The sequence below is a fragment of the Cupressus sempervirens genome, chromosome 10, assembly GCF_028749045.1.
Source record: "Cupressus sempervirens isolate cs-2001-9-10 chromosome 10, ASM2874904v1, whole genome shotgun sequence".
Taxonomy (NCBI): Eukaryota; Viridiplantae; Streptophyta; class Pinopsida; order Cupressales; family Cupressaceae; genus Cupressus; species Cupressus sempervirens.
In genome coordinates, this window is record NC_143127.1 from 316,223,051 (window position 1) to 316,367,229 (window position 144,179).

The window sequence follows — 144,179 nt, forward strand, 5'->3', positions numbered from 1 at the left end:
AATAAACATACTAACCTACCTAATCCAACATATCTAATCATTACTAGCATCTTAATACTAACTTTATTGAAAAGCATTTCTATTTTACTAGCCCCTTTACCTAGCACCCTCCCCTTAACACATACTACCCACATTTCAATTTAACATTACTAACTACCTCCCCCTTTCCCAAGTGAATTCCCCCCTATGAATCACATGAAATGAGAGGAGAACTCTACTTTCAATATGGTTGCCCCCTTTTTGAGCACTTTTTCCTAAGTTAAGGGTGGGTAATGGGCCTTGTTTTGATTGGGATGAATTTTTACTTTATCTCCCTCTACTTATCTCATCTAATCACCTTCCCCCACTTTGCTGGGAGTGGGTATATGTTGGAAAAATTAGGGGTGGGCAGCTTTGGGGAGTATTTGATGGGTTTTAAATATGTTTTGTTTTAAAAGGTGTTAATGCATGTATTTACTCACCAAGGGTGCCTAGGTTAGGTATCATGTAATTTAGTTTATTTTATTGTATTTTTGGGTATTGTCTATGTTTAATCCTTGGACAATAGCATGTACTAATATACTTACTTTGTTCATAGGTAATAATATTTATTTATTTATTATTTTAAGTTGTGGATTGTGAAATGCAATCACATGTATGATACTAGCATGATGGGATGAACTAAGAAAGATTTAATTCCTAAATCATTATTTGAGGGGCCTCTTTTGTTGATAGGACAAGGTACCCTTGTCGTAGGAATATGCTTATGATTATTTTATTATCTATAATTATGGAGAGGAATTATTTCCTTCTCCCATACAATTTCCAGGGAGTAAAAATGCATCTACATAATACTCTCTCTTATGGATTTTTGACTAAGTCTCATGTGGAGTTATACTTTTCCATTACAACTATGGTCTTAAGATAGTTTATTAGATGATAAGTTAATATAACTTCACACACACACACACACACACACACACACACACACACACACACACACACACATTCTAGAGATTTATTGGTACTAGATGCTCAAATTTTACATATTGTTTATACAAATCAGCTATAAATGGTTTCCAAAAAAAATATACCTATGAATGAGATTATTAATTTTCAAGAACATATTAGATCATTTTTTATGCATACATAAGAACTATTAAGAACTTTATATTTCCATTGCACCATGATAATAATCAAGAACCTTCCAAAGAAATTATTAAGTTTACATTGAATAACTCTTACAATGTTTGCTCTCATTCAAGATGTCTATAAGATTTGACCATTGATTTAGAATTAAATCTCTATAAGGAAGAATAACTAAATTTTCATAACTTCTACATAGGTTCACAACAATGGTTATTCTTCTAAATGAATTGATTCTTTCCTTTCTATACAATTATGAAGATGGTACAAACTTTCTCTTGCAAAGACAACTATATACATAACCTCAAACCTCACTTTGCAAATTTACAACAATACACAATAGGAAGTAAATCCCTCTCACATTTCAAAGAACAACAATGGAAACTTGTTTGATATCACAACACTTTATGAGGTGACATGGAAATCGTTGATTTCTTCACAACCCTTGATTCTTCAATAAGGACAAGGGTAAAACCCTAATCTCTTCATAGGAACCATTCTCACAAAACATGCAAAAAAACACCAAAAAAATAACAACAAGGACCATGGGTGCTCTCCACCCAACCATAGGCCTCCAAAGAGACCACCCCCGCACTAGGGGAACAAGGCTCAAATTAGGTTTCGCATACAATCTTGCAAATGCATAAAAATTACATTACAAAACTTGAACAATTCCATCCCAAGGATATTTCACAATAGTTCACCAATGGAACCATAAACATAGGGTAAAGGTGTGCTTTTCAAATGGAGACTTGCCACATCAAACATTATCTACAATAAAAAATTGTCATTCCCTTTCGGGGCTATCACATATCAGCAAATTTCATGCCCTTTCGAGGCTTTCACAATCATCCTCCAAACACACTACCATCAATTGTAGCTTCCTTGGAGCCCATACTCCATAAACTTCCTTTCTACACCATATTGCCCTTATCACCCCCAATAAGATATGAATGATTATTACATACAATGGAGCCCATACTCCAAGGTTCTCAAATACATTTTCAAGCCCAACTAACCCCTTCACCCTAGAATTCTCCTCCCTTCTCAAAGAGTGAGTGAAGTCCCCACACCCATAAACAACATACAAAACAAAATGGAGGAAACATAGAGAAAATCAAAGCAACAACACATTTTATCTCAACACAACAACATCACAATCTTCTCACAACATGGATCACCATTTAAAAATTTATATGAATGCTACATCACAATACAACACCATGCAATCTACATACAGTATGAATCTCACACTCCTTCATGCTCATGAATGGAACACCATTATTAAAGTTTGAAGAAAAATACTACATGGGCAAGAAGAAAACCAACCTTGAATCCTTTTGCAAAATGGTAATGAATGGTTGTAGAAGAGCTCCCTCCCAAGCTTACAAACCCTAAGTGTCTCTAAAGTTAGAGAGTGGGTAGACACTCTACTAGTTTATCCAAGTCCCCTAAAAAGACTCTCCCCCTATCTTTTTGGAAAAAACATCAAGTCACTATCTCTTACACCCTTGTCCCTACCAAAATTACTACTTTGACTAAATGGAAAAAGTGGGGGTAAACTCATGGGACAACTCAATTTTTGAATTGGTTTAAAAATTACTTGTTTGGAAGGTTCCCAAGGTCATCTAGGCCTACTAAAGGTTAAATTTATACCCCCAACCCATATTACTATCATGAGATCACTTATTTTTCACCAAAATAACCCCCTAGGACCACTTTTTGATCCTTAAAAGTCAATAGGAAGTTGTAATTTGAATTTCCCTTGATGGGGACTTCTCATAACATTTTTCCATGTGAGGTTAAGTTGGGTACTACATTAGGGTTAGGTTTAGGTTAGGTTACTTCTTGCCAAACCCTGAATGAAATGTCATCTCCACATGGACAAAACAAGTGCCAAGTGACACATTAAAATACAACACAATTCACAATGACATATCTCTAATGTATTCATGAAATTAAATTCACTACACATGCAAACTCACATTTACAAAATAAATACATCACAATTAAGCTTTGAATCTTCCAAAGATTCTTCTTGACTATGTTATGTTCACATGGGCTTGAGCCTTGGTTCCCCATTAAACCCCATGGTCAAATTCCTACACACTAAACTCGAGCATCAGTAGTCCAAGAAAATCATGTAAGCAATAAGTAAATATGTGCAATAAATCATTATCTCATTCAACATTAGGCTTGCATATTTCAAATTTTCAAATTAACTTTCCCTTTTATAATCATTTTCGTATAAAACTTTGAAAACATTAAAATATCAAATCTACATATCCACTTTCATTGACACACTAAAATCCACATTCCTAAACATAATACACCACGATCATTCTTATCTACTCCAAATGTAAAATTAACTTATATACATCAATGTAGGATTCAAATGAAAAATAGATAATTAAATTACTTCACATTAACAATAATGATATATAAATTATAACCCCAAATACACAATTATGCTAAAACATAAGTAATTAACATCACTTGGAAACCATATCTGATAACCTAAGTATCACAATTAATGTATCAAATTAGTATCATCATGACCTATAGAACCTAAGGTAGTTGGATAAGCATGTCTTAAATAACATCACATGGAATCATCACATAGTCTAGAGGATCCAAAATATCAATGCCTATAAAATTTCCTAAACAACCACCTAAGATCATTATGTCATCTAATTGAGAAAAATATCACTATTCTCCAATAAAAAAATAAAACAAAAATAATTTACATTGGAATCTCACATAATGTTGAATTCCTTGCCATTTTAGAATCCTTCCATCTAGTGCACATTCTTCTTGTCATACTCCCTTTTTGAATTAATTATTTATGATAATATTACTAAATCATCTCATTATTATCTTGAGATGGGGCATAACCCTAAATTTACTTAAGTCAACTAATCAAAATTCATACTAGTCATGTCATCATTGATTTGGTAATTGTTCATAGCATCTTGGGTAGATGAGAGAAACTTCAACCAACATATCTAGCTCGCCTGTTTATTTTATTTAAACTCCAATTCAATTTCTAATTAAATCATCTACTCTCTCGAGCATCTATGAGAGTAACCCAAACTTACATTTGCTTTTAGTTATCATTCCCATATAGATAATCCATACTCACCATAGTATATCACTATAATATTTTACCACATGTAGCCCTACCAATTTTATGCACATTAATTTATATTAACACTTAACATTATGTTATCACATTATGGTGTTCTAATTCCTCAATGAAAATTCCCATGCAGGTATATGTAAGACCATTGTTACCAAAATCATCCTTTGGATTTGAAAACCTATGGTTTTATTTAATGCATAAGAGGAGGGGTCTTGCAAATACACCCTAGGATCAAAAGCCAAATTTTGTTCCTCAAGAATAGGAACAACCTCATTATTATTCTCCTACTATTCCCTCTACTACAACACATGCTATTCATTTGGAGGTTCCTCTTTTGGTGTCTCTGATGTGGGCAAAGATTTATCCACTTCTTCATGAACAATGAAGAAGGGACAATAATTAGTTGGAGGGTCACCATCATCAATATGGGGAGGTGTTTGAAGTGTAGTTTGAGAATTAGGAGGGATTGAAATGGAAATTTGATGAGGGCTACTTGTGTGCTTCAACTTCTTGCATTTGGGCAAGCTTGAGCCTTGCCTCTGTCTTATTTATTCCTCTTGTTGCAACTTGAGGAGGGCTTGGTGAGCCTCATCAAAAATATCAAGGGATGCATACACCATGCTACAAACATGAGGACCAATTTTCCACATCTCCTTCTCATCATGCAAATCATTAAGCCAAGAATTCATAATGAGCATAACATAAGTAGAATCCCCATAGTTTGTATCCTTGTAAGGATTTTGAATATATTCAAAAATCTTATCTATGTTAGAAAATCCAAGGCCCAAATTATTTATGTGGTGATAAGCTCTTCTACCTTTGACTTGGGATCATTATAGGGTTCTATGGAAGACTTAGTAGGCTGGTCATTTGATGTTGCAAGGGAAGCCAAACTCAAGGAAGAGTATATACATAGATTTGATTTATTCTTCCTGTCTCATTGCTCTTGGAGCTCCTAGATTGTAATGAACTTAGAAGGGAAAACTTTAACACTTTCATGGCCATAGATGACATGATAGTTGTAGTGAAATTAGCCTCTTCATGATATGTGGGAAAGTGGGAGGAATCTCTATGAAGTGGGTCCATGATAAAGCATTTAAACAAACAACTTCATAGAAAAAACTTAAAAAACTCACAATTTTATACCAACACTTGGTTTCTTGAAACTAGTAGATGCATAAAGTCACCATGGTGTTACATGAATGCCTTAGAAGGCTGATTACACTGAGAAAAACACCCAATTTCTCAATGAATAGATCTCAATTGGCTAGCAAGTGGACTTATGAAGTTGAAATATGTGTCCCACTCAGTGTGCCAAAAATTGTTGACACAAAAATCTGCGCACTTGCTTGAGGTATGACCCTCAAGTGACCCTCTGTAACATGGAAATTACCTCCAAGTATGGGACCTGTACTTTGAGGTCAAATCTTTGGAGAAGGTCAACTTCCTTACTATCAGGGTGCACCTAAACTACTCCTAGGAAGGAAAAGGGAGAAGGATACTAAAAGAAATTGTAGAAAGGGAAAGGGGGGTGATGCATCAAGATAGAACATAGTTACAACTCTGCCCACAACTACACAAAACATCAATGAAACACTCCAATACACATATCTAAACTCTAATATACCTTTAAAGAACTCACATGCAGGTTGGAAACTGATTGGGTGTTGAAAGGAAGGAGAAACTTCACAACACAATGCTTCACCAATAAATTAAACACAACATGCAAAACTTAGAAACTTGAAAAGAAACATTCACTACAAGGCAATATACATGAAAAAATAAAGAATGGAAAGAAGAGGTAAGAAATAGAGCTATTTCATTAATGGATGACAAAATTTGTAGAGCATAATGTTGTTGCAAAATAAAAGTAGAGAAGAACCTAAAAAAGATATTTAAATTTGCCTTTTAAATAGTTAAAGCATAACTCTAATTTAACCATAAAGTTCAAACACCAACCTAGGTGGAGTTAAGTTGCAAATGAGATCAATAACTAAATATCAAAAGAAAATTTAATCATGAAGTGCAACTGTTGCTAGAAGTGATAGGAAGAGAAAAAAATGAGTGCACCCAGCCGTAAGAGATCAAATCTCCAAATATCTAATCATTACATTCATTAAAGAGGCATGGATTGCAATGAAATTGTGCAAACAAGACCCAAGATGTTGCTCAACATTGAAGAATTGGCCCTTGTAGTGTATCATGGCCACAAGAACATGATGTGTTATCCACTCACAAAATGCAAAGTTGACCACGGGGGGGGGGGGAATCTGATTTACCCAAAAACAAATGTTGGTCATTGATGCAGATCTTCATTTCAAAATAGATGATCTAGATGCCACGAGAATCTCCCCAACAAGAGATTAAGTCACCACCATCAACATAGATCTTCCCCTCAAGATGAATGACCTAGATGTAGTGAGAAAACTCCAAGATGTGCCAAATCCAATGGTTGTATCTTCACAAAGGGAAACAAAAGAGATGTAAAAAAATGAGAATTTTTAGATCAAGTTGACCCAACAAAAGGGAAAAAGATAATGCAGGAAGTGGGACGATCTGCCATGTGGCACAATTTTAGGTTATGAAGCATTGAAGAAATACTGCAACATGATGAAATGTCAAAATGAAGATGAGTGGTAGCATCTCTTATTTTTGTGAGGATGAACAAATGTCACACAAAAACACAAGAGTTATTAGATCTTCATAGCATAAGTCAACTCGAGATTGGACACATGGCATCAACTCACACTTTCCATAGGATGTTGAGATGGTATGCAAAAACATGAGAGTCATTAAATCTACAAGCCAATTAGCTAGGGAAAAGGGGTGGGAAAACACGAAATCTTATCCACCAAGAAACATGATGTTATCCCTCTGCAAGGAATCCAACCCACTAAAGATTTGTCATATCTGATATCACTACTTGATTGAATGGGGGATAAAATAGGTCAACAGAAACCATTAGGGGTTTTCTAAAAGGGAAATCAAAAGGACCAACTAGTAAGACTACTTCAGTCTTCTTCTCTTTGAACTCTACAAAATTTAGGCAACTTCTTTTCACTAATAATATGCAACATAAATTCCATTATAGTAGATGAATATGCCTTATCTTCTTCTAATTCAAGAAATTGAAAAAAGAATGAGAAATGGTTGATTCTCATTACCTCTAAAGCCTTAATCAAGTGTAGGCTTGTTCATTAGATCCATAATACAAAAAAGTAAAAAGATTTGATTAAAACATTTTCACTGTATAATTTCTCCCAGAGTCCATCAACTCCTTAAATATGATAAGTGCTTTATCTATTGGGTTATTCCTCATAGAGTTTTGACACAAAGAACCATATCTATACTATCACTTTGTAAAAAGGAAAACAATACTCAATATAAAATCTCATTCTAATAATGATCTTCTTTTAAACAACTTTCAATTTCCCCTAATTCATATCAAGCACTTACATAACCTGTTAGATTATCAATAAAATATGAACAAAGATATAACTCAAAATGATTTATAATTGAAGTTTAAATGAGAGTATCATCAAAATCCAACAACTTAAAAGCAACAAAGGAAGAGACAAGATCCAAATTGGGTAACCAGACTACAAGTACTTTTGTATTATCTTCTCTGAAAATATACAACTTAGTGTCAACTTCAATCAAAAAGAGCTCAAAACTGACTCACCCATGTAACTATTGCACTTCTATTAATGACATTTCTGAAATAATACAACTATATAGCTTTATAGAAACTCAAAAAAATGAAAGTGTATGTTCATTCAAAAATGAAAACTCGGATCATTCTCTAGCCTTGCGAACTCATTTATATAGGATGAGTTGTAACAAGCTTCAGACATAGAGATTTTTACACATGTCAACATCTAATATGATACATCAACTTTACAAAAAGCTTATAACAAGAAAAACCTCATAACAAGTTGATGTGATAGCTATGAAGTCATGTGATCTATTTCTTCTTGGCCTTTTGTCCTTTCTTGAGATATCCTCGTGTTATTCCTTTGTTGATGGGGAATCTTCTAGATCTGAGGGTATGTATCTCTTCACCCATTCTTTGAACTCATTATCAGATGGCCATGTATGTATCAAGATTTGATATGCTACATATCTGTAGGGAATATACTTAACTGTGGCTTGTGTAACTTCCTTTTTCAAAACTTTCATAAACTACTTTTGAACTAGCTAATTTGGACATGCATTCTTAAAACAAGGACATGTTAAATATTCATTTCATTTATTGTCTCAACCCTCCAACTAATAAAATATTTGATGACCTTGTCAATACTCAAAATTGGTGGGACTAGAGTGTCTTCAAAGCCTTCCATCTAGTCTTTAGTTCCACCATTTAATTTTGAATTGTCTTTGGTAAAACTGAAAAATTCTTTAGAGATTTAACAATTTTTATAGTAGTCATAGCATTGGGAGGAGGACTATGATCAACCCTTACACAAAGCTCAATCTTCCTCACCTTATCTACCCTCCCTATCCATTTTTGGTATGCTAGTTTTACCAGTTCATTTTCATCTTCCATTTTTCTAATGACTAAATAAAGAATCATACATACTTCATGAATTCTAAACAACTTTGAGTTAATCCTCTCAAATACAAACACAAGAGTAGTCCTAACTATTGTTTCCTTATTATAACCATAATCACTTTGTTTTATTTCTAACCATATTTGAAGGTCTACAACCACTTTGATTAAGGCATCACCAACTCTGATATTTTTTTATGGAGTTGGCCTAGGAGGTAATATCAAAACTTTTGGAGCAAAAGAAACCATAGTCAATAGTGCTGGTGTGATAGCTTCTCTACTAGATGTTGTTGTTGCTTCCAATTCTATTACTTTTTTTTCTAATGTGTTGATCTTATCTTGCAGATTATTATTTTCCTTAGTTTTATGTTCATATGTAGTATAAACATGATTATACTTTTCTTGTAGTTGTTCATGTTTCTTTTATGCTTCTCCTACCACATTATGAACATATGCTACATGATTTTCAAATCCATGTTAGATTGGGTGAGCTTGTCATCATCAACTCTATGTAGCACCACATTACCTCTAATTCCACTATCATCACCACTTGTATGTCCTAGATGGGGAGGAGTAATAGACCAAGTTTCCATCACAACTAAGTCCACATTGAAGTACATACCAAAAGTAGACATTTGTGCCCCTATTTTAGGTCTCTTTAGTCTCATGTATTTCATAATAGAATCAAAAGCAATGAAATCTGCTATGTCCAGATTAGGAAATAACTATATCCAAAACTCTTTTACAATCTTTCTTCCTTCTTCTAGAGCAATAGCATCAAATTTTATCATCATCTCTCTCTCCACTTCTTTCCCAATATCATCAGGGTTATCATCTAGATTTTGTCTTCTTTTTTCACCTATCATCTTATGACAATCTTCCCTAAAATGTTGTCATATTAATTATTTAAAAGGGATTGTCTTAACACACTCATCATCAAACACATCAACTTTGTAGGATTATGCTTTAAGCTCTCTTCGAAATAATCCTTTTATCTCTTGACTAGTGATGTTTGAAACTCGTACCCTAGGAACTTGTAGTTCTTCTCTAGTAACATCTCACTCAAGAACATATATGTACTCTTCTCCATCATCATCATCATAAGGTGGATTCAATTCTCCTAATTTTTTTGTTCCCCGAGTATGCTCTGTTTCCATTGTAGTCTCCTCTCTGTGAATCTCTTCCTCCCTTTCTTCATGTATATCTTCAACATGCCCTTCACATGGAAGAACTATAGGAGGTGATCTAGGGGATTGAGGGGATGTTCAACTCCTTTCTAGATCGCGTGGCATTATAGCTCCCATGTCTATGATTTCAACTATGTTCGGATCAACATGCTTTTATCCTAACATCCTTCTCTTATACATTCTCAAGCCCTTTTGACTTCCAGGATCTTTACCAGTTTCAGCATCAGGAGTTCGTGTTTCCCCTCTATCTCTCTTTTGTCCCTTTCTTTCCTTTGGAACTATGTTAGTGGATTGCAACAATATATTCGAACTTCCTTCATTGTCCATAACAATTAGTTTTGTTTTTCTTGTTTTTCCCAACTTCTCAGTCATGGTATCATATATGTTTTAAAAATTTTCTAAGAGTATCCTTAGCCTTTGTTCTAAACTTTTATAGTCTAAGAGTGGATCATATTTGGGATCCTTCCCTCTTATCTCTTCTAAAGTCTCCTCATACATGCACACAAATGCTTTCTTCCTCTTTTGGACCTTTGCATCTTTTTCATTTTTGATGATGTCTTCAGGGTAATCAAATTCATGTCTACCCCTTGGTGCCTTGTTGATCTTGCACATTAGTTTCTCATAGAAACCCTCAATGTTATTCATCCTCTTAGAACTGACACTCATATTGAAAAGTCTCAATAATTGAATCAAATTATTTCTCCCATCTCTGATGACAACAAAATGGTGAACAACTGGGTTTAGATAGAAAGTACCCTTTTTGGCCTTTTCTAGAGGAAAATCAATATCTTGCAACATTGTAATATGCCTTATGTTCTCCAAGAAACCAATTCTTAGTGAAACATATTGGGGAAGCACAAATGGCCTGCCAAGGAAACCATATATTCTAATGACTGTGGTAAAAGGATAGAAATGTATATCTCTCCACTGATGACACATCTTGGGCACTGAATTAAAATCAATAGGTCTTAAGAAATGTTTTAAGGGCCACAAAAATCTATCAATCACTTGTAGAATCCTTTTTCTCAAAGGAGTAACAAATTGATTTTCAAATAATAGAAAACTTGAACCTTTTGAATCCATTGACAACATGATAGACCATAATTGAATAGGAAAATTTTACCCATCTCTTTGGACTTCTAAGTCCATTTCCTTTGCAAAATAATATTTATTTTGAAAAAGTAGCATGTGCATCAATAGTGAATACCACTTGAAGTCACTAGACTCTCCTTCTTTTAGGATTGTCAATCCCTCATTAATGTTTCTTTCTAAATATATGGGGAAATTGTAAATTATAGGTTGCCTATACTTCTTTATTCCCAATGACATCTGCATTGTTGTCTTGCTAAATTTCCTTCGATTTGCTAATCCTAGCACTTGGTATAGAGCAGTGTGAGTGTTGACCAAAGCATCATTATAATGTTCACAATTTCCTATAGTGTATGAAATGGCCAAGGAAGATAATCTCACCCCATCTACTTCTTTCAAGAAATATATTATCATGTTCTTTAGTACATCCTTTTGTACCTTGTGAAAGACTTTTTCTGACATCTGGAAGTTTATAACATTAATTATATCTTTAGGGGGTCAAAGGCATAAATCTTCTCTAATTGGATCAACAATTATCTTCAACATAACTCCTCCCTCGGTATCCTTGATTTCATGTGACTGAGGATCATACTTATCTACCAACTCCAACAATACGTCAATTGTTGGAAAAATAGTGGCACAACTAATTTGCCCAAATCATATTGCCATACATTGCTGAGTGGAACTCCTACATTATCCTAGCCATACCACCTTTTGAATATCTCCAATCCTTTCTTTGGCATATTCATATCACATACATTCCCATATTTATCTTTCAAGATAAATACCCACCTCTCTCTCCCACCTCTCTCTCCCTCTGCATACATACATACATACATACATACTACACACACACACACACACACACACACACACACACACACACACACACACACACACACACACACACACACACACACACACACACACACACACACACACACACACGTGTGTTTATGTATCTATGTATATGATTATCTTTACACACAAATACATATTTACATATAACATATATACACACATACACATATATGTATGTATGTATATAATATATGCATATATGTATACATACATACATGTGTATACATATACAAACACATGCATGCCTATATGTATGTGTGTGTGTGTGTGTGTGTGTGTGTGTGTGTGAATACATACATACATACATATTTATGTATTACTTCCTTATCTTAACACATACATTTAATACATATCATTTTATACATTTTTGTACTCTATTCCACACTCTTATCTCACACTTCTTTTGTTTCATATAGCATATTTACAATAATATTAAAATTATAGAAGGGTTGAAAAGGTTGAAAATTAGAGCTAGGAAGCATGTTTGAAAGTTGTAGAAGGGTTAAAAAGTTTTAAAACGTGAACTATTAAAAAATGAATCTTGGGGAAATTTTTTTGCAATGATTGTCAAGTTGCACAAGGTTTCCAAGGTTTTTCAAGGAAAAAATGCAAGGACATAGGAAAAAAATGAGTTAGAAAACAATTTGGCAAGAGTTACAAACATATACATCCAAGATCTAGAAGACTGATGGTAATACTCTAGTAATATTTTGTGTAATAGAATTTTGTGGCCCTTTCAAAATGTTTTGTTCACATAAATAATAAAAAGGCATACACACAATGTCTAAAAGTTGCTATAAAATATAGTATTTAGAAAAATGGGAAGTAGAGATTGGAGTAAAACTTGTAAAATTATACATGGCATATTTGATAATGCATAGGTAACATATGAAGTAGAAAGTGGAAAGTGGGGCTTGAAATGTAACTTTCCTAAAGTGTTAACTTACACACAAGGTTTGGAATCCCACAAGCAATAGATGAAGGGAGAAAGTGGGATGAGAAGATCATAGTTATAAATTACATAGATGAAAAATTGCACATGGGTTTAAAAATTCATGGGTAATAAAGGAAGTGGAGGTGGAAGTACAACTCACAAAAGTTACATACTTGTATGAAAACTCTATATTCTTGTCAAAGTATGAAAACTTAGAAGAAACTACCCCCAAACTTGGAAATTTTTAACATACCAAAAAAAAAGATTCAAATGGGTACAGATCACACAATGAACTTAACCAAGATGACCTATTTATGAAATCAAATTCATAGTTTATTTTGGAACAAAAATAGAGATCTAGGCAACAACATGAGAATAAAATGTAAAATTTGGGAGGGGCTCCAACACTACACCTTCTACTCTGGATAATATACTAAACATGATTGATGTTTACACATATTGATGTTTGTTACCTTTACACTCTATCTCATTGCCTATTTCCTATTCTAGAACCTTGTTGACTACAATGTCCATTTTTCCATGTTTCCATCATTGATCCATATTCCACTATCATTGAGGTTTGTCACTACAACCGCCCTTTGAGGCATGAAGGGAAGTTATTCATGTCAAGAACAACATGTAGACATGATTACAACTAAAGTAAGTAGTGCTAATACACCACAAGGAGGCCAAAATGATGAAGTTGATGTAGGGGTATTAATTGCCATGGATGCAAAGGTCTTATCGACCTCAAATCTCAAAGTAAAATCATGTCTTGTAAATAGGCATCTAGGATAATTTAAAATATATCACACAAACCTATGAGTGCCCTACCAACATCAACAATATTGTTATGGACAAGTTTGATAGTACTCAGGGATAACACGTGAAGATTAAAATTCCACATATACTTTTAACTACACCAATACAAAGGGGGCTCACAAATCAACCAACCTTATACTTGGATTGGTTATTAATAATACACAAATCATAAGATTTGAAACTTTCAAAATCCACAATTAAGATAGGACAAAAAAAAAAAAAAAGCATGATTGAGATTTGTGACCACATATTGTGTACCATCCTTAAGGAACTAATAATTATTGCCACCATTTACACATGATCATTATCAATAGATAAAATGAGAAATAACTATCATTCACAAAGTTTAGGAAGATAGACTAAAGTTTCTGGACGTTAAATAGTGTCACACACAATATATATTTATGTCTATGAATATATAATTATTTGTTATCTCATAATTTTCATGATGTGTATGCCACATTTTGATGAATATTAAATATACATCCATTTTTCATTTGATCTTTTACAAAGTTATTGATCCATTAGTAGTGAAATGAAAAATGACTAATTCATGACAATAATGTTGGACACTAAATTGACATTTTATATGTTGGAATTGTGGACACTACACTTATCTTTAACAAATTCTCTATAAAAAATATCAAGATACTCCATTCAAGGGGCACCTACTTTTAACTAGATATGTGATATAGGTAGAATATGAACCTCCAAATTGATACCTCTTAGCATATTTTACATAATTTTATCTAAGATAGACATGCTAGTAATTATATTTCTTCTTATGTCCATTCTAACATATAATTCTATCGTTTATTTTCTATTACACACATTTCAAAGTTTGCTCATTTTTGAACAAGTGGATTACAATATGATGAGTAAGCAGGCATACATCTAAAGTAGTCTTAGTTGTCTTTTGGCTAAGCAACCACAAACATGGCAATCTTAGTTGTCAAAGTCACCTAGATGACAAATCTAACTTAATCACATCTCCGTATTTAGATTACATAGATATCGACATCTTTGTCCATTTCTTAAACAAGCATATTACAAAATAATGATTTCACATACATCTAAATTAAAACTTATTGTTGAATTAAGCAACTATAGGCAAATAAATCTTATCCATCAAAATTATCAAAAGGTTGAACTTATTTGCATCTTAGATTTTTTTTGTTGATCAATAAAAGATAAGAAGTTCAAAATTTTATCATTGTGTTGTAAACTCTTGCCTTGCATCTTAAAAATTTCAACCTCAATAAATACCACAATAAATAAACATAGTATAATCTTCACTAACAATTACAAACCAGTAACCTTGCTTATAAACTAAAAAATAAATTGAATTTTTAAATTGAGTGTTCATTAGTTATACTTTCCTTACAAATTCGTACCGCAATAAATATCTCAACAAATAAACATACCATAATCTTCATTAACAATTACAAACCACTAACCTTAGTTTGAAAAATAAAATAAATTTTTATAAATTTAAAAATAAATTAAATTGTTACGTTGAGCGTCCACTCGTTATACCTTCGTCATAAATACATAAACATATAAGCTCTTGGAGTGGGAAGAGTGGCTTGGAAAGTTGGAAGTGCTTTCCAATACTTGGGAATCGTCGATAAAATTACGAGTACGTAAAGAATGAGGAATGGAAGAGGTATAAATTTTTATTCGGAATATTTCGTTATCAAGACAACATTCTCACCGTCTGCAGCTGTTTAAAAGACAAAGCAAACAGATCCTCCGGGAAAATCTACACGTTACACCTTTGGGCTGAACGTTTCAATTTATATTTGATTGATTTGAATTATCAAGGCACACTACATATTTAATTTACCTCCAATTCGGTTCTTTCAAAATCAGAGAGAAGATTTGAATTGCACCTTCTAGGGTTCTGATTGCCATGGCGAATTCAAAGGCGATCGACATTTCTTCAGACGAATCATCTGAAGAGGTTTCAGAGAGCTCTGAATATGTCCCTGATACTGATTCAGATGCTGTAATCGTATCCTCCAGGTGGTTAATTGATTTTCAAATGTAGCTTATTGTAAATTTATTGCTTTCAAATGCTCGCAGAATGAAATGATCTTTTTGATTTATTTAATTTGGCAAATTAAATGTTTTTCGTTAATTCTTTTCTTGAATGGCTGAATTCTCTCCAGATGTGGTGAGACTTCAAATAGTTTTGATTTGGTAAATGCATCCAGAGAATTTGAAAAATTTTCGAATTAATTTTTTTATTCGGTAATTTCTTCCAAACATCTTCGGCTTGGGAAGATTTTTTTTCCATTTTTATTAATATGAATTGGTAAATTTCACCAAATGCCAGCAATTCGGAAGGTTTTGGAACTATTCTTTAGTTGGGTAAATCGCTAAATTTCCTTCCAATTCTTAAATAGAAGGTTTCTCTATTCGCTAATTTCCTGCCTCCGTTGCCTTGTGCTTTTTTACAATTATAGATGCACGTATATCCATCAAACTCTTCCTAAACTTGCACTTAACTTCATACATTTAAACTGAGGATTTTGAATTGGTCGATCCTTATAAGTTTTTACCACTTGTACTTATCCCATTGAAATAAATACATATGGATAAATTGAATATGGATGACTGCTGGTGTATGTTTTTGCAGTAATGATAGCGATGATGATGAATATCAAAGCGATGAAAGTGACAGAGAAGCAGAGGAGGAATCAATTGAAGAGGAGGGAAACAAGACTGCTGGAACAGAGGAGGAGCGATATGATAAAATACTCAATTTGTTGATCAGTAAGCACATTTCCATTTGTAAATTTTTTGAAGTCTTTACAGGCTATGCAAATGATTAAGCTGAGGCTTCCAAAATTGATATTAGTAGATTGAATTTCAAGTGCACTATGTTCAGGGGTCAGAATGCTAAGTTTCTGTTTCTGGACATCTTGTCAGTACTTAATTTTTCTATTCACAATATACAAGATCACAAAAGAATGCAGACGATCTTATCATTTTGGAGTTTTGTCTTATGAAACCATAATAACATGCTTTTCATAATTGAGAGATGACAAGGCATTTGAATCTTTGGCATTTTTTCCAGATGCTTCCTTCAAATGTGAGACATGCAAAAGATTGTGCCTTGGAGTTCCTATTGGTAGCTTGAGAGTATAGGCTCATAATATTGGGGACCAAGGTTCTTTGCACCTTTTTCTTTCAGAGGCTTTGCTTGGAAGGATGTAAATTTAAGGAAATTCAACAACTTATCTCAAGTTCTCTCTTTGGTGCCAATTTTGTTGATATATTATCATACCTTGGGTCACTTCCAGATTGTCCTCTATTTGTTTCAGGATTCTCCTCAAGGAGATCACAACTAATTGGGGCTTGGCTATCTACCGTGATCTCATCTAACTAGGATAACAACTATACAATGGCTTGAATGATGGCTTGTGAATTGTATTTATTTGATTGATGAAGAATGGGGCAGGGCCTCTCCCATTATAATAAAAATAAAAATAAAATTCCTTAATGGAGACAGCCCTTCTTGAGTGGGGGCCAAAGAATAACTGGTATGTAGAATGGCGCTTTTTTCTCTCTCCAATCCAAGGTGAGGAACTTGAGATCAGCAAAAACTGTTTGCATTTAATTTTGATTCAATCTTAAGGGCAATTGATGTTTGACAACTTTATTTGTGATGATGGAAGAACTTTGGAAAGGGACCTTCAACATGATTTGTTCTTAAGCACCATTCTTAGACTCCAATAAAATTAATTGTGGATGAGATTTGGAGGTGTCCACTAATGCAAATTTTGTGCACAAGTCCTAGATTTTTCCATCCTAATGTTGTTATCGAAGCTATAAAAAGTTGCCTAAAAAAGTTACCACTTTCAAATAGAAGAGACAAACCCTGACCTATAGAAGGAGGATTGTAATGATGCATCCACATCAGATTTTGCTTGCTATTGCAATGTAGGGGGCCAAAATTAGGTTAGGACCTTGGACAACCCTCTCAGCAAAACCAACCACAAAATCCATGTGGGGAAGCATCGTAGACAAGGTCTCTACAATCTTTGCCACCAACCTAGGAATACCGTGAGAGCCCCGAATAAGAGTACTCTTAGATGACTGATATTGTCCCTCTCACAAATCTGCACTCTCCAATAAATACTCCCTGAAGACTCTGTGTAGTAGAAATTATATCTGGAAGTGTCAACCTACTCCCATGCAATCCACAGTTGATCCCTCTAAAACTGTGGCATTGTGAAATGTCCCTTTTCTGATTTTACATGATATTTCCAACCTTTAATCATATCTTTAAGATCAAACAACTAATATCACAAAGATCCTCCAAATTTCTCAAGAAACCCCAAATCGGGTATGCCAGAAATTGTGCCAAAAGTTTCACAGCTTCACCAATTATTAATAAATCTGAAAATGGAAATTTTTACAGAACTTTCAGCAACATAACAGCCTACAAATTGACATTTCCAGATCCGTATAGCCTTTACACAACAGCTCGAAAATGTAGGACCAAAACTATGCTCATCGGGCTCCCGAAATAGCACAAAATATGCCCGGAAACACCACAAGAACACTAATAATCTATCTCAGAAGTTTAATCACGTCCCAATATATATATTCAGATCTATTTTAACAGCTTGAAGTATAAAATACAGCAGCAACCAAAACTGATATGAAATACTCAACCGGAAACACCAAACTCTCACAAAAATACACCCGGAAACTCACAAATCTGCACTGTTCAGCACAAAGGCAAACTCTGTATGAGCATGCACATGGAATGGCTTCAAACTCCCGTCCTTAGCCTTCCTGGAAAACTGCAAACTCCCGTTCTTGGGTCTCCCTGGAAACCTGCAAACTCCCGTTCTTGGGTCTCCTTCTCCACAGGTTTGGCAGCCTCTGAAGAATAACAAAGAATGAGCCAAAAATCAAGTTCTGGAATGAGCCCAAAATGCCTCCAAAACCCCTTAAAAGAGGGCATAACTGTAACTCACGTCCAAGAGAGGTTAATGAAACATATTTTAATAATAATTTTCATTTATTAGTCCAACGGTTTCCAAAGATTAACCCCCTTTTTCCGAAACTTCACTTTCTTGGGCCTGCCTGCCTTAGCAAAGATTATTATTTTTTAATTATTTGAAAAGGGGACATGACAAGTCCTCCCCTCCCAAACATTGCTTGTCCTCAAGCAATGGCTGAACAATAAACCAATCAATCCTCCTGGATCCCAAATGTAGTCATGAACTATACTACTACTAATTAACACAGACTCCTGCAAGATCTTCTGCAATATGACCAAGAGGAATCCATAATCAAACTGGCAATTATAGCTCAACCAAACTCCAAAATCACCATTACCACAGTAAAAAACCCATGAGACACAAACTCTTAGAATATCAAAACCCAAGTAAAGTGGACTACCAACATAGTAAATACCATCAATGCATTCCACTGGCCTATATGGAATGTACAATCCAACTCTACAACAATGGTGAATGCTCTCAAATGAAACTATACCAAGTATGGAGAATCCACACACTGTACAACTCCTGCAGTCAACACAACTCTGTAGATCATTGGCCACTGTCTCATAACCATAACTCCCATGCACCCCTGATGGTGAAAAGCCATCACAAGATAAACAACAAGAAATGGAACCCAAACCAAATTTTCCTGCCATCAACTCCTCAGCATAAGGATCAATTGTTAACTGATGTACATTCCCTGCAATATAATGTTGATTAAAAAAACCAACCTCAGTCAATAGCTCACCATGAACAAGTGATACAACCCACTGTGACTGATCACTAGCTAAGTCAGGAGATGTCATAGCCAAAGGAGTAGAATCAATAACAACACTTGCTGAAGCATCACTCCAAAACTCCTGCTCTAAGTCATGTATTATCAAGCTATCAACTACAGAACCTGTCACCATGTCGTGCCCATCACAACTCTCATCTTGAGGCATCAAACTATTCCATAACTGATGATAAGCACTAGGAACCAAAGTACATCTCTGTATCATAATCTCATCAACATGGTCATCAAAGGTAAATTGATGAGCGTACCTCACAGTGTAATGCCGATAGAATGCACCAATCTCAGTCAGTGGCTCAGACTGTAATCTAGATGAAACTAACTGCAATTGATCATCAACCATGTTGGAACTGACTACTACCTCCAAAGATATCACCAAGGGAGTAGTATTACTAGCAGGAACCATGCCAACTGTCGACTCACCAACATCACACATGACCTTTGATACATCTCTAGTCTCTGTGCCTTTAGTACTAGAGGCCACCACCCTGTCAGGCATACAATAATCTGCTACAATACCCAACTCAACTAAACTTGACTCTAGTGGGAATGAACCTGATATGCCAATGTTAGTATCAAGGATGGATGCATCCCCATCTCCACTGTCTCTGACAATCTCAGCCATGGACATCCTCGAATCACCAAACACCATAGCTTGTGACTGTATAGAATCAGATAAAGACTGTAGTCGCTCTAACTCCATGGTCACCTTAGCCAAATGAAATTGTGACTCCTTGAAAGCCAACTGTGTACTCTCAAGAATCTCAGAAATCACCTCAAGCTGCTCAGTAAGCTCACTCACCTCATCTTCCTTGGCCAACAATGCATCATATGCTGTACTACCCCACTCCATAAGATAATCTCTGTCAGCTACCAACTGCATATAATTCTGTCTCAAAATCCGAATAGCCTCCCATAAAGAGTGGATCTCTGTCAAGGAAAGATAACTTCCTTCCTGCTCATCACTAGTAGGAGAACCCCATCCATAAACTGCTAATAACTGACGAGTAGCATCAAAATGTTGGCAAGTGATAGCAATGTCTCGGTCACTAACTCTCAACTGATTAGACACATGATGGCATTGGCTTGACTGTCTCCTACAAACCTCCTTTGATGCATTGTCTAAAGGAGTATCCTCAAAGTTACTAGTCTCTAGAGTATTACCATCCATGTCCCGTGAATCAACTCTAAAGCTCATATCAACATAGAGAGTATCAAAAACTGTAGCACTGCTGTCCAACTCCTCTGTACCCAAAGAAACTAAGTCTTCAAAATTGCCCACTACATCCTCCTGGATGTCATCAATGCCAATATGATCCTGGGACTCATCTGTACACACTGCCAAATATGAAAGATCATCAACACATTCCAGCAAGTATGGTCGACTGGATATATGAACAAAGCCCAACACCGGTGTATAAAAACTAATACCAACATCAGACAAGATACTGGCACAAGAAAAGACAACACCATGTAATCTACTAATCAAATCCATGATAGCACCCAAACAAACACTGCTACCAAAAAGTGTTAAAGATCTCCAGTCAACTGAATCCCAAATGCCAATATAATAATCTCGAGTCCATATCCGTAAACTAGAATCAACTGGTAACTCAAGCAAACTCCTCACCTGAGTAATATGACCAATACCAACTAACTCCACATACCTGTCATGATGAGATAATGAAGTCACAATACTATCTGTGTTCACCTTCAGCTGGTTGGACAAATCATGTGAAGTACTACCAGCCTCAACCTCATGTGATGAAGCATCTAACTGTGCCTGGTACTCTTTCTCAGCAAAGTCATGAATGCTCAATGTCTGCTCATCTCTACCAGGTATCTCACCATCCTGCACAACAACATCCTCATAATCATCATCTGAACCCACTACACTGTAGTCACTGTTTGTTGTAACTATACCATCTTGAATACCTGTGGCATCACCCTTTGACAACCTGTAAACAATTGTCTCAATTTGAGTATCAAGTTGACCGTTACTATCAATCTGTGTAATATCCTTTCCCACCACCTCCTGTGGCAGAGTAGAATCTGAGACCTCTACCTGGCTATCAGCTAGTTTCTCAAACTCCTCATGCAAGTTCTTGGAAATTGTGTCATCTGTCCTGTGAGAAAATCTGCCAAATAGAAATCCAGTCAACTTATCCACCTTAGCTGGGTCAGATAACATGTCATTTATACGGTGGTGCTCAACCAACTGTTTAGACATGTCATGGCTTATTTTCATAAGTTTATCTCGAATGTCTAAATAACCATCCTTTCTACTATTTTGACTCTGGCTATCAATTGTCCAAGATCGTTCCCTCTGAGACTCTGTACTATACCTATCCATTCTGGATAAAATAGAGTGTAACCCCAATAGGATATAACTTCTTCAAACACCAAGAACTAACATGCAAATGATTAGAAGTAGCATGCAACCATAGATTTGGACATGCAACTGATTAGAAGCAACATGCAACCACCAAATTATGACATGCAAGATCTGGGTAGTTGTCAAAACTGACATGCAAGATCTGGGTAGTTGTCAAAACTGACATGCAAACTTCTACAACCACCAAATTCACCAAAAACTAACATGAAAATGATTAGAAGTAGCATTCAACCATAAATTTTGACATGCAGCTGATTAGAAGCAACATGCAATCATAAATTATGACATGCAAGATTTGGGTAGTTCTCAAAACTGAAATGCAAGATCTGGGTAGTTGTCAAAACTGACCTGCAAACTTCTACAAACCCTCAGGCTGGAAAGATCATGGCTCTGATACCACTGAAATGTCCCTTTTCTGATTTTACATGATATTTCCAACCTTTAATCATATCTTTAAGATCAAACAACTAATATCACAAAGATCCTCCAAATTTCTCAAGAAACCCCAAATCGGGTATGCCAGAAATTGTGCCAAAAGCTTCACAGCTTCACCAATTATTAATAAATCTGAAAATGGAAATTTTTACAAAACTTTCAGCAACATAACAGCCTACAAATTGACATTTCCAGATCCGTATAGCCTTTACACAACAGCTCGAAAATGTAGGACCAAAACTATGCTCATCGGGCTCCCGAAATAGCACAAAATATGCCCGGAAACACCACAAGAACACTAATAATCTATCTCAGAAGTTTAATCACGTCCCAATATATATATTCAGATCTATTTTAACAGCTTGAAGTATAAAATACAGCAGCAACCAAAACTGATATGAAATACTCAACCGGAAACACCAAACTCTCACAAAAATACACCCGGAAACTCACAAATCTGCACTGTTCAGCACAAAGGCAAACTCCGTATGAGCATGCACATGGAATGGCTTCAAACTCCCGTCCTTAGCCTTCCTGGAAACCTGCAAACTCCCGTTCTTGGGTCTCCCTGGAAACCTGCAAACTCCCGTTCTTGGGTCTCCTTCTCCACAGGTTTGGCAGCCTCTGAAGAATAACAAAGAATGAGCCAAAAATCAAGTTCTGGAATGAGCCCAAAATGCCTCCAAAACCCCTTAAAAGAGGGCATAACTGTAACTCACGTCCAAGAGAGGTTAATGAAACATATTTTAATAATAATTTTCATTTATTAGTCCAACGGTTTCCAAAGATTAACCCCCTTTTTCCGAAACTTCACTTTCTTGGGCCTGCCTGCCTTAGCAAAGATTATTATTTTTTAATTATTTGAAAAGGGGACATGACACATTGCGCACTGTCCGATGCTATTAGTTGTATTAGATGAAACAACATATTTGTTCCCCAAAAAAGGAAGCAAATCTCCATGAGAGCACACCCCCACATCAAGTGATATCCAATCCATGTCCTATGAATAAGAGGGAGTATTGTTAGGAATTGGCACACATCGCTTCGAGGAGTCCCCCACTACTGTGCTAACTACTAAAGAACTTAGCACAACAGGAATCACTTTGTCGTCCTTCACTGATGCTCTCACCTCTTTTGTACCTACCACACCCATATCTTGGATGGATGTGATTGCCACATCATCACGTCCCTCATCCCCAACCGTGGAAGCAAACTCACCACTAACCACCACAATATGTAGTTGAACTAGACTGGGGGTTGGTGTTGATTGTACTAGTTCCAACTCCACGGTAATCTCATCCAAATGTGATTGTGACTCCTGGAGAGCAACTGAGTACATTGGAGGGAGTCCATAGTCACCTCAAGCTCATGGGTGAGCTTAACCAACTCTTCCTCTTTTCCTAACACTGTCTCATAATAGGTGTTACCCCACTCTAGAAGGTAATCCCTGTCAGCAACTAATTGTGAATAATTATGCTTCAAGATCTTGTTAGCCTCGTGCATGAACCTCTGTCAGGGGAAGACTAGTATCACCGTGCTCATCTAACATAGGAGCACCTTGACCAGATGCGGCCAACATTTGATGAATAAAATCATAATGTTCAAGAGTTGTAGAGATGCCACTATCACTCACCTTCTGCTAACCAGTCACATGATGCCTCTGTAACCTCCGACTCCTCTACAAGCTTACTGCCCCACTAATTGCACTGTGATAGGACACTAAATTTAAACTCGTCACCCCATGATCACTAATCTTATGTGTGCTCTCGTCCTCGTACATATCAATAACCAAGGTACAACTACTCGGTACCTCTACCAACTCCTCAACCAAAGAGGTAGAAGCCTTTGCAGTATCAAACTCCTTACATATCTCATCCTCCCCCTTAGTGGTAAGTCCTTGTAAACATCGATTCTAGGACCCATCCAAAAACTACTTGGACTTTGGAGTCATCACCTAACATTTGGTAAAGAATATCAGACCCACAATAACTCATAGCATCCTCAAACAAATCACATGGGGTATCCATATGTAATGTACCCATTTTTGCCAACATTAGATTTCATGGATTAGCTTATTATTGCCATCCTCATAGGCTTACATGGTGGTTAGAGGGTTTTATTGGGGATTAACACTTTATGATGGGGCATAATTTCATATTATAATATTATAATAAAGTGAAAATATAAGAATATCTTTTATCCCACATTGGAGAGAAAAGTAAGTGAGCTCCCACAAGGAAAGAATAAAGGGGGCATGAGAGGCTCTTTTGTTATTTTCCGATTATTGTTAATTACATTTGATATGAACTTGGGAGAAGTTACTCCGGGTTTCCGATTTTAGTTAGCCATTGGAAAGCGTCGATTCTTCAGTGTTGCAACCATTTGAGGTGGTGAAATATCCACTGAATTTGGCATTCAGGAGAGGTTCATTTTGGAGTTCTATTGGTACTTAAAGTTAAGGAATAATCGAAGGGTTTGGAGAATATTGAAGGATTATCGAGTGCAGACCTGAAGATTCATCTTTGGTAGCCATTAGTAATCATTTTCTTCTTGCTGCTACAGTATGCGTGAACAGTGCCGCGCTACAGTATTTGTGCTTGATTCCAATTGCAACTTTCATCTCAATTCTTGGGCATCACTATCATCAGGTTCCTCTTGCAACTATTAGTAGTTAGCATTGTAATCTCAGGCATATAATTTTGCTGTTGTAAGTGATAACTCAAAATCAGATTTGGCATTGTTGTAGTCATTATTGTAAGCCCATTTGTCTTGACAAATTCATAGCAACATTGTACATGAGAATGAATTCAATAAAGGAGATATATGTTGCATACCATTTGTTTGACGAAATGTCCTTCTAATAGCATATATGATCTACATAACAGTTGTATGCCTATTGTTTGTCAAAAATGTCAGTTGGCTGTAGGTATGCATTCCATATTTAGTTTTCATGTATATGCATTGAAAATACCAAAAAGAACTGCACTTGCATATTAGTTCATTGTAAGAGGTATTCTAATATCATTTGCGAACATTCTAAATTTCTTAGCATCATTCAAACTATATCAAACAATCTGAAACACAAAAAAAAAATTAGAAAAGAGAAAGACAGCATACAAGTGTTTGACAATATTCCTCGAGTCAAAATCAGTTAGTTTGGGCAAGAGATATTACAGTGGTATCAGAGCTTGGTTGCAAAGTGTTTGATGAAATGTCAAACAACTAAATTAGAGAATAATTTGGTGTTTGACAAAGTTATAACCGGTTGGGGTTATTACACCATACTATCCATATCCACAACTCCTAATGGAACATCCATTGCTATTACCTGACCTTGCATATATGACTCAATGTCATGCTATGAATCAATCATGCCTGAACCTAAACTGATCTCCATTGATTTCCGTTGTAACATCTAAACCACTAACATCACAGTTGAGTGCCTCCATACATGTATTTGTCCTACCTGAAGAAGTCATTGCCTCCTGTACTGAATCATCACTGTGACAATTGCCATATACATCAGTGCTCACATTCTCTGCACATTCTCCTATAACAAATACCTCCTCAAGAGTGTCTAAACACTTTGTGATAATAATCACATCATCTGACAACGCACTATCGCCGCATCAACCTAGAATCCCTCAACTGTTGAAGCTCAGTACTACTGTCCACTAATGACACTGACACATCCACATGTCTTTGTGCATAAAGTCCATCATCAAGACTACGAATAGGACTAGTGGGTGTTGTACTAAACAAATGTACATTTGCATCATGAATACTTGTCAGGGAGGATTCAAGCCTTTCTACCCTACATCATCGGTGTCATTCTACTAAAAATGGAAACTATGTATCTCGTTGGCCTATCTATTGTCACTGGATCCGACAATCTAACCTCCAACCTTTTTTGATATAGCTTGAGTTTTTCCATACTGTCCTTTAAGGCATTTATTTTCTTGCTACTTTCCACACTACTCCGTTGGCTCCCAGAATTACTAGTTCTCCTATGTCTGTCTATAGCTAGAAAGTGTGAGAGTGCTGGTCACTCCAATTATTACAACAAATCTGAAATAGCAATGTATTTTCTACGCCACAGGGTGGGATGGAACTGCTCTAATACCACTGTAATAATCCTTGCCAGTTATAGCTTAACTAAACACCAATTTACTCCATAGACAAGTTGTTTGACATTTTGTCAAACCCTTTGCATGTAAAGACTTTACCTTCTATTCTTTGTTTCAATTTGTATTGTTTTGAATTCACATGCTGCAAATGATGTTTGGAATAGTTCTGATGCAAAATTGATTGGTAAGGTAATAGAGACAATATGCTACTTTGTTTACAACTTTCTCATGCATATGAGTGACTTAAATGAGTTTCACATTGAATTGACATATTGTCCAACTTTTCTCATGCATTCTAAGAAAATTAAAAAACCATCTACAGCCAAGGGCATTTTGACAAACATTTGTCTTGCAATGTTCACAATATGAAATTTTTACAAATAATTACAATGGCAACACCCAAGCTCAAGATCGCCGCATTAAATAGATCACCAAATAGATTAGAATTTACAATGAATGGAAAGTACTTGTGTTCTCCAAATAATGTCTGATCTGTAGCAAATTGTACAGGTACTCCTAGTAAAACCCTCGCAGCAGCAGCAGCAGCAACAGCACCAGCCTAAATTGCAGACTTAGGCGCCTGATTTTTTTGCAGATGGTAATGGCAACTTTCATCCATAGTTTCAATTCCCAAGCTGCAAAGCAATGTCCTTGCCACCAAACGCTAAATGTAGATATCTATGTGCAGAATTTGAACCTCTTTGGTAGCAATTAAATTCATCACAAATTCTCAGCTCAATAACTTCTTCTCAGCCACAGTCAGTCCAGTAAAGGAAGATGCTAACAAACTCAGAAAATAATTCACTCCTGAGCCACAATGTGAAACAATAGAGAAGTCACAATCTCAAACCCAATCCATTATACATCAGCAATGAATGGATCCTCACAGTTTTGAAACCCTCACAAGAGATAATCAAACGCAAAATAGACGATTGGATGCCTAGTTCTCATAATGGGAACCATATTTATAATCTCCATTGTGCAACTTAGCTTCAACTAGACACCTTTCACTTAAAAGCCTTTTTGCTTTATACTCAGGCAAATAATATAATTTATTTATTTCCTTTTGGTTTCAAAAACAACCTTTTCAACCATATCATGATCTTGACACGCAAGGTCATTGTTTTTTGTGCCAAATATTTAAAACTTTTCAACTTGGTTCTAATGAGCTATGACACTAAGGTGGCAAACATACAATGCCAAGAAAAATAGCAACCTCAACATATTAAGTGGAATAATAATAATAATTCACCCGTCTTATGAAAATGACTGAAGAAGCATCAAAATCGAAATTTGACAACATAGGAGTGATCTTTATGAAGAAAATGATGAATGAACTTGGCAGGGTGACTTACTAAAAATAGACGTTCCCTCCAAGATTCTTGGAGCCCAAACCAGAAGCTAGAAATAAAAATTAAGAGCATCACTCAACTCCTCTAACTCAACTGAGCTTATTAGAATCAACTGTTACTTACTAAAACTAGTAAGCCCCTCAAATCCCACTGTCAGCTCATGAGGTCATGACGATGAATTGACCAAGCCTACTATAGGAACCTGCTAAAAATGGGGACATTACATCTATATTTGTGTGCTTAAGGTATAGTATATGTTGGTGTCATTGAGCTGCATGCATAGTTTATCTTTGTTTTTGAAATTGTATAAGAAGTTATGGGAAGTCTTTGAGCTTTCGTGAGATTGTTGGTTACTAAGACTTCTCGATTGTATGGGAGATTGTTGTAAGAAATGTTTAGTTATAATGAAGAAAGAGAATATGAAGGAAAGAACACCTATTATGAAAGAAGATAATATGGTGAAGGTAACACCCTATCGCTAGTTTTGTCTAAATAATTTTAGTTAAGTGTTAGGTGTTTTTGGTAGCAATGAAAAAGGGGAGCCACCCCTTACAAAGAAGAGGGGCCGTCTCACACATTGTGGTTGAAATTACATTTTTGCAATTGGTTGAATCAGGTCCTTTGCAAAATATTCACCCAATAAAATCCAATTTGATAATTGATAAGTAGGAGATAATTTTCCACAATAAGTCAAATTGTGATATTGCTATCAGGATTTAACTGTGTGATTTTGAGTCAAACTCATTGACCCATGTTTCATGAGTAGTGATTCAACATGAATCCATCTCTCATGAGAATAAATGGAACACTTAGCACTCATTGGATCTAGGTGATGCTCACAGGGATGAAGCATCGGGACTTCCCGGGAGTTCACCCATCCCAGTACTACTCCAGCTTGAGCGCGCTTAACTACGGAGTTTCCTCCATGGTTAAACCCAAAGCTTGCAACCCCATTTCCCGAGAAGTCTCGGTGCTTCACCCCTGTGAGCATCACCTAGATCCAATGAGTGCTAAGTGTTCCATTTATTCTCATGAGAGATGGATTCATGTTGAATCACTACTCATGAAACATGGGTCAATGAGTTTGACTCAAAATCACACAGTTAAATCCTGATAGCAATAACACAATTTGATAATGTTCTTATAGGGTTTTTGTTGAACTTTTTGTGACATTTAAGGAGATATCTTTTCTATCTTTGTTAATTGTAGAGAGCTCTAGACACTAGACCTTGGGGAGGTCCTTTAAAATGGATGGTATAATCTTGATTTACCTCCCAATGTAATATGATGATATTAGAAAAATACTTTGATACTGGCCATAGAGGAAATCCTTTAAAATTCTTGGAAAACTGAAGATGTTTTAGAAAATCTTTTTGGAGGTCGATTGTGTAGGCTTTGCAGCTACACTATTATACTACAACTATATATTGAAGATATTGCTCATAGGTGACCACCTTATAGATGTAGAAAAATGATTTAGGTTCAATTTGATGAAAATGAAACCCTGGTTGACAAATATAAGAAGTCAACCTACTATATAATTTCTCTTAATGATGAATCTCTAGAGATGGTTTGCTCTTGTAAATACCTAGGTATTGATCTTAATAATAAATCAAAATGAAACCTTGGTATTGAAACAAAAGAGTTTTTGTATGATAGAAACCATGGTTTTAAAAACAATTTTATATACTCTAAATGTTGGCATTGGGATAAAAGTAAAGCATTTTTCTTTAGCCTCTAGTGTTTGGATTGTCTTTGGTTTTAAAAACAATTTTATATACTCTAAATGTTGGCATTGGGATAAAAGTAAAGCATTATTCTTTAGCCTCTAACGTTTGGATTGTCTTTGGTTATAAATTTTGCATTTCTAGGTGGAAACATGTCAAGAGAAACATGCAACAATATTGATCAAATCTAAAAAAAATCATTTTTTATAATTTCAAAATTAATAGAAGTTCACATTATCGTATCCCCTTGATGGAAGTAGAAAACTAAAGCCTTGAACATTATATGATATACGAACACAATCTCACTATGCTAGAACATAGTAGGCTTCCTATCGTTGCTCAACTATCATTCTTTAATGCTTACTCATCTATGAGGTTGAAAAAATGTAATGTCCGCTTTTGAGACTTTATTTTGGTCTAGAATTGCAAAATAATGTAGTATCTTTAGGAATGTAATTTGCCAACCTTAGATCATCATATAGAGTTTGCAACAAGGTTAGTTATCATTATGAAATATGAAGAAACATATAACGAGCAATGTTACAAAGAGAGTTTTAATCATCATTGTAATTTACATAATGTGCATGTGGGATTAATAATACTTGGAAGACATAGAAGGCGCCTCAAGCTTATTCCTTTCCATCAAGCCCAAGAGGATGGAATGACACCCACCATTTGGCCTCCTGGACCTTTTGAGGTTGCCTTACTTATAACTTTTGTGCTACTTGCATCCCTTGTTATGTATTCCATCCTAACCTCATAATGAGATAGATTGTTGTTTAAAGTATTAAGGAATCTTATATGTATACCCTATCATGCATAGATACCATAGTGGCAAGAATAGCAACAAATGAATATATATCACTAGCAATATCTTGTCTACATAACATTTCTACTTCCTAGCAAGTGGAAGACAAAATAAAAAATCAGCCAAATAAGAATGCCATATAATATTCATCATTCCAAATGCTTGAACAGCATATAAGTCTGCTGTCTATTTTAATTAATTGTGAAAATATAAATATATTGCTTGTTTGAATGTCTTATTTTCTTTTCTTTGATCTCTCTTGATGCCCTGCTTCAAATGAATTCTACTCCCTTTTATGTCTTCCAATATGAGGGAGAGGCCATGCTTCTTCATTATCAATGCCCTTTTTAAAGAGTGACAACTCATGAGCCTTAATTATATTTTAATTATCTTTTATTCTGCCTTGAATTGTTTTCTTTTTTATTTAATGATCATTATCTCCCTTTGAATAATATTAAATGACTTCCTTATTTAAACTGCTGATATCTCTATAAGCCAGTCACCTTTAATACAGTTGAATTCTGTGACTTGATGTAATCTATACTGATGCAACTTCTCATTTTGGTGGGGTCATGAAAAAAAAGGACCTGGGACAACCATTTATAATGTCAAACAAGTATGTTACCCAAACTATTAACAAATGAATATTTAGGATTTCGTTTTCAAAGACAAAAGTGTGTTCACAAAATATATCAAATGTGTTACACCATACTAACAAACTTGCTCACATTGCATATTAATTTCATTGGAGACATATTTCTCTGCAAGTGACTTATAGGCTATAGCTACGTCCTCATTTATCCAACTTCTATTTTGCATGTTTCACAAAAGGACGATAGTCTCAGAATTGGCAATTCTTATGGGTTATCATTTATGCATGGACTTGAAATAAACCTTATTTGGGTCAACACTATTAAATTGTAATGCTTGGTGTTGGGTATTGTTGAGTCTGTTGGTCAAGGAGAATAGTGATGGTAGTGACTTTGACATGTGGCATACATGAGAGGTTTTTAGAGGATAAATTTTTTTTCATGAAAAAAATTGCAATGAAAGGTCTCTTTCATCGAAGAATTTGTAATAATTTCCCTAGAATTTTTTGAACAAGCCTGCAAAATGAAGATAGTTTGCTGTCATTAAGTGCCGATACTGATTTCTATGTGCAAAGTACTCTTACAAATATTTGGGAGGAATATCTTTCAAAATTGATATTTCATAGCACAAAATAGATGGACCTATGAAACATACTTTTTGAAGTACCTCAAAAACAAGGATAAGAAAATTGCAGGTTTTCTGTGTCAGTCTGCAGGCAATGGCAGCAATATCAATCCTCCAATTTCACTCTTTATCACACATGAATCACCTCCCAGCTATGGCAATAGGCTGAATGTACATCCAAATTCACAAACACAGTTAAGAGGCTTTTCAATGATCTTGACAGAATTACCCCATTGCTAATGGGGACCTCCTTTTTCTTTTGCTCCTGTTTGCCTGGGTGTAGAGAGTTAGTTTGGCAAGCCTCTTTGGTCATGAGGAGAGTTGAATAAAGTCAAGGAGAGATAGTTCAAAATCAGTCAAGTCCTGAGGCTTCAGTTTGAGCAAGATCAGCATGAGGATGGGTGAGGGAGGATGTTAGCATTTAATTTCAGCAAGTTCAAACCGATAGACAAGACACCCTTTTGTAATTTCTCCATGAGAGAGCTTAGGAGAAGCCAAATTTAGCTAAGTATGGGACACCAAAATGTACAAAATAGAATCCTCAGGCATGCCGAAATCCACCTACCCTCTAGGATTCAAAATCCTTTGATACCCCAAATTTCCACCCTCTTTGTAGCTTAAAATCCTAGCCTACCTCCAAAACCCACCTATAGCTGCAAGTTTAAGTCATGAAGGGCAATTTTGAGCATGATATAGAGGTCATTTCTTAAGAAAAAAGGGGAAATCAGAAGCATGGTGGAACCATAAGTTCGAAACTAATTCACAAGTGAAAGAGGGTGTAAAAAGGGCAAGATAATGTTTTGAAAGGGGAAAATCTTTTGGAACCCTCCAAGGATTCAAAATCCTCCCTCACCTCCAAATTACGCCTTACATAAGATGAGAAGCATGAAGCCATGGAGGGTAAGGGAAATGAATCCGAGATGCAAAGTTGAGGAACTAGGAGAAATTTAAAGCAAGAAATGAACAAGACAAATTTATGAGATGGACTGATTTGAAATCAATGAAGGGGATCATGAAGAGGCTTGGAGGAATAATATTTCTGTCTACAAGTAGAGGCAATGCAGTGGCTTAGTTCTATCAAAGTGCAAAAGTAAACTCAACTCTAGTCAATCAAAGAGTCAAAACTAAGCTAGGGGCAATGAGTTTGGTGAAAGTGAAAAAGAGGAAAATCCTTTACGTGGCAGATTCCACTGCCCTCCAAGGATTCAAAATCATCTAGGACCCTCAAATACCACCCTACATTGAGGATGGTGAGAACATGGACTGAGCTTCTTGACTTACACAAAAGGAAGACCGATGACATGGAGATGATATTGTATTGACAAAGGTGGAGGATTTAGATCAAGAAAGAAGAATGATTTTGGAGGAACAAAAGAGGAAAATCCTTTGGATGCAGTGCAATCTTCCTACCTCCCAGGATTTACAATCCATCTTCACATCTCATCTCCACCAAAGGTTGATCGTGATTGAGACACCAACAAAAGTCTTCAAACTTTCATGAAATGGGAAAGGAAACAAAGAGAAAGTTGCATATTGACATAAAAATTGGAACTAAGTTGAATGAGTTTGAGTAAGGGAAACTCCTTGAAGGATGACAGATTCTGCCATCCTCCAAGGATACTTTATCCTCTAACATCCTAAACTCCATTAGAGCTAAAGGCATTGAGCTTGGAGTAATCAAAATAAAGGATCCAAAATCCTCTAATGTACCCTAAGTTCTGCCGAACTAATGAAGACTGAAACATACATTAAGCCTCCAAGTTTGGATGGAAAGAAAAAACAAAGAGTGAGAGACATGCTAACATGAGGAGAGACATGCTAACATGAGGATGGTGAGGAACTTTGACTAAACGAAGAAAAGAAAATTCTTGAAGAGTGGTGGATTTTGCCACCCTCCAAGGAATCAATATCCTCTTTCATGCCTGAATTCCGCCTAGAAATGAATAAGATTGATGGAAAAAAGGAAAGTATGATTTGATTAATGTGTAATGATAAAAACATGTACTCCCTCCCAAACATGTCAGTCTGCATTAAGGAAGAGAAAGGAGATTAAATAAAATGTTTGATTTCTCAAATGACCAACTCGGCCCCTTATGAGGACGTGCCTTTTCAAGCTGACTCATCACCTAATAAAGAGAGATGCAAATTCATTTCAACATCAAATACAAGTAAAGTCATCTCTGCTTTAAACAGTGATTTTCTTCCTAAAGTACCAGCTAAATATCTTTCTAAGGCAGCAAATTGTCTCCCTTATAGACATCAAACTATCACAAGGAGGGTGAGGATCATCTTGAGAAGGTAGTGAGCTATCTTATGAGAGCAATAATCTCATCATTGTCAACAATTCAAAGGCTTCAAAAGACACCAATTTCAGAGACTTTAAGGAGATTTTCTCCCATAATCAGAGATATAAAGTGGAAAGAAAAACAGACTTTGGGCAATTTTGTCAATAAAATTAGAATTCTAGGCAATTAGATTTCAATTCAAATCAGCTAAGCTTGCCTTTACTCATAACTTTCTCATAATGAAAAACGATTAAAATCTCATTACGCAGAAATCAAGAATATATGAAGATGAATTCTAATTAGCTAAAACACTTGAATGAAGTGTTTTTAAAGAAAAATCTAATCTACCAATCCAAGTTTAAAATCCAAAACTAAGAGTGAAAATTTGATGGCAGGGGCAAGCATAAGATTTATGCTTCTAGGTAAGATTGTGTGAGAGTTTTGTGTGAGGGGCAAGCATGTCAGGGACTAAGGCTTTAACTTCAAAGAAGGATACACGATTCCAAGTGAAGAATGATACAAAGACATGTTCCACCACGAAGAACAAGAGGATTGGGGATACCAATCTAGAACCTATCAGCACACTTCAAGTGAGAGACAGAATGTATAGCGGGAATCCTCCTATGCTTGCTAGAAGAATGGTCAAGAATGGGATAGTACAAGTACCTACTTTCATCCTACCATACAATGCATTGAACTTGTGGTTTAATGCGCAATAAGGCAATCTTCTATGGAAAGGGCAGGAAAATATTGACTCTTCTATCAAAAAAGAGAATTAGAGAAACTTCCAACATACCATTTCACAAGGTTGGAATTATAAGTTGAACCATGGAGTCATTCTTTCAAAGTTTTGAAGTTGTCCTAGCAAACAAGATCACATTTCCAAGAAGATTACGTTGACATCATCATGATGCTAAAAAGGGCAATGAAAGAGCCTCAAGGGCCTATATTTGAACCTCGGATGTTCTTCTTCATACACAAGATATCTATAGGAGAGGTGATGTTTGAATGGGCAAAGATAATCAATGACAACCTTGACCTCTAGTTGAGGATGACAAAGAGCATGAAGACATTTTACATGACATCTTATGTGGTCTACACGTTGGCCATGGTATTCAAATTTCAACGATTGACAACTTGGAAAGAGGTGGAGTGTTTTCTGGAGAGTTTCTTGTGCACGAATGCTATCCACAACTAGACCTTCACAACAAGAAGCATTTCAAGATCTTTAATGATGCATTTTCCTTGAGAGCTGTGAGAGAGCTACATGAGGCTCTATTTACAAGGTTTTCAAAGAGGCTAAGAAATTGATTAAGAAGCATGAGTTATGTTTTATCCAATATCCCAAGTACACATACATTCAAGTGCTAGGAAGTTCTTGTTGTCCTAAGAAGCTCCCAAGATATCCTCCAAAGAGGATGGTGATCATGGAAGTGGCAAGTCAACTACTAGATTATGATAAGATTCTAAAGCACAAGCACAACACAGGGATTGGATCCCATTTCAATCTTGGAAGCAAGATTTTTCCATCACAAGAAACAATTGTAGCAATAGAGAAAGACTTTGAATTCTATGGATTAGGATATTATGAGGCAAGCAAGAACTTTGATTCTGAAAAAAAGATCAAAACGGGATTTGTAAATAGATATCTCCACATTGCACACATAGAATATTATTGTGCAAATGCGGAGCATGATATGGAAATCAAGAAGAGGATGTTGTCTAGACTAATAATGGACATGATTAGAAAATACAAATGGAAGCAAATCCAAGTTCTTGACCAATTGGAGGAAGGTGATAACATCATTAGACGAGATTTCAAGACTATTGCAAACTAGGAATTAGAGGTGATTAATTGTCATGATGATGAAGAGATCAACCTTGAAACTTTGATGATTCAAGTTGCTCTTTTCACTCAAGAGTGGCTAGATAGGAGGATGAAAAGTTTGGTAAGAAGAGGAATCCATTTGAAGTATGAGAAGATTAAAGAGCTAGAGGAAGTTGAGGAAGAGTCATTTGAGCAACCTCAAGCATCAAACAAAAAACAAGGTGAAGTCAACAAGAAGAGGAAAAGTGTGGAAAAAGCTCCACCGAATAAGTAAGGAGATAAGGGTGGAGGAGGCATTGGCCAAGAAGTAGAAACCAAATACTCCATCCAAACAAAGTGCCACTTTAAAGCAAGGAAAGACTATATCATCCAAGAAAGTAAGTCAAGGGGTTATCTTTGAATTAGAAGATGTTGTTACCCAAGCTCTTTAGGATATTCTCCTTTGAGTACCATCGAGATGGAAGGAAATATTCACCCATAGAAAGAGAATGAAGAAGAAATGAGAGATGTTGAGCATTTCCTTGAAGATGGAGAAATCCAACCTCCAAATGAAGGCCCACGCAAAGACATAGCTATCATCTCAATTGGAGATGAAAATAGAGAAGAACCCAATATTGGATTAGGAGAATGCACAAAATCTGCATGGTTGAGAGATATAATCTAAGGAAAAGAGATAGTGGGACCATAACCAATTGAGAACCTTGAAGATATTGTACAAAATCTTGGCGATGAGAAAAATTAGAGATGATTTAGGGACTCAGAAAGTCTGAATTGCCATTCCAAAGATGGAGAAGACAAGGAATAGCATCCTTCTACATGATTATGAAATTATTTAACATTACATGGGAGCTACTACAAAGAATCAAGAATTAGAGGAGGAGGCCCACGATGCCCTTTAAGCCTTACAAGATAGAGTAAACAAGGAAGTTATAAGAAAATGCAATATAAGGAGGAAATTTAAAGATATAGAGAATACTTCAAGCATATCTTCAACCCCATTCAATAGAGAGATCACATGTTTGCACCACCCCTCACTCTTGAGGGAAATCTATAGATCATGCAAAGAGATCCAAAATGTTAGTCTACGAGACACAAGCTTGGATGGAAGAAGTTGTAGAAGAGGTGATTGCCTTTCTTCCAAGATTCTTCAAGCAATACCAAACACCTACGACAAGAGAAAGATTTCAAACCTTGGATGCACTTTGACAATAATTCTAGCCTATCAAATAAGGATAAACACAAATGGAATAAAAGATGTTACCAAGTCGTATTTTCCTTTGATCTTCAAGAAGGATACTTTGGAGAAAATAAGAAAAGATTGCTATCATCTTAGTTCTCCATCTAGACAATGAGCAAAGAGGCTAAAGAAGTAATGATAGTAATATTTCAGTTTGGTGAGAAAAGAGAAGAAAACATGAATTTGGAATTTTGAAAGAAAAGTTGAGGACTCCCAGCCTTGAAGATCATAGCACCATCAAAAGGGAGTGTTTGAGAAGATTTGTAGCCTTTATAGTTTTCATGACTTCAGTTTAAGACAACACACCAGGTTGGGGAAAATTATTTATGTAGGCAAGATTGAGATGGACATAGCAGATTGGAAATTGCAAAAGACACCCATGCCTCCAATGAATGAGCTAAAAAATAACTACTCTAGGTTCTTTGAGTTTGCAAAAAGAGAGAAAAACAAAGGAGATCATATTTTGAAAGATAATTTGATGTAAGCCTATGTAATTTTCCCATTGGTTGTTAGATTAGGAACTTACTTCTGATTAGTTGACATTTTGGTGCTAATCGATAAGTTGTTAAAACTTTGTAATTTTGCTTTTGGCCAATTTTGAGGTGCTTTAGTCCCATTGGTTGATAAGCCGACAATGCGGGTTTTGTTGATGTTTGATAGCTTCAGTTAAGTAAACTATGAGAGTAAAGTGCAAATATATATTATATATGTGTGAGATATAATATATATCTATATCTTAATTAAATAATATATTATTATGTGAGATATTATTTGTTATTATATTAATATCTAATTATCAAATAGACACGTCTCATGAAGGGAGATGTCTCTTCATAGCCTTTTCTCATTATAAATTAGAGATTGTTGCACTTGGAACACACATACCAAGAAGGGGGTGCTATTACATTTGCAAGCAATCCTCATAAAACAACATGGTATAAGAGCCAGGGTTTGCCAAGTCTGCTCGATTTTACAAACAATGATGATATTGAGAAGTTGATTATATCATTGCAATATGTATGTCTGAAATGAACAGTGAATGAATGATTCTTACCAGTTGTAGAGCATATATAACCCATGCCAAGGAGAAGTAACTTACTCGATACCTTGATTTCTAAATACCGGCAACAGAGAGATATGGACATAATGTAGAGATTACTATTTATACTAACACTTGTTTTGAATTAGAAGGGCAATAATTCCTTGGAACAACAAACATCCACACACATAGAATCAAGATGGGACGCAAATGCATTAAGAGTTGTAGTCGACACCCTTGTTACTCACTTCAATATTTGATATCACGAGAGCATATCGTACAAGAGGTCACAATAGATTAGACCAAGGTTGAATAATCACCATTGGGTGCACAACCAATTCACAGGCCATTGTTTGGATAGCAAGGTTCGAAGCCATTGAATGACTATTGGTAGAAGCTGAAATATCATTGAAAGATAATGTTCATTGAGGGAAAAGGAAACTTACAAACAAGGAGATTGAACACTTATGGTTGGTCAAAACATTGTTGAATACGAAACAATAAATCTAAAAAGTAGTTTCAAGGCAAAGACAAGTTGGGAAGGTAAGGAGTGACAAGTATTAGGCAAGGGCAATAGTACTGTCAAAACATTCATTAAAAAAGCATGAAGAGATTAAACTTTGCATTCCAATAATACCCGACAGTGAAAGAGGAAGACATCTTAATCACAAGCGTCTACTTCCTAAAAGAAGACAAGATAACCAATATCGGTATTGATTAAAGACAAAATTACCAAGCTCGACACCCATACTCTGCACAAATACAATAGCCTTAGTATCACATATAAACACATCTCATATTGGAGAGACGCTCAAACATAGTACATGAATTGACATCTAGAGAAATAATGGGTCTTTATACCGCAGACATACATTAGAAACAAATCACCGCCTAGAAGATGCCTCGTACAATAATACTAATCCAAGTTTGTTGTTGTAATGAAAGGCGGGTGTTTGAGGCTTTGCAAGCACGAGAAGCAACATATTTCAAATTATACGCCACAATATTTGAATTCAAATATCTCTAGGGATGGTTCCACTGAGTTACACAGGAACAAATGACATGCCATTTTTGTTGTTGGCAAAGAGATTAAACATTGTAGATTCCAAGGTATGATTAAGTTACGGATTATTACCTTCAATTTTTAATAGAATATTATGAGATATATATAATTATTAATATGGGTGATAATATATATATATATATATATATATAAATATATTATTTTGAAATTTTTTTCATTACAAAGGGATAATATTTAATAAATACTCAAGTTTGACAAAATGATTAAATATAAATTAGATATTTATTTTATCTATATTGGAATGATTTTGTTATCCAAAATTATTTATTCTCTTTGAGTATTATATTAGTCTCCCTCTTATCTTATTATTTCAATACGTACTATAAGAGCTATTTGCCTTGATCTTTTCCTCCAAGTATGTTCTTGCAAGAAGATTGAGATATTAGATTCAGAGGGACTGTGATCACCATCAAAAGCATCATTAGATGAGGAGCTCAGAGGATTGATATTCAGAGGGATTTTGAAAGTCCATATGTGTGACTATATAATTTTAATGGGCCTACCCTTTGTGTGCATCATGATAAAGTGACAACTCCTAAATGATTATCACTTGTATTTGCATAAGTCATCAGAAGGTGACGATCTTACAATAACTTAAGTCATGATATAGATTTTATGTAAATGTTGAAACAGATCACGATGGATTATATCTTGTAAATCCACAACTAAGTGTTAGATGTCATCCACTTGATGGTCTATGGGTTGTTTGTATAGATATATACTATAGGTATCTAGTGAATATCATGTGTTGATATTCTATAGGCCATTACCTTATTGAGTAATTGGTGAATATCATATTTTAATGTTCTGCAAGCCATTACTTAGAGTATTTGGTGAATACCATATGTTGATATTTTGGAGACCAATACTCATGATATCAAATGTGATATCAAAATGTTACTTAGAGTATTTGGCGAATGTCATACGTTGATATTCTAGAAGCCAATACTCATGATATCAAATGTGGAATCAAAATGGTGAATATCGTGTGTTCATATTTTGTAGGCCATTATTTAGAGTATTTGGTGAATATTATATGTTAATATTCTAGAGGCCAATACTCCTGATATCAAATGTGATATCAAAATGGTGGATATCTTCTGATCAAATATATCCTTAAGATTTGCCATTCCTAATATTACCAATAGTGTAATATTTGTCTTGTGTTTATCTTTCCTAGCTAAGAGGGTGTGTTGATGTTTGATAGCTTCAGTTAGATAGACTATGAGACTAAAGTGAAAATATATATATATTATATGTGTGAGATATAATATATATCTATATATTAATTAAATAATATATTATTGTGTGAGGTATTATTATTTGTTTTAATATTAATATCTAATTATTGAATAGACATGTCCCATGAAGGTACATGTCTCTTCATAGCCTGTGCTCATTATAAACTTGAGATTGCTGCACTTGGAACATATACATTTTGCAAGCGATCCTCATAAAACAACAGGGTTGTAGGAGTTAATTTGAGCCATTGATTTTGTATAATCTTGGCCATTCATTGTAACTGAACTCCCTATGGCTTTCTCTCCTAATGTGTAAGTTAGATTTTGGAGAATTATTGCTAAAGTAATGCCAAAATTTTCTTCACTGTTCATTGTTGTGTTTTACATGGTGAATTGCTGTGAACAAGTTTGAATTATTGCATGGTTATCCACATCCTTAGAATAGATTTGGTTGCAAGTTATAAAGATGAAATTTGCATAGAGTGACTTAGTTGGATAAGAGTAATTGTGAATGTATGTTTGCTAACTCGAACTTGAACCAAACCACTAGCTACTTTCTGATTGTTAGTCAAGCCATGTGTAGTTAATGGGATTTATATGCATTTAACTTCAACTTGTACTTGATCTTCAATTTGCATCCATTGATGGGATTGGAGAGAAGGTATTGATTTGAAAATCATTTTGTTTACACCTTAGAAGCTTGGACTAGGTGGGTAGAGTCATAGACAAGATTGCATCTAGTAGAGTCCAAGTTCATTCATACTTGTATCCATAGGCAAAAGTAGGAGTAGAAGTTATTAAGTTTAAGTTGAAAGTTCATGTTGTGAAGCCAAATCTTTAGAATCAAGTTGACAACTTTTGGAAACAATGTAAGTCCCCTTAGTGATCTAACAAACCACATCATTTCAACTGAGTGAGTATTCACAATAGAAGGAACTTTGAAGTCAACTTATGATTTTTCTTTGTAGTCTTAGCGTAAGAATTGTCTTTTTTCAATAGAGGATTGAATATTTAGTGTTTTGCTTTGCAACATTGAGCCTTTTGTTTTTGCATGTTGTAGTGGAGTGAAACTCACATCAAGAGGACTTTGCTTGATATATTCTAAAATTCCCAACTAGGGTTTGAATTGTCCTTGGAAATGGGAATCTGACTTAGTCTCTTGATTTAAAAATTGCAATGGGATTAGTTATCAAAGATAAATAAACATATAATCAAGTTTCAATCATAAATATGTGGGGTTCTTTTAAGGCTTTTGTTAATGACTCATTGCTATGAAACTCACATGATGTCATACAAGGTGCCTTAAGCCTATCTGTCAGGTTCAGGGGTATGGGAGTATATTTGTCGTTTGGCCTCCTAGGGTGCATGGAAATACATTTGTCATATCTTCCTCAATTAAGCATGGAATTATATCCATTGTATCAACCTCTGAAGGGGCATGAAAGTATATCTTTCATGTTGGCCTCCTATTTAACTTGAATGAACTTGTCATGCCCAAAATATCGGGGCAAAAACACACGATTTTTTTTTCAAGGTAATGTTAATTATGTTATATACATACAACCCATTGAAAATGATGTGGAGATATGATAACATGACAAAGATGGTTATTGAGTCACAAGGTCACACAATTAGTTTATGAGAGTTCTAGGGTTTTGGATTCCTGTTAAAACTTTGTTTAGGGTAAGGTTAAACAGGTGCAGTTGAAGCACACAAAAAGAGCTCATTCTACTTTCAAGGTTAAGACAAGTATTTAAATTCTGATTTCATTAATATAATATGATTTCCTATGTTATTTCAACGTATAAAAATCCTATCCACCCTTAAAGATATACATCTAGCATAACTTTCGTCTTATAACACTATCTTGATTTCACTCCTAAAACAATTGTTCATAACTTATCAGCTTCCTTAAAATCTTATTATAATCTATTGTAATAAGGTTTAATTTCCAAAAGCTCCATTAAAATAATTAAATTTAAAAACTACTACTAACTTATAAACTCTACCATCTACTAACACTTTCATTATAATATAATTAAATATTAAAAATGAAAACAAACACTTTTAATTAAAACCCAAACATCATTACATAAATCCTATACTTCTCATTCATTCTAACTTTATTATTTAATATCTAAACCTTATTACTAAACAACTAAACTTGGTTTCAATATTCTCACATATACTTTTATACATATCTAAATATTTACATCTAACCAAAATTGCTTAACTCTTAACACACCAAAACTAATTACTAAACTAAATAACTAACCTAACCCCTAACACTTCTATTTTAAAACAATTAAATAATTAAAAGGATAACAAACCTTTTCATTACACCTATTTACTAACTTACAATCCATTAACTAAACCTAATTAACAATCCTTAACACTAATAACTTATCAACTAATACATAGCCTACTAACACTTACACAATGAAATCCTCTTAATTCCAATCTTGTGCAAACACATCATAACGAATAAACAAAATTTAAACATAATAAATATACTTTAAATAAAACTAGATTAATCATCTCAAAAAAAATACCTACTTTCTCATACTAACCAACCTCACTCCTTTTAAACAAGCACAAATCAACTCACCTTTATTATTCTTAACTAATCCTAATTAATTAAATGCTTAAAATCCAATACTAATTCTTAACCCACACTTTAACAATTTCTAACACTAATTTAAATACTAGCTAACACACCCTAACACCCACTTACCAATCCCTAACTAACCATCAACTCCTAACTAACCTTACCCCACCACATGTCATCCTACCTTGGGTGGTTTCCAAAGTCTCCCACGCTGCCCAAGGTAGCTAATTTTATTCCCCCCATGACTTGAAACACATGGTCTCTTGCTTGCAAAGGTTTAATGATTTGAGAATAAAGTTTTTTTGCCATTTTTTTTTAAACAAACATCACAACTCTCCAAGTGAACTTACCATAAAGTGGAAGGACTATGAAGTGTAAGGTGACATCATCTTGCAAGTATGCAGGGACAAGGGAAGTTATGGTTTTAAAGTTTTGTGGGTGAGTTTGAAAAGGTGATTGAGTGTGATTATATTTTTTTTAGTATTAGTCTCTTCCTTTTGCATTTGTTTATTTTCTTATTTATTTTTCTTTCTAATTTATCTCTACTTTAAATTTGAGAAAGGATATTTCGTAGGATACTCTGTGATTTTACTTTTTGGCATTAATATTTGCCATACATTTTCTAGAGGGCAAATGTGCTTTCCCAGGAAATGTATGGGAAATATGCTTTTTGAGTAGTTCTTTTTTTTGCTTTCTTTATTTTATTTCCTATAAAGGATTAACATGAACTTTTGGATTTGTAAGAGTTGAGAAGGGCATAAGGATAATAAAAGTTTACTATGCACCATTTAATTTTCAAGGAATTAGATAATCAATTCAGCAACTAGGAGATCTATGGATTAAATATATTAGTTCTTCCAAGTCTTCTTGCACTTAGGGATTTATTAAGTGGATCTATTCCACCAAATTTAAAATGAACAATGAAATGCATGTATGAAATGAGCATTTGATTAATTCAAGAACCGTAGGGTCCTATCTGTATTTGGATTTAATATCGTTATGCATGAATTATGAGCTTACTAACATAAATCTTTCATATTCATTTTTGCAATTCAAAATTACAAGTAGAGGAATGAAAAGTAAATTCAACATGTAGCTATTTGTGTTTTTTTCATCAACAGTGGGCTAGCCACTATATATATATATATATATATATATATATATATATATATATATATATATTATATTAAAAACCTGATTCAAAGACTCAATTGGGAAAGAATCAGAGAAAACCCGATATCGTTGTCTTTACAAATATAAGGTTAGCAATGAATTATACATTAGGATTATATTTCCCGAGGCAATGTCTTCATAACAATAGACTTAAGAACACCAAAAACTTTGAATCTAGTTTTATTCTATATCAAGGTATCAACTAAGCAATCTGCAAATTTACATAAAGATAACCATGGAGAACCAAAATTGACCAAGTGACGATCAGATTCAACACATAGACACATTCAACCAACTAATCCCATCCCAGCTTTGCACAACAGGTTCTGTATCGAACCAAGACTAGGAAGAAGGTGGATTTTTCAAGGGTAGGAGATGTCAATCACAACACCAAAACATATGCCTCTTTCGAGGCTAATAATCACAAAGAACTTTTGTTCTTTCACTCTTTATCTCCCCAAACACAAAACGGTTTGTATTGACAAGTAGGGGCCCATAACACACCACTTCCTCTCTTCATAATGAGGAGAGACTCTACATTGACTTAGAGTCCAACTAAGGCCCTCCTTTCGTACATGGCCACTTCTGCCCTATCCGAGGGTGAGTAATGCCAATACACCCTTAACAGTTTTTCCAACATAATGGAAAACATAAAAGAAAAACAAATAAGAAACCCAAAATAACCCATCCTTCACATTTTTCATCACACATATGAAATACACACACATGCAATAGGTTTACTTAAGCAAATAAAACCAAAGCATGAAGAACAAGGTCATGAAGGATCCTACTTTCACAAATGTTATGGAAATGGAGTTTTTGAGAAGAGCTAATCCTTCTTCCTCTTCCAATCCTAGCTTGACTCTCTCTAAATGTAAAGAATGGGTGAACACCCTTCGACCCTCAAATAGACAACTAAATAGGCTTCTCAACTCACTCACCTAAAATGGCAATAACTCCAGACTTGACTCAAGCCTTCTAGGGTCTTCCAACTTGATTCTACCATTAAAACAATCTTTTTGGTGAAGTGTAAACTTGGTAAACTCATGGAGATGTTCAATTTTCGCACTAAAGGAAAAAAAAAGATATTTAGGAGGTTATAAAAGTCAACAGAAGGATCTAGAAGGGTGGAAAATGTCGCCAACCTATACACATACCCCCTAGGCACTTGGATTGCATTAATTTTGGCCTCTAGGATCATTTTAAAACCTATTAATTTGGCTTGAAATATTTGAACTTTTTAAAACCCTAGGAATGCAAACTTTCCACTAAACTTTATTTAGGGCAATTAATCTAGGTTACCGACTAATTAGTCTTAGATTACTAACTTAATCAATCTACAGGTAACAGATTACTCTACTAACCCTAATTAACATGCTGATACACATACGAATTGCGGGTGTCAATTGACACAATAAGATTCACTATTATGTAGCATTCAACACCTTACAAAATATAGAATGACACACATTCAAATTATGATACAGTTAAAATATGAAACAACGAGGTCTGCGTCTATTCATTAGACTCAATCTTAGTTTCACAGTTTGAACATTGGGTCAATTACCAATTCTCCGATAAATTCCTTGGTTAATAATCTTGCACACTCAATTCACACATCAATAGTTCAATAACATCATATTCATATATTTAAACCAAATTGCATAATCACATTGATCAAAACATCAAAATTTCATTTAAATAATCCTTTCTCATTTCTGCACACATTTAATCATCAGTTTTTGCATAATCAATATAACATAACCTATTCCTCAATTCAAATTAAAATACTAGAATAATCATAATTAGGCATGCATATACCTAAACATCATAAACATCATTATTAGGGCATATTGAACTGTTTGAATGCATATAACCTAATCATCAAGGTACCATAATTAAGATCGTCATCATATGGTGAAACACCTCATATCATTGCTAGTGCAAATTAATGTTTAAACAATCTAGATAATGTAGTAGTTTTCGAATCACGGAGTATTTAAAACATGAATGTATCAACTGATCTCAATTTTCATTATGACATCTAAACCATAAAATGTTGCTTCATGTCCTTTTTAATCTCCTATAATGGATTTAACAGAGAAATTCATATTTAATAAGTACATACGAGGAGGGACCTTACAGAACCAATCTACTACTTGCTTTCCTTATATGTCCACATCTCCCTTCCATAGTGCAATGGAAGATTGGAAGAATTTTTTAAGGAATCATTACATCTACTATATTGTGTGTTAGCATGAATGTTGATGATACTACTTTGGAGGAGTATCTTAAGCATTGGAGAGTATTGACATGTTGCATTCATGACTGTGTTTGTCATTGATGTTAACATAACATGGTTTTTGTAAAGACTGGTTGAATAGTAGACAGAGATCTTAATAGTCTAGACAATAGTTTGATTGTTTGGTGATGCGTAGTCATGGACAAGTTTTACACTATGTCCTGATGACGTGGTCAAGTATGTAGAGTCTAAGTCGAAGACGCATGGAAGTTGTACTTGATTTATAGAGAGTAGTTCAGAGACAGAGTATTGCGAAAGCAATTTGATGTTTGTTCTCTATCTTACATTTGAGATGTAATAAGAAGATGCGCAATCAGGCAGTAACAGAGGACAATCCGTTGGTGACGTCAGCAAGTGCACAAGCCCTGGTATCAGACGTGTGAAGTTTTGCATAGACTGTGAGCCGACAGTGATATTGCATTTGTAATTAACTAATTATCTTATTATAATTAATTGGGAAAGCCTCAAGGCTGACTCAAGGAATTATTTTGAAGATATGGTATAAAGGAAAGATGTTTTTCTTGATTTTTAGTGCTCTATGTTTTCCTTGATTGTTAGTATTCTATAGAAGTGCGGAGTGTGAAAAGGAGCAATGTTTGGTAAATGCATGTAAGCAATCCAAGGGATTATTGGATGCGAGTTTTGTGATCTGGTTACAATATTAGGAGCAGAGGTCTAGTTGATAGGATAGAAGAAGAGGAAGGAAGTACATTTCATTTCTATTATTTTGCAAGGAATAATATAGAGATCATTTGAATAGTGGGTTCATTGGTCTTGCCCTTGAAGCTATTTGGGTAGTGGGTCTAGTTGTCTTCCACAACTACTAACAGGGTTGGAATCTCCTAATAGGGATTCAAGGTCTCCTAACAAAGACTCATATGTATTGAATGTATTCATAGAGTCCTAACAGGGTCCATCCTCTAACAAGGATTATTTATATAAGTAAATCATCTTGTGGGTACCATCTCGACTAGGGTTTTTCCTTTGATCAAGGGTGTCCCTAGTTAACATATCTGGTGTTATTGTGTATGAGTATCTTGTTGTGGTTTCAGTTTATATTGCTCATATGGTTAAGTTTGTTTAAGGTTAATAATTGTGATAGTAGTTGGATAACTGATTCACCCCCCCGCCCTCTCTTAGTTGTATTGGTGGACTCTATATTCTAACAATTGGTATGAGAGCATCAGGTCCTTGAAGGATAAGCTTAACAACTTTGGGAGATCAATGGCGAATCTTTTCAGAAAAGATAGTCCTAGATTTGATGGGGCCAACTGTGATGGTTGGAAGGAGAAGATGAAGACTCATTTGTTATGTATAGGTCTGGCTTATTAAATCTTGACAAAGAGTGGGAAGACAATTGTGAAAGAAGATCAACTTGAACAATGTACTAAAGCAGAGATAGATCTATTCATGTGTAACATGAGAGCTAGAGAAGCTCGACTGTTAGCTCTTCTAGAGAATGAATACAATTAGGTAATGTCACTTCAAACATCTCATGAAATTTGGAAAGCATTAAAACATACTTTTGAAGGTGATACACATGCAAAAATAATGAGATTGCAGAATTGGATATGTGCATTCCAAGAGGCTAAGATGATGGAAGATGAATCTGTAAGAAGCTATATTGGTAGAATATCAGAAATTGTTGCAAGAATTCAGTCTCTTGATGGAACCAAGGAAGATGTTGAAGTAATATGGAAGATCTTGTAAAGTTTGATGCCACCATTCAAACAAGTAGCTCAAATGATTTAGCTCTTGCACTAGAGATTTCACAAAGGAAATGTTGCTTGGAAGATTAGAATCTGCACAAGTAGATTTGAGACAGTCTGGAGATCTAGCTAGAATCAAAACAACTTTTAGTGCCCTGAACATTCGACCTAATCTGACAAGGATTGCAAGCACATGTGGAGATTTTGCTGGTAGCAGCAGATTTGATGAAAACAAGAAGATTGAGGAAGTTATAGCCCTTCTTGTGAGAAGAGAAAAAGATGGTAAGAAAATCTTTAAATGTTGGACTTGTGATGAATTAAGTCATTATGCATCTAAATGTCCTAAAAGAAGAAAAAGTATAAAGGAAAGTTTAAGCCTAGAAGAGATAGAAATTGTTTGTATGCAAACAAAGATGAAGAATCTGATGAGAAAGGTCAAAGTAGAAGTGATGAAGGTATGTTTCTTGGCTATTCATTGAAAAGCAAGGCATACAAATGTTTTCATTATAAAACTAAGACAATAGTTGAATGCGCAAATGTAAGGATTGATGAAAAGTTTGGAACAAAGGAAAAGATGGTAGATTATAATTTAGATGAAGAAGAAGACAATTTTGGAATTGTTAGACAAAATGCAAAAGTTTTTGAGATTAACAATGATTTGCAAAATGATGTTCTAACTGTTGAGCATAAATCTAGACTTAGAAATGAGATAAGAGTTGAGATGTCAACTCCTACCCTTAACAGGAATCTGACAAAGAATCACCCTCCCGAGCAGATAATTGGAAGCAAAGACAAAGGTGTGATGACAAGAAATAGAGTAAATGAGGAGATACATTTGATATCTCAAGTTGAACCTAAGAGTGCAGATGAAGCATGTAAAGATGATCATTGGATTCAAGAAATGAAGGAAGAATTAGATCAGATTGTGAAGAATGATATGTGGGAATTAGTTCTTAGACCGATAGACAAGAACGTGATAGGAACCAAATGGATATTTAGAAACAAGATGAATGAGCAAGGTGAAGTTGTGAGGAACAAGGCTAGACTTGTATGCAAGGGATATTCATAGCAAGAAGGCATAGACTATGAGGAGACATGCACTTGTAGCCAAAATGGAAGCAGTAAAGATGTTCTTGGCTTATGCAACAAATAAGAAGGTCAAAGCTTATCAGATGGATTTTAAATCAACCTTCTTGAATTGAGAACTTGAAGAAGAGGTATATATTGAGCAGCCTGAAGGTTTTCCTTTATCAGAAGACAAAGACATAGTATGCAGACTAGAGAAAGCTCTATATGGCTAGAAGCAAGTACCTAGAATTTGGTATGCATGGTTGGACAGTTATTTGGCGAAGCTTGGATTTGCTAAAGGTATGACAGATAGTAACTTGTATTTGAAAGAAGTTGAGAATGTTTTGTTGATAATAGTAATGTTTGTTGATGACATCATTTTTCGAGGTAATGATGAAGCAAGTGATAAATTTGCTGAAGAAATGAAGAATGAGTTTGAAATGAGCATGATAGGAGAAATGAAGTTTTTCCTAGGATTGTAGATTGTGCAGAACAATAATGGCCTTTTCATTTCACAAGCTAAGTACCTGAAAGACTTGTTGAAAAGGTTTGGTTTAGAAAGTTGTAAACCTATTGGTACATCTATGATAATTGGTCACAAGTTATCCAACAAAGATAAGACACCTGCAATAGAGCAGAAGAAGTACATATCCATGATTGGAGGTTTGCAATATCTGACTGCACTAGATCAGATATAGCAAATGCAGTTATGATTGTAGCTAGATTTCAAGCTGATCCTAAGGAGTATCATTTTGTAGTAGTAAAGAGAATATTTAGATATTTCAAAGGAACATCTGATTATGAAATTTGGTATGATAGATCAAGTGATTTCACTCTATGTGCATATACTGATTCGGATTGGGCAAGTAGTTTGGATGACAAAAAGAGCACCAGTGGTGGAGCATTCTTTCTTGGAGCAAGATTGGTTTCTTGGCTAAGCAAAAAACAAGATTGTATTTCTCAAAGTACAGTTGAGGCAAAGTATTTTGCAACAACAAATAACTGTAATCAAGTTATGTGGATGAAGCAGATGCTGAAGGATATTAGAATTGAGTTTGAAGAACTTGTTATTATTACTGTGATAACACAAGTACATTGAGTATGTCTAAGAATCTTGTATTGAATTCTAAGACTAGGCATCTTTCTATCAAGTATCATGTGTTGAGAGAGAAAGCAACAGAAAAGGAGATCATATTGGAGTATGTTAGTGCTAAAGATCAGATTGCAGATATCTTTATGAAGCCTTTGCCTAAAGATACATTTGAGTACTTGAGAGGTATGCTTTGGGTTATGCCTCTTCCTATTTCTGAGTAGATGATGCAGAGAGTGCATCAGTCCATTGGTACAAAGCACTATTGTTAGACTGGACTGAATGTTGATGCTTCTCGTATGGGGGAGTATTTGTAATGAGTAAAGTTCTTGAGGACTCTTCGTATTTTGAATAGTGTCTTTGGACACTCGAGCTGGTTGAAGACTTGGTACAACATATTAGCAATTGGTATGTAACAATTGATATGTTGTAACATTGAGGCCTTTGACATTGATACCAATGGGCTAGAGAATATGCATGAAAAACATCTCCTAAGCAATGGGGAGAAGAACTGTATGAATGAGGGAGAGATATCTCTTTAGAGAGATTTAGAAAGACTCATGTAAGGAAGCAAGAATATGCACCTGATGTATTCTGAATTATTTAGTGTAAGTAAACAATTTTTGTCGAAGAAGCAAGAGTATGCACCTGTTAATTTGAAACCTTTTAGCGTGCAGACAACTAATGCTGGTCAGCAGCAACAAAACACTATTTGGTATTCTTGAAACTTAGATGTTTTTCATCTACGTTGCCATCAATGCCAAAGGGGGAGATTGCTAGCATGAATGCTGATGATACTACTTTGGGGGAGTATTCTTAGCATTGGAGAGTATTGACATGTTGCATTCATAACTGTGTTTGTCATTGATGTCAACATAGCATGGTTTCTGTAAAGACTGGCTGAATAGCAGACAACAATCTTAATGGTACGGATAATGGTTTGATTGTTTGGCGATGCGCAATCATGGACATGTTCTACACTGTGTCTTGATGACATGGTCAAGTGTGTAGAGTCTAAGTCGAAGACATACGAAAGTTGTACCTAATTACAGAGAGTAGTTCAGAGACAGTATTGGGAAAGTAGTTCCAGCCGTTTGTTCGCTATCTTACATCTGAGATGTAATGAGAAGATGCACAGTCTAGTAGTGACAGAGGATAGTCTGTTGGTGACATCAACAAGTGCGCAAGCCCTAGTATAGCACGTGTGAAGTTTTGTATAGATTGGGAGCCAACAGTGCTATTGTAATTGTAATTAATTAACTATCTTATCATAATTAATTGGGAAAGCCTCAAGGCTGACTCAAGGAATTATTTTGAAGATATGGTATAAAGGAAAGATGTTTTCCTTGTTTGTTTGTATTCTATAGAAGTGCGAAGTACGAAAAGGAGCAGGGTGTTTGGTAGATGTGTGTAAGCAATCCAAGGGATTATTGGATGGGAGTTTTGTGATTTGGTTACAAGATCAGAAGGAGCAGAGGTCCAGTTGACAAGACGAAAGAAGAGGAAGGAAGTACATTTCATTTCTATTATTCTGCAAGGAATAATACAAAGATCATTTGGATAGTGGCTTCATTGGTCTGGCCCTTGAAGTTGTTTGGGCAGTGGGTCCAACTGTCTTCCACAACTCCTAACAGGGTTGGCATCTCTTAATAGGGATTCAAAGCCTCCTAACAAGGACTCATATTTACTGAATGTATTCATAGACTTCTAACAGAGTCCATCCTAACAAGGAATATTTCTATTAGTAAATCATCTTGTGGGTACCATCCCCACTGGGGTTTTCCCTCTGATCAAGGGTTTCCCTAGTTAATATATTTGGTGTTATTGTGTATGAGTATCTTGTTGTGGTTTCAGTTTATATAATATTAGTTGAATAATTGATTCACCCCCCCCTCAATCATATTGGTGGACTATATATTCTAACATTATGCATATGCAAAACTATAACAAGTGAAACGTCATATGTAAACAGTGGTAATATAATATTTCTCAATAATGACTCAGCCAAGTTGCAATGCATTATGTCTCATACCACAACATTTAGAGAGATATCTAGGTTTCTTATTATAGAGATATCCATGTGTGTATCCCTTTGATCGTCCATTCTTGTGTTTTTCACACAGTTTGCAACTTTCGTTGAACTCACCAATAAGTCATATAGGATATGCAATAATTCTTTGTTCTCCTCTATCAATTTAACATAAGAATTCCAATAATTTGTTTTGCAATAATAATTTTATCTGAAAGAAAATTTATAGCTCTCCTCTTAAAACCAAACAATAAGAATAGTTAGAGGTGAAAAATGTTATTTCACTTTCCTAGATTTCCTTGGAATTTTCCCTATAAATACACAAAATCAAAATGGAATGAGGACCACAATATAGTTAGAGACATTGCCCTAACCTATGAATAATATGAGATTGTTAGCATAAATGCTGATTGTATTCCTTTGCGGGAGTATCCTAAGTATTGCTATAGCAATTGAGGAGATTGACATGTTGCATTCACGACTATGTTTGTCATTGATGTCAACATAGTATTGTTTTTGTAAAGACTGACAGAGTAGGAGAGAGAGAGAATGAGGTCGTACAGACTGTGTATTGATGATGAGGTCAAGCATAGTTAAGGAAATGTTCTACATTGAATCCTGATGTTGTGGAAAAGTGCGTATGTAGAAAGGCGAAGACATGCGAGAGTTATTCAAGAATTACAGAGGACAGTATGCAGATAGAGTACCTGTGAAGTAATTTCTGATGATTGGATTGTATCTCTTAACAAGGATAGCATCGTGATGAGCAAAGTTAGACAATGACACTAAACAACCTGATGATGATGTCAGTGAGTGTGCTAGGTCCGAGGTTGCACGTATGAGAAGTTGTAATTACTATGAGCCGACAATGATTTGTAATTGTGAAAAGATGTAATGAATTGTAATATCTTAATAAGGCCCTATTATAATTAATTGGGAAAGCCTCAAGGCCGACTCAAAGAATTACTTTGAGGATATGGTATAAAGGAAGGTTATTTTCCTTGTGATAGAAAAGATACATGAGCAAGCGATAGTGTGATATGCGAAGTACATGGTATATGTGAGTAGGTGATCCAATGGATTATTGGATGCGAGTTCAAATATCTAGTAGTGAGATCTGAAGAGGTTTGGTCCGGTCAAGAGGACAAAGAAGGAGTTTGAGTTACTTCATTTGTATTATTCTGCAAGGAATAATATAGAGATCAGTTGAACAATGTGTTTGTAATTACCCTCCTCAAATCTGCTCTCAAAAAATGCTGATGAAAGCTCAAGGAATTTCATCAAACAAATCACATGCAAGGGACGTATGACTGATATAGTTTTTCAGCTGGCTTTAAATGACTTTTTTCCAATTTGCATCAATGAGATTCTTATGCTAGAAGACTCCAAATGGACTACACAATGGCCTAACATGAGTGTGCTACTAATTTTGACAATATTCAGTGCATATATATGCTCTAAGCATGAGAAATGAACACCTACAGCCAACTGGCATTTTTACAAGCAGTTGGTATGCAAACTAACTAGCTAATAAATAATGATATTGTATTGCTTAAATGACACCAGCAACTAATATCTTATTAATTTGCAATGAAATTTCTAATACAATGCTCATGAAATATGGCCAAGACTTTTGGCATTTACATGGATTTCAAAATGATAATGTTGGTGTAATGCACACTTACAACTGAAACTTATAACACCCTAAAAAGGAATATTAACAAAGGAACCTGGTTGTAGATGGCTGTAATAATTTCCTTCAATGCTGCCCCTTCTGCTTTGCTTTTCCGATTTGCTTTTTCGACTGCTTTTTTCGGATCCACTTTTTGAACTGCTTTTACGGATTGCTTTTTCCGCTTGCTTTTTCGGTTCCGCTTTTTTTGGGCTGCTTTTTTAGATTGCTACCATGTTGAATCTCAAGACCATATCTTTCAATGGCGTCAAGATTTCCAGCTTGAAGGGATTTCGTCTTTCAAACTATTGAGACGTAATCTCCAAATTTTTTTCCAATTTCTTTGATATTTCCAAGCATGAATAAATGAGAGCTATCCTCTTTCTTTTAAACCCTTCCTCGCTCCACGCTTCCGTCTTGCCAATGTGGGATAATACATGACTTTTAATATTACTTCTTTTTTTCTTTTTACAAAGTCCATGTATGTACTCAAAAGGGGGACTCTTGATTTTTATAAAGTGACTTTATGAAACATTATAATATTTAATTTAAATAGTCACTTTACCGTTGTAACTTCAAACATTAAAATAATATACCAAATAAACTCAAAATCCCACATATAATAGCTCATTAGAAAGAGCCCAACAAAACGCATCTCATCCTGTCACTGAAAATTGAAGGCACTGCATCCCCCTATTGGCTTACTAAAAATAGTAAGTCTTCCTGACAACCCAACAAATGAACTCCGTTTGGCTTGTAATTAAATTTGACTAGGCCAAATAACCTCAGGATCCCTTTTGAAGTCCTGGTTAGCCCTCGGGACCATACGAGAATGGGCTAACGACAACATACCTCCAAACTGGCTAAGTGGGGGACATTACAGTCCGCCCCTCTTGAAATTGCTTGACCCCAAGCAATCTTAACTCAGGATGCTGAATAATCTCCTCTGCCTCCCATGTCGCATCCTCAACTGGTAGGTTCCTCCACTTTACTAGGTGCTCCCTGATAGTCCGCCTACGAAACACCCTCTCCTTGGAGTCAAGTATAGCCTCAGGAATCAAGATAAGTTTTCCCTCATCATCGAGAGGTGGCAATACTACTGAAGGCACCACATTATGCCCCAATGCCTTCTTAAGGTGTGACACATGGAACACGTTATGTACTTTACTGTCTGCAGGCAGCTCCAACTCATAAGCTACCTCACCCACTCTCCTGATTACTTTGAATGGTCCATAGTAGCGTGGTTTCAATTTCTCTGCTCCACTCCTCTTGAGAGAGGACTGTCTATACGGCTGTAACATGAGCTACACCATGTCTCCTACCTCGAAAGATCTCTCAACCTTGTGCTGATCAACATATTGCTTCTGCTGATTTTGTGCCCTTTGCAAATTTTCCTTCAAGGATCGCATAATGTCCTGACACTCTTGCAATATATCCTTGGCCTTGGGCACCCTACTGTCCCCAAATAACAAATCCAGAAAATTAGGAGCATCATACCCGTACAGTGCCATGAAAGGGGACATTTGAATAGACATATGGAAAGAGGTATTATAGCAGTACTCCCCTAGATGCAGCCACTTCACCCAAGCCTTCTGCTCTCCTGCAATGTAGTTTCGAAGGTACCCCTCAACCCATTTATTTACTATCTCTGTCTGCCCATCAGTTTGGGGGTGGTAACTGGTACTCGGAGTTAGCTCTGTTCCACACAACCTGAACATCTCTTGCCAAAAGTGGCTCATAAACCTACTATCCTTGTCGCTGACTATGTTCCATGGCATCCCATGTAATCTAAATACCTCTTGAAAGAATAACTCTGCTGTCTATACTGCTGAATATGTGGACGAAATCGCAAAGAGATGTGCAAATTTCGTCAATCTGTCTACCACAACAAAAATACAATCCCGACCCTGTACCTTGGGGAGCCCTGTAATGAAATCCATGGAAATGCTATCCCACTTCTTCTCTGGTATGGGTAGGGGCTGTAGTAAACCACCTGGAAAGGAATGTTCTTGTTTGTTCTGCTGACATACTGGGCACTCCCTAACAAACTGAAGCACCTCTGTTTTGAGTCCTTTCCAAGTGAAGCGCTCTCTCACCTGTCGATATGTCTTAAAGAATCCGGGATGTCCTGCCAATGGTGAATCATGAAATGCCCTCAAAATCTTCTGCTTCATAGTAGACTCGGGTACTAAATAAATCCTTTCCTTGTAGATGATCAAATCATTTACAACAGTGTATCGACTATCTTGAATAGTTCCTTCAATAACACTAGATGCCCAACTATCCTTGGCATACTCTGCCAAGATCAACTCTCTCCAATCGTCCATGACTATCCCAACAGCAAGCAAATGAGGCCTTCTGGATAAAGCATCTGCGATGATATTTTTCTTCCCTTTGACATAGACTATGTCAAAATCATAAGCCTGTAACTTACTCACCCATTTCTGTTGCCTGTCATTGAGATCCTTCTGTCCAAGGAAATGTTTCAAGCTGTTATGATCTGTTTTTACTGTGAATCGGCTCCCTGCTAAGTATTGCCTGAACTTAGCTAGCGCGTGCATGATTGCTAGCATTTCTTTGTCGTAGATGCTGTAAGTTCTCTCAACACCTTGTAATTTCCTGCTCTCATATGCGATGGGATGTTTGTCCTGCATGAGGACAGCTCCTACGCCCTCTCCTGAGGCATCACACTGCAGCTTAAAAGGCCTGGTGAAATCTGGAATGGCTAAAATAGGGCATGTACTCATCAGCTCCTTGAACCTATCAAAACAGTCCTGAGCCTTCTCTGACCACTTGAAACTGTCTCTCCATGTCAAATCTGTAAGTGGTGCTGCTATCTGTGAAAATCCCTTCACAAATCTGCGGTAGAACCCGCAAAGCCCAAGAAATCCCTTGAGTTGCGAAGTGTTCCTCGGCGGTGGCCAATCCAGAATGGCCCTGATCTTGTCTGGGTCAACCCGAATACTTCCTGCACTAATAATATGCCCTAGATAGAGCAACTCTGTCATCCTGAACTCGCATTTACTCATCTTGGCATATAATGAATCCCTCTCTAGAATGTTGAGCACTGCATCAATATGCTTCAAATGTTCCTCCCAAGTACGGCTGTATATCAGTATATCATCAAAAAAAATCAACACAAACTTCCTCAACTGATCTCTGAATACTCTATTCATACAGGACTGGAAAGTGGCGGGGGCATTAGTCAACCCAAAGGGCATGACTAAGAACTCAAAATGTCCATAGTGGCATCTAAAAGCTGTCTTCTCCACATCCACCTCTCTAACCCGTATTTGGTGGTAGCCGGATCTCAAATCAATCTTAGAGAAATAGCGGGCACCGTGCAATTCATCAATAAGCTCATCAATGCGCGGAATAGGGTATCGGTTCTTGATTGTCTTCTTGTTTAGTTCCCTATAATCAATGCACATCCTCATTGTACCATCCTTCTTCTTCACCAATACTACTGAAGAAGCGAAAGAACTCTTGCTTGGTCGTATGTGCCCCATGTCAATCAACTCCTTGATTGCCTTTTCTATTTCATCTTTATATCTCTTTGGATGGCGGTAGGGTGTGATGATGACTGGCTTGGCCCCTTCCTCTAACTCAATAACATGCTCAATTCCCCTATTCGGGGGTCTCCCTGGAGGTATCTCACCAAACACCTTAGTATGTTTGGTTATTATTTTTTGTACATCAGGGGGATACTCCTGTTTATGTTGCTCTGTCACCTCAGGCATTACTCTGAACTCTGCTGTCCACTGCACCTGGTCATGTCTGAAGAAACTCTGCATCCGCTTGAGTGACACCACTCGTAGTCTCCCATCTGACAAACCTCTGAGTACTATCTTCTTACCATTTGCCTCAAACCTCATTTCCATTTTCTGGAGGTTAAATGTAAACTCTTCCAGAGATTTCATCCAATTCATCCCAAGCACCATATCCTAATCACCAATGTTGACAACAAAGAAATCTCCCACCATGTCATAATCTCCCAAATGAAGCTGCAAGTTGGAGATTTTCTTGGTACAGTCGATTTTGAAGCCATTGGCAACCATCACCTTAAATCCCCTATGCTCTTCTGTATGTAGCCCTCGACGTGTCACAAACTTTTCATCAATGAAGTTATGTGTTGCCCTTGTATCAATGAGTGCCACAAATCTTTGTCCATCCAAAGTTCCCCTAACTCTAAAAGTGACGGCCTCCTGTATACTGGACAACTGAGCTATCGTGCTATCACTGTGTGCTTCCTCATGTGAAGAATTATCATCTCCATCTGATTCTGATGACTGCTCTGAATCTCCATCCACTGACTCTTCGGCTGAAAAGTACTCCATTTGCTTGGCTTTTGCTTTCAATGGACACTTATGTGACAAATCCCAAGGCTCCTTGCAATGAAAACAAAGCTTCTTCTTCCTGAGATCATTAAGTGTCTCATTGTCCAACCTCTTACTTTCCTCCTTAGGTGGCTGACCCTCTCTACGAAAAGGTTTACTGTCCTTATCTTTCCTCGAAGGGAAACTCTTTGCCTGGAATTTATTTTTAGAAGCTGAAGAGGAATCCATGTCACGAGCTTTCTTAATGGCTTCCTGCAAAGTGGGAGGGTTGAGAGCTTTAATCCACCCTCTCAACGGATCAGCTAACCCATCCATAAATAGAACCAGTATCCTCCGTTCAGATACATCTGTTACTAACACTGCAAGTTTCTGAAATTCTGAAATGTATGTTTCCAATGATCCCCATTGTTTAAGCTGAGCTAACTCCTTGAAATGTAGTTCTGGATCCTTCCTATCAAAACGTTCAATCAGTCTCTCCGTAAACTCCACATATGAGGTAATGTGTGCATGACCCATAGTGACCATACCATGATGCCACCACTCGTGTGCTAACCCATCCAGATGAATTGCTGCATACTTAATAGCTTCTTCCTCAGGCATAGGGTTCAATTGAAAGTATGTATCAAGCTTTTGAACCCAAGCTCTTGCTGTAGACTTCCTCGAGCCATCATAATATGGTAACTGAAGTTTCCCTACTTTCTTCCGTAGCTCATAGCTCTGGTTCCTGTCATGTCCACGTGGCATATGTTTCATCCGCACATCCATATACTCCCTAAAGGTAATTGCAGTAGTAAAATCTGGACCTCCGACTTCCTAATCTCTTCTCAACTGGTCCTGTATATCAGTGATTTGGGGCTCTGGTATGGGCTGCTCTGGGGCTCTAGGAGGAAATGTGGGAATCATGGGCTTGAACTCACTGTTCTAGCTTGCTGGGGTGCATGACCGAAATTGTTCCCAACTTGTTCACCTCCATTATGTGTCCCATCCTGATTGTTCCCATTCTGATTGTTACCATTTTGATTATTACCATTCTGATTATTTCCTCCACCCATGTTAGCATTCAACCCCATTTGACGAGCCATCATCTGCATCATAAGCTCCATTCTTTGATTTTGTTCCTATGCCCTCTGTTCTGCTAATCGTTGTCCCTGTGCTAAGGTCTCTAATAACTGTAAGAATCTTTCCTCTCCAGGATCCCGAGCATTCCTGTCTCCCATATTGCCGCCTTGATCAAAGAATATCTCCTCTGTGTCTCTATGACTGGATTCTATGTCCACCTGCACGGATGAACTAGACTGTTTGCTTTGCAGGTCTGAAATCCTATTTTGTCTTGCTCTGGTATTGCGGAAATTATAAGGCCCCTGTTGCATGCTCAAACATAAATGCTCTGATTTTAGTGTTTTGACATTTCGTCAAACACTTTCCCCTCTATCTGGCTGTTCCAAATTCCCTATAAGACCTCCACAGGATGGCAGGACTTATAGCTCTGATACCACTGTAATAACCCTCCTCAAATCTGCTCTCAAAAAATGCTGATGAAAGCTCAAGGAATTTCATCAAACAAATCACATGCAAGGGACGTATGACTGATATAGTTTTTCAGCTGGCTTTAAATGACTTTTTTCCAATTTGCATCAATGAGATTCTTATGCTAGAAGACTCCAAATGGACTACACAATGGCCTAACATGAGTGTGCTACTAATTCTGACAATATTCAGTGCATATATATGATCTAAGCATGAGAAATGAACACCTACAGCCAATTGGCATTTTTACAAACAGTTGGTATGCAAACTAACTAGCTAATAAATAATGATATTGTATTGCTTAAATGACACCGGCAACTAATATCTTATTAATCTGCAATGAAATTTCTAATACAATGCTCATGAAATATGGCCAAGACTTTTGGCATTTACATGGATTTCAAAATGATAATGCTGGTGTAATGCACACTTACAACTGAAACTTATAACACCCTAAAAAGGAATATTAACAAAGGAACCTGGTTGTAGATGGCTGTAATAATTTCCTTCAATGCTGCCCTTTCTGCTTTGCTTTTCCGATTTGCTTTTTCGACTGCTTTTTCGGATCCGCTTTTTGAACTGCTTTTACGGATTGCTTTTTCCGCCTGCTTTTTCGGTTCCGCTTTTTTCGGGCTGCTTTTTCGTATCTTCTTTTTTAGACTGCTACTATGTTGAATCTCAAGACCATATCTTTCAATGGCGTCAAGATTTCCAGCTTGAAGGGATTTCGTCCTTCAAACTATTGAGACGTAATCACCAGAAAATTTTCCAATTTTTTTGATATTTCCAAGCATGAATAAATGGGAGCTATCCTCTTTCTTTTAAACCCTTCCTCACTTGCTCCATGCTTCCGTCTTGCCAATGTGGGATAATACATGACTTTTAATATTGCTTTTTTTTTCTTTTTACAAAGTCCATGTATGTACTCAAAAGGGGGACTCTTGATTTTTATAAAGTGACTTTATGAAACATTATAATATTTAATTTAAATAGTCACTTTACCGTTGTAACTTCAAACATTAAAATAATATACCAAATAAACTCGAAATCCCACATATAATAGCTCATTAGAAAGAGCCCAACAAAACGCATCTCATCCTGTCACTGAAAATTGAAGGTGCTGCATCCCCCTATTGGCTTACTAAAAATAGTAAGTCTTCCTGACAACCCAACAAATGAACTCCGTTTGGCTTGTAATTAAATTTGACTAGGCCAAATAACCTCAGGATCCCTTTTGAAGTCCTAGTTAGCCCTCGGGACCATACAAGAATGGGCTAACGACAACATACCTCCAAACTGGCTAAGTGGGGGACATTACAGTGTTCGGTGGTCTTGCCCTAAAGCTGTTTGGATAGTGGGTCCTTTCTTCTACAACTCCTAACAAGGTTGGAATCTCCTAACAGGGATTCAAAGTCTCCTGACATGGACTGATATGTATTGAATGTATTTCATTGGCTTCTAATAGAGTCCATCTTCTTATAAGGAACTTTTATATTAGTACATCATCTTGTGGGTACCATCTCAATCGGGGTTTACCCTCTAATCGAGGGTTTCCCTAGTTAACATATCTGGTGTTCTTGTGTATGTGTGTCTTCTTATGGTTGTTGGTTATATTGTTCACATGGCTAAGGATTATTAAGGTTGATAAATGTATTATTAGTTGGATAATTGATTCACCCCCTCTCAGTTATCTTGGTGGACTTAACGTTCTAACAATCGGTATCAGAGCATCAGGTCCTTGAATGAAAAGCTTAAGAACTTAAGGAGATCAATAGTGGGTCATTTTAGAAAAGAAAGTCCGAAGATTGATGGAGTTAATTTTGATATTCATAAGATGTAGTCCCCCAACAAGTTGTCAGAATTATGTACGGAACAGAACATTGAGTTTCCAAATTCAAAATGTTTTTGTTGCATACAAAAGAATAAATCGACCTTATTAAGGAGTGCAAGTACAAGTGAAGATAGATTTAGATTTGAAGAAGACAGGAAGATTGAGCAAGGAATTGCCTTGCTTATGAAAAGAAAGCTAGATGGTATGGAATTTTTTGTTTGTTGGACATGTAAAGAATTTGGTCATTTTTCCTCCAAATGTCCTAAGAGAGTAAGAAAGACTAGAAATGATTTCCTTTTTGATGATGATAAAAATTCAAAGCAATTATGGAAAGATTCTTGAATGAAAGTAATGATGATGTGCTCGAATTGGTTGAGAATGAAGATGCAGCTAATCCTAAGCCTATCATAGAAAATGTTGAAACTTTCTTTGAGACTTACAATGATTTGTAGGATGATGTAAGTTGTTGAATAGAGAAAAGAACCAAGATCTGAACCTAGAGAAAAAGTAATAGTTGAGTTAGTGACGCCTACACCTAACAAGAATTTGACAAAGAATCACCCTACTAATCAGATTATTGGAACCAAAGAAAAAGGAGTCATGACAAGAAATATAGTACATGAATTGTGTTTGATTTCACAAGTTGAAACAAAAAGCGCAGATGAGGCATGCAAGGATGAGCATTGGATTCAAGCAATGAAGGAAGAAGTAAATCAGATTGTTAAGAATGAGACATGGGAATTGGTTCATTGACCTAAAGACAATAATGTTATAGGAACTAATTAGGTTTTCAGAAACAAGATGAATGAACAAGGTGAGGTTGTGAGAAATAAAGCAAGATTGGTATGCAAAGGATATTCATAGCAAGAAGGTATAGACTATGAAGAGACATTTGCCCTTGTAGCTAGAATTGAAGCAGTAAGAATGTTCTTGGCTTATGCAGCAAGTAAGAAATTCAAAGTGTATTAGATGGATGTGAAGTCAACATTTCTGAATGGAGAACTTGAAGAAGCCTACATTGAACAACTTGAAGGATTCCCTTTAACAATAGAAGGAGACATGGTATGCAGATTGAAGAAAGTATTGTATGGACTGAAGCAAACACCTAGAACTTTGTATGCAAGGTTGGACAAGTTTATGACAAAGTTAGGATTTGCTAAATGAATTGTAGATAGTAATTTGTATTTGAAAGAAATTGAGAATGAATTGTTGATTATTGTGATAGTTGTGGATGACATAATCTTTGGAGATAATGATGAAGAAAGTGACAAATTTATTGATGAAATGAAGAATGAATTTGAAATGAGTATGATTGGTGAGATGAAATATTTCTTAGGTCTATAGATTGTGTAGAATAGTGATGGTATTTTCTTATCACAGACTAAGTATCTAAAAGACTTGTTGAAATGATTTGGCTTGGAAAGTTGTATGCCTGTTGGTACACCTATGATAATTGGTCACAAGTTATCTAGCAAAGATGAGACACCTATAGTTGAGCAGAAATACATATCCATAATCAGAGGTTTGCAATATCTGACTCACACCAAACCAGATATAGAAAATGCAGTTGGTATAGTTGCAAGATTTCAAGCAGAACCTAAGGAATCACACTGCGTAACAGTAAAGAGAATATTCAGATATTTGAAGGGTACACCCAATTTTGGATTGTGGTATGACAGATCAAGTGACTTTACTTTGTGTGCATGTACTGATGTAGATTGGGCAAGCAGTATGGATGACAGAAAGAGCACAAGTGGTGGAGCATTTTTCTTTGGAGGAAGATTGGTTTCTTGGCTAAGCAAGAAACAAGATTGTATTTCATAGAGTACAACACAAGTTGAGTATGTAGCAGCAACAAATAATTGTAATCAGATCATGTGGATGAAACAAATGTTGAAGGACATTGGGATAGAGATTTCAAAACTTGTTATCATACATTGTGATAACACGAGTACAGTAAGTATGTCTAAGAATCATGTGTTACATTCTAGGACTAAGCATATATATTGTGTATCATGTTTTGAGATAAAAAGTTGCAGAGAAAGAAATCAGATTAGAGTATGTGAATGCAAAAGAGAAGATTGTAGACATTTTTATGAAGCCTTTGCCTAAGGATACATTTGAATTTTTGCGAGGTATGTTTGGGGTTATGCCCCTGCCTACCTCTAAGTAGATAATGTAGAGAGTTCATCAGTCCAATGGTACAGAGCACTATTGTTTATCTGGATTGAATGTTGATGCTTTTTGAATGGGAAGTATCTGTGATGAGAAGAGTCATCAAGGACTCTTGATAGTTGGTATAGAATAGTGTCTTTGGACACTTGAGTTGGTTGAAGACTTTGAGTACTTGATTGACATAATGATGCCTTTTTCATTGATGCTAATGGGGGAGGGATTGCATGAAATACATCTTTTGGTAGGATGTGGGAGATGTATGTATGGGGGAGAATTGTTCATGGATAGATTGATGTCAGTGAGGAGAAACATTGAGTTATATCAATGGGGGAGAAGTTTGAACAAATGATGCCCATCTATAAAAGGATGAGAAATAATAGATGGAGAGTCATTCACGTGATTTTTAGATTTGATAGATGAAGAGGATTTGAAAAAAGAGAGCAGCAGCAACAACAACAGAGCTTAGATTTGGTATTCTTGAAACTTAGATGTCTTTCATCTATGTTGCCATCAATGCAAAAGGGGGTGAATGTTAGCATGAATATTGATGGTATTCCTTTGGGGGAGTATCCTAAGCATTGCTATAGCAGTTGAGGAGATTGACATGTTGCATTCATGACTATGTTTGTCATTGATGTCAACATAGTATTGTTTCTGTAAAGATTGACAGAGTAGCAGACAAAGAATGAGGTCGTATGGACTATGTATTGATGATGAGGTCAAGCGCAGTTAAGGATATGATGAGCAAAGTTAGACAGTGATAGTAGATAGCCTGATGATAACGTCAGCGAGTGCGCGAGGTTGGAGGTCGCGTGTATGAGAAGTTGTAATTACTGTGAGCCGACAGTGATTTGTAATTGCGAAAAGATGTAATAAATTGTAATATCTTAATGAGGTCCTATTATAATTAATTGGGAAAGCCTCAAGGCCGACTTAGAATTATTTTGAGGATATGGTATAAAGGAAGGATATTTTCCTTGGGGTAGAAAAAGATACATGAGCAAGTGATATTGTGATATGCAAAGTACTCGGTAAATGTGAGTAAGCGATCCAAGGGATTATTGGATGTGAGTTCAAAGATCTAGTATTGAGATCTAAAGAGGTTGATTTTCTCAAGAGGACAAAGAAGGAGTTTCAATTATTTTATTTCTATTATTCTGCAAAGAATAATACAGAGACTAGTTAGACAGTGTGTTTGGTGGTCTTGCCCTGAAGTTGTTTGGACAGTGGGTCCTTCTTCCTTCTACAATTGTTAATTGGGTTGGCATAACTCGTAACAAGGTTGGAATCTCCTAACAGGGATTGATATGTACTGAATGTATTTCATTGGCTCCTAACAGAGTCCATCCTCTTACAAGGAACTTTTATATCAGTACATCATCTTGTGGCTACCATCCCAACCGGGATTTACCCTCTAATCAAGGGTTTCCCTAGTTAACATATTTGGTGTTATTGTGTATGTGTAGCTTCTTATGGTTGCTGGTTATATTGTTCACATGGTTAAGGATTAATAAAGTTGATAAATGTTTTATTAGTTGGATAATTGATTCAGCCCCTCTCTCAGTTATCTCGGTGGACTTTACTTTCTAACAATTGGTATCAGAGCATTAGGTCCTTGAAGGAAAAACTTAACAACTTAAGAAAATCAATAGTGGGTCATTTTAGAAAAGAAAGTCTGAAGATTGATGGAGTTAGTTTTGATATTCATAAGATGGAGTCCCTCAGTGAGTTATCAGAATTATGTACAGAACAAAACATTGAGTTTCTAGATCTAGAATGCTTTTGTTGCATACAAAAGAATTAACCTACTTTATCAAGCAGTGCAAGTACAAGTGAAGATAGATCCAAATCCGAAGAAGACAAGAAGATTGAGGAAGGAATTGCCCTGGTTATGAAAAGAGAACTAGATGGTATGAAATTTTTTGTTTGTTGGACATATAAAAAATTTGGTCATTTTGCATCCAAATGTCCGAAGAGAGTAATGAAGACTAGAAATGATTTTCTTTTTGATGATGACAAAAACTTAAATCAAGTATGGAAAGATTCTTGAATGACAGTAATGATGATGAACTCGAATTGGTTGGGAATGAAGAAGCTAATCCTAAGCCTATCATAGAAAATGTTGAAATTTTTTTTGAGACTAACAATGATTTGTAGAATGATGTTCAAGTTGTTGAACAGAGAGAAGAACCAAGATTTGAACCTAGAATAGGACTAAGAGTTGAGTCAGTGACACCTACACCTAACAGGAATTTGACAAAGAATTAACCTGCTAATTAGATTATTGGAAGCAAAGAAAAAGGAGTTATGACAAGAAATAGAGTACGTGAATTGTGTTTGATTTCTCAATTGAAACAAAAAGCACAGATGAGGTATGCAAGGATGATCATTGGATTCAAGCAATGAAGGAAGAACTAGATCAGATTGTGAAGAATGAGACATGGGAATTGGTTTGTAGACCTAAAGACAAGAATGATATAGGAACTAAATGGGTTTTCAGAAACAAGATGGATGAACAAGGTGAGGTTGTGAGAAATAAAGCAAGATTGGTATGCAAAGGATATTGACAGCAAGAAGGTATAGACTATGAAGAGACATTTGCCCCTATAGCCAGAATTGAAGCAGTAAGAATGTTCTTAGCTTATGCAGTAAGAATTTCAAAGTGTATCAGATGGATGCGAAGTTAGCATTTCTGAATGAAGAACTTGAAGAAGAAGTCTACATTGAGCAGCCTGAAAGATTCTTTTTAACAATAGAAGGAGACATGGTATGCAGATTGAAGAAAGCATTGTGTGGACTGAAGGAAGCACCTAGAATTTGGTATGCAAGGTTGGACAAGTATTTGGCAAAGTTAGGATTTTCTAAAGGAACTATAGATAGTAATTTGTATTTGAAAGAAATTGAGAATGGATTGTTGATTATTGTGATATTTGTGGATGACATAATTTTTGGAGGTAATGATGAAGCAAGTGACAAATTTGCTGATGAAATGAAGAATGAATTTGAGATGAGTATAATTGCTGAGATGAAATATTTCTTAGGTTTACAGATTATGTAGAACAATGATGGTATTCCTTATCGCAAACTAAGTATTTGAAAGACTTGTTTAAAAAATTTGGCTTGGAAAGTTGTAAGTCTGTTGGTACACCTATGATAATTGGTCACAAGTTATTTAGCAAAGATGAGACACCTACAATTGAACATAAGTAGTACAGATCCATGATTGGAGGTTGGGAATAATAGAGATAAACATACCTTAGCACTTATAACCAAATTAGATAATAACATAATCATAATAAATATAATACATCTATTTTTAGTGTTAAGAGAGAAATAAACTTACATCATATAATTTTCATGGGCTAAATCCATAATGAGGGTTGAGATAGGAAAGACATAATGAGTGGTGTAGGAGCACCTAGAGGATAGGCTAAATCTAGTTATCAATTTTGGCTTATAGTGGTCCTAGCCAAACCACGGGTGAATAAGGGATGGTTTTTCAATCCCAAGTAGGTGTATTTGAGTCATTTAGGAGTCCTATAGATCATGGGCACATAGTTGTTTAGAGAGTTGTCAATATGTGCTTGTAATTGCACAAGTTGCTCATATAGGTCCAAGGTGGTCAAATGTTGACGTGAACTCTAGGATGGTTGAAAATGTGTGAAATTGTGTTGAATAGTAGATTTGGAGCAAACTGGGCTCATTTGAGTTGGGTTTGAGTCAGGAAGTCTTGGAATGCAAAATAGTGTAAAGTTGTTGATGACAACTTTGCAACTTTGCGAAGTTGTCATGACAACATTTGCCTAAACATTTGCAAGTTGCCAAAAATCGGTTGAGAGGCCGTACAAATAGTTGCCTCACTTGCCAAATGGTTATATAAGCCCATGGAAGACTTGAGGAAAGGGTTGGTAATGTTATTGTACAAAGACAGTTGGAAACAATCAACAATACAGAATTTTGTGTTCTCAGTTAATTTGCAAGCCACTACTCCACATCTTAATGTATTGAGTTGGAAAACTTCTTTGTATAGCTGTTTAGAGCATTCTTCCTAGTTTCTTATTGTGCTTTTGGATTTTTAAGTAGTTAATGTTCGATAGGTGTTTTGCTAATTTCTTTACAGTGACTTGTTCATTGGTTTGTAAATAGTAAGAGCACAAGAAATGGCTCTATCTTGATTTCCAATGGTTGAACTTTTATGGCCACTTGGAATTAAGAAGAGCATTGTATATACATTGTAAATATGGTTTTTAGTAGCATTAGGTCATGGTTTTCTATTTTTCCAACCAAGCCCTAGGCAAGACTGCTGTACTTAGCTAGGTGCTTGAAGAGGTTGCAGAGCTTGAAAGCAATGGTGGATAGATTGGTGTGTGCCAATCAGGAGCATGAGAGAGTAGAGTATTGAGTGGGGGTTCTTATACTAGGATTTGTGAGAAGATAGGTTCATTTGCGTGTCTTTTGATCACAAACAAAATTTGATTATCTTAAACCCTTGTAAATAGGGAGTATTCCAGAATAGTACTGTACGGAAGAGTTGGGAGTCCAAGACCAGAAAGATCTTGAAGCTTGTCCAAAAGGGTGTTTGAATCCAAGTTTAATTTGGGACCTCCTTAAGAAGTTTTCAAAGTTATTTAAGAAAAAGTCCATTAGGAGGGCTAATTGGACACAAAGGACTACTAGGTCTATTGCAAAGCAATTGAAGATCGATAAGAAACCTATGGGTCTAATGAGCAAAATGGGTCTAAAACCTATTGATTTGATCAGTGAATAAGCCATTTCACCCTACGTAGCATTGATCTTGATTCTAGGTTGTATATCAAATTGAAATAGTGTGAACTTGATAGGTGAGGATCTAAGGAGAAGGGGAATAGGAAAGACCATTTCTCTTGAGTTGGGGTTAGGAAAGAACCCTAAGAGGCTTAGAAAGAAGCCTAGAAAAGTTCTAGAGGAGATTAGGACCTTGGAGTAGGGATCTTCCCCATCAATGAGGTGCCCGAATTATCTCCATCCCTAGGTCCAATAGTGGAAACTTTGTTCCCTTTGGTCTCATGTGGTTGCAATAATGCTCATGAGGTGGTGTACCTAGTGGGGCATGTACACCACCCCTCCCCATCATACTATCTTTCTCTCTTGTGATTGAGGATCTATTTCTTAGTTACCTCAATAGCTAGCACATATTGGCTAGAGGGAAGATTGCAATAGGATTCCCTTAACTCGATACTAGGCCCAAGAGTGAAATATCCACCCCCCTTGGCCTCATGCAATTCTTAACCAATCTCATGATGTGGTATAACTAGTGAGGTCCCTTCCTTAATATGGTCTATTATTGTAGGTGTATGATATTGTTAGAATTAATATAAAAATATGTTTACATTGTATATGTCTATTCTAAGCATATAAATATTTTATACAAAGTTTGCAAACAATACTGACATTTACATCCATTCAAATATGCACAAGAAATACAACTATTCCTTATACCATGATGACTGAAGTTGTTAATACAGTTTGATCTGTGGTAGGTTATTATTTTGTTTGATGCTTATCTTCTTCCTATTCAATGATTGAATGATTAATATGAACTGATCAAGTTGATGGAAGAATTAATTGTTGGTTTGTTTTCTTGATTCACAATCGGTGTTTGATGGATAATTGAATGATATTCTCTGATTTAATATATTAGTGAATAATGCTTGAATGATAGGTGATGATTGAGTTGGTTCTGATTTAATGTATTGGGGAGCTGTGATAGATAAGTGATCCTTGAATACTTTGAATAGCTTCTTCTTTATACATTATTGGTGAAAGGGTCATCACCTTTCATGAGAATTGACTTGCCACTTTTCATGGTTGCTTTTGAGAATAATATAATATTTCCACCATTGATCTCTCTTGGATGATCTCCTCAAAGGAATCCTTCTTCCCTTTACATCTTCCAATATGAGCGAGAGTCACAACCTGTCACAGTTACCAACATTGGAAAGAATCATAGCCTTCAATTATTTATGCCCTTTAAGAGAGTCATAGCCTTTCATAATCATCACTCTTTGAAAGAGTCACAACCCTTCACCATTTCCGCTTATTAAAGAAACCTATTTTAAATTTTCTTCTCATTCCTCTTTACTCTTCCATTAATGATTCCAATCTTTTGTTCTTTATTCCTTCCTCCATTCTCATCCCCCTTTCAAATGCAGTTCATTTTCTCTTCTATATCTCATGTTTGATGAAGTCACAATTTTTCATCTTATGCCTTTTAAACTTAACTTTTAGTTATGGTTATGTTTAATTTTAGTCCTTCATATTCATATTTCAATTTTATTTATTTATTCCTCTACATACCTTATAAGTGAAATTAGAGTGAAACTAATCTTTTTTCTAAGTTTCCTAAGGGATATAATAGATGGACTATTAGTTAAGCTAGAAAAATGTAGACGTTTAAGTCGTCGAAAGAAAATCCAAACTCTTGGAATTATTTGGATTTTGAATAATATATCTGCGGCCCTTTTCAATTTGTAATGATATATCTAAGGTAATTGATTTGTTATGTTAGCTATATGTTGTGTAGTATCAATTATTCTCACAGAAGGTGGTAGTATGATATCTTCAGCGGTTACTTTTTTTGGTCCGACAACATGGATAGATCCTTCTCGAATTCCATACGCATCACTTGGAAGTATAATTTCTTTTAGATTCATCAAAATTTCAATTTATTATTATTGTTTATTATCAAATCATATTTCAAAGAGGGGACATTACAAAAAATTACAGATTCATAGATTCAGTCAGTGAAGCAAAATTGGAATGCACAGTGGGAGAAATATTTGCAGCTATTAGATGAATGATAGATGGTTTCAGAAGAATGATGTAAAAATTATAGAAACTAAAAGCATATGTTTATGAAAATGTATATTACCATCACATGTTTTTTTAATGGATCCAAGTGGCTACTCTAAACCTATGCTTGTTGTTACTTGTTTGCAACTGAACTACTTAGTAAGCGTGGTTTTATATCTGTTGTTGCACCAACATTTTTTGCTATCGCTCTGTGACAATCTTTTTAGTGCTTCTCAGACTCAAGGTTGTTTCCTTTGTGTGACTAGTTCTTACTGTTAGTTCTTGATATGATTTATTTTTAATCAATGGAAAGCAAAGGACCATACGTGGAAGAGAAAGCTGCTCATCTACTGAATGGTTTCTTTGCATTTTGTATTTCAAATACATAGATTGAGTTAAGAAGAGAAGATGTTCAGTCATTTGTCTCCTTCAATAGAGTTCCATGTAATAACATTCTGTACACTATTGAATACATCTTTTGGATTCAGAGATGAATGTTATCTGTGTTCTTAGCTACAAGTCATTTTACATATGTCTTCTATACTTTATTCGTCTCTTGGGATCTGAATCAGATTTAACTCTTGGTTTTATTTAGCCCATGGAGGAAGAATATGGACATCTTTGAGATGATTACATAATTGCCCAAAATGCCTCTGGAGGTAGTGGTTTTCATGTATGCATAAATAAAGGCACATCATTAATAGCATAACTTATACACCACGTTGCTAGCAATTTGCCCCAGCACTGGTATCTATCCATATTAATGGTAAATGATGATGATGTTCTTTTTAACATGCCCTGATGTTTTGGACCTTGGGGAAAACGTGAGACATCCTTAGTTGTTTGTGAATAAGTGGCTACATCATTTTTAATGGAAAACTGTGTATGAACTTGTTATTGTGAATTTATTAAATTCCTGACTGGATGAAGTTAAGTAATATAAGACATTTAAAGCATGCAAGATTTGGGATTGAACCTAGGACCTCATGAACACTTTTCATATGTTTGAGCTATTGAATAACCATGTACTTATATTTATCCTTATGTCTTTAGACCCATTTAGATAATGTAAATTGTACATGAAGTTGTTATTGTAAGTATTTTTGTCCATAACTAAATGAAGTTCAGGATTATAAAATATTTCAAGCATGTAAAATTTGTTACTGAACCCAGGGCCTTGTGAACTTTATTGTTGCGGTTGAGCTATCAGTTTTCCTCTACTTATTTATAAGATGAGTTGTCTGAAGGCAGCTATTCATCCGAAAGCTGTTGGGGCTACATTGCCCTAAAGTGCTTGCTGCACCTAAGCGACTTTGTAATGGAATTATTTTATCCAATCTTGAGAAAGGCCTTTAGAGATACCATCTTCCATGAAGAGCTCTTTGACATGTGGGGTTGGGGAACTATCATTAGCTAATTAATGCACACATGTTGACTCTCGTTCGGCTCAAAGGCTGAGGGAGAGCAGTGCATATGACCTGTAGGCATTCAACTGATACACTGAGGTATGTGCAAAGAAAGGAAAAATTTGTTTTTCCTGGTTCAAGTAAAGAACACTTTTTTTGGTTGTATTAGATAAGCAGCTAAATGTTTCATTCAAATGTTTGCTTTGCTAAATAAGTCCCATTTTGTATTTGAAGAAAGTTATTTTGGATTTTCTAAATAAAACATACGACATGGTAATTCATGCAAAAAGAAACTTTCATGCATATGCTCCTATACTTCCTGATTTTGGTAGGTGTCCACTTTTATTTCACTTGCCTAAATTTATGGACACCTTTGATTTTTGTGTGACGTTTGTTCCAGATATTTAATTATTTCAATGTATGTCTCAACAAGAATATTTTGCTGGCTGTATACTTTTAACATTGGCAAGATATCTATGTCAGGACTGTGTGGTGTTTGTACTTTTGGTAGAGGGTCTTTGTAGTTGATAACTTTTCCTTCAGGGAGATGTGCCTTGAGCAAGGCTGATGTTCTTCAGGCTCATAGCCTTTGAATGCTTCAGGGTGCTTTGAGCGAATTAATTTGTTTAATGCTTTGTCATATTTAAAAGTCAAATTTCCAGAACAATGTTAGTGGTAACTATAGTTTTTCATTATGATGTAAATTCTTTAATTGTCGAATGACATATTGCTAATTGGTTTTATTTGCAACAGAGGGAGGTGATTTGAATGGACTAAAATTGGAAGAAATCAAAGCATATTTGCGTAAGCATGGACTGAGGATAACTGGCACTAAGTCAGTGTGTATTCAGCGCGTCCTTGAGCATAGGAAGTAAGGCTTTTCACTACATCTCTTCTTTGATGTGCTTTTAGTTTGTTCATGTGGTAGTAAATTAGTAATTATTCATTTCCCTGCAGTTTATCTTTTTTGGTGAACAAGAGCTTTCCTTTATTTCATATGGAATATTATCACAGTTGTTTGCAATCCACATGCTTAATGCTTCTGAATACTTTTCTTTGCGTGAAACAACTTACATTGGATATGATTTTGGCCTAAATCTGTTAGATTGCATTTCTCTAAGTTTGTGAAGATTACAATTTGCAAGGTCTAACACTGTTTTAGAAATAGCATTTTATTCTCCCAGATCCAGAATCTTAGTTGCATGGGAATACTCCCAAGCACCATGTATGTTCTTGTGTGGTTTGAGTTGATTGCAAGTTACATGGTATCAAATTAAGTCACTTGTTCCAGAGAAAATGAGAATGACAAATTGTGAATAAATAATGTTGCTTGGATGTGGGGGTGAATAGGGTGTGAGTGTTGTTCAAGAAATTATGAAAATTATTTGTGATATCCCTGTCATCAAATAAAATAGGTAGTAGTTGTATTTTGGGGTCTCGATTGATTAATGTATATCTTGGGTCCATCTTTTATTTTTTGGTTGTAGGTGTTTGTTGCTATGTTGACACTTGTTGTGCACCTCCAGAGTTTTCCTCCAATGGGGTATTTATGACCGGTGTGTAGAATGTTTTTGATATACGACTTGAATTATTTACTTGTATTTCAAATTCCAATTGGAGTTCTTCTCTGTTCGTCATTTCAGAAGTGAAAGATCTTCCTTAGTTGGCGAATTGCAATTTCGGTGGGACTCATTCCCACACCCTATTCTGTTCTGTTCCACTTGACTTCAGATCTAGCAAGTCTGAGGCGTTACTCTTGTTTTAAATCTAAGCTTTCATTTGGCATAATTAATATTAGGTGTTTATGTCTTGTCGATGTAACCACTATATTCATTTGATCATTGCATTCAATTTAGAAGGGTTACATTGGTGCAACCAAGTGCAGATAATCTACATCATATTCCAATATTCCACAGTTGATTGTACATCATATTTTTTATGTAGGGAGCAACTAAACAAGGCAGCATGGTCCACAATTTGTATGCTCGAAGAGGTATTGTTGACAATGTGACAATATATGTTTAAAGCATCACTATACGACCACCATCATTGGCCAATGTATGAAACTTTTTGGCTATTAGCTGGAGGCAGAAAACTTGACACCCTATAGTCAAACTTGCACATCTTACAATCATTCTTGGTCATAGCTTACCATCCTCTGCCCTTATATTGTACAACCTAATCTCATCCGTATGGTCATATCATACAACCTAATCTCATCCATACAATCAGACCGTACAACCTCACTCCTTGGAACAGACTTACATTTGAAAATATTGGTACAAATAGGGGCATCCATAGCTGCATAGTTACTTTGATGTACATGGATGGGTGAGGGACATTATAGTGAGTGGTATTAGAGCTGGTGACTCTACCAGCTTGTGGGAAGTGAATGCAAGTTTATACTAGGAAAAGAACGTGACATCACTCAATTGGTAGAATGGGCGATCCACAAGACCTCACTACAGAAGTCATGACTTTATTAGTAGAGCTCACTAGGAATCAAGTCTAGATCAATGACACTTAGCAACTCATGGAGAAAACATTACGAAAATTGGATGAAGGAAAAATATCTAGAGAGCATAATGGGCATAGCGACGTTTCAGTTATGGGAAGGGAAAACCATCATCCCTCATGCTCTCGGCCCTCGATGCTGACATTCCCTCCAAGGACTAAAACACTACATAGAGAATAGGAACCAACCTTCCAAGAAATGCAAGAACACTTACCGAAAGATTCGAAGACTGCAAATATGGAGGGGGATATATCTTAGAAAGATTATGCTGAGTTGAGAATGAGGTACTCTGACAGTCGCAAATGTGGTTACTTTAATGAAGGAATTACATTTGCTGCACTTTGCTTGGAAGGAGTCACTCATGAATGGTGGCATCAATGGTTAGTTACTCTTGGCCATGATCAGGTAGCTTCTTATGCTGAGTTTACAAAAAGACTTATAGATCGTTTCAATGGTAAGGATCCAATACTCAATTTCAAGGAGTTGGCACAATTGAGTCAAATTGGGTTGGTTGACAGTTACATTGTTGAGTTCTAGGTCCTGTCTATGTTGGTGACGAACATCTTGGAGTGAGGATGGATTGTGTTGTACATGGACGGGCTGATGAAACCATTCAAGAGATGGGTGAAAGGGTTCAACCCCAACACTCTCTTAGAGGCAATCAAGAGGGCATGTGACATGGCAACATCTTCTTCCTCCAAGAGTTATTCTCAGCCCAAGCACCCTTGGCTGTGAAGGAGAAAGACAACAAACATCATCTGAAGAAGCCATCATTGGATGAGCCCACTAAACAAGCGCTTAGGAGGTGAAAGCTCTATTTTAACTATAAGGAGTTGTGGGAACTAGGTCACAAATGCTTAGGCAAGGGACAAATCCATTACATTAAGGTAATGTTGGCCGATGAGGAGCATGAGGAATCGATACCTGAAGGGGATGTTCATCGAGTTTCCAAGGAGGTCATCATAAACTACACAGATAAGATTGCCACGTTGGTATGGTGAGGAGGCACCATCCCTCTTGCTTGTAGTCTGAGGTGAACAATTTTTTGGGTATGAAGTACTCTCCAAGGACGGAGGGTCATAGTCATGCTCGACAGTGGGGCCACACTTAATGTCATTAACTCATCGCTTGTGAAGCAAAGAGATTTACCTACGGAGGCACATGTGGGATTCCAAGTCAAGGTGGCGAGAGGAACCATCTTATCGTGTAGCCATTTGGTCCCACAACTAAGCATTACCATGGGAAACCACATGGTGCCAAATGACTTCCTAATAGTAGATTTGGATGACATGGAGGTCATACTGGGCATCCAATTGATGGAGGCTCTTGACAAATACACACAAAATTTCAAACGAATGGAGTTCTCATTCGAAGTTGATGGCAAAACGGTTGTTATGAGAGCAATGGAAAATGATGGCCTAAAGGAGAACTTGACATGACAAGATGAGGCCATCTTCTAACATGATGACATTTTCTGGGCAACTCGTTGCTTGATCTCAACATAACTTATTAAGGGTCAACAAACCTACTACCAAGGTGATGAGCTTTAGGTTGTATTGGATGAGCATGATATGATCTTCATAGGTTGTATTGGATGAGCATGATATGATCTTCATCCACATTCTACTTGGCATACCTCCAATGGGGCTTTGAGCATATTATTGAGTTGGAGGCTGGTGCTAAGGCTGTCATCACCACACCATACCGTCATCCTAAGAAATTCAAGGATGAGAGGGAATTGATAATCTAGGAGCTTCTTAACAAGGGATGAATCCAACCATTTATAGTCCTCTCATGTCATTGGTAGTGTTGGTAAAGAAGGATGGAACCCTATGGATGTATGGACTACTGTATGTGGAATAAGAAGACCATCAAGAATAGGTAATGCTCGACAATTTGTTGGATGAGTTACACAACGCAGTCTATTTTTCCAAACTAGACTTATGTCTCAGATATCACCAAATCCTCATTGAGGAGAAGGATGTGGAGAAAATAGCCTTTTGCTAGCATTATGGGCATTGCAAGTTCTTGGTTACACTATTTGAGTTGACCAATGCTCCAACCACATTCTAGTCTTGTATGAACCACATCTTCAACAAGCAACTATGCAAGTTCTTGTTGATGTTTTTCAGTGTTTTTCAATGACTTGTTCATTTATAGGAAGATATCGGGGGGGTGGGGGCATATGAGGTACTTGGAAAAAGTTCTTGTAATCATGGAGTCATAGTTATTGTTTGCCAAAAGGTTCCAAATGTTAGAGATATTATATCTAGGACAAATTGTTAGTGGTTGGGGTGTTCAGGTACATTAGGAAAAGAATTTGGACTAGTCACCTCTGAAGACTCTTGGATTTGCACGGGGGTTATGCAATTACTAAGGTTCGTAAAGGGGTTTTCAAAGCTTAGTGCACTGTTGCCAAATCTGACAAACTTGGGATCTTTCCAATAGAATGAACAAGCACAATGAATTTTCAACAACCCGAAGAAGGCTATGAATTCGTATCTTGTTTTGGCATTGCCAAATTTCAATCGACCTTTCATTTTGGTGTGATGCATGTGGAGAAGGCATCGGGCGATGCTAATGCAGGACTATCATTCGCGTTTGAAAGCTGAAATCTCATGGGAGTCGAGAGGTTGTATTCCATCTGCAACAAGGAAATGCTAGCCATCATGCATGCCTTGATGAAGTTTTCATAGTACCTTATTGGGTCAAGTTCGTTGTTCACACGGATCACAATAGCTTGAGGTATTGTTTGGATCAAAAGGAGCTGAACAAAAGGTAACAAAAGTGGGTGACAAATTCCAAGCATTTGACTTTGATATTGAATATGTGAAAGGGAAAATTAATGTTGTGGAGGACACTTTATCAAGTAAGCCTACCATATGTGCCTTGTCTTGGATATTGTCGGATTGAAAGGCACATCTGTTGATTGAATCCTCCAAAAACACCATCATGTGTCAAATGTTGGAGGGTGAAGTGTAGGATAATAGGTCCAAAGTGGTTGATGACATCACTACAAGTACAAAATTTATTTGGTACTGAAGTCCAAGCTGAAGGAGAAAATTTTAAAGGTGCACGACTCCCCCTTGGCCAGGCATCTTGGGTACCTAAAGACCTATAGACAAATTAGGGAAAGGTTTCCATGGAGGGGACTCAAGAACGATGTCCTATAGTATTGTTCAAGAATCTGCTACCTATCAAGAGAACAAATTTGAGTATACTGTACTAGCTACGCTAGTTCAACTGTGGCCAATCCCTAAGTAGAAGTGGGATAGTATTTTGATGGATTTTATTACTGGGCTTCCGAAGGTACAAGGGAAGGACTGTACTTCGTGGTGGTTGACCAATTGACGAAGTATGTGTATTTTGTTGCTATTTTGGCTAGGTTTCAAGCTACGCAATTGGAAGACTTGTTATTTTGTGAAGTATTTTGCCTTCATGGTTTGCCACAAACAATAGTAAGCGATTGGGACAAACAACTTTGTCAACAATTTTTGGACAAAATTGTTTCGGCTTGCAAGAGTAGAGTTGTTGCCAAGCATCAACTATCACTTGCAAACAGATGGACAGATGAAGATTGTGAATTAGTGGTTGGAATGTTACCTTAGGAACTGCGTTTCGATATAATAGAAGGCATGGTTTAAGTGGTTGCATTTGGGTGAGCATTGTTATAGTACCACATACTACATGTCCATCAAAATGACACCATTGAAGGCATTGTACACTTATGAACCTCCATCTTTTGTGGACATCATACTAAAGGTGATAGCCATTTGTCAAAAGCTAAGGATTGGCTATAGGAGGGATTAGATATTTTGAGATCTCTCAAGGAAAACTTCTAGAGGGCTCAATACCAATAGAAGATGTACGTTGATAGGCACCAAATGGAGAGAAGTTTTGAAGTTTGTGACTTGGTGTATTTTTGACTTTAGCTTTATAGGCAATCATCTTTGAAGACATGTGGCAAAGAAAAATTGAGGCCGCATTTTTATAGGCCCCTAGTGTGTGGTAGAAAGGGCGAGCAAAGTTGCTTACAAATTGAAGCCACCTGAAGGAAGTCAAATCCACAATGTATTTCATGTATCTTTCCTGAAGAATCTTGCAAGACAACATTTCACTATGTTAAAGGATCTACCGCCCATCGACGAAGAAGAGATTAGTTTTGGAGTCGATTGAGTTCATTAACATCTAAGAGAAGAAGTTGAGGATACACACTATTAAGGAGTTTCTTGAGCCTTGGAAAACTCTACCAATGGAAGGCACCACTTGGGAAGGTGAACAAATTTTAGAACACCCCGGTTTGCGATTGCTTGAGGACAAGCAATTTTCAGGATGAGAGGACTGTAATATCCCCATCATTAAATAAAATAATAATATTTTTATTTTGGACTCCCGATTGATTTATGTATATCTCGGTCCCATCTTTTATCTTTTGGTTGTAGGTGTTTGTTGCCATGTTGACACTTGTTGTGCATGTTTGGAGTTTTCCTTTGATAGGGTATTTATGATCGGTGTGTTGGATGTTTTTGGTATGCGACTTAAATTATTTATTTTTATTGCGAATTCAAGTTAGATTTTTACTCTATTTGCCATATCAGATTTGAAAGATCTTCCCTATTTGGCTAATCACAATTTTGGTAGGACTCATTCCCTCACCTTATTACGCTTTGTTCCACTTGACTTCGAATTTGGCAAGTTTGAGGCGTTATTTTGTTTTAAATGAAAGCTTTTGTTTGGCATAATCAATATTAGACGTTTTTGTCTTGTTGGTGTAACCATAATGTTAGAATGGTCAAATTTGTCGTTGCACCAAAAGATCAATTTGTCAATGCCCGATACAACCAATAGCCTTATAGAGCTATAAAAGGCAATTAAGCCACGTTGTGAACCTCACGAGAGACGGTGGCCACTGCCAATAATCCCCCTCCTAGCGTCACTAGCTGTGACTTGCGTGGATTCGAACCCGTAACCAAGCTTTGATACCAATCATTAGTCCTAAAAGATTAGATTACAGGGGGGTGAATCAATAATCTACTAACTGAGAAAAATCTCAACCTTTAAACGCTATCACAATATTAGCTTAATAGTAGCAAATTAAAACATGAAACACACAAACACATCCACAAGACAATGAAATACTTGACACAGAGATTTGGTCTCGTGGAAACCCAATTTGGGTGGAAACTCATAAGGATCGCTATCACTGAAGCTCATTGCAACACCTTATTCATCACACTTATACTCAATAACATACTAGGAACACTAGGTCGATGCTTGACATCAATGAAAACACAATAACAAATCATCATGCAACCAAATGTGTATCATGGCAACATGAGACATCACCTACCATCACAACATTAGTTATGCCAACACATTATATTCAATTGATCATTACATTCAATCTTGAAGAGTTACAACAATGCAACCAAGTGAGGATAATCTACATCATATTCCAACATCCCACAGTTCACTGTACATCATATTTCATATGGAGGGAGCAACTAAATAAGGCACCACGGTCACAATTTGTATACCCGAAGAGTTATTGTTGACCATACAACAATATTCCTTCAAAGCATCACCGTACGACCTTCACCGCTGGATGTTGTTTGAACTACTTTGGTTGTTGGCTAGAGGTGGTAAACTCAACACTTGTATGGACAACCTTGCACACTATATGGCCATTCTTGGCCATACCGTATGACCATTCTCTTCCCTCATACCGTATGACATGTTCTCATCGGTATGGTTAGACCGTACGACCTCACTCATTCTTGCAACTAACTTACATTAGCAAATGCTAGTACAATAGGGGACATCCATAGGTGCATAATGACTTTGACGCACATAGATGGGTGAGGGACCTTACATCATTTTTTAAAATTTAGGTTTGTCAATGCAAGTTTGATTATGCAACTTTTATTAAGTATAATCTATGTTCCATAGACTCTTTGGGATGGTGATTTCAAGGGATGAGGGAATGTGTTTGTGGGATGATATTTTTGAGGCCATCTTTAGGGATGACAAAGGGGAGGGGTATGCTAACAATTGGATTTTTTATATATAGTTATATGAAAACATTGATAAGGCATTCATTCTTTTGGCATCTATGTTACAGAATCCTTAATACACAACAATAAAATAACATGAGAGTTCAACAAATTAGTTTTAACTTTTAATAAATGTCAAAACTTTAGATGTAATGTCCCCTTTTTGGGACATTAGAATTTTAAATGCCAACTTTCTAAAATATTAAAAATGACTTTATGGGAGCTTAATGCAAATTAATAAGTCTTTTTAATGTTAAAAGAGTTTTAAAAAGTGATAAAATAGAAAGAAGAGGAAAAGATAGAAATGGGAAATCAAAGGTTCATAGGCATGCTCTTTAGAAGAACAAAAGAAAGCTCATTTACAGAGGCTTGGTAATACAATTCGATTACTAGTCTCTTACAAGCTTGACAACAGAAACACTTGAGCCTGGAGGCAGTGAACAAAAACCCATTGTCAGTTGGAGATGTCATCTAGGTGTCTCACTTGTGCTTAAAATCTTCAAAGCTTATTATCCAGTCTTGCTGTAATTTTTGTAACTAGATTGGAATTTTTCTTTTGATTGAAGATTGAATTGCAATATTCATTTCTGAAACTATACTTTTATCCAGGTCTTTTTGCCAGATAATTTGAAATCTATTGCATGAAAATATCAGTTCAAATTTCTGTCCAAGAATTTGCGTATAATATCATGTGGGGATATTACAGTGGTTCTACAGCTGGTTTTCTTGCTAGTCTTTGAAGGTTTTATGAGTGACAAAGAGGTGCAGCTTGATAAATATTCATTGTTTGATTAGGTACAAAATAAAGAGTTTGGACTAATTTCTTGTCTGTAGATGAATAAGAATTAATATTTGGTGTGCTGGGCTGTAATATATAAAGCCAACAAATTTCTATTTTTGGTTGGGTTATAATTTTTTAGTCCTTTTGATAAAAGATTGATATTTCACTGAGCCGAATTAGTATATTCCTAAAATCAGCATTGAAATGCATGAAGGTTTTATCATTGGGAATACTCATATTTCTTGAGGTTTTAATATAAAATGGAAAGGAAACTTTTGTTGTCAGGAATAATAAAGAGATGTTAACATTAACCAAACTTCACAATGCTGATTAACCAATATCAGATCCAACACTTAACCATTAATTCCATTCATTCATCCATGTTAACTTGTGAACTTATCAATGAAACATTAAACAAAAACATCCACACAAGTTACACAATAATACCAAGAATTTCATCATGGAAACCTTTGGTGAGAGGGAAAACCCATGGTGGAAATTGATACCCACAAGTATTTTGCACTCTTAAAGGCTTGGCCCTGTTAGGAACTTACAATAATTCCTAGTTAGGAGCCATCTGGTAAAGGGATTCACCTCTAGCCTCATTAGGAGCTTTACCCTGCTAGGAGTAATCTTGTTAAAGCATTTTCTAACTCAAATTAATGAGCCACCTAGTTAATGGAATTAACTTGAGAGTTGTTAAGATCCTGCTCACCCCATTAAAAGTGACCTTGTTAGAGGCTTTTGAACTTGAGAACCTGTTAGGATTCACTAAGAAGAGTGATCTGTAACTAACACTAGACCACTGCTTGTGCAGATCCTATTCAATTAACCATCTGCATCTTCTTGTAGACATTCAGCTACTAACTTGGTCTTTCTGATCTTCTTACACTCTCCACTCTCCACACTTTAAAAAAAATTCTGCCATATAGATAGACATCTCAACTGCAAATGATTTAGTTCATTCAGGATCAATTCTATATTGAAAACAAATATATATTTAAACATCATATTGTTGTTTTCGAACATACATACATACATACATATATATAATGATAAGTCATTAACATCAGTTTTCAAATATAAAAATTCTGATTAATTATCGACTCACTTAGGAAGATATTGACCATCGGTGGGCTGTGACTTGGAGAGTCACGTTCCCAATGGGAAGTGACTCCTCCAAGGAGTCACTCCCATCGGGAACGTGACTCCCCCATGTGTGTTTAGACTGTCCTCCACTGGTCAAAGATACATGAACACATACATTTCAATACAGTCTTCAGTATCGGCAGCGATTGATAGTTAAGTCTCCAAGGTTTTCTCTCGTTCTATTTACAGTTCATTGTTCCAGTTTGAACCCAATTATATCAGAAGAATAATTCATTTATTATTCTCAAGATTTTGGTCTGTCAATATCATTCTCATAATCACATAAATTATCAGTCACTGCACCATCAGATTTGTGAAAGAATTTAAAATAAGAATATACATACATAAGTACTTGAGAGTCAATAATTCAGAAGTAAAGTCTGAAACTAACATGGTATCAGAGCAAGTCTAAGAGACGACCTAAATCAGACTTATCCTGAATACACTATAATATTACGGAAATTTTATAATTTTTAAAATGGTGAATGACATGAGACTAGAAGACAGGCTTGAGGATAATTCAGATTTTTCGGGATGGAAACTACGGATGAAGCTAATCTTAAGAGAAAATGGTTTAAACAAATTTATTGAGAATTCCGATCCACCATCCAAAGGAAATGATGAACTGAAACAATGGGAAAGTGAGAACTACAAAGCTATAAAACTAATTGTGGATGATGTTAAAACTCACTTACTTCCAATTATCTCAGAGCTTGATATTGCACATGAAATGTACAAAGCTCTTGAAAATGTTTGAGATCAACAATACTATTTGAATCATCACCCTAAGAGACCAACTTTCAATTATTAAGATGAATAAAGGAGAGACAATCTCCTATTTTATGAGAATATCTGAGTTGAGGAATCAACTATCAACAATAGCTCATCTCTGTGATGAAAAGGAGTTAACTATAATGGTTCTAAAAGGACTTCCATCATGGGATACTTTTAGACAAGGAGTGTGCTCTCGATCCAAACTTCCTAAATTTGAAAAACTCAAGGCTGATTGCATACAAGAAGAATGCATGCAAATATCTCGAGGTTTGAATATATCTTCCTCAAAAGAAGATATGCAAGTTCTTTCTACTCAAGTAAATAAGAAAAGGAAGAAACAAAAATTCAAAGGAAAGAGGAAGCAGCCAGAATTTTCCAAAATGCAATGTTTTAGATGCGATAAATTTGATCATCCAGCATCTAAATGTCTGATAGACTTAAGCAACAAGCCTCGTTTGCAACTCTAAACAATTCTAATAGGAATTATGAAAATAATGCTTTCTATTCAGCTCTTTCTTGCGAAGCATCAAACAGATCAAATACTTGGGTAATTGATAGTGGAGCTTCTTGACATATTACTAGCTTCAAAGATCAGCTAGACTCAATTGAAGAAGATTATGTTGAAGAAGTAACTATTGGAGATGACACCAGCTATCCAGTAAAAGGAATAGGGTCATGTACTATAAATCTGAAATTAGGAATCTCTTTTGGACTCACTAAGGTACTATACATACCAGGCCTAAAAAGAAGCTTGGTCTCCATATCCGCTCTTGAAGATGAAGGGTACAAAGCCACATTTATGGAGGGAAAAATCTTAGCTTGGCCTAATAACTCAAATATTAAAAATGCTCACAAAATTGGTTCTAGACATGTATGTCTTTACAAACTAAACTCTTGCTCTCATTTAGCCCTTCTTCATGATACCTACAAAGAAAATGAAATCTGGCACATAAGACTAGGTCACCTTCATTTCTGAGGATTTCCTTCCTTAGAGAAAATGGTAACTAGATTACCGAAACTTCATCTTAACTATGTAGGGACTTGTAAAGGTTGGGCCCTAGGAAAAAACATTAACACCACTTTTCATAATAGTGAAAGAAAAACCAAAGTACTAGAAATTATTCACTCTGATTTATGTGGACCAATGTTAGCTCCTTTTCTTCAGGGTTTCTTATACTAGATCATATTTGTAGATGATTTCTCTAGGAAAACATGGATTTAATTTTTGAAATGTAAAGAGTCTGAAGAAATTCTGACAAAATTTAAAGAGTTCAAAGCCCTTGTGGAAAACTTATCTGGAAACAAAATCAAAATCTTAAGAACTGATAATGGAAAAGAATACATTTTTGAGATCTTTATAAATTATTGTAAAACAATCAGGATCAAGAGGGAGTGTTTAGTACCCTACAGTCCTCAACAAAATGGAGTAGCAGAGAGAAAGAATAGAACTATAGCTGAAGCTATGCTTCATGATCAAAATCTTGAAACCTTTCTTTGGGGAGAAGCCTCTAATATTGCCGTCTCCATTCAAAACAGATGTCCCCACTCTCACCTTGACCACAAACTCCTAAAGAAGCATTTTCTGGGAAGAAACCTGATCTTAAATACTTAAGAATATTTGAATACCTAGTCTTCATTCACATTCCTAAGGAGAAAAGGACAAAGCTAGACCCTCAGGAAAAAGGGGAATCTTCGTGGGATATAGTGAAACATCTAAAGCTTATCGTATTTACATACCTAGTTAGGGAAATATTGAATTAAGAAGAGATGTAATATTTGATGAAGACACAACCTTCAAAAGATTCAAGGATGAACATTCAGAAGAGACACAAGAAGAACCAAACCCTGACATTGAGAGGGAGATTCTAATGGAAGAAGATAATTCCGCTGAACCTATGGATCTTACTCGCACCTCTGAGGAAAAGAAAAGACCTCTATGGGCTAGAAAGCTAATTGAAGAAAATAGCACCATCCCATCTGATTCCATTAGAGAAAGAAAACGTCCAAATATATTCTCTAGTTACATTGCAATAATGAGTGAAATATCTAAGTTTGAATCTTTTGATGTAAAAGAAGCCTTGAAACATCAAAATTGGAAAGATACTACGACAGAAGAATATAATTCTATTCTTAAGAATGATGTTTGTGACATTGTTCCCAGACCTAAAAACAAATTGGTTGTCTCCTCCAAAGATCAAGCATGTTGCAGATGGAAGCATTGACAAATACAAAGCTAGGTTTGTTGTAAGAGGTTTCTCTCAAAAGGAAGGAATAGACTATGAGGAAACTTTTGCCCCAATAGCCAGATATACTTCTGTCAGAACTGTTATAACTATTGGCGCATCCGAGGGATGGAAAATTCATCAAATGGATGTTAAGACTGCATTTTTAAATGGTGTTATAGAAGAGGAAGTTTATCTGAAACAACTCGAAGGATTTGTAGTAAACAACAAATAGTCACATGTATGTAAATTAAAGAAGGCTCTTTATGGACTAAAACAAGCTCCTAAGCTTGGTACAAACGGATAGATGATCACTTAACTAAACTTGGCTTCACTAAAAATATTGCAGATCCTAATTTGTACTTTAAAGTACTTCAAGGGGATATGTTAATTATGGTTTTTTATGTTGATGACCTTTTGATTATAGGAGAAGATCACTTAATTGACAAATGTAAACAAGATCTTGCATCCGAGTTTGACATGAAGGATTTGGGACTTCTGCACTACTTCTTGGGACTAGAAGTATGGCAACATGACAATAAGATCTTCCTGAAGCAAGGGAAGTACACACTAGACATAGTCAAAAGATTTAGCATGGTGGACAACAAGCCAATAAAGACCCTTATGGAAACAAATCTATTCAAATTAAAAGAGGCAACTGAAGATTCTAAGAATGTTGATCCCACTCTCTATCGAAAAATCATTGGATATCTAATGTATTTAGTAAATATAAGGCCCAACATTTGTTATGAAGTAAGTGTTCTTAGTCAGTTCATGTGTGAACGCAAACAAGAACATTTAGTAGCAGCAAAATACATTCTAAGATATCTTCGTGTTACTTATTAATATTGATAGGAACTAGTCTCTGGTAGTGTAGGTAGATGATACCCGCTCCTTGAAAAGCTTTACTTACACAAAGGCTAACCCTAATCACTTAGAGATAACTTGCCAATAGACCAACCTACCTAGTGAGGCTTGCTTACTAGTTTGCAACTTCTTTCTAGGCCTTTCTAATGACTTATCTTGTCTTGCAAGGGTTGGAGGCTCTTCCTAGGGTGTTTTGGATAGGATTACATCCATCTTCAAAATTTCATCCATTCACTTCTATACAATCTCTTCAAAACACGAGAAAACTCCTTTTAGGCCTAATAGCCCTCAATTAGCCCTCCTAATGGCCTAATACTGGATCTGTGCTAAACTTTCCTTAACAAGGCTCCAAACTGATCCCAACTCAGAACACCCTTTTCAAAGACCTTCAAGATTCCTGAGGTCTTGATTTCCCAAGGTACACCAGATGCCCTAACCCAAATTTCAAGGGTTTACTAAGGTTTTGACAACATTTAAGGATAGTCAAAGGTAAATCTGCCTTGCAACACCTCTCCTTGCACCCATAGCACCTTCACTCCATGCTCTTACCTTCCATTACACCCATTCCATCAAAATAGCTAACCCTTGCAAGAATCCAACATTCCTTGTTTGAATTTCTAGCTGAGAATAACCCAGTCTTGCCTAGGGCTTCCAAGGAAAGTACATTGCCTTGTGTTTCATGCTCCATCCCTTCTATGATACAAAGAACAAAGTGTCTACTAGCATTTCTCAAGGTTTCAGAGTTTTCCAACCATGGGGAATGTTGGTAGACACCATTTTGTGAAGTCTGCCGTAGTACTGGCTAGCCAATAGGTAGATCACAAAATCATTTATTACAAACACCCACAGATTGATAGAACCTTCAAAGAAAAACAAAAAGCAAGTGATAAAAATACAAACACTAAATCCAAACATAAAAGATCAGGTGAATCACATCGATATCAAGTCCATTCTTTACTATTCAAAACTGTCAACATTTTGCCATTTACTCTTAGCATCCGTACTCCTCAAACTTCCAACCTCTACCTTTATGACTTGGAGGGCTTTAACATTTCATTCTTCAACCAACTAAAACCAACTCCTCATGGATAACCCCTTTTTCCTCTCTAACGACTTTTGCAACTTCTTGGACAAGAAAATTGCAAAATTGTCAATGTGCAACTTATGCAGAAGTTGCAAAATTGTCAATGCAACTTTTGCAATATTGACAATCTTTGCATTGTCACTCTTCAAACTTTATGAAACTAAACATCATGACTACAAATTAACCATGGACGTTATTTAGGCCATGTTTAGGCCATTTCCACTCCTAACTACCCTCCTACACTAAATTGACCCTCTAAGACAACTTTTAGCAATAATGGACCTAATTGACAACATTTTGCCAATACAACATTTTGACACCAAGTTTTCTATATTGAATTACATTGTTTCTCCACATGCATAAGGAACTCAAAACTAGGGACCTCATTACTCCTAAGTCTTTCCAAGACTCTTATTTGCTTGCTAACAACTTGTCCTAGGTGGTCTTGCACCAAATATGGTCTATGATACACTAATACTGAATTGAATCTGATTGGATTCACAGACTTTGATTGGGCAGGAAACTCTATTGATCGAAAGACTACATTAGGATGTTTTACCTTGGGATCAGCAATGATATCATGGTTCAGTAGAAAACAGTCATCAGAAGCATAGAGTTCTACAAAAGCCGAATACATAGTTGCATCTATGGGAGCACAGGAAGCCGTATGGTTATTTTGGAAGCCTTTACCACCTACTATTATCTATTGTGATAACCAGAGCTGCATCAAACTCTCTCTAAATCCAATGTTTCATAACATATCAAAACCCATTGAGATACCACATCACTACGTTCGAGACATGGTTGAGAAGAATGTGATTGAGTTGAGGTATATTAGTACAGAGAATCAAATTGTAGATACTCTTACCAAACCACTTGCTAAGATAAAGGTGGAACACTTTTGTAAGGAACTTGGTACGATTGTAAATTATGAGAAAATATCTCAGAATAATTGATTATTGTACTTTACATATTATAAATAATATAAAGTTATGGAACCTGTGTCTATCATTAGGAAGTGATAACTTCCGAATGATTTTTCACTTGTACTTGGAGAAGTTATTGAAAGGTGACGACCACTTGTATCATGATATAAATTTTGAGTAAATGTTGAAATAAATCATGAAGAGGCCTTATCTTATAAATCAACAACTAGGTGTTAGATAGCTTTAAATTGACTATCTACAAGTTGCCTATTTAGATATATTATTTTGGTACTTGGTGAATATTCTGCCTTGATATTCTAATAGGCCATTACCACATTGAGTATTTGGTGAACATCATTCAGTTGATGTTCTGATAGGCTATTACTCAGAGTACTTGGTGAATACCATTAAATTGATATTCTGATAGGCCAATGCTCTAATTGATTCATATAATATTAAAGTGTATTTGATGAATATTATACGCTAATATTTTGATAGGTCAAATGCCCTCATATTATTATATATGTAGAAAATCTTTTGATCAAAGAGTTTTTTGTTCTTGAGTGAGTTCTAATGTTCATGTTGTATCCTTGTCCTTCTGAACTAAGAGGGAGTGTTAATGATTTAGTTCATTTAGGATCAATTCTATATTGAAAACAAATATATATTTTGTAATGTCCCCTTTTTTAGCAGGTTCTTGCAGTTGGCTAAGTCAGTTCACCATAGCGACCCTCGTGAGCTGACAGGGTGTTTTGGGGGTCTCAGTTATGGATTTACTATTTTTAGTAGTTGCTATTTTTGGTAGTGTAGTGGGTGGCTTGGCAGTTGGTCGTCACTTGCGTTTAATCAGGTTATAATTGCATGAGCTCTTATTTATTAATTATTCATTGAGTTGCAATGTTACAATAATGACTTTAAGAGATATTTCTAAAAAGCAAGTTGGAAAGTTTCTAGTGTTGAGTTCTTTGGGGAAACTTCCACGATTTTTGAAGTGGAGTTTTATGGAAACTTCTGCCAACGAAAGCTTATAAATGAGAGCTCATTTCATTGGGAAACACACGCTTGATTATATATTTGATTTTGTGCCTTTGTGGCTTTTTCTTGGGTTCTTAACTGTATGCTCTTGCTGATGTATAAGGGTTTGGAGATACTTTGCAATTTAGCTGCTGAGGTATAGCTAAGTTTTCCCAACTTCTCTACTGTTCGTCACCGTATCTGAGAAGTGTTTTTATTCCACTGCTGAAGTATTGTGGATTTGATATTTGTTGGATTCTCCTACTGTGTTCACTGTGCTAAGGAGACGAACATCCTGGAGGTTAATTTAATTGTTGCTCGTTGGCAATTAAGGAGGGATCGAACTGATTATTGTGATAGCTGGAAGTGTCATTCTAGAAATACATGTGGTTTTGGGGGTTTCAGTTTGGACATTACTGAGGTATTGTAGGTGATCGGCGACATTGAAATACGGCTAGCAAGTGGCCAAGTAAATCTTCTGCAATCACGTGGGTAACCTGTGAAGTGAAATTGACATTATATGTCCTTTATAATTCTGCTGCTGTTGTAATTGGGATCGGAATTCAACATTCGGATATTGGGTGTGAAGTCTGGTTGCATTTGAAATTAAGCCATGTGAATGCATTTCAGACGTCCTTGCTAATTGGAGGCAATTGCAAACATATTCAGCAAATAGGTTCTTGAAAAATATTATCAAATAGGTAATTTGATAATAAGTTTGCTCATAAAAACTCATCTTTCCATTTCAATAAATTTAAATAAATCTGGAGTTGTTTTAATGGCCATTGTGTTCTCCATTGTGTTAATATGCAATCTGAAGAATTCAAAGAGATATAGTTTAAATAAAATAAAACAATAGAATTAGTTCATTGGCTGTCTAAGATTTGCAGAGGAAAAACCAAAGGTTTTTACATATTTGAACATCATATTGTTGTTTTTGATGATATATATATATGATGATAAGTCATTAACATCAGTTTTCAAATATAAAACATTTGATTATTTATTGACTAACTTAGGAAGATCTTGACCATCGGTGGGCTGTGACTTGGAGTCACATTCCCAATGAGAAGTGACTCCTCCAAGGAGTCACTCCCATCAGGGATGTGACTCCCCCTATGTGTATTTAGACTGTCCTCCGCTGGTCAAAGATAAACAAACACATACATTTCAATACAGTCTTCAATATCGGCAGCGATTGATAGTTAAGTCTCCAAGGTTTTCTCTCGTTCTATTTACAGTTCATTGTTCCAGTTTGAACCCAATTGTATCAGAAGAATAATTCATTTATTATTCTCAAGTTTTTGGTCTGTCAATATTATTCTCATAATCACATAAATTATCAGTCACTGCACCATCAGATTTTTGAAAGAATTTAAAATAAGAATATACATATATAAGTAGTTAAGAGTAATTCATCAACAATAGGGTAGTCCATCGCCTTAACCTTAACGCATTACACTGGAATACCGTCAACAAGGCCACATGAATAAAAGACTATAGTTTTATCGAGCATTCGAATAGGGATATGCAAAAAAGATTCAGTCTCATACATCAACCCTAAATGTGGAGGGAAGATGACTATAATTAATGTAAACATCAAATATTGTTAATATCAGAATGCAGACATACTTCCATACCCAAAATGTTAGAGCTGCTAAATTATAATATCGAGTTCAAAGGAATTGATCAGTTTCTTTTTTTGACACATTATCTTCCTTTCTTCAATTCCTAACAAAGATCAAAACTCTTAATGTATGACTACTAGAAGCTTATGATCTAGGCTTGAGATTGGAATATTCACTCATTGTGCTCACTGATTTGAGCACAACTTTTGAAAAATTTGAGGTCTTTTTAAATTTCAATTATGTATTTGTAGTGTTTTAAATCACACCCCATGAAATTCTTCTTGCATATTGCTTCTGCCTTAGTCGAAATCTGGAATTCCATGCAAGCCTCTATGTCCCTCCACAGGCTTGATCAGTTTCTTGCTTGAATTCTTGACCATGCAGCTTGTACAACTTAGGATGTGTGCATGCCTCAAAGATGTCTGTGGAATAGACATTCCTCCTGCGTATCTGTAGACACACAGATGGCCATTGGGATCTTACAACTATTGCTTTTGCAGTATAATACCTCTTCTCAACAACCTTCAACATCTCGAACCCTTGAGCTTGCTTAAAACATCTTATATTTGCTTCATTTGGTCTTATGGACACTCCATGGTTCTTCTTGGCTTTTGGGTGATCTTCTTCACCATCTTGGACTTTATGCATAGCTCTTTGGCTGTCTTTCACATTGCTGCTTTATCACCATTGTAATTTGTCATTTCTACCTCACCTTCATTGCAAAGCTCCTTCTTTGCAGCTTCAGAGAGTTCACTTTTTTCATCTAATTTTATTTAAGCATATCATAGTATCTTGATCATACTCATAGTTTCTATAACTTGAAAAGAGCCCAACTGTCTCACACTAGCAACGCCAGTAGAAATGAATTTTTTTTATGTGTTTGGTTTTGCAATTTCTCAGAGATATATGCTTTTGGATTTTTTCAGAATGTAAGTAATACTGAGATATATTAAAACTAATAACTATGCTCAAACCCATGATTACAATAAACCAACAACTGAATGCAACAATTTGATTGCTTATTTGCTCAATGAAATTACATTCAAATGGAAGGAACCTGATAACTTCCGAGTTGTTCAATTTGCAGCAGTAAACATGTATGACAATCAAACTCCTTAACTCCCACATTCAAGTCTTAGCAAAGAGCATATCACAGCTATGAAAGAATGGAATGCTGCCATGTCAAATCGCTCGGAAACCCCTCACGTGGCTGCCAGGTGTTGCCACGCTAATGCAGAAGATAATGCACAACAATGACATTGTAATGACAACAGAAGATGCTAATATGAGGCATGCAAATTCAGAATGCAGGCCCTCAATGATTGATGCAGCCTAATAAACCTTGATCACAGCCCTTACCAACGTTCACGACTTCAAGAAAAATGATCACTGCTCCAAGATAGCAAATGCCAAACACAAATGAATGACGTCCTGCTGTAAATTAATTGCAGATATCACAATGGCTAAATACAGAGATGATAGATGCCCAAAATTCAAGTACAATGGCATCCAAATATTGATATGCTAAATACCAAACTTGCAACCCTTCAGGTCACAGTAACAACAGTATAGAAAGCATCCAAAATCAGATTGTATAAATAATTTCAATTCACTATACCCCAGCAATGAATTGAATGGGAAACTCGGACTCAGAATGCCAAACCAATTTGCTACACAACAATAGCAAATTGATATAGGAATCAAGACGGATCAGTCCTCAAGAATTCACACTTCAACCCCTCACAAGAAAATATCAAAAGAAATAGACAAGAACGATCTATTTGCTTCATGAAGCCTTCTTTTTATAATGCAACTTGGATTCACAAATACACTTTTCATTAAAGTTGCTTCATCATAACACCTTTTTAATGAGAAGCTTCCATCTAATTCTTTTAAATAAATAACTTTCAAGCACATGGCTTCATGAAGACACTTTTCACTTAAGAGGCTTTTCATTCACAATTCCATTGTATAACATGAAATAAGATAAAGTCCCTTTAATAATTAAAAGCCTCATAAACAACTTATTATACAAACTCCCTCAATATGATCAATCCACTATTGATGAAGATCAATTGCCAATGCCTCCATTGGATTGCTAAAAATAGAAACCACCTCAAAATACACTTAGTAAAAGTAGCAAGTTTTCCTTAGAGACCCTCAAAACATAATACCATCTCACGAGGGTCGCCATGATGAACTAACTTAGCCTAGCCGCAGGAGCTTGCTAGAATGGGGACATTACATAGCTTTTGTTGTTATCCACAAGTCGGGCCTTTTCTGAGTGAATTTGGGTATCTCCTAGTTGACCTCTATGGGGGGCGATTCTCCTAGTGGTCCATAAGCGCGAAGTGGTCCTTTTTTCCCTCTTCATTGGGTGCCCAAGGCAAGAGTGTATGTTTGAGGAACTCTTTGCACCTGTCGAGGACTTTAAAGCCTCTAGTGGTGTCTTTCGTTTCTATGTCTAGGCTTAGTATAAACATGTAATAACCCCAATAGGTTATAACTTCTTCAAACACCAAAAATCTTTATACTTCAGTGGTTTGACATTTCGTCAAACACTTTGCAAGCAAGCTCTGATACCACTGTAATAACCCTCCTCAAATCTGCTCTCAAAAAATGCTGATGAAGGCTTAAGGAATTTCATCAAACAATTCACATGCAAGGGATGTATGACTGATATAGTATTTCAGCTGGCTTTAAATGACTCTTTTTACAATTTTGCATCAATGAGAATCTTGTGCTAGAAGACTATAATGGACTACACAATGACCTAACATGAGTGTGCTACTAATTTTGACAATATTCAGTGCATATATATGATCTAAGCATGAGAAATGAACATCTACAACCAACTGGCATTTTTACAAACAGTTGGTATGCAAACTAACTCGCTAATAAATAATGATATTAAATTGCTTAAATGACACTAGCAACTATTACCTTCTTAATTGCAATGAAAAAATACAATGCTCATGAAATATGGCCAAGACTTTGGCATTTGCATGGATTACAAAAATGACAATGCTGGTATAATGCACACTTACAGCTGAAACTTATAATACCCTAAAAAAAACAATACTAACAAGGGAACTTGGTTGTAGATGGCTGTAATAATTTTCGTTCAATGCTGCCCCTTCTGCTTTACTTTTTCGAACTGCTTTTTCGGCCTGCTTTTTCCGCTTGCTTTTTTGATTCCGCTTTTTCCGCCTGCTTTTTCAGTTCCGCTTTTTCTGCTTGCTTTTTCGATTCAGCTTTTTCCGCCTGCTTTTTCGGTTCCGCTTTTTTGGACTGCTTTTTCGTTTCTTCTTTTTCGGATTGCTACCCTGTTGAATCTCAAGATCATATCTTTCAATGGCGTCAAAATTATCAGCTTGAAGGGATTTCGTCCTTTAAACTATTGAGACATAACCTCCAGAAAATTCTCCAATTTCTTTGATATTTCCAACCATGCTTAAAATAAGCTCTTCCATTTCTTTTATAGTGTTCTCACAAGAGCTCCATCCTTCGTTTTCTCAATGTGGGATAAAACATAACTCCCTTTATGTAACTTATGTCTCCAATGTGTTATAAAATAAAAGGGACTCTTTTAATTTAAATATTTCCCACAAACTATAGTCTATGTATTAATAAAGTTAAATATTTAAATTTAACTTTATAAAATAGCTTTATCAATGCAAAACAAATCTTATCAATGATAAACAAGTCTTCTTGCTGATTTTAAACAATTACCATCGACATACCGCTGCCATTGGATGTCCACCCATGCCCAAGATGACTTACTATAAATAGTAAGTATGCCCAAAGTTGCCTCAAAACCCCTCAAAAAGACTTGTAACTGAAACTATCTAGGCCAAATGGCCTCTAAGCCCTTTTGATGTCCTGGTTAGCCTACGGGACCGTGGGGAAATAGGCTAACGACAACATCATGCTATGAATGCTAAAAAGGGGACATTACAAAACAAAGGAAAGCCATTGATGCTGCCCAAGTCTAAGGCGCATCCTTCATTGGAGCTTCCGATTCTAGTTGACATCCCTCACCCTATTTGTCTACATTAAGAGTAAGAGTTTATCACAAGATGCTTCGTCTCCTTTGCCTCCTACTTCCCAACCTTGAAGGGCCTTCTATTCTTTTGATTGCGTGGGCAAAGTGAAAAGAGGAATGACACCAATGGTTGAGCCTATAGTTCCCCATTGATAGAAGCTTCTTCATTGGTAGGGCCTTCTTCCTTGTTAGTCATGACGTTGACGACCATCCTGATGGAGTATGATGTTAAGCCTTCAGGGGCTTTTCATCTTGGTTTGCACCTTGTAAGAGCTAGCTTGCACATGTCCAGAAGCATCACAAAAAATTTGGGACTTTGGAACAAGAGCCTAATGCGAAGGTAGAGATCAATTCCTCAATTCTTATGTTCATGTTTGTTGCCATGCTTTCAGTCTCCCCCTTTTAAGCTTCTAGTTTGGAGTCAAATTAATGCAATTGTGTCTTGATGTCTGACTCTAGGTTGGCATAAGTGACTTTTTCTTCTCATCATTTATCTTTACACTTTCCTATGCGGGATTTCAAGAATTCCTTGCTTCGACTATTCCCCCCGACCCTCCATTGTGAGACTCAAGCAAATCAAGTGCATCGAGGTCTTAGAGGTTTTAGGATTGGGAGGGATGGTTGTTGAGCGTCTTCGCCTAATGAGAAGAAAGCCAAAATCTCAAATTGGATCATTGAAATTGCAGAGGTATGCTATTTTCGGAGTTCACCTTGTTTGTCTACTCTGCTGGAAATAAAGCTCATATAGTGAGTCTCCGACATGGGATGAAATATAGTCTCCAGATGCAAACTAGTAAGGGAATACAAGGTGGAGACATTCAAAGCAGCATATCTAAGTCAAACGACTTCCTAAATTGCCCTAGAATTGAAGAAACGACTAAATTTTATGTAGAATTGAAGATACACCTTTGTGACTATACCCTCGCAGGAGTAGTTTGGAACCTAGTTTTCTGACAGAGAGAATTTAACTCCATTTTTTTTGATGGAAATGATGGATACGTACGCAGGGAGTCTGTATTAAGTTTCTCAAACAAGATCATGTGTCCTTAGGGGAAGAGATGCGAAGTGGTGAGCATCTTCAAAAAGAGCTCATTTTGGGTGCAGAGCAAGCTAGATCTTCCATTTTTCAAAAACATGGACCTAGCTCGTTCCATGAAGCATGAAGTTGGATTTTCGTATTCTAAAGGTGCCTAGACGGATTTTGAACCAAAATGAGATATCTACGAGGCACCCCAAAGCTAAAGTGAGACGATTTTCCCCTTGCCGGAAAATCACCCTTGCAATTACGATTTCGAACAATAGAGCACCCTAGAGGGCACTTTTTCGAAAGTGTGAATATGTCCCTTCTATGAGCTATGCACAGGGAGTTTTTCATTCTAGCAAGGATTGAAGGCATTCTGAGTAAAAAAGAACCGTTTTGGAGTGTCTTAAACATAGGAATTGCCTTGTCAGAATTTGGCCATTTTTAGTGTGCTAGTATACCCACAACATCAACTTTCCGAAGAAGCACATTGGATCGAGTGCATAAGGCATGTGCATGAAGCTTTCAATCCCTAGAGTTATTTAGAGAGGCCTTAAGTGAAATGATCATTTTGATTAGTAAGTTTCAGTTAAATCTGAGCCATATCGGATTTTCCATGTTTCAACTACTCTTACGACCAATGGAGCACCTTTCAAGCCACTTCTCCAACAAAGCATATTTGGAACATATCCCTTCATAGCAGGAGCAAATATTCTTTCGGAAATGCTCATATATTGCTTCTCCAAGTAAATATGCCTAATTATAAAGGCATTTCAAAAAAGTAGTGAACGAACTTCTCCTTTTTTTGGGAGTGCACTCCAAATGCTACTTGCTCGAAAGGTTAAGTATATTGCACCTTTTGTTAATGGCTCAAGTCTAAAGGCCTAATATTCTTCAGAAAGTAACTAATTATAATGCCCTTTTAGAAAGAATGAAAATAGACACGTCCAGTTTCAGAAAAGCACGTTAAAGGCCATTTCTCTGACGGGCTGTGTTAAATTGCAATTTGTGGCAGCAGCCCAGCTATAAAACAAAATATTTGGTTGGGGATGCCAACATTATGCTTCCTAAAGGCACTCGAGAGAATAAAATGGTTAAAGTATAAGGGTTTTCCGAAAAATCGATAATGAAGTTCTCCATAGCCAGAAGTGCACTTAAAGTGCCACGATTTTGATAGAGGCAAATTGTGAAGTTTTTAAGCTTGTTGGGAAAGCAATGGAAGTCACACTCCGAAATAATTAAAAGGGAGTGTTGCAGAAATGCAAAGGTAAGGCTTCTTTCCTAACTTGGCTAATGAGCATCGCTTTTGGATTCTCCCGTTGTGAGCCACTTCTTTGAAAGCCTGAGAATCAGAAAAGTTCATTCTTCTTTGTGCAAAGGGTTAAAGACTAAAACCCATGGTACAACTTCTCGTTAATGGTGTATTTGATATGAAATTGAACCGTTAACCAACTGAATTAAATGTAAATTCAATTGTTGCACCATTAAAAGAGAAATCTAAGTTAAGGGATCGTTATTCACTCGTGTGATGCAGGAAATTCAATGCCCAACGTTCAAGTTGGGATTCAATAAGATTGAATTATTGGTAAGTTCACTTCTGCATATTGCAACGAGCACAATTTCATGATTAGTGCAAGTTTTCCTGCTCTGTGTGATGTTATATAGCAAATGGCTGAAAGGATTGGTGGAACTAATCACTTGCCTAGATTAGAGAGTGAGCTTAAGAGCTATACAGACATGTCTTTTAGATTTTATAATCTTAAAGACTTGCACAGGAGATTGAATGCTTAGCCCATTCACCCTATCACTCTAAAGCTTAAAGAGAGTGGGCTAGTGGAGGTTGTTGGATTCCCCATGGTAGTATAGGCACTTGAACTCGTTAAGGAATGCATAGCTCGGTATGATGAAAAATCTAAGCAGATTAAGATGCCTGACGATTCTATCTTGCTCACACTTGATAGAGTTCTTATGCAAAGCACATTTGGCATTCCAGACAAAGAAGAATATTGTGATATTGACTTTGGCTCATCTGCGGCCATGTTCAATGAGAAGAAGACTCGAGGCGAGGAGACATTTTGACAACATGGTTCCAACCACCCAAGAGCAAGAAGAGTAAGCTCCCAAAGACTATGTTTGGGACCAATATGAAGCGAGAAATAGTAGATATCTTGGCCCTATTGTTGAGACTGAAAGGACATGAGGAGGTCCTTAATTTTATTGAGCACTATTTCTATCTAGTGCAAGTGATGTGTTGATGGATAGTACATTGATTGGACGCAGATTATTTGTGACAAGCTAAGCAACTAGATGAACTCGACGAAGGATTTCAAACAATTTTATATGTCGTCATACCTAATATACATTCTGGGAGCCCATCACTTGTGGCCAGGTTTTCCATGTATTGGAGACTTTGATGAGTATACGAAAGTTTATGAATTCTATACCTGCTTGCAGCTGGAGAAGAGCTATGAGGAGTATGTGAAGGTGAATGATGCCTTTACTATGAGATTGTGTAGAGAGCTACAAGGGAGTTTAGAAAGAAGATATTCACTTGAAGCTATTGCAGTGGTGAAACAATTTGGTTGATTTTTCATTGAATTCCCGTCTTTCTCTTATATCAGAATCAGATGATTCAATGGATTGCCATGGAGGCTACCAAGGTATCCAGAAGATAAAAATTGTGTTAATCGAATTATGTAGACAAGTTCTAGAAGTTAATACCTTGTGCTCAGTTGTTAAGAAAGCGATAATTCCTTTCCCACTTGTTATAGGACCATATTCATACGCATCCTAATCTAATGCAAAAAATTTGTTAAAGGCCTTTGAGGGAAAATATAAGATGAAAGATTATGAAGTCATAAGGCCACAATTTGATCCAATGAGCTACATGAAGGATAATCTGTAACTAGGCTCCTGTTATAAGCATGTGTCAGATATAGAAGATTATTGTGTTGGTTGCTACACTAAAATTCAAATTAGGGATAAGTTTTGGTCATGACTCACTGTGGAGCAAGTCAAACAATACAAATTGAATATCCATGTGGATGATATAGAGGATGATGGATGGCATTTGTGGTCCTCTACCTATGAAAGAGAGATCAAAGACCAACCTATTTTGTCTACTCCACCAGAGGGCCCAAAAATTGACAAAATGGAGATTCTCATGGATGAAGTTATAAAAAGGACCGATAAATGGGTAGAGTGGAGGAGAGCCAAAAGAAAGAGGACGGATTCTATCGGCTCATCTATAGGCGTGTCCGGTGGAGCTCAAACAACATCAACACCCACTTCTACCACTGCAGCTACTACTTCTACATCTATGGGACCATCTTTGACAGTAGAAGGAGGTGATCACCCACTAGATGACAAGAATGTACAAGTCTCTCCTACTTGAGGAGGCTCTCTACCTGACACGGGTAAAGATGGTGATTCCACGGTTCCAGTAATCAATTTCAATTGAGATAGAAATCAACTAGACTATGGCCTTGATGGAGATGGTAGAGATGGACAAGTGCAAATCACTCCACAACTGCAGCAAGGAGGAGGAACGGATCAAGGTAATGCCTCTGCTTATTTTGTAACTAAAACTGTGTAATATTCCCATCATAAAATAGATGATTAATCAAACTATTGTTAATGGGTTGATTGATTTAATATATCTCGGACCCAATTTTGTTTTGTTTCGTAGTTTGTGTCGCCGTCGGCTATCTTTGTACACCCTCGGAAAGTTTTCCCTGATGGGTATTTAAGCACGGTTTATAGGTAGTCTTTAGGTATGCAATTTGGATTATTTTCTCTGTACTGCAAATTCCTATTGGAGTTCTCTGTTGTTCGCCATTTCGGAAGTGAAAGACCTTCCCAAACCTTCCTTATTTCATTTATCCGGTTTCGGTGGGATTTAACTCACCCTATTTCGTCACCTGTAACACTTCGCTCGGATGTGGCAAATCTGAGCATCATCTTTTGGCATATATTAATTGAAGGATTATTTGTATTATTGTGTTTGGATTTTATCTAAATCTGTTGTATTTATGTATGAAGAAGATTGCATTTCATAGTTGTGTTTTACTATTCTTGGCTCAGACACCTAACTGTATGACTTCCGGACATTTCTGTACTGCTACCTCATTGTTTGTACAAACTTCATTCTTCCACATACCATCCACCCACACCCTCGTACTTCCCTTTCATCCTCTATCTACCCACTGTACTGCTTATAGTACCGCCTACCTGGCCCTCATACTGTACGCCACCCCTTCATCTCCATCATACAGCTTGACCACCGTACGACCATTTCTGTTTACTATACAACCCTCCCTAAATACTGTACGGTCTTCATAGAGAACATACGACATCCTCTCCTCTTCACTGTACTTGACAACCGTAGGACTTCCATCCTCCTTCGTGATCGTATAATACCCCATCTGTACTGCTACATGCACCGTACGACTTCTAAAATAGTAACATCCCGTGTACTTTCCCTAATGGACGAAAGAAGATCATCTCTAGAGGCGACATAGGACTTAGGAACATTACAGTTACACTTGGAGGGAGTTGTGCATAAATGGTGGCATCATGACACCATCACACTGGGGCATGATCAAATAAATACCTATGCGGAATTCATTGAGAGATTGATAGATCGATTTGATGGTAAAGATCCAGAACTAAATTTCAAAGATTTGGCACAGCTGAGGCAAATTGGATTGGTTGACCAGTACATTGTGAAAATTCCCATAACTCTCTTGGTCACGAACATTTCTGAAAGAAGATGGATAGTGCTCTTCATGGACGGACTGACAAAACCACTAAAAGGTTGGGTGAAATGGTTCAATCCTGCCACCCTATCGGAGGTCATTAAGAAGGCACGAAGTATGACATCATCATCGACATCATCCTCTCGGGGTTACTCATACTCCAAACCGCCGATGTTTCCAAGGGATAGATAATAGACCTCCGCCAAGGAGGTCGTTGTTGGATGAAGCTACTAGACAGGAACTCTGAAGGAAGAAACTATGTTTTAACTGCAAGGTACCATGGGCACAAGTGCCTCGGCAAAGGAAAGATCCAATACATTGAGGTCGTGTTTGATGATGAGGACGAATAGGAAGATATACCCATTGAAGATAACAAACCCCATAAGGATACCAAAATGGTTAGTTTGAACTGTACGGAAAGAATTACAGCATTGGTACAACGTGGAGGAACTATTGCCCTAGTCGGTAGCCCGAGGTGCACAATGTTTTATGTAAGGGGAACCCTTCAAGGACAAAGGGTTATAGTGATGCTTGACAACGAAGCTACCCTTAACTTCATAAGCTCATCTTTGGTAAAACGAAGAGGTCTACCAGCAGAGACGCACATAGGATTTCAGGTCAAGGCTACTAGAGGGACTCTTCTGCCTTGCACACACCTTGTTCCTCAGCTAAGTATCACAATGGCAAATCACATAGTTACCTAGGATTTCTTCATAGTGGACCTTGATGACATGCAAGTTATTTTGGGCATACAATGGATGGAGACACTTGATGAATACACTTAGAGCTTTAAATAGATGGACTTCACTTTTATTGTCGATGGAAAGAAGGTTGTTCTCCATGGAATGGCAAATGAGGGTTTGAAGGAAATTTTTACACATCGGATGGAGGCAATTTTTCAGCGTGATGACGTTGCTTGGGCCGCACATTATTTTGTCTCGGCAAAACCTATAAAAGGGCAACGGACACCTCCCCAGGATGATGATCTCGAAAATATTTTGAGTGAACATGATAAAGTTTTTATAGACATTCCTCCTGCCATACCACCTCATCGAGGGTTTGAACACACTATCAAGTTGGAAGCAAGAGCCAAGCCGGTCATAACCACACCTTATTGCCATCCTAAGAAATTCAAAGATGAGATTGAAAAGGCAATTCAGGAACTGTTCGAGAAAGGATGGATTTGTCCCAATTCTAGCACCTTCGTGTCATTAGTGGTTTTGGTCAAAAAGGACAGGATGATGCGCATGTGTGTGGACTACTGTGCGTTGAACAAAAAAACAATAAAGAATAGATATCCCATTCCAAGGATAGATGAGTTGTTGGATGAATTACATGGCGCAGTCTATTTTTCAAAAATAGATCTCAGTTTTGGTTACTATCAGATCCGCATGAGGGAGGAAGATGTGGAAAAGACGGCCTTTCCTTGTCACTATGGACATTATGAGTTCCTGGTCGTGTCGTTCGGATTAACAAATGCACCTACTACATTCCAATCATGCATGAATCACATCTTCAATAGACAATTGCGTAAGTACTTACTGGTATTTTTTGATGATATTCTTATTTATAGCAGGACATGGGAGGAGCACTTGAAGCATCTGGATGAAGTCTTAAGGATCATGGAGCAATCCTTGTTCGCCAAGCAATCCAAGTGTGAATTCGGTATGACAAAAATATTGTACCTAGGGCATGTTATCAATAAATACGTAGTTCAAGTTCATCAGGAGAAGATTCAGGCTATCCTTGATTGGCCTTTCCTAAAATCACTCACGGATTTGCGAGGGTTTTTTGGACTGTGCAGTTATTACCAAAGGTTCATTAAAGGATTCTCTTAGCTCAGTGCACCTTTAACAGACCTGATAAGGAAGGGGTCTTTCCAGTGGAATGAAAGGCACAACTCACTTTTGATAAGTTGAAAGAGGCAATGAGCACTTGTCCCATACTTGCATTCCCTGATTTCACTTGACCGTTCATTTTGGAGTGCAATGCATTTAGAGAAGGCATTGGCGCGGTACTGATGCAAGATAGACACCCTATATCTTATGAGAGTAGGAAGCTTACGCAAACATAACGCTTATATTCCATCTATGATGGCCATCGTACATGCACTAACCAAATTTCGACAATGTTTGGTGGGTGTCAAGTTTGTCGTTCGTATGGATCACAATAGTTTGAGATATTTTCTTGAGCAACGGGACTTGAACGGGAGGCAACAAAAATGGGTAAGCAAGGTTTAGTGTTTTGATTTTGACATTGTATATGTGAAAGGAAAGAACAATGTGGTTGCAAATACCTTGTTCAGGAAACCTACCATCTGCTCAGTAAACCAGATTTTAGCTGACTGGAAGGCATATTTGTTGGTAGAATATTCCAAAAATACATTTGCCTATGAGCTAATGGATGGCAACACCTAGGATGATCGGTACAAAGTGGTGGATGACATCATTTACTATAAGAGTTGGATATTTTTAGTGCCAAAATCCAAATTGAAGCAGAAAATCTTGATGGAGGTACATGACTCACCCTTGGCAAGACACTCGGGCTTCCTCAAAACTTACAGAAGTCTCAGGGAGAGGTTTTCATGGAAAGGACTTAAAGGAGACGTATTCAGTATGTAAGAGAGTGTGCGGTCTGCCAGCAAAACAAGTCCGAACATACTCTACCTACTGGGTTATTGTAACCTCTGCCAATTCTAGGACATAAGTGGGAAAGTATCTTGATGGATTTCATAACTAGGCTTCCCAAGGTGAATGGAAAGGATTGCATCTTCGTGGTGGTTAACAGATTGACAAAGTACGCACATTTCTTCGCTATCTCCTCAAATGTTCAGGCTGCACAAGTTGCTGATCTATTTTTTAGAGAAGTCTTTCGTCTGTACGGGTTACCCCAAAACATTGTCAGTGATCGGGATGGGCGATTTATCAGTATCTTCTGGATATAACTGTTTCAGTTGGTAGGGACAAAATTGTCACCAAGTACTAATTACCACCCTCAGACAGATGAACAAATGAAGATTGTGAACAAGTGGCTCGAAGGTTACCTTCGAAACTATGTTTTGGCACAACAACGGGTGTGGGTCAAATGGATACACCTAGGAGAATATTGTTACAATACCATGTATCACATTTCCATCGGGATGGCACCATTCAAGCTCTATACAGGTACGAACCTTTCTCCTTCATCGACACAATTTTGGGAGACAGTCGTGCACCAAGGGCAAGGGACTGGCTTCAGGGGGGATAGGACATCCTAAGATACCTAAAAGAAAACTTACAACGGGCACAAAATCAACAAAAGATGTACGCTAAAAGACACCGAATAGAGAGGAGTTTCGAAGTGGGAGACTTAGTCTACTTCAGGCTCTAGCCATACTGACAATCCTCATTGAAAGAAAAGGGAAAAGAAAAATTGAAGCCACGATTTTATGACTCTTATCGTGTAGTGCACTGCATCGGTGAAGTCGCCGACGAGCTAGAACTTCCAGAGGGGAGCCGTATTCATAATGTTTTTCATGTTTCTTGCCTGAAAAAAGCTATGGAATAGAACGTCATGATAGCTATAGACCTTCTGTCGCTCAATAAAGAAGGAAAGCTCATATTGGAACCAACAGAGATTATTGAAGTACGTGAGAAGACCCTACGGAACCGAACAATGAAGGAATATTTGGTATGTTGGAAACACTTGCCACTGGACGACACAACTTAGGAAGGCGAGCACATTTTACAGCATCTAACATTGCGTTTGCTCGAGGACAAGCAAATTTTGAGACGAGAGGACTATAATATCCCCGTCATAAAATAGATTATTAATCAAACTATTGTTACTAGGCTAATTGATTTAATATATCTCGGACCCATTTTTGTTTTATTCCATAGTTTGTGTCGTTGTTGGCTATCTTTGTACACCCTTAGAAAGTTTTCCTCGATGGGTATTTAAGCACGACTTATAAGTAGTCTTTAGGTATGCAATTTGGATTATTTTCTCTGTACTGCAAATTCCTGTTGGAGTTCTCTGTTGTTCGCCATTTCGGAAGTGAAAAACCTTCCCTATTTGGTTTATCCGGTTTCGGTGGGATTTAATCCTCACCCTATTTCATTGCCTGTAATACTTTGCTCAGATTTGGCTAATCGGAGCATCATCTTTCGGCATATATTAATTGAAGGATTATCTGTATTATTGTGTCTAGATTTTATCTAAATCTGTTGTGTTTATGTATGAACATGATTGCATTTCATAGTTATGTTTTACCATTCCCGACTCAGACACCTAACTGTGCAGCTTCCAGTTATTTCCGCACTACTACCTCATTGTCCATACGGCCTTCATTCTTCCATACACCATCCATCCACACGCCCGTACTTCCCTTGCATCCTCCATCTATCCATCGTACGGCTTACACTACGGCCTACCTGGCCCTTACACAGTATGCCACCCCTCCATCTTCACATACAACTTGACCATTGTACGGCCATTTCTGTTTACCATACAACCCTCCCTAAACATCGTACGACCTTCATCCCTAAACATCGTACGACCTTCATAGACATTGTATGGCCAATTCACCATATTGTACGACATCCTCTCCTCTTCACCGTACTTGGCAACCATATGGCTTCCACTGTCCTTGGTGACCGTACAATACCCCATCTGTACTACTATGTGCACACTGTACGGCTTCTGAAATAGCACCATCTTGTGTACTTTTCCCCAACGGATGAAAGAAGATTGTCTCCAAAGGCGACATAGGACTCAAGAACATTACAAACTGTAATATTTCCTTTCTCTAGTAGGAAGAATGAGACTCCTTCGATGGCCTCAAAATTGTTTGATCCTACAGCTCTACAATCAGCACTTAATGTCCTCACAACTGACTCTTGGTTGGAGGATACTATTGAGAGGAAGAAGAGAAGCATGTAGGACAGTGCCCCACCTAAGAATTTGATAGCCTAGGCTATGCAATCTCCTACAATAGGGCCAAGATATTTTTTAATTTTGGCTATGCCTCCACGAATGCTTTGATATGTAATGATGAAATGTAACCGGCCAAAAATTCTATGAGGGCCTATAAAGGTAACTTTCAAAGATGAACAAAAGATTGGCAAACTTTTGGTGTGAATTGGCTATGTAGTTGTGTCTATTTGATTTACTAGGAATGCTTGTTCATTTCTTTTTTTGATTAGTGTCCCTTGGAATTGAAGACAATTGTGACGCTACTGATTTCTTGCTGATCTGAGTATTAATAGTGTTGGCAATACAAGCAAACTGTGTGTTGTTTTTCATACGTGATTCTGTTTCTTTTCCTTGGCTGCATTGCATTTCATAGTTAGTTGCATGTTCATTCCAGTGACTGAAAGTGGATTGTATTGGTGAGAAACTGATTAGGTTAGAAGCAAACTGTGAGTTGCTGTAATTTGACATGGTGGGCTTTGTATCACTATATCATTAAGTCCTCCATTTTCTTGTTTCTATAGCATCTAAATGGTATAGTTTTGCATTGTGTACTTTGTGAACTGGAAGATTTCTGACCAGAGAGCCACTTGGGTTCATGAATGCTTTGTCCTTATTGTGCACTCCTTGCATCTAGTAGTTATAGAAGTAGGAGTAGAGGTAGAGTAGAAGTTAGAAGTAGTATAAAAGAGCTTAAAGATAACTTGTAGCAGCCGTATCTGTGGGTGTTGTCAGCTGTCCAAATCTTTCTCCTTGCTTGGATTGCTTGTGTCTACAAGTAGTCTAGATATTGCCTCTATTGCTCTCTGGTCAAGAGCATACCCCTAAACCCTTGATCTATGAAAGACAGTGCTTATTGCAAATCTTTGCACTCAAGGGAGTTGTACCTTTCAATTCAGAGGGCAGTGATATAACACATACATTGACCCCTCTGTTGGTAACATCCTTTTGCTCCTCCACGCATTAAGCATTTCGAGAGTCAAGGTATAAACCAAATCTAGGAGGGTGTTAACCAACAATTTCGCTGCCCTTTCTCTTGCTTAATCTCTTATTGCATCTATCCCTTGGCTAGCCACATCCTTTGTCTTGCTTCTTGTTGCTCCAAAAGTGATTGTTGAGCCTTTTGCTAAGAGGCTTTAGGTTTTTAATCTCCCCTTCCCATGTAACTCTGTTGATCACCTCACATCCTAATATTCCAAATTTCTTAGTGTTCGTAGGCACGCTATAGTGGATCATAGGGTATCCCCTCCAACCTTTAAGAGAAAGTTTGAGCAAGGCCTTGTACTAAAGTTTTTCCATCAAAAGTCTGCTTGAGTGGATCCTTGTCTATTCTTGTGCTTGTCACTTTCACAAAGGTCAGGGATTTGGCTTCTTCAAGTTGAGTTGCCTGTATCCTACAAGGCTTGTATATTTGATTTTCTTGGGGAGGTTTTGATGTTGACAAAAATCTTTTTACAATGCCTCATGCTTTCCCTGGTTCAGCTATTTGATGAGAACATCAAAGCGACTTCATCCTTGGCTTTTGTAGTTGGTGAGGCATGGCTACCGTAATGACAATTCCACTTTAGTCATGATCTCTTTCCCATAAGACCGAAATCGGGAGGACAAGATCCTATTGGTGGATGATCTGTGAAGCAATTATCACTTCTACATCTGTAGATTGGAATGTACTTATCTGTATTCACCCATGCTTGTCTTTAAATATTGTGCCCCTCTATAGTACCCAATTTACTCCATTTGTACTTGGAGACAGAGTGTGATATGTAACTTCCTTGTTATCATGTTTCATGTTTGTTGTATATTGAATTTTGACATTCAGGGACAATGGACTCAATTTGTTTTTGTCTTTGTGTGATCTTTAGATCCAAAGTCCTTGACCCTCATGAAATACCCATTTGCAGTCATATATTACTATTAGAGATCTTTTTATTGTTATTTGCTAAATGATTTGATCTCCCTATCTCTTCTTGCTTGTCTTGATGTCGTGGATATCATGTGACACTTGTTGTCGGACGACATTCCATAGAAACATCTAGTTATGTTGACATGCCACAATGTCCTTTTTCTCCTTAGAATGAATTATGTTTCCCTTTGAGAAACATGTTTTATTCTTATGGGGGGCTATTATATCTTATTGTCTATATTACAAGTTTTTCTGAAAATTAGATTTTTTAATCTATTTTGTTTGTTTTCTGAAAATTAATTTTATAAACCTATTTCATCTATCTCCATGGGATCCAATTCACTTATCAAATCTCTTGCCCTGTGCATGACCATCTAGATTTTCTACCCATATTGGCATATCTTTTGCCCTATTGTATGAACATCTAACTTTGCTACTCATATTGACATATCTTTAGACCTATTGCATGGCTCTCTATCTCTACAACTTGTACCAATGCTATCAAATCTCTTTTCCTAATCTATGATTATCTAGCTCTACAACTCATATCAATGCTATCAAATCTCTTGTCCTATTGTATGACTACCTAGCCTTTGCTACTTGTACCTGCATGATCAAAGTTGCCTTATCATACAACTATCTGCCTTTCCTATGCATATATCAAAGTTGCTCTATTCATAAGGCTATCTAGCCCTTGTAACTTGTAATGGTGCAGCCAAAATGGTTCTATTGTATGGCTATCTAGTATAACACAATTTGCTACCCATATTGGTGTACCATTAGTTATCACTTACCACTATCTTATCATTATCTTTCTTTTCATCTAGCATGCTTGTTTGTGGCTTGCATACTTTATGCAATCTTGGAAAATTTCAGAGCTTTTCTTTAGGGACAACTCTACGTGGACAAAAGACCCTTGGGTATGTTTTCTCTACTTTAGTTCTCATTTCCACTAATAATATGCTTGCTAAAGTGGGGGAAAAGTATAGTCTCGTAAATTACTCCTTGTATACTTTGTGGCATAATACCGCTACCTTAGTCAAAAATCAAAATTCCACGTAAACCTCCATTTTTTATCCATTGGCTTTGTCACTTTCTTGTCTGCATTCTTGACCACACGACATGTTTGGCGTATGATGCGTGAGTGCCATGGAGATCTCCATGTCACATACATTTGTCTTGCAAATCCCCTAACACATAGGTGGCCGTTGTGATGTTACACTTGTTGGATGTGTAGCATCAGTCGTGTTGTCCTGCATTTTGTCACCACAAAATGTAGGTAACAGTACAAAACTTTTTGAAACTATTTTGGTATTTCTCTAAGCTTATTTCATTATTTAATTGTTTTGTATTGATCAATCAAACAACAACAATTGATATAATGAATCTTTTTACTGAAGGCTTTCGTCAAGTCTTTTTCTTTTTTCTTCTTGTCAAGCCTATACTTGATTTTTGAGGCCTTCATTGTCTTTTTCTTCGTTTTTTGGTGTGTGTTTGTTGGTTTTTAGTCCTTTGGTTTTGCTCAAGTCATTGCTTTCGGTTTTCCCTTCGATTTGATCTATCTTAGGGCTCAATCTGAGTTGGCAATCAAAAGTTATGACCAATTTAGTGCCCAAAAAGTGGACCTTTTTTATGCAACTGCATGAATTAAAAATATCATGTTATATTTTTAATTTGACATTCACTTTTTGAAAAATATGACTTAAATTCACTTTATGTTATGTTTTTAAGTTACTTTATAATTTAAATTTTCACTTGAAGTAACTATAGTGCACTTTATGTTATATTTTTAAGTTGAGTTTTGCTTTTTAATTTTTCAGTTAAGTGACTATATTAACTATATAGTTCAATTTAATTTTTGATATTTAAATCAAATGCTCTAATAAATATTGCTTATTAAATGATATTTGCACTTTATATTGTTAATATGATAATATAAATATTATTTATGTGCCACTTAAGTGATACTGATTAAAATTAAAATTGACATATGCTTAAATGATCACTTAAGTTGTTTGCAACATGTAAATGAGAAAATATGAAATAGCACCAAAAAGGTGTGCTTTTGATGCAAATGCATGTAAACTCAACTTAAATGTGTAATGACGTCAAAAAGTTGAGTTACATATGTTTTATGCAATTGCACAAAAAAAGTGTGTTTTTAGCTTAAATGCATATTTTAAAAATATGCATATGCACCTAAAAGGTGCATTTTTGCCTTGGGTTGCATATATAAGTAACAAACACATCTAATTGCACCAAAAAGGTGCGTTTTGCACCAAAGACGTGCAAACATATCTCTAAAACCCGTTTTTGGGTGAAAAGCATGTTTTTCAAACATGCAAATGCACCTTAAAGGTGCATTTTTTCCTTGGGAGAATCCACTACATGTTTTTAAAACATGTAATGGCCTCTAGAAGGTGCGTTCAGGCCTATAATGCATTTTTAAAACATGCAATCACACAAAAATGTTCCGTTTTGCATTCAACTTCATGCATTTGCTCTTCCAAAACCAGTTTTTGAAAAGTTTCATGACTTTGGGCTCCAAGAACCCGTTTTTAGTGATTTCTCCTAGATTTCTCCATGGAATGACTTGAAAAATTTCCACAAGGGGCATTTTTGCATTTTCATGCATTCTCCTATCAAAGACGCTGGATTCCTTGTGAAAAATTATGCATTTTATGTCATAATGCAGCCACATTTTTGACCAAAAATGTCCATTTTAGAGTGAAAAAGATCATGTGTTTGCTTGGAGAAGGGGCATTTTGGCGTATTTATCCATGTTCAAAGCATTAAGAATCATGTTTTTGACTCATGCAATGCACTTGGGAAACCACGTTTTTACCCAAAAACGTCCCATAAACTTGCATTTAACAAAAAGGTTGGAAGCTTGAGGGATTTTAGGGCACGATTTTCATATTGGGAATGAAAAATGCCTCATTGGATGCTCATTTCGAATTCCTTATTGTAAGGTTGAAAAAATCCAAAATTGTTTGAGAAATTTTCAACATTGGAGCTTCTTTCTCCTTCATTTAAGGCACACAATCATCATGTAAGTGGACATTTTCCTTTTTGTTAATTAATTTTTGCTTATCTTGCTGATTTTGTGCATGTTTTAACTTGATGTTTTAGACTTGTTGATTTTGATGCCAAGGGTATGTTTTTCTATTGAGTTTGTTTTTGTGTTTTGTGTGTTTGCTTTTCGGCTTTTCTTCATTTTGAAAAAGTTGCAAGTTCTTTCCCATGTTTCATTTCACTCCACCTTTCATTTCATGCAAGAGCATCATTTCATTCCGTTTCCATCTTTCCATGTCACAACACTTCACATCTCATTCTTCAAATGCGATTACATGTATTTCCATCCATCATCCACATGTACATGTAATATCAGTTTCCATTTCCATTTTCATTGATCTCACTTTCCGCATTCAATCCCATGACATGATTACATGAAAAGTCTTTTACATATAATTGCATCTCTAGAACCTGTTTTTGACTAAAAGTCAAAAAATGTCATGTGCATGTTTTCCCATGTACTTTGACTTCACTTTTCCTCAAAGACGTCTATAAAGTTCACTTCGCCTCAAGTTACATTGCATTTCCATCTTTCCATATGCACTTACACTTCATGAGCAAAATACATGTCATTCCACTTCTTTGTCATAATGCATTTCATTGCATTTCCATATGCACTTACATGTAAGCCCATTCTTCATCTGCATTCGCATGTCATCTCACTTTCCAATTCTCATTACATGTTGCATATGTAAGGAAACTCAGGTGTGGAAACAACTTCCTACACTAATCTCTTAAGGAAAGTATTGTGCAAATTCCTATTAAATCCTTACAATTTCATATTCGATATTAAGTAAACAATAATATTGCAGTCAACCATGAATATAGAAAATAGACAGAGAAAGAAAATACATAAACACAAAGATATGCCGGTGGGGGAAAATCGTTTGGTAAAACAACCCCACCCCTCCAAAACCTGCACAATGTATTATCTTCAACACAAAGGTTACAACACACTTGCAATGCAAGTTCTTTCAGGACACAAAAGACAAATCTAGTAGCAACATATCATACCAACAATACATTTTCACTCTCTTCTATTTGCAACCCTAAAAAACGCTTATATCATGCGCTTTCCATTTTAGGGCAACTTTCAAAGAACAACTGTTATTAGGGTTTTACCATTCCTCGAAAAAGTAGGAGACTTGAGTGTACAATACTCAATGATCAATTGCCACATGTCTTAACGTCTTCACCCATCATCAAATCTTCCAGATATAGCTCTTATGCATCATAGGAATCTGTCATAAACATTTCAGCCACGATCTCCTTACACACAATTCAAGATGCTGACACATACAAGTGAAGTGACACATCAACATGCCAACTAGACATGTACACTCACATTTAATTATATTATTTGCAAAAAATACATTTACAAAACAAATAATAAGAATAGGAATTATCCAATGTTGAGACACCTTATTCCTAACAGCATATACATGTAATCTACTTTCCGTGTAATGACATCTTGAAAGGCCAAGTCACTTTTTAAAATCAAGAGTCTCCATTCACACGCATTCTCATCCATCTATCATGTCTTAAATCATATCCATCTCTTTCCATTCTCACTTCATGGTTTTTCTTTCCATCTTCCATTTCCATCCTCTGCATATGTATGATGTCTCTTTTTGAGATCATCTCATCGGGTCTAGAAAGTATCTAATCCATACTTGAATCTTTGTTGCTTATCAAGAATCAACCTTTTATGGCAATATCTTCTTATGATGTGTTCACGTTTTAGAATTTTTGTATTACAACACAAACACAAGAGATGCCCTCACCATCAAAATCTAAGGGCAAAATGAAATACCAGTTTGATAAAGAGTTGGCTCATGCAACTCCATCTCATGTCATAACCGTTCTTGACAATTTATTAGATACAAAGATTGAACATGTGTACATGACTGATTTCCTACGAAGAGTAGAAACTCCTGTTAGTCATGAAATGAAACGTATCAAGAGGAGTCATATTCACTTGGTGTCTACGTTTCCCATGGCTGCCATGGAACCAAAGTTTGTTCTTGGATGCGCTAAGCGTTTGAGCCCAAAGTCAAAGACGATCAAGGATGTTTATGTCAACGTTATTATAAGCCTTGATCCAAAGTTTATTAAACAAATTTTCAAAGTGTCGCATAATCCAGAGTGCATAGATTTGACCAAAGATTCATCTTTAGAAGTATGGAATGAAAATAAGGGAGATTATCAGAAGTATGTGAATCTATATTGGTTGGATACCGAGAGAAACAACTTTTCGAGATGGCCAAAGACCGTTCACAGATCTAATTTCAAGTAGGAGCACAAAGATCTTATTATTCTTCTTAACAGGATTTGTGGTCATAAAGATTCCACCGATTTTGAACCATGGATGTATAAGTTCATCTTCCAGATCATGGAGAACAAAGAACACATTTTGTGGAGAACTAATCAACACTACACTTTGTCAACAATTGCTCAATGTAGGGACTTCAGTGCCTTTCTACATGAATTCCTACCTTGTTTATATTGCTGCTGCCATAGGATTTTTTTTTGGACTCTCAACCAAAGGAGATCGTCTTCAAATTCCAGTTTGGGATTACTATGATTAGATTACTCTGACTAATAGTAATTTCCATTACAAAAGAGTTCAAGATGCTTTCTTTGGGCATTTCTAGTGTCTGTTTAATAGATAATTATCCATCAAAAGGGTATTTGATGAAGCTTGGGAGAAGGTAAATCAGTATGGTTGTATCTTTATCTAGTTTCCAACCTTTTACTTGAGGGTTGGATACTTTAAAGGTGAGCCATATACCTTACCAAGGTATGCTACTGATAGGATCATTTTGATAGAATTAGCCAGACAACTCATTGATGTTCAATTTGATCAACATGCTTTGCATAGGCCAGGTTTTGGTATTTCTTTTGCCAAACCCCTGGTAATTGGTAATTATATGATCAATTTGTACATAAAGCAAAAACTATGGAAGCAGAACTACAGTTGATTACTTTGAATAGATTCAAAGCCAAGTTTGACTTTGATTACAGAGAATGAATTCTCAAATCAAGAGGGCCTTTACACATGTTCATCGTATTGAGGATGTTTGGATTGACATGCAGACATAATTGGATATAATGAAGATGGATTACTGTAGATTAACTTTGTAGTAGATCATTGATCTTAACATGCTTGAGATCCCTTCAGATTTTCAAATCGAAAATGGCAATATTCTTGATCCAGAATATCATCAAGCCGGTTTTGATAAAAGATGCCCTTTTCCTATTCAATGGCAGAAGGAGGGTACATCTATCCTTGATAGATTTCAATCCATTTTAGCAAACACCAAAATGTAGCTGAAAATTAAATTTGTAAAAAGGGTTAATCCAAAATTGGGTTGTATTGTGGAAGTTTTGGTCCTCGTGGAAGGAAGTCACAGTTGGAAATTATAGGTAAAGATGGAGCTTCTTTTTCTGATGTGAAGAAGTCTCTTCAATTCAAGCTGAAGGGTGGAAAGGGACTTAAATCATCTCAGATCCCTGAACCAGTCCAGGAGTCAGAGGAACAATAAGAGGAACAATCAGAAGAAGAATCAGACGAAGAAGATGAAGAAGAGGAAGGGGATATGATCATATCTCTCCCAAGACCTGCACAAACTCATGAATCATCCATGCAGGAAGCACATTTTCTGCATGAGATAGATGATGATGTGGATTCATTTTCCATTTTTTTCACTCCTTCGATCCCTGCTTTAAAAGTCAATACATTGGCTCTTCCTATATCTTCGACAACTCCTATTTTAACAAATGATCAATATGAACATTTGAGAAGTGCGTTTGAAGATTTTCCAACACTCACAGAAGGTCAAGTTTCTCAACTTGATACGTCTCTGACAGGTTTTGAGTTATTCATGACAAAATCCTTTCATTATGCACCTATGAATTCAGTTATGCAAACTGAATCTAGCTCGGTCACAATCGAGGTTCAATCAGGATCAATACTAATGGTCTCCACTGTACCTGTTTCCATAGACGAAAATTTCAGTTTGCCTGCATGGTTAAGCAAAATTACAATGAAGAGAAGGAAAGTGGCTATACCCCCCGATAACCTTCCTGTAAAGAAAACAAGTCCAAACCTTTGAAAGATAAGATTGTTTCAAGGACCTTAGTTGATTATGAAAAAACCAAGTTTGTAGAGGTTGCTGAGCCACTGGTGGACAAACCTTTTGAAGAGTTTACCCGTTCCAATTACAAGTTCACTAAGGTAGAGATCGGAAAGCAATCATGACTTAGTTGCTTGCAGGATGCTCAAGATGCACTTTCCAATGTATCAAAGAGCAATCATGAATTGTGGGAAAAGAAAAATCAGCTCAAGCATGAGGTTGCATGCTTAAATGAAGTTATTTGGCAACAATCTTCTCAAAATGTTGTTGTTATGTCTCAGACATCCAAGGAAAGAAAGCTAATTGAAGCTACCAATTCTTGGATAGTTGAAGTCATTTTTGAAGGAGTCCAAGCTATTACAGATACGGTTAAAGTCCTTAGACGTATCAAAGATATGGATGAAATGGAGCAAGATTTGATTTCCTCTTTGACTCAAGAAGCTGATGATTTGAAAGGAATTCTCAATGACTAGGATGAGATTGCTAAATTTGATTTAGATGCCATAGTTTTATGTGACATTCTTCCATCTTGTGAAATGTTTTTTAGAAATCAAGAACTTATGGGCTACAAAGAAGAAACATTGAGAAAACTGATAACAAAGTTGCAGGCAACTCTTGGAGGTTGCCAGGCAATAGAAACAGGGATCACATGTGACTTAGAGAAAATGGGATGTCAGATTCTTGATGAACATGGTAATCTGATTGCAGTTGAAAGAATGACTTCAGAATATACAATCAAGGTCAATGCTGATTTAGATTCTGAAGATTTTTGGTTCTCACACAATGAACAAATTTGCTTCGTATAAATCTTTGGCAAAACACTTGCAAGATTCTCTAGCAGCAAATTCTAAGGTTGTGCAATCAGCATTTACAAATGCAGTAAGGATGGAGGCAATATCAAAGACAATGGAGATTTCTGATCTTCCTACAGTGCGTGATATTATCATCAAATTCAAGGCACTAAAGAACAATCTTTAAGATTGTTATTTTGTTTTTATCAAAAAGGATGCATAGTATAAAATGATGTAATTACGTGTAACGTGAGTTGCATGTAACCCAATAATTTTTCTAGTTAGACTTGGTCAAAGTTGGTTGAGTTGTTCCCACTTTTTCCTCCATCTTTTTCTCAACTCCTTTACCTATATAAAGGAGTGCCCTCTTGTTGTAAAATCATCTTTTATTGTATACAAGTTAGCTCTGGAGAAATTGTGCTAGCAGAACTTTGATTGTGTAGCACTATTTTGATAGAAAAGTGAATAGAAAGGAGCAATTGAAACTGAACTTTTATTGAGTGCAATTGTTAGTTGTGCAAATTGAAAGCTTTGTTTGTGATTTGCATATGTTATCTTTGATTCATGTGATCTTGTGTTTCTGATAATTGAGTATAAAATGAGTCAAGAAGCAATTGGAGCCAAAGCTTTGACTAGGAGCAATTGTAAAGATATATAGACTAGAAGCTTTGTCTGTAGCTTATATCTCTTTCTTGATTCACAAAATTATTAGGATATCTTTACTTTTGGAAGTCTTTGTGCCCTATTAGTAAAGCTTATTCATATAGAAATACGATCAAACTTAGAGCCAAATCAATACACTTTCAGCTAGTCTTTGAGTTATTGTTGGTTTATCAGTATCACCGTTTTCAGCTTTTAAATAGAAGTGTAGTTAGAGATTTCACCCTACCCATTACTTGCTCCACGAGTAAGTGGATTCCTTTTTGAAAGATAAGAGGAAGGAATATTAGTGACACCCTTCCACAAAAATCTCTCAACTTCTTGCTTACTTTGAGTTGATCCAAGGAACGGTGAGAAGAGGGAGCCTTCCCTTTAAGGTAGGAGAGACTCTATCTCACATGTTGTGGCTAGTCATCTTATTTTGCAACTAGATTTTACCCAAAACTATCAGTTACAAAGTATCCATCTAACAAGTCAGATACTTAATATCTGGTTATTGCTCAAACAAGTTGAATATATACTAACACACACACACAAATATATATGTAAAGTATTATTATCTGATTATTCAATATGGTTCGATCTGATATCTCTCTTATACCAGCAATCATATTGTGGTCATGTCACAGGCTATATAAGCTGTGGATTATACTGATCATAATATGATTAATATTACAGTCATACATGATTCTACAACACTATCGTGGACTATGCATTCATGGTCGGGATTCATGAACAGTTGAAATTATTGTGATCAGGCATTTACCATAAGGAATCATCAAAGTAGATCAGGTTCCTCCCATATGTAATTAAGTGTTATGGTTTGTTAATTAAGTTGATGAAGGGTCGTCTCATGTATAGGCATGACCCTATGGGCCCAAAGGGCACGTAGAGTCATGTTTCTACATGAGACATGCCCATTCTTAAATGTTTATATGCTGAGTTAAAAAGATCTCTTGGAAACACATCAATACCACATGCCAATACCTTCGATCTGCAAATACATATTCACCTGCAATATATAAGAGAAGTCAGTGTTGTTCGATTGAAGATTCAGACTCAAGGAAAATATCAGAATACATATAAAGCATTGAACATACATTTCTGCAGTTGACTGATAATATGATTGAAGAATTCATAAACCATCTTATATCTCTGCTACTATTGCTGAAGAGAAGATTTTGTAAGCATCCACATTCACAGTAAAGAAGACAATAGAATTGAAGGTTAAAACTCTCCCACAAATCCTTGTTCCTTAACAACAATTGCTATTTCTGCAGCGTAACGCCTGTTCTCAGGACCCACCATGTGGGCAATCCTTGAACTTGCTTAAAACATCTCAAATTTGCTTCATTTGGTCTTCTGGACACTCCATGCTTCTTCTTGGCCTTCAGGCAATCTTAACCATCTTGGACATTCTACAGAGCTCTTTGGCTCTCTTTCACGTTGCAGCGCTATCACCTTTGTTATTTGTTGACTCTACCTCACCTTCTTTCCATCGAGCTCCAGCTTTGTGGCTTCAAAGAGGAGTTTGCTCATCTCATCTCATTTTGTTCAAGCGTATCATAGTGCCTTGGTCATACTCTATTTCATTATCTTTTATCCATTATCGATTGTCTATTATCTATCTATTGGTCCTGGCTGTCTGTGGAGGCAGAGACATTTTTCTTTCTAGTTGTGTGCAGGTTTTGAAAGAGGAAGGGGCAAGAGATCTTAGTATTCTTCTACCTCCTATTTGTGAGCTTTCTTCTCTCATTTCTCTTGTAATAGTCATTTTATAGCTTAGCTGTACTTTCTATTCCCCACTATTAGTTCAGACAACTTTTTGTTTATTTAGTTTCTGTCTTGTACTTTCTTTGTTCTGGTTATATATTGTGTAAGTTTGATGCACTGGTACACCTCTGTGTGTAAGAGACTAACTCCAGAGCACACAAATTGTGCATTTTAGGTGTGGGCCATTTTGAGCTAGGTATGGCCTGTTTCTATAAGGTATGGGCATACATACTACTTTGCAAATGAATCACATTGTAGCCATCAAAAGCAGCTGCCACTAAATTGATTAATCTTACTACTCAGTGATTGAGATTGGAGGAGTTCACTGTAAAAGTTGAGCATATAAACAAAAGGATAGTTTTAAGTCGACAAAAAAACTGGGCACTGGCCATAATTAAAGAAGATATTTAGTAATATATTTGAAGCGTTATGTCCATTAAATTATGACAACTGCATTTAAGGCATTACAAGCCTGTTTTTAAATTAATTCACTGCATCCTAATTGGAATCTCTCTGAACTCTTTGGGCTGTGGGCAATGGTTCCCAATACTACTTTAAACAGTGCATCTAGTTTAAGAGTTCCTTCATCTATTCTGGAGAAACCGAGTCTGTGAATGACAAGACATATGCTATCATTTTTTAACTTACTATCAAGATACTGAGAGAGTATTTTTATTTTGCTTTCTTATCAGTGTCATTCATTTTGAAGCAAACATATAGTCATAGATGTTTCGATTGCAGGATCAAAGATGGGGGTGGCCAAAAAATTTATCCAAAATCATCATTTGTCGTTAATTGCAGAGGCATGTTCAACTTTTGTTTTTTATTATTTAAAGTACCTTTTCAATCACAAAAATCTAATTTAATTGTGTTTATTTCTTTCAGTTTTGGAAATAATTAGTTGTGATTACAATGAAACCTGTTTTGAGAATAGTGCTCTTGATGCTGCAGGTGATGTTTGTACTGGGGATATTGTTTTGTTCACACAGAAGGTTTACAAAAAGTATTGACATTGTATTCATCGCTGCCGACTATTTTTAGTATTTCTCCCTACTGTAGTAACTGTCACCATTTTAACAACATGATTTCTTGTTTGCACTCTCTGTTTTAACCATAGTACCTTGTGTTTTCTGGAGCAGATATGATCTTGTATCAAGAGGTGGAGCACAAAATCCTATTGGTAGACGTACTGTAGCGGGAAAAGTTGTGAAGGAAAGCTATGGTGCAGCCAAGCAGCAGCATACTTTTACTGTAAGCAGATTCTCTATATTTTATACAAACAGTATTCGTTGTTTGCTATCATATACGGTTATACCAGATTCTGAATCATGCATGATTCTCTATCGAAAAGGTTGAAATCCTATGGAGCACAGGTATGAAGCCTTTGCCCCCACTTTATCCACTGCTTATCAAGGGACGCAACTTGTACCGTATGCGAACTTATCGACAGGTGTCTATCAGGCATATTCAAAGTCTTGATAATTCAGTTTCTATTTATATCTCTTCGTTTAGTGGTAATTATGAAGAAAACATAAGCATTAATACTATGTTCCTGTATTCCTAGCATTGGCCAAATGAAGCGGAGAGAGCCAAAGTTTTGGCAGAGAAACATGCAAGAGGTGCTGAAGCTAGAAGTGTAAGAACTGCTGCAAGGATGAAATATGGATGTACAGGTTTGTCAACAATGACAAATTTCTTTTCCATTCTGTTTTTCATTTGAGACATGTGACAACATATGTTGGGGTTAGTATCTCTGTGTGACAATTTGTATGGTAGTTTTAGTCTGCAATTGGGATGTAACTTAAGTTATTTAATGCCCTTGATAGGTCATAAACGTTCTCAAAATTCTCATAAGTTTGAAATACCTTCAAAGCGACGCAAAGTGGAGACATTGAACAGCCACAGGGCATCACATAAGCATTCTGAGAAGGAGGCAGATTGTTCCAACACACTATGGCCATTAAACAAAAAAGGTCCAGAGGAAAGCAATGAATGTCCAAACTTTCTTGCTGCACCGGTGACTAATGTAGCAGTATCAGAAGCACATGTAGCTGTCAACCATCAATCTCAAAATATCAATGCTAGAAGGAATGACTTTGTTACACCAAGTTTTAGTCATGGATATAATCATTTATATGGAAACGGTTTCCATAAACGAGAAGTGGATATTGCGTTTAGAAATCAGATTGCAAATCACCATCCAGCGAATCGAGAGGAACAGTCTATACACAAATTTCATCCAACATTGTCCTATCCATTTGATTCAAACATCAGAAGACTAACAGTTGATCCCTACGTAAACTTATCATCAGTTGGGATGTCACAAAATCTAGTTAGAAGGAAGGACTTTGTTCCAGCATTTCACTATGGGAATCCAAGGGCAGAATGGACACTTATATCTGGAGTGATGCCTCCACCACAAGTTAGTATCAATAGGCCACATGTTTTTGGGCGACAAGAATTTCCTGCTGGTGTGCCTAAAATGTGTGTTCCTCAGAATAAACCTGCACAATCAGTGACTTGCTCCTTTTCTGGTTGTCATGATCTGGCTGCCAGGGACTGTGTAAATTCTTCCTGTTCTCAATGTTGTAGAAGAATTGGAAGAAGATGCAAACGGCATAAAATCTCATGAATTTGCTCAATTCAGTGTGTGAGGTTTGCTATAGCTGAAGCACTTGATACAAGAATTTGTGAGCTGCATTGACAGATCCACAAATATCACAACTATTTACCGCTCCACACATGATACATTTAGTACAAATCCAGTTTATATCGGTCCTGTATGATACAGATTTGTCTGCAAATATACATTTCTTATATCGTCTATTATGATATGGCAATCAACATCAATGTTCGATGTCTCTGACTTGGACTCAAATTGGCAGCCCCTAATTTTGACTTGGACATAGAACTGGGCAAAACAAGAAAATAAAAGAGATTAATGCATTTAAAGAACATAGAAGTCTTTGACTATCAATTTGTTACAATTCAAACATTACATGTCATTTGATCTTCAAATTCTCCATATTTGAAATTTCATATTTCATACTCTCAATCTAAAATTTCAAATATATAATATCATAAGCTTATAAATGTTTTGTATTACAAAATGTCAGGAGAAGAAAAATAACCTAATACAATCTACATCAGCTTTCCCCCCTACTGTAACTTAATTTTTAGGCCATGAATTACAAGGGTCTACAACATCTTTCTCCGTAATGTAACTTCAATTTTTACGCCTTTTGAATTACAAGGTTCTAAAATATTAGAATGATGATGAATTGTTTCTTCTAATTAAAGTGATTTGTTTATCCTCCATGACATCCAATTTTTTTGTTTTTGCTTCTTTTATTATCATTATTTTATTGATCAACAATTTATTTGTGAGAAGGATCAATGATCAAGCCAACAGATTCACATAGAATACCCTCTACCTTTCCACTTAAAAAACAAAGGTTTGTGCCAAACAAAGGCAAGAAGATCATTGAGGTGCTGTTGATTCTATTTATTTCTATCCTTTGTGTGAATGTACTTTAATAAGCTTCAATTGGGTTCACACCCAAAAGCACTGCATGACTGGTACAAAATACAAAGGATTTGTTGCGCTAGCATCACATCATAATTCTACAAAAAATAACATTTAAAAATGTAAGAATCAAGTAAAAGAATATAAGAAACATGTTTTTGATTTTTACTTTAGTATTAAATTATATTTTTAAACCACTGATTGTCTTTTCTTCCTATCAACAGTACACACCATTGTAGACCTTGAATAGGTAGGACCAAATGTCAATCAACTCCCAACTCATCAAGAATGTTGTCTCTCAAGTCATGATATGACACCATCTTATCAATATATGTCATAACACCTACTATGACCTCCTCGTTAACCTTAAATGTATTAGTGAAGGGAATTTTGTGATAGGTAGTAGGCCAAGACATGTATTGACTATAGTTGATTTGTCCATCTATGGTTAATCACACACCAAATGCATTTTTTTCCCTTCCAATTTCTCCATAATAATGCAATATGATCTCTTTGGCCCTACCCATGACCTCTTAAAGGAACTCGTTGGCAAGCCCTTTCAGTCCACCATACCAAGAAGTGTGACCAAAGGTTAAACCACTTGAAAAACTGAAAACAATTATTTTAAATCATTAAAAAGTTACTGAAAGTAGGAATATATTATTTGGATAAAGTTTATGTATGTACTTGCTAGTTACCTTAATTAACTCCTGCCCATTTTTTTAATCAAATATGCATAAACATTTATCGAAAAAGATTAGAACATAATTAAAAAAAAGAAATGAAAGGATGATATAAGATTACTCCCCAAATGTGTTAGATGGGTTCAACACATAAACATAGTTAGGATTGCCATCTCAAATAGATCAACCATTAGTTGTCTCTTCTTCCTCTTCCTTATCCTTCCTAATTGGAGAAATAGATAGGGAAAGTGGGGGAAGCAATTTTGACAAGGAAGGTCAACCAGAGTCACATTCAAGAGGGGCTTGCCTATAGGAGCAAAAGGAACACCACCAAAAGGAGGAGACCACCAGGTGATGAAGATGTCTATCACTTACATAGGAAATCTTGACAATCATTAGAAAGATTGTAGGAACATGTGAATGCGACGTGTGTGAATGTATGGAAGAGGAGCTACAATCACAACAATGGATATGAGATGGTGAACAACCACCAAGACAAAACCATTTAGCGGTACTTTGACAACCATATAAGTGGTATTGCCCCATTGCTACAAAAGCTCATGCAAGTGGCCCAATTTTCTATGTGAACTTGGATATGCAACATCACATTATTGCAAATACATGCTTTAGCAAAAATAGAAACACAAGTATCACTACAAACATGTGCAAATTTTCTATTCTTCCAAATAGCAAATAAGATTTCCACCTTGAAAGTATGTCAGATCCCAAGGAAATAAGAGGGAAATCTAGGAGAGTCACCTAGAATGACTATTGAGCCCTTTTATGAAACTAGAAAATATGAAGGAAAGGTCCAGATTGACCACAAAAAGGTCAACAAGGGCCTTGCACTCCAAAATTCTAGAAACTAGTAATAGCTAGGTTTGCCGTTGCACCAAAAGATTGACTTGTCAATGCTCGATACAACCACTAGACTTATAGAAGACATAGGAGGTTATTAAACCATGCCACAAACCCAATGAGGGACGTTGAACCACTGTCAACAATCCCCCTCCCAACATTACACTCCTCGACCTACAAGGATTTGAAAATCTATAACCGAACTCTGATACCACTTGTTAACTATTAGGGTTGCCATTATACCAAAAGATTGACCCGCCAATGCTTGATACAACCACTATACTTATAAAAGACACTGGAGGCTATGACACCATGTCACAAATCTATTAGGGATGTTAACCCACTACCAATAGAGACAAGCCTTAGAAAATAGTGCACTAGGAAAAATGTGTTATTTTGGTTATGTAATAGTAGACCAAATAGTAGAAATCCTCTTCTTCTAGGCTAAATGTATGGACTACAAATGCCAACACTAGTTCAAAGTATGAATCATAGAGAAATAGGGTGAGCCAATAATGACCTAGATGTGGTTTATAGCTAGAGAATGTTGTCCAAGAGTGACATTGCCAATATTTCCACTAAGGTTTAACAAATTAAAGACCAATTTTGTGTATTAATTCCAAAGGCAAAGCTGAAATCGGTAGATTGAAAGTTTGACGATCTTGATGATTGTGGGAAAATTGAACTTGTAGGTCCTCCCAAGTGCATAGGCTCGTTGTTGGTTTGGAACAAAGGTCTCGAGGGGTCGAAGTGCTATGCTTATACAAGCAAAGAGCATGTATATAATGGAGAGACGGGCTAGAGGAAGGCCTTGAACCTAGATTAATAGAGATGCCATAATCCATAATTATTATCTATAAATAGAATTTTAATATACATAAATATATCACTTTAATGTATATATAAATTGTTTATGCATTACTTGATCTAGAAATGCATTAAGTAATCAATAAATATAAAAATATTAATAATTTTTTTAATAATCATATAAATAATAAATAAATGGGTGATAGCAATTAGTGGGTATCAATTATCGAACAAGGATAATGGTGGGAAGTTAAAATTGTAGTAAAGTTATGATTATGATATAGTTTTGAATAAGTCCGAGCATTGCAATATAAGGACATCAATTTGGTATGAAGAATGATAGTCATCAATTTTTATTAAATAATATCAATGGGGAACAAGAGAAAATTAAATCAAGGGATAATCTGATTGATAAGTATACAAGAATAAGTTAATAAAATGATCAATGATAAACCATTATTAGATCTAATCAAACTCATTGATATAGATAACAAAAACTATTATAAATGTCAAGTATTCTTAACCAATAATTAAAGTTATATTTTTAAGAGGGATGTAGAAAAGAGAATAACCAATCAGAATCACAAAACAATGCTAAGATTATTAACAATATGATGAGGGCACAATCCAAGACCAAAATGAACACAACAAGAAAAGGGAAATATTATTATTAGAAGTGATAGGCTATTACATTTAGTACAATGAAATAGACTCAATGACGTGCCCTATGGGCTTACAATGTGGTCTAATTCTGGAGAAAAATCCCCTTCACAGTACCCTCTCCCAAACTCCACCAAAAAATGCCTTTACAATGCCAGAAAGGTCCTTAAAAACCAAATTAGGTTTAGGGTTAGGAATACATTTTAGAATATGTCATTTGGCATCCACTGTCAAAACAAAAGGTTCTAGAAAACACGTTAGAAGTCAGTGTAAAATTAGAAGAATCTAGAAATGGTAGTCCAACTTCTGGGAGGCATAACTTATGATTCGAGACTCTGATTGACGAATCATTTACATTTTCGAAAAGCTCTCCAAGCGCTCTATAGCCTTTTGGAAAAGCTTTACTCATCACCCATTTTTTGGGCCCGTACAAGGCCATTTAGTGCCTCAAATCTGACTTTGAAGTGCTCTTAGGAGGTCTCCAGGCAACTTAAAACTACAATAACATTCAAATCGTAAAGCCTTTTGACCTGATTCTTTTTCTGGAGTGCTTTAAATTATAAATATAATCATCCCTCCAACTTAAACCCTCTAACTCATTACAATTATGGCTCAATTACAAAATAACATATTGTCTACATTGGCACATATCCCAAGGCACTCAAAAAATCCAACCCAGAGAACCGATAGTGGAGTTATGAGAGTTGGAATCTTTATTTGACCCAAATGGGTATCCATAAATGAAAACATTTTAAACAAAAACTAACACTAAGCATATTTTTGGGTGATATAGGATTGCCCTTACACCACTGGATGCTCTTGCATCAAACACCTAGGATAGATTGAAAAGTGACCTTGTCACTTTATACTTGGTAGAGGAAAACCCAAATGGGCAACCTCTATTGTGGATGTCCAAGTTGAATCTTCTGTTGGTCGTCCTTTCCACTTCACTAGGTATTCTTCATACTGCTTGTTTTTGGTACTCCGACTCACACGACTATCCAAAATTTCTTCAATCTCTTCCTTCGCAGAAGTAGGAATTGGACATGGCTCTAGCATCAACTCCTCATTTGCACTATCATCATGATATTCTATTAAGTCTGCAATATTGAAAATAGGGAAAATGTGAATCCCATATGGTAATTCCACCTCATATACATTTCCTGAATCATGTTTCTTCAAAATTTTGCAAGGACCAAATTTCTTCATCTTCAACTTGTTGTAGATACCCACTAGAAATCATTCCTTTCTCAAATGTACCATAACCTAATCTCCAACTTGGAACTCCTTATGTCTCCTCTTTTGATCTGCCCTAGCCTTATACTGTAGGTTCATCTTGGTAATATGTGCTCGCAACTCCTCATATAGGTTCTTGACATGTTCAACAAAGTCTTCTGCCTCAACACTTGTCCTCTCCTCTTGCTCCATATTCCTCAGCTCTGGTCCAGTCCTTGGACTACTCCCATACACAATTTGGAATGGTGATCTACCAATACTCCTATTTATAGAATTATTGTAAGCAAACTCTACTTGTGGTAGAATCAAATCCCATCTTGTAATGTCCCCTTTTGGGACATTAGGGTTTATATCCTTACTGTAAATATAGTTTCTCCTTTTTGCTCTCCGATTGCAGATCATTCCTTTTTTTTTCTCTTTATATTTTTCCTTACTTATGATATATCCCTCAATGTTGAAATTTCTCTATGTATATAGTTTCCATTCTTAGGAGTCACATCTTTTCATTAATTATATTAGTAATAATAATATAATTATATTAATTATATATTTATATCAATTATATACTTATATTAATAAGCTTGATATATTATATTATTAATAATTGTATTATAATATATATTATTCTAATAAAATATCAACTATAAATTATATTACTATATTATAATACTTTATATTAATAGTATCATATCTTAATCATATTATTATTTATTTATAATTATATTAGATTATTATTTAATTAATTTTATAATTCCATATTGCTATTATAATGCGAGGATATTATATATATAATTTTACACATAAAATATTATTACTTTAATATTTTTTATTAATAACACTTTATATATAATGGTTCATTTATTATTTATATTACATGTCAGAACGGGGACATTACAATCCTCCCCTCTCGACTTTGCTTGCCCTTAAGCAAATCTTTCATACACAAGTTTGTCACAAACACAAAACATACTTGCATTCAAAAGACCAATTTTTTTATTTATGAAATATACATTGAATGAAAACACGAAGCGTACACGATGTAGACAGATTATGAAAACACGAAGTAGACATGATGCAGACAGATGAAGGCACAAAGCAAACATGACGAAGACACATCATACATAACCTTGATTAGATCCTAAATTAACAATGCACAATGACTATACTTCTTCATTGGGCTTATGAACCCTGCAACCACAAAATTAGCATCAATACATGCATATAAATATATATAAAATTCAAAGAAATTCAAATAATAAGTTAATCCAAGCCAGTTCCATACTAAGCCCAAGAGCGAAACTTTGGCCCCCTTGGCCCCGGTGGCAGGTGTTAGGCATCCACACGAGGTGGTCTACTTAGTGGATTGCTTGTTTGGCTAGAAAGGTTCTTGTGAAAAGGAGCCATTACTATCTTTCTCTTAACTAGCACTACAATAGGATGTCCTAACCGCTCTCCCTTGATTGCAGACTCCATAGGAAAGTTGGTAGGGTGCCCTTACTATCTCTCCCTTAACTAGTACTACAATAGGGTGTTCTCCCCTGATTGCAAACTCCATAGGAAAGTGGTAGGGTTCTCTTACTATCTTCCCCTTAACTAGTACTGTAATAGGGTATCATAGCAGCTCTTTCCCGATTGTAGACTCCATAGGAAGGATAGATGCCCTTATAGTTTTTCCCTTAACTAGTACTACAATAAGGTGTCTTAACAAACCTCCCTTAATTGTAGACTCCATAGGAAAGTTAGATATGGCCTTTCCCTTAACTAGTACTACAATAAGGTGTCTTAACAGACCTCCCTTAATTGTAGACTCCATAGGAAAGTTGAATATGGCCTTTCCCTTAACTAGTACTACAATAAGGTGTCTTAACAGACCTCCCTTAATTGTAGACTCCATAGGAAAGTTGAATATGGCCTTTCCCTTAAATAGTACTACAATAAGGTGTCTTAATAGACCTCCCTTAATTGTAGACTCCATAGGAAAGTTAAATATGGCCTTTCCCTTAACTAGTACTATAATAAGGCGTCTTAACAGACCTCCCTTAATTGCAGACTCCATAGGAAAGTTAAATATGGCCTTTCCCTTAACTAGTACTATAATAAGGTGTCTTAACAGACCTCCCTTAATTGCAAACTCCATAGGAAAGTTATATATAGTAGAGTTTCTATATAGTCTTTCCCTTAACTAGTACTACAATAAGACGTCTTATAGACCTTCCTTGATTGTAGACTCTATAGGAAAGCTACTCAAAATCCCTAAATCATTTCTCAAATAATCAATTTTGCACCTTTATGATTACATTAATTAAGAAGACTTACAATTTCATATTTTTAACTATGGTTGAACTTCCTCGAAGCTCCATTGGCTTCCCTCTCTGTTCATTGACTGAATGTTATTGATGTTCCCTTGATCATATCTCATCTTCTTCGGTGTTGTCCCTTCTAATTCTGGGTCAAGTATTTCCTCTATTCTATGAACTTGACTTTTCTTCTAGCATTTATGTCCTGGTTCCCATGATTCCTTGCATTTGAAGCATAATTTCTTCCTTCTTAAGTCTTCTTGTTGTTTTTGAGCTTTCTCATTTTGGCATAGGTGACCCTTTTCAAAGTCCTCACCATAGTGAAAACATTTTCTTTTGGAAGTTTTTGCTTGTGCTTTTCACTTGTATCATGGAATGAGTTGCTATGGTTGTTTGAAGGTCTACAACTTGATGATGAAATTTCTAATCTCAAAGTTGTTTCAATGGCGTCATCAAGAGATGTTGGTTTAAGAGCACTGACCAATCCTCTTAGTGAATCTTTTAATCCTTCCACGAGCAAGTAAGTGAGTCTGTCATTATCTACTCCTGTAACTCTAACTGAGAGTTTTTGAAATTCAGTTAGATAACCTTCAATTGATCCTTGTTGCTTGATTTGAGTTAGCTTCCTAAAGTCTTCTTGAGGGTGCTTTCTATCAAACCTTTTAATGAGTTTTTGAGAGAATTCTTCATAAGAAGTAATATTTTGGTGTCCTTGAGTAACAAGGCCATGATGCCACCAATCATGTGTCGTGCCTTCTGAGTGAAGGATCACAAATCAAAGTGCATCCTCTTCTATCATCTGCAATGCCAAAACAAACCTCTCTGTGTGACCATGCTTATTATCTAAATCTATCAAGGCCTCTGCAGTGCTTGCATAAATTGCAGGTTCAATTAGATCGCAAAAAATAAAAATAAAAAAAATATATATATATATATATATATTTAAAAGATGCAGTGTTCTCTCTTAGCAAAAGCCCAACAATAGTCTTAATTAGAATTCCCTGCTCATCCCATGCTGTTTATAGTGCTCTGAACTTTAATGTAGTCCCTCCTCTTTTTTGGGCATTATTTGTTTTGCCTGCTAATGAATCTGGGCTCCAAGTTTAAAGATAACGCGGAAGCCAGCAAGGTCTCTGCAGAAGGTCTACGTAAAGTTTGTAGAAAGCGTTGTGACAGATATGCATTAATAAATTTCTCAAGGTCATACTGAATTCCCCCAACTAAGATATTAGATTAAAACCCCAGACTCTTGCATGTTTTATACTACATTTTCCTCTGATATATTTTCTATCCCCATAAATTCACAGTGACTTAGTATCTCCTATCTAATTTCACACTGCTTGGATGCCATGGCCTATCCAGGGATCAATGTGATTATTCTCAAATGCCTGACGTTGGTAATTTGGATTTCTCCTTGTGAAAGATTTAGCGTTGGGTGATTGTTTTGTAGAATATGTATTGTCACATAGAAGTTGCACCATTATAATTCATAGTCTTGTTTATCCATCAACTCGTTAATGCTATGCTTGAAAGGTGAGTTGACTGGCCAAATTTCCTATCCGTAGAGATTCTTTGATAGTTTTGTTCTCTCATGGTATTTATGCATTAGATCATCTGCAATATCGACTTTTCTTACTGATGCATATACACTAACCTGACGCTGATATCAACTATATGAATCTCTTCGATACTGTTTGTTTTGCCCGATTCCATCAATGTGCAAATATTAAATACTCTTCATCGACTTGCCCTGCCCACATCGTATTTGTAGCAGATTTCTTCTTTGCGGATATACTATTTTCTTCACAGGATGGTAGAATCAGGCTCTGATATCATTTGTAATGTCCCCTTTTGGGACATTAGGGTTTATATCCTTACTGTAAATATATTTTCTCCTTTTGGCTCTCTGATTGTGGATCAATCCTTTTTTTTCTGTTTATATTTTTCCTTCCTCACGATATATCCCTCAATGTTAAAATTTCTCTATGTATATAGTCTCCATTCCTAGGAGTTAAATCTTTTCATTAATTATATTAGTAATAATAATATAATTATATATTTATAGTAATTATATACTTATATTAATAAGGTTGATATATTATATTAATAATAATTGTATTATAATATATATTATTCTAATAAAATATCAACTATAAATTATATTACTATATTATAATACTTTATATTAATAGTATCACATCTTAATCATATTATTATTTATTTATAATTATATTAGATTATCATTTAATTAATTTCATAATTCCACATTGCTATTATAATGCGAGGATATTATATATAATTTTACACATAAAATATTATTACTTTAATATTTTTATTAATAACACTTTATATATAATGGTTCATTTATTATTTATATTACATGTCAGAATGAGGACATTACACATCCCTTGGGTTTATCTCCTACTAAACACCTCAACAAATTGCCCAGACTTCTATTCACTACTTTTGTTTGTCCATCATTCCGTGGATGATGTGCAGAACTAAACTTCAATTCCGTCTTAAATTGCTTCCACAAAGCCCTCTAGAAATACTCAAAAAATTTAGTATCTCTGTCAGAAACAATACTTTTTGGGAGACCATGTAGCCTCACCACCTCTTTGAAAAACAAATTTGTAATATGTACTGCATCATGAGTCTTGTGGCATGGAATGAGATGTGCCATCTTGGAGAACCTATCAACCACCACAAATACCAAGTCATTACCCCTTGGTGTTCTTGGAAATCCAAGAACAAAATCCATACTTATGTCCTCCCAAGGCTTTGATGGAGTAGACAATGGCTAATAGAGTCCAGTATTGTGACTAAATCCTTTGGCTGTTTGACATACTTGACAACTCTATAAAAACTTCACATCTTGAGACAATTGAGGCCAAAAATAATGCTCTCTAATAATGGCAATGGTCTTATCTCAACCAAAGTGTCCTGCCATCCCTCCACTATGCTTCTCCTTGATCAAGTTGTCCCTCATGAAACACCTTGGAATACACAATTGACTTTCTTTAAATAACATACCATTCTGAATCAAGTAATCTAGCCACCTAGTCTTGTCTAGGGTAACAAGTTCTTTACAAGTCTTCCAAGCCTCTGCAAAGTCAAGATCCTTAGGGTACAGATTCTTGAGTTCATCAAACCTAACCACTTCAACCTACATTACTGTCAGTAGCAACTGTCTCCTACTTAATGTATCTGCAACCCTATTAGACCTTCCACTTCTATGTTTCAATACAAATGTATAGCTTTGCATGAACTCTGCCCATTTCAAAAGTCTCTAATTCAATTTACCTTGGCTATTAGGTACTACGATGCGTGGTGATCAGTAAACAAGAAAAATTCTTTTGGCAACAAATAATGCCTCCATTTCTTTAAGGCCTGAACCATTTCATAGAACTCCTGATCATAAACAAAATACTTTTTCTTTGCATCATTCAATTTTTCACTAAAATAGGCAATAGGCTTACCTTCTTGGCTCAACATAGCCCCAATAGCACTGCCACTAGCATTGCAATCCACCTAGAACACTTTGTTGAAATCAGGAAGTGCCAATATAGGTTGCTCTATCAGCTTCTTCTTCAACAATTCAAAACTCCTTGCAGCTCCTGTAGTCCACTTGAACTCTTTTCTATCCCCCCTCATTGTTTCAATAAAAGCTAGCCAAACTATGGAATGACCTCATCTCAGTGGAAGATCTTGGAGTAGGCCATTCCAAGATGACCTCCACCTTCTCTAGGTCCATTTTGAGTCCCTCAACTAATACAACAAACCCCAAATAGACTAACTCCCTTTTGACAAAGCTACACTTCTTCAAATTAATCAACAATTTCTCTTCCCTCAACCTTTCAAGGACACTATGAATGTGCAATAAATGTTCATTCAAAGACATACTAAAAATCAAAATATCATCTAGATAGACAATAATGTTTTTTCCCAAAAATTTCTTTAGTAGCTCATTTATGAGCCGCATGAAGGTGCTTGATGCATTAGTCAATCCAAAGGGCATGACTAACCACTCATATAGACCCTCCTTGGTCTTGAATGCAGTCTTCCACTCATCTTCCTCTCATATCTGTATCTGGTGATAATCACTCTTGAGATCTATCTTTGTGAAGTACTGAGGTCCACTCAAACAGTCCATAAGATCATCCATTCTTGGCAAAAGAAACCAATACTTGATGGTTATTCTATTTATGGCCCAAGAGTCTGTACACATTCTCCACTCTCCATCCTTCTTTGGTGCCAGTATTGTAGGTACCACACATGGACTCAAGCTCTCTCAAATCCAACCTTTCCTCAACAACTCCTAAACTTGTCTGTTTAGCTCCTCAGTCTCATTAGGAGTCATCATATGAGCAACCTTGTTAGGAAAACTAGCTCTAGGGAGTAAATCTATTTGATGACTAATTTTCCTTATTGGTGGCAACCCTTCTAGAACATTATCAGAGATGACATCTCCATCCTCAATAAACCTAAAACTTCAAGTGGAACTCCACTACTACCTTCCTTATCTTTTCTAGGAATCAAAGCATAACATATATGCTGATGTTTCATGCCATCCAAAAATTTTCTTCCATCAACAAGACATATCCTAGCACTACTATATACCTTTTTCACCCCCCTTTATCAAGAGATTCAATTTGTGATGAACTCCATCCTTTTTTAGAGAGTATGTATTTGCATGACCATTATGCACATCATGCCTATCAAACTACTATGACCTTCTCAATAATAATTGGTAGACACCCACTGGAATGGTGTCACAGAGAACCTCATCATGGTAACTCCCAATTTTGAACTTTACCAAACATTGCTCACTAACCAGGAACTTATGATCATCCTGCACCCAAGCAATCCGATAGGGTTGGGGGTGTTTCTCCCTCTTGAGCTTTAGCTTTGAGACCATCTCCTCTAACACCAAATTGTTAGTGCTTCCACCATCAACAATCACATCACAACATTTACCCTTGCACTTGCACCTAGTATGAAACAAACTCCTCCTTTGTCCAGGTTCAGTCTCACCACTTAGTAAGACACTTTCATTAACTAAAACCTCTCCTGTTTCTGCATCCTTTGAATGTGATGATTGTGCATCATTATCCAAATGAGCAACCCTTGCTTGACCATCGACTCTCCTATGTGTCCTTCCTTGGTGTTGAGGGCATTTGAAGGCATGATGACCTTCTTCATTACAATGAAAATAGGTACCATGGAAGCCTCCTCTTTCTGAACCTTGTCCATGTCCTCTATCTCTTCCTCTCTGATCTCCAAAGTTTTGATCATGGGAGCAGTTGAAACCCTCGTTCCTCTAATTTCAACTAGTACCCACATCTTCATTTTTCTTTTCTGGTTCTCATTTCGGCCTCCAAATGATCTGCCATTGCCCCTTCCTCCTTGATTGCACAGTCTTTTCCTTCCATCAAACTTTTTGTTTAGCTTCTCCTCAACTCACAAGGCAAACTGGTATGCCTCTTCAATGCTAATCATTCTAACTAGACTTAACTCCTCCCAAATGCTAGGGCTTAACCCACTAAGGTAACAAGCAACCTTCTCCTTGTTTTCTTTTGCATGCCCCGCCCTAATAAGGACTTGGTAAAATTCATCTATGTATTCCTAGACAAATTTTATCACTTGCTTTAACCCTTGCATCTTCTTGAACAAATCAAGCTCATAATCAACATGATTGAACTACTTCTTTAGTTTGTCCACCATGCAACCTCATCTTGTGATTTTCTCCTTTCCTCTTCTATTTCTTTCCAATTGAATCTCTTGCCACTAGATTTTGGCATGGCCTTTCATTTTTTCCTTCACAAACTTAACCTTATTATGGTCCTCGATATCCTCATACTCAAAATATTCCTCTAGCTCATTGATCCAATTGATCAACTCATCCGGGTTTAGATTACCCAAAAACATGCCAACACCAATTTTAGGTCTTTTTCCAAGCTTGGAAATGACCCTAAAAAGCTTCTCCTACGCTTGGTTTAGGAATTCTCCATCTCCTTCTTCTTGCCCAATGTTTCCTTCTTCATTTTCTTCCTCACTTTTGTTGCCTACGACAAAATTCATCCCTCTACGAATCTCCTCCTGCAATGCCTGAACTTGTCTTTGGAGGGCTCTAACCTCAAGAGTAACAACTTTGGCCCTTCCACCACACTCCATTCATGGAGGCATCTTCTTGTATCAAAATCCACAACCACATAGTCTCGGTGCAAACTGGCTTCCGATAGTTTTGGGTAAAATCTAGTTGCAAAATAGGATGACCAACCACAATGTGTGAGACAAAGTTTTTCCTACCTTAAAGGGAATGCTCCCCCTCCTCATTGTTCCTTTGATCAACTTAAGGTAAGAAAGAAGTTGAGAGATTGTAAGGGGTGTTACCAATATTCTTTCCTATTAGCTTTCAAGAAAGAATCCACTTTTTTTTTGTAGAGCGAGTAATGGGCAAGATGAAACCTCAAACTACACTTCTATCTTAAAGTTGTAAATAGTGATACTAATAAACCAACACTAACTCAAAGGTTAGCTAAAAATTTACCAGTTTGGTTCTAAGCCTCGTTTTAACCTATTCTATAAGAATAACCTCTATCATTGGGGCACAAAGACTTCCATAAGTAGGGAATTCTAACTATTTTTTATCAATTTAAGATGGTAATACAAGCTATAGTCAAAGCTTCTAGTCTATGAATTACCACAATTGCTCATAGTCAAAGCTTCGGCTTTGATTGTTTCTTAACTCACTATGCTCTATTATTAAACACACAATAATAACATGAACCAAAGATAATAGACACAAATTACAATAAAAAATTCTAATTTTCTCTATCACAATTGCTTCCAATCAAAGCTTCGAATCCAATTGCTTCTTTTATTCAATTTTGTCCCAGATTGGTACTACCCGATCAAAGTTATGCTTGCACAAGTTTGGTAGAGCTTTCTTGCATACACCATAAGATAGGTTTTTACAATGAGGGGGCACTCCTTTATATAGGCAAAGGAGTTGAGAAAAAAGTGGAGGAAAAAGTGGGAGTAACTCAACCAACTTTGATCCAGTCTAACTAACAAGAGAAATTAATGGATTACATGTCATTACACATGTAAATCATATTACATGTAATTACACATTTTCATATAATACATCCTCTCCAATCTACAAACATTAAAGAAGAAGAAGAAAAAAATAATAGAATTGAAACAATCCTAGGGATTGTTTTGAAGGGCCCTTGACTTGGCAATGCAATCCCAGATGATCATAGGATCAACAATTCTTGTATTTTGTGCCACTGCATTCACCTTGATAACCATGGTGTTACATCTTTTGATAGCCTCTGAATCTCTTTAATGAATTGTCCATTGTCATTTGAAAACTTGATGTGATCAAGTTTTTCTCGCTCAAGTTGTCATGAATTCTTCTTTGTAGATCAACACAAACTAGAGTCTTTGACACTTTGAAAACCATCTTGATGATGTTTGGATGTAAAATTGGAACAACTTTCCACCAAAATTTTAAATTTTTTTCTTTTTTTTGAAGTAAAGTGCTTGGTGCATTCCCACACAAACTTAGGTTCTTGAACAATCATTGGGATATCATCTTCCCACACATCTTCTTGATGGGATATCATTTGTTCTTTGAAGAAGTTCTAACATTTCTTGAAGAGTACACTACAACATGAAAGTTTCAATGGGATTGGATCCATGAAAGCTTTGAGATTTGAATTACAACGATGAATCCTTGAGGGATGAGTGTTTGAAGTAAGGATTAGATACTTATGAAAGACATATGATGGCTGGAAATGAACTAGAAAGCACATGTATTTGGATGGAAAGGGCCAAAGTTAGACTTGAAAAGATGGATTGCATGTGGGTAATGATGGGTTTTTGTTGGCATGGATGAGAGTGCAAATTAGGATGCATATGGATGTGTGCAAATGACGACTTTGGTGTTTAAAAGAGTGACCTTTACCAAAATTGAGTTCTCAAGATGTAATTGTATGTAAAGTAATTTACATGTAATCATTACTTGATACAAATATGTAATTGAGTTTAGAAGATGGAAATGCATGCAAATGAGAATGAAGGATGAGATTGCATCTAAATGTGGATTGAGGGTGAGATTACATGTAATCACATGTGGAGAATGAGATGCAGTGTGTAATAACATGGAAAGTGGAATTACATGTAATTGCTCTTGAATTGTAATTGCATATGAAAGGAATGGATGCAATGTGCCTTGGCATGTAATGGAGAATGGAATGAAATGACTCACTTGCACAAAGAGGTGGAAGGTGGAGTGAAGTGAAACATGCTCAAGTTCATAGGAAAGAACTTGCAATTTCTTCCAAAAGAAAAATAAAAATGAAAACACAAGCAAGAAAACAACTAAAACAAGCACAAAACAAACACATGCCTTTGGTTTTAGACTCAAACATGTCAAGAAGCAAGTTTCTTTCAAGTGCAAATTCAAAATTGGTTTTAAAAATATGCATTCAATGGAAAAAATATAAATTCAAAATTAGTTTTTTGCAATAAGCATTTGCATGTCTTTTATGCACGTACATGCATTTTCATTCAAAATCACACATTTTGGGTGTAGTCACATATTTTTTTTATGAAAATGTGCTTGTAGACATATTTGCACAACTTAAGTGATGAATTAAGTACATGTCAATTTAATTTTTGATGAATTATTACTTAAATGGGTCATAAATAACATTTACACTATCATACTTAAAATATAATATGCAAATATCATTTTAAAAGTAATATTTACTAGATCATTTGATTTAAAAATAAAAAATTAAATCAAACTATAGTTAATATATAGTCACTTCAGTGAAAAATCAAAAAGTAACTCAACTTAAAAATATAACATAAATTGCACTATAGTTACTTTAAGTGAAAAATCAAAATGATAAAGTAACTTAAAAATATAACATAAAGTGAATTTATGTTATATTTTTCAAAAAGTGAATGTCAACTTAAAAATATAACATGACATTTTCAATTAGTGTAGTTGCACCTAAAAGGCCTACTTTTTGGGTACTAAATTGGTCATATCTTTTGATTGCCAACCCCAATTAAGGCCTAAGATAGATCAAATAAAAGGGAAAACCAAAATCAAAGGACTAAAAACCAATAGACACACACTCAAAAATGAGAAAAAAGGACTTTGAAGGCCTAAAAAAAGAAGCATAGGCTCGACAAATAGAAAAATGAAAAAGACTTGACGAAATTCTTCAGTAAAAGAATTCATTATATCAATTGGAGTTAATTGGTTGATCAATACTAACCAATTAAATAATGAACTAAACTAAGAGAAATGCAAAACTAACTTGAAAAAGTTTTGTACTGTTACCTGCATTTTGTGGTGAAAAAATGTAGGACAACAAAATACACATAAGCAATTACAAATACAATTTCCATTCTTCAAGGGTTCCTTTACATTGAGTCAATTTTAAGAAAATTTTATTAATTGCTATTAATACTAAGCACAATGTCCATAAGCATGAATGAATAACATATACTAATCTCATGAGCAGATACATAATTACAATTGATACAATAAAGAACATTCAAATAACCACACCCACTACACATGTCCTAGAGTATGTGATAAAAAATACAAGTACATCAATAAATAATGCATCATTTCATAGGATATTAGGATATAAAGTACATGATATATAGATACATAAAATGAATAGAATCTCTAGAATAAGAAGAAGAATGATGATGGTACAACTGCATCAACAAACATCCAACATTTTTTGGTCTAAGGGGGAACCCAAATGGTAAGAAGCCACTACCTCCCAAATGTGTGGTCACCTAATCAGGCTACCACCCCCACTGTGCAGGGGAGATAATGTACAATCCACACACAAACAATCAAACCATGAAATCAACAACACAAATCCTAGGCCATGATCCTAAAAACTCTCTACAACAAGTGTTACTACTCATACAAAATTATAATCCTAGAGACAACCCAAAACAAAAACAAAAACATAAATATAAATATAAAAATTAAATATAAAATATGAATACGAATTAGACTGTGAGTGTGTGTGTGTGTGTCAATGTCAATGTCAATGTAAATGTAACCTAAGATGCATATGGGGAAGTGTCATCACATGAATCAACTCTAAGGTTACCCTGGCAATCTCTCTAGACTCTGCTCCCCTAGTGACTCTATGTGACATCATTAATCCTTCATATAGACAAGGAGACTAACTATGCAAGATCACAATCAAACATCTTCTCCCACTCCCATCCTAGCTTGTACTAGTACTCAAGGCATGGGCGAGGAACACTTAATCTTTTTCATTCATTTTAAAACCCCCATTTAATGTGTAGTGTTATCACTTAAATAAGTTACTTACAATGAGTTACCATGGCAACCACTTAGGGCCCCGACCCTCATTGCAAGGCACTTCCCCTCTATACACCTAGATAACCTACCATAATGCTCCATTCAAAATAATTCAAATAATACCCAAAAAAAATATTCTCATAAATCATAATCATGAAAGTCACCAAAGTAAAATAATGGAGCATAGAAAAGAACATCACATTCACACAAGGATTCATTATCCATCTCAATATAATATCTCAAATAATCATCCATCCCATAATGGATATTCCCATAATCATATTAAGAATTCCTAAAGTCTCATAATCATGAAAATAATAAACTAATATCAATAACATTCATCTCCATCATAGACTACATCACACATAAATATAACTATTCAAATTATAGAATAAATCATAAAATAAAATGCTCTAGAACACAACCATCTAGAACATAGATCAACATAATGATTACATAAGGTCACCGAGTAAATTGGACTTAAAAGAAAATCGTCATCCCCCTTCTGGTTAAAAGACATAATGATCAGATCAAGAAGGATCACTCACACTTACACTCCAAACCATATACAAAGTAATCGAGATATAAAAATGGTTATATCATTTCACATAGAAATTAGAATCCCATAACCTCTAGTGTTCAATACTAATTTGTCAATTGCATAACCCCCAAAATATCATAAAAGAAAATACAATAGAACCATATAGTAAGAAATCACAATAAAAATACAAGTTTAGTTTTGCAACTAAATGAATTTATATTCTAAAGTTTAGTTTGGCTTAAGAGTTTATGTTCAAAACATGCATGAATACCTATGGTATAATTGTAAATAAATTCTTCATATATATTAAACCACTATGATTAATCAATATTATAATGGTATTATTTTATATAATTTATTGAGTAATTTAATACTCAACTCAAAAATTATCTCTTAATTAAATATTAACTACATTAACATTTTATCAATTGTGACTATAATATATTACCGTTATAAATTAAATGATCTTAGATTAGAAATGACTTACTTAATAACATAAAGAATTAGATTAGATATTACTATCAATTCCATTCTTAAATTATTTCTTAGCTTCTATTCAAGTCCTATCTTAATATTTAATTTCCATTGAACTCATAGCTTTATTATAAATAGCTCAACTTGAATTATAATTATAGTTAAATTACAGTTACAATTAAATAACATATAACTCTACCTATTTTATATACTTATCATAAATAAATGATTATCTATTTAACTTTACTATAACTTTGCTTAAAATATAACTAGATCATAGTGAAATATTTATTAACTTATAGGTACACATGCATTTGTAAACATCGAATAAGATTATATTCCATTAAAAATTAACAAAACACACACACACACACACACACACACACACACACACACACACACACACACATAACAACTCACATATAAAAACAATAATTTAATTATTTATTACTAAATAAATAATAATATAGATTTCTTATTTTTATTTTTAAAATATGTTTCACATGCATACATATATTCATTTGTATTTATTCATTTACACTAAGAACTACATTAATTTGCATGTATATCTTTATGCATATATTCTTAAACACAATTATTTTCACAATAAATATATTCTATTTTATTTATAAAATATGTAAATATATTTTGACATATAAATTTTCTCATTTTTTAAAGATATCAAATTTAACTTCTAATTTTAATGATAATGTGTAGTTTATCTTTGACTTTGAGTTTGTTTTAATTTTATAAATTATCAAGAAAGACACTTAATTAAACTCTAAATTGGAGGAATATTCATATTTTCTAATTATTCTGCATGTAAGTTTTCTCAAGAGGAACCTAGGGGTTTGATAGGTTTCATGCAACTCGATTTTGCTAATTTTAAAATAAGGGTTTCTAGATTTAGGTTTTATTAAAATTTTGTACACAAGAACAATAAATTTTATTTTTTTCTAATTTCTCAAAAAATAATATAACCTAGAAGTAACTTCTCTTTTAAATTTCATAAATAAAAACCATTCATAAATTTTAACAATCACTACAATACAACCTAATAGACACAAAGAAGACAACCTTTTTAAAGGAATGTTTTGTAAGGTTCTCAAACCCTAACTTAATTTGCTAGGGGAATTTCTAAGATAACACAAGCCCAAAATAGTTGATCCAAAATACTCCTCAGTTTTGAATTTACTCTTTAACTTCAATGTTGAATCACCATGAACCTCTATGTAAACCTAGTAATTCCAACTTTCCATCCAATTGCTCTCCCAAAATATGTCAATATCCAAAAATAACCAAAAAACCTCTAATAAAGAGTCAGGTAACCTTAACTAGGGTTTCCTAATTTTTAATTTAATAAAGAATCACTTACTTTTAATTAAATATTAAATAACTTAATTTAATAAATCTTTTCATGCGCTCTTAGAACACTTTTAATTTAAAAATATTATTTTCTTTCATTTCTCCATTTTATTTATTTTGCATGACACTTCTAGAATCATAATTTATTAGTTTAATTAATAATTATAATTAAAGTCCACTATTTAAGTGCAACTATACTTTTATCATTATTAATCAAAAAATTATAATAAGCCAATATTTACTCTTTAATATTTTAATCATCTTTTTACTTAATTTTTCAGTTTAAACTCTTAAATTAAGTTTTTAAATTAATAAAGATATCATCATATTTTTATAATTTGTTTTTTAAAATCAAATAATATTTAATAATTCAATTATCATTAGATTAATCCAAGCATCACAATTAAACCATTTATCAAGAAAATCACTTAGTCAAACTCACATAAAACAAACATAAGAAAAAATGACCAAAGTAAGAGTCAAACAACACACAAATAAAACTTCAAGGTTACAAAAGGGTAGGTAGTCAGATAAATGCCCTCCTCAAGACAAATAATTAGGCTTTGGCTGGGATTGAAACTTGACATTATCTCCCCATTCTTTCCATTGAGTTATTGTGATAGGGTACACTCATCCTTACAATTTAAGAAAGTTGATGTTTGGTCTTGCAACCTGCATCAAAGACAAACATGTACATGTGCATCTATATCTAAGCTAAATAGGCAATGATGGGAAGTGGTGTTAGGATTTAACCACACAGAAATAACAATTACATGCAAATATAAATAATATCAGAAAAATAATAGATCACAAAATAAAGAACACAAGACACCAAGATTTAACGTGGTTCACCCAATCCTTGGGCTAAGTCTACCAAACAACAAGTCCAATATTATTATGATTCAGCGATTACAACCTGATTACAATTGGTAATCCCTTAAAGCTCAATACTACCACAAGAACCAATTTTCACATCACACTTATGAAACAATCCCTAACCCTAAGCCCTTTTATACAAGTATTTTTTTCGCTTTAGGGTTAAAATTAGTTACAACATGTCGGCCATAAATTGGCGAATAGAACTCCAAAGAATTTATGAAGTATGTACAATACTTCCCTGATTAGTCACCACAAACTAATAATCTCCCACTTGGAGACTGATTAGACTCCACACTAGACAAAAATCTCCCACTTGGAGAATGATCCTATAGCAATATTGCTACCACATGGGGCTCCCATTGGATCAAACCACCCTCAACTTTGCTGTTCTTTTATTTCTATCTAGTCTAGAAGACCAACCAAAGCTAAAGAGGAATTCAACTTCTCCCTTGTCATTACCTTTGTAAACATATCTACTAGATTTCCATCTATATGTATCTTATTTAGCTTTAATTGTCCATCATCTAAAACTGATCAAATGAAATAGTACCACAACTGAATGTGTTTTGTCTTTGAATGCAAAGTTGAATTCTTTGCCAAATAAATGACACTTTAGCTATCTGTAAAAAAATAATTATCCCTCTACGGTTGTCCCAATTCTTCCAAAAAGAATTGAAGCCATATCATCTCCTTGGTTTCCTTTGTAGTAGCAACATACTCTACCTCTATAGTGGATAAAGCATTAACCTTTTGTAACCTAGAAACCCAGCTCTCATCTACCCCACCAATAGTAAATACATAACCTATAGTATTCCACCTGGTATCAATAACCCCTGCCAAATCTAAGTCAACATAACCCTATAATTTAGTAGTAGAGCCTCCAAAATGTAAATACTTACTGGATGTTCCTCTCAAATATTTGACAATCCATTTAACTGCATTCCAATGCTCGATTCCTGGATGATTCATATACTTGCTAATGACTCCCACTGTATGTGAAATATCTAGCCTTGTAAATACCATAGCATACATCAAGCTTCCTATAGCTAAAGTGTAGGGTACCTTGGACATCTTATCCTCCTCTTCTTGTTTCTTTGGACACATCTCCTTAGTCAACTTCAAATGACTAGGTATAGGTGTGCTAACATCTTTAGTATTCTCCATAGAGAAACATTGCAACACCTTCTCAACATAATCAGCCTAAGATAGTGTCAATTTCCTATTCTTCCTATCTCTACAAATATTCATACCAAGGATTTGTTTTGCTGCCCCCAGATCCTTCATAGCAAATGCATGTGCTAACTGGCATTTTAACCCCTTAATATGATTCATGTTAGAGCCAACTTCAAAAATAACATCAACATATATAAACATAAAATAATGTAGCTATCATCATCCAACCTCTTAAAATAAAGACAATGATCTGAATGACACCTATTGTATCCATGCTCATGCATAAACCTATCAAATTTTAAATATCATTGTTGAGGTGCTTGCTTCAAGCCATATAATTTTTTCTTCAATCTGCACACTCAATTCTCCTTATCTTTGACCTCAAATTCCTATGGTTGTGCCATATATATGTCTTCATCCAAATCACCATGAAGGAAGGCTGTTTTAACATCAAGCTACACCAAGTGAAAGTCTTCAATAGACAAAATACTAAAAACAATGTGAATAAAAGTTATTTTAACAATAAGAGAGAATATCTAATCAAAATCAATGCCTTTTTTCTATGCAAATCCTTTTACCACTAACTTGGCTTTAAATCTTTGCTTACCTCCATCGTCTTCTTTCAACTTGTAAACCCACTTATTTTGTAAAACACTTTTACCTACAAGCAATTTACATAAATTCCATGTCTTATTTTTTAGCAGAGAGTCCATTTCTTCTTTCATTGCAGACTCCCACTGAATCTTAGCATCCACGTGCACAACTTCATCATAACATTCAAGTTCACTAGCATCGCTTAGTAAAATAGAATACAAAGAGGAAGAAAATCTTTCTGGAGGTCTAATTGGTCTTGTTGACCATCTAACATTCATTTGTGTGTGTGGTATTCGTGGTTGTGGTTGTTGCACATCATAAGGAATGGTTGGAACATCATCTTTTGGAGTATCGTCCAACACTACATAATCATCTCCTTTCTTCTCATATAGTTGCAATAGATCTTCATACACCACTTTCTCATTGAATATGACATCCCCGCTTCTTACAATTTTGCAATTTTCAAAATCTCAAAGCCTATAACCAAATTCATTAATTCCATATCTAAAAAATACACATTTCTT

The 144,179-nt window shown here is 35.8% G+C and overlaps 1 protein-coding gene across 3 annotated transcripts; it reads left to right on the forward strand.

Moving 5' to 3' along the window:
* The first annotated feature begins 15,268 nt into the window (after positions 1-15,268).
* On the forward strand, positions 15,269-121,143 carry LOC149533888 (uncharacterized). 3 transcript variants are annotated; one of them, XM_089805273.1, is made up of 10 exons: positions 15,271-15,375; positions 15,582-15,734; positions 16,351-16,487; positions 72,811-72,928; positions 118,923-118,984; positions 119,133-119,184; positions 119,321-119,432; positions 119,533-119,631; positions 119,746-119,854; positions 120,008-121,143. In XM_089805273.1, exons 2-10 carry the CDS (start codon positions 15,622-15,624, stop codon positions 120,811-120,813), a joined length of 1,608 nt encoding a protein of 535 aa, XP_089661399.1. In that variant the 5' UTR covers positions 15,271-15,375; positions 15,582-15,621; the 3' UTR covers positions 120,814-121,143. The 3 variants fall into 3 exon arrangements, with proteins under 3 accessions (XP_089661398.1, XP_089661399.1, XP_089661400.1); XM_089805272.1 differs by having other exon boundaries at positions 15,269-15,734; XM_089805274.1 differs by lacking the exons at positions 118,923-118,984; positions 119,133-119,184 and having other exon boundaries at positions 15,285-15,734.
* The last annotated feature ends 23,036 nt before the right edge of the window (positions 121,144-144,179 follow it).

Excerpts from the sequence above, each read along its gene's own strand:
- LOC149533888 (XM_089805272.1), top strand. The coding sequence starts at position 15,622 with ATGGCGAATTCAAAGGCGATCGACATTTCTTCAGACGAATCATCTGAA. Across the intron at positions 119,632-119,745 it reads GTATGCGAACTTATCGACAG|CATTGGCCAAATGAAGCGGA; the intron begins GTGTCTATCAGG and ends CTGTATTCCTAG. Across the intron at positions 119,855-120,007 it reads GATGAAATATGGATGTACAG|GTCATAAACGTTCTCAAAAT; the intron begins GTTTGTCAACAA and ends TGCCCTTGATAG.